Source organism: Lethenteron reissneri, chromosome 45, assembly GCF_015708825.2.
Source record: "Lethenteron reissneri isolate LAM-NWPU_2019-01 chromosome 45, ASM1570882v1, whole genome shotgun sequence".
In the NCBI taxonomy this organism is placed as follows: Eukaryota; Metazoa; Chordata; class Hyperoartia; order Petromyzontiformes; family Petromyzontidae; genus Lethenteron; species Lethenteron reissneri.
The window spans coordinates 10,825,651-10,969,829 of NC_083823.1; the positions used below are offsets into that span (position 1 = coordinate 10,825,651).

General features: G+C 47.9%; 2 protein-coding genes across 4 annotated transcripts; both read left to right on the plus strand.

The window, feature by feature from the left end:
• The first annotated feature begins 7,020 nt into the window (after positions 1-7,020).
• On the plus strand, positions 7,021-32,099 carry LOC133354003 (putative GTP-binding protein 6). 2 transcript variants are annotated; one of them, XM_061570566.1, is made up of 10 exons: positions 7,021-8,399; positions 9,246-9,383; positions 14,643-14,713; positions 15,654-15,784; positions 18,129-18,199; positions 18,728-18,886; positions 20,184-20,392; positions 23,020-23,168; positions 24,270-24,422; positions 29,904-32,099. In XM_061570566.1, the coding sequence occupies exons 1-10, from the start codon at positions 8,048-8,050 to the stop codon at positions 30,031-30,033; spliced, it is 1,563 nt and encodes a 520-aa protein (XP_061426550.1). In that variant the 5' UTR covers positions 7,021-8,047; the 3' UTR covers positions 30,034-32,099. The 2 variants fall into 2 exon arrangements, with proteins under 2 accessions (XP_061426550.1, XP_061426551.1); XM_061570567.1 differs by having other exon boundaries at positions 24,273-24,422.
• A 732-nt stretch (positions 32,100-32,831) lies between these two features.
• GCC2 (GRIP and coiled-coil domain containing 2) lies at positions 32,832-108,881 on the plus strand. 2 transcript variants are annotated; one of them, XM_061570449.1, is made up of 22 exons: positions 32,832-32,951; positions 50,954-51,010; positions 57,587-57,671; positions 59,934-60,004; positions 68,887-68,958; positions 69,837-73,149; positions 74,819-74,907; positions 75,561-75,659; positions 76,261-76,380; positions 77,599-77,742; positions 78,962-79,229; positions 80,540-80,640; positions 86,523-86,600; positions 88,584-88,721; positions 89,524-89,645; positions 90,810-90,986; positions 96,399-96,507; positions 98,604-98,718; positions 101,942-102,148; positions 102,491-102,627; positions 103,130-103,331; positions 105,379-108,881. In XM_061570449.1, exons 1-22 carry the CDS (start codon positions 32,946-32,948, stop codon positions 105,453-105,455), a joined length of 5,787 nt encoding a protein of 1,928 aa, XP_061426433.1. In that variant the 5' UTR covers positions 32,832-32,945; the 3' UTR covers positions 105,456-108,881. The 2 variants fall into 2 exon arrangements, with proteins under 2 accessions (XP_061426433.1, XP_061426434.1); XM_061570450.1 differs by lacking the exon at positions 101,942-102,148.
• The last annotated feature ends 35,298 nt before the right edge of the window (positions 108,882-144,179 follow it).

The following is a 144,179-nucleotide window of genomic DNA, read 5'->3' on the forward strand; positions in this document are numbered from 1 at the left end:
ATCACGTGGCTCTGCAGTGCGCGCTGCGTGTTGAGCAGCCATCCGGCCAGCTGTCCCGTTGGCTTGAGGTCCTCCAGGACTATGCGTTCATAGTTTCTTATAGAAAGGGTGTCCGCCACACCAATGCTGACGCATTGTCACGTTTACCACCCGGTAACAAGTGCGCGTGCATTTTGGGCATGGGACGGTGCAGCTCCGCCCCGTACGGTTGTCGCTGCAGCTGATGTCGCGCACACGGAAGCAGCTGACATACGTGACCACACGCTCCGTCTCACCAACACCGAGTGGGGGCGACTCCAGGCGGAGGACGCCTCACCATTAAGCACCGTGTTTGTGACTTCACAGAGGGCGAGAGCCGACGCGTGTTATCCACGGTGATCCTGTGAGGGGGCCTCCTGATGCGATGGGACGCTCAATTACAAAAATACGTGGTCGTTCCCACCATCCTGCGGGGCAAGTTGATTTGGGCAACGCACAAACACGTTATGCATTTGGGGGTCAAAAATACCCTATCCACTCTTCGCCTCAACTTCTTCTGGCCCGGCATGGTTGCTGACGTTCAGAATGTGCTGCAAGGGTGCACTGCTTGTGCCCACCAAGAACCTCCACCAAAGTTGGCGTGCCCCCCTCTCCAATCGATTTATGTATCCCGTGTGTATGAGCTCATTGCGCTCGATATGCTTGGTCCCTGCCCAACCACTCCGTGAGGAAACAAGTATTTGCTGGTGGGTGTATAGTACCTTTCTCGGTGGCCAATGGCCTGGCCGGTGCCGGACCAATCGGCTGTGACGATCACGGACGCCTTTTCTCCACGGGTAAGTTTTGGATAAGGGAGCCCCGGAACACCTTCTCACGGATCAGGGCAGAATTGTTCATCTAAGCTGCTCAAGGAGGTGTGTGACCTGTTGGGCACCAAAAAGATCCGCACCTCGCCCTATCAACCGCAGACTGACGGCATGGTGGGATCTCTTTTTATTTTTGTATAGCTGCCATCGTTAAGTACTTCTTGAATTTTGTTGTTATATGACAGTGGCATTGCCCTTGCCGGCTGAGAGGATGACAATGTCTGCTGTAACTTCCTCTAATGCTAAACGAATTCTGTCTAGAACTAGCTTAGCTCTTATCTCAGAGAAAATCAGACTTACGTGCACCGAACTAGATCAGTTAGACAAGACACTCTACAAATCACACTTATATTTGACTGCAACAATGTCCACATCGGATTGGGAACATGTAGACAAAATGACTGCCTCTTCAGCTGCCGCTATGTCGACTAAATGTAAGGACAACTTGATTTCCAAATTCAACCGCCTCTCAAACAACAGACCGGACCCACACATTGAAAAGATAGACGCTAACAAAGTCGTAATAAATCGCAGTAACAGTTCTATTTCTGATGGTCTGAAATCCGTTTTAGCTAAAGGACTAAACTTTGCAGTCACACCTAGACACATACCAGTTAATGATATCATTGCCTGAGTAGATGTGGCTCTCAAGGGCCTGAGTCACATCGCTGCAGACGTAGCAAGATCTGAAATTTCTGCAACCCTCAAAAACGCTAAGATGCCAGCTAGCAACATCAGCAAAGATGAGCGTTTTGAATTAGCTCAATTAAAAAAGAGGGATGACATTGTCATCCTCTCAGCCGACAAAGGCAATGCCACTGTCATCATGGACAAATAGAATACAACAACAAAATTCAAGAACTACTCAACGATGGCAGCTATACAAAAATAAAACGAGACCCCACCAACAGCCTCGTCATTAAAAACAACAAAATCATTTCTGATTCAACCGCATTAATTGATCACACAAAACAGTTCTCGTTGAAACCTTCTGCAGCCAGGCCACCAAGATTATATGGCTTGCCAAAGATACATAAAGAAGATACACCTCTTCGTCCCATTGTCTCTACTATCAACTCCCCCACCTACAAACTGGCTCGTTTTTTGTCTGAAATCCTGCGGCCTTTCACTGGAAAAACCACCTCTGCGGTACTAAACTCTACTGACCTGGTATCGACAATCAAGGGGATTTCCCTGTCCCCAGACGACCTGCTTGTCAGTAATTAATGTGGTTTCATTATTCACCAAAGTTCCTGTACCTGACACCATCGCAATAATTGAAGACTTGGTTCATCAAGGACTGAATACTGGGGATACCCCCCCTGGTGAGACACTGCTTAACCAATACATATTTCACCTGGAATGTAACTTTCTACAAACAAACTGAGGGCACCCCAATGGGCTCCCCCCTATCTCCGGTTGTAGCCAACGTTTTCATGGACATATTTGAGACTGACGCCATCCAGACTGCCACTCTACGCCCGACCTTATGGAAGAAGTACGTAGATGACACTATTTGGCATCTGGCCACATGGCCGGCCTGCTCTAGACCAATTCCTCGACCACATCAATTCCATACACCCAGCCATCAGATTCACCATGGAAGTCGAAAAAGATGGCAAGCTACCCTTTTTGGATGTCCAAATTAAAAGGAGACCTGATGGTTCAATGAGCCACTCTGTCTACAGGAAAGCCACCCATACGGATGCTTACCTAAAACCGGATTCCCACCACCATCCATCCCAGAAGAATTCCCTCATCAAGACTCTATACCATAGAGCCCAATGCATCTCCGACCAGGAACACATTGCCAGTGTACTCAAACACGTACGCCAAGCTCTTCAGGCTAATAGTTACTCCGACTACACAATCCGCAAAGGAAGGATCCTGTTGAGGAGCCTTTCAAGACCATCACCTTACCCTACATTGCTGGGGTCACAAAAAATATCTCCAAAATCCTGATAAAACACAAGATCCAGGTCCGATTCAACAGAGTACATAAAATCCGTGATCTGGTCCCGTCTGTAAAAGATGTGGTTCCAGACATACAGTACCCTGGCGTTTATAAACTAAGTTGCCTCTGTGGTAGCAGTTACATTGGAGAAACCAAACGACATGTCTCGGACCGCATCCGTGAACATAAAGCAGACTTGAAACACGGTACGACAAACACCTCAGCCGTGGCAGATCCCTGTTACAATTCAGTGGGCTCACATGATATTGACTTCTCCAAGACAGAGGTTCTCTGCAAGCCATCTGACTACCATGAGAGATTCGTTCATGAGGCGATCCACATATACAAACACAGAGACAATTTCAACCGAGAAGATGGATTCTGGCTCAGCAATCATTGGAAGGACGTAATAAACCATTTCGGATCTTAACTGATTGTGTTCACGTTTACGGTGACTTTCAGACCGCGTTCCACTCACTGGCATTGACTATATATCTTGTATTCTCCGCAGCGAATGGATTCTTTGCTCCGCTGCAAGTCTCCCCCCAACTACTTTCCCATTGACATATTTCGTTGCTTCCTCTTAGTATCTTTCACACGACGGTCAATGGTACAGTGTATAGCGGATTGTATAATAATAAATAATATAAAATTGTAGTGCTTAATACAATGTACAAAGTAATATATAGTATCGTAATTGTATAGTGAATATACAGCAGTGTGATATACAGTAGGGTGGGTAGAATAATACAGTGTAATATTACAATGTATAAGGTATAGGGTGGTGTATAGTAATACAGTATATAATTTAATGTTGGGTTTGTCTATAGCAGTATATAGTACGGTGTAGACTCGTGTGACGTAAGAGAAATAAAGTTTAGCTGGAAGCATATTATAGTTTTTGCGACATAGAATTATAATGTATTACTTACTGTTAGTAGCTCAGCTTATTGGAGAGTATATTTAGTATACTGATGATACTATGTAGTTTATACTTTAGTTGTTTATGTAGTTTATACTTTAGTTTTCTACGTGGTTGTTTAGTAACTGCAGCTACATACTATTACATTCCTTTCCTTTGTTAATGCTACCCCCCTTTCCCCTCCCTTTGATGCTGCTAATCCTGCATAATGCATGGGCATAATGACTTAATCCCCTCGCCAAACTTCCTACGCATCTCACAAGTAGTACTAATCGCATATCTGCATTTCCCATAAATATGCTAAATTCATCTTGATATGCAAATTATTTTGTCAAGGCGCTCTTCGCCCCTCCATCCCAGCTTAAATAGTCACTCCAAGCCTGGGGCGTGTCATTCAGACTCTGTCTTCTTGACAGACTTGTTCTCCACCTGAGGACGGCTGATTGCATTGTGGCCGAAACGTCGTGAGAATTATTTTATTATGTTTATTTTTATTATTTTATTATTTCCATTCTATGTGACTTTACCGAAAGAACCAAGAAAATGGCATCCCTCTTTTTAAATTTATATAATTCAAAACGCTCATCTTTGCTGAGGTTGCTAGCTGACATCTTAGCGTTTTTGAGGGTTGCAGCGATTTAAGATATTGCTACATCTGCAGCGATTTGAGACTGACGCCATCCAGACTGCCACTTTGCGCCCAACCTTATGGAAGAGGTACGTGGATGACACTTTTGTCATCTGGCCACATGGCCGGCCTGCTCTAGACCAATTCCTCGACCACATCAATTCCATACACCCAGCCATCAGATTTACCATGGAAGTCGAAAAAGATGGCAAGCTACCTTTTTTGGATGTCCTAATACAAAAGAGACCTGATGGTTCAATGAGCCACTCTGTCTACAGGAAAGCTACCCATACGGATGCTTAGCTGAAACCGGATTCCCACCACCATCCATCCCAGAAGAATTCCCTAATCAAGACTTTGCACCATAGAGCCCAATGCATCTCTGACCAGGAACACATTGCCAGTGAATTCATGCACGTACATCAAGCTCTTAAGGCTAATGGTTACTCCGACTACACAATCCGCAAAGCCATCACTCCAACCATGAAGAAGGACCCTCTTGAGGAGCCATTCAAAACTATAACCTTACCCTACATTGCGAGCATCACTAAAAAGATCTCCAAAATCTTGAATAAACACAAGGTCCAGGTCCGATTCAACACATTACATAAAATCCGTGATCTGGTTCCGTCTGTAAAATATGTGATTCCGGACATACAGTACCCTGGCGTTTACAAACTGAGTTGCCTCTGTGGTAGTAGTTACATTGGAGAAACCAAACGACATGTCTCTGACCGCATCCGTGAGCTCAAAGCAGACCTAAAACACGGAAAGACCAACACCTCGGTCGTGGCAGATCACTGTTATAATTCAGTGGGCTCACATGACATTGATTTCTCCAAGACAGAGGTTATTTGTAAGCCATCTGGCTACCATGAGAGGTTCGTTCATGAGGCTATTCACATATACAAACAGAGACAATTTCAACCGAGAAGATGGATTCTGGCTTAGCAATCATTGGAAGGATTTGATAAACCATTTCAGGTCTTAATTGATTGTGTTCACGCTTACGGTGACTTTCAGACCGCATTCCATTTTCTGTTCCCCCCTCCTCTGTTTCGAACATAGATGGACTCGTCCATCTGGCAAACTGACAAATCGCTGTTCTTGGTGCTGACATTAGGAAAACCCGCCACTTTTTTCAAATTTTCTTGCTGTGGACTTCACACCTGATGGTGATTGCTTGTGTTGCAGTCGAAACGTCGTGAGAATTTTTATTGTTTTATATTTATATTATTTTATTATTTCCCTTCTATGTGACTTTACCGAAAGAACCAAGAATATGTTAAAAAGTTTGTTTAAAAATAAAAATGTTGTCATCAGTATGACATAGCTATACGAAGTTTGCAGTCGATACATTGGGAATACGGTTGAAATTGAGTTACGAGATTTTTGGATATAACACATACAGTAAGTGAAATAAAAGCGTGTAAAAAGTTATAAAATATGTTTTGAATTTGTTATGATAGAATATCGTGTTGTCATCAGTATGACATATACGAAGTTTGCAGTCGATAGCACATTGGGAAGTGTGTACAAATTGAGTTACAAGATCTATTTTTGAGGATACAACAGACGAAGTGAGTTAAATAAAAATCGTGTAAAAAGGAAGGGCTGAGAGGAACTTTGGAAAGTTCCAGAGACTTTCATGCTGGCCTTTATAGGTGCTCGCTCACAGCACTTGTCCCACAAGTCTATTACGACTATATGGGGGAGCTTTGTGTGTTTGTGGTGAATTAAATCCCGACCAGAGGACTGTGTCGTGTGTACTGTCAACTACAAACATCTGCCAATTCAGCATTGGTTCAAGCGGGCCTGACTGCTGATGAGACACTGCATGTTGAAACCGCTCTAAAATGTTTGTGTTCAAATAATTCTGCTGAAATTATGCGCTACCAGAAGTTTGTACAACTGACGGCATGTGCAAATTGTTTTAGTTTTATGTGAAGTGATAGATATGTGGCAGGGCAGTCTTGTGGAGGTATATACAGTATTCTGCTTAGTTTTAAAGTAAGGTTCGGCAATTAAAAACATTTGAAGTCCCTTTGACCTCTAACACTTCTGAAGAGCCCGTCTGACTATTACAATGATTACGGACGCCGAGGAGAAAGTCACGGAGCGGGCAAAGCTCGTGGTTAGGTAAGAGACTACCGTATCCTCTCGTTTCATGAGATTGGCTCTACACATCGTCACAAATGTCTGACCCCCCCCCCCCCTAGATGCGTGACGTCATTTATGGACGGCCCCTTTTACAGTTTTACTTTGAATATAACTGAGGTTATTTAGCAGTAATACGTTTTGATTGTTGAAGGGTTTGCAAATTTAAAAGAAACTGGTCATTTTAAGAATGTAAACAAGTTCAGTCTCCACCTCTTATCCATCTCCCTGGTCTATGTGCTATGAAGGGCCATTGGCCGAAACGTCGCCTATTATATAGTTGTCTCATTACCACTGTTATTAAACGTATTGCGAGTATATACAGTACATGTTTTACAAATGACCACGGTCGGAATCAAACTCTCGTAACTTCGGAACCTTTGTGAGTCAGCAGCGCGTTTCTAGGGGGGAGGGGGTGGCGGCAGCATTGCAGTGAAACCACGTGCTTTGCATCCGCGGTCAAAGTTCACGGGCTTCCCCCTCCGGGTGAAAGCCGAGAGCGGAACACGTGTGGGGTAGGGGGGGTCACACAGCTCCACGCACTCCGCCCCACCCTCGCTGCAGTCGCCACACGGACTGCGCTCTCACACGACGACCTCGCTGATCTCGTCAAGGAGCATAAACCATCACGCGCGAACTCCGCTCTTCCTCGCAGGAGCAGCGTATTTTGGCGAACCATCGAACAAAGACGGATACCGCATCGCGCGTTTTCAGATGCGCTGCTGCGGCTGTCTGGAACGCTCTTCCGATATTAGGAAGCCACTGGGAGCTATGCACTTTTAACCCATCTAGATTAACAACTCATTTCATGAGAACTGCTTTTTGTGTTTAGTTCTTCTCCCGCACCTCCGATTAGTAAGGTTGGCGACGTACGGTGCGAAAGAAGTCCAACATCGTTCCAGTCCGTCTCAGTATTCGATCACTGCTATCACGGTCACTGTACCAGTGAACTTAATTTGTAGATTCCTCGATCTATACCACACTCGGACTGTTTTCTCTCATCCATACTGCGTTCAGTCCATTTCAGGCCACAGCAACATACGTACCCCACTAACCACATTACAGGTCGCAACAATTCACCCACTCGCCACACTGTAGGTCACAACAACTTACCCGCTCACCACACTGCAGGTTACAACTCACCCACCCGCTCACCACTACAGGGCACCTCATTGCTCCTTCTGCTTCGCTAGCATTGCTCCACTCTGGAATTCCCTCCCATCTCCTTTTCCCAAGAGCTTAAAATAACATTTCTCAATTCAAGAAAGTGTTACACATTTATATATTGCAACGTTATTGCTGTTGGTTTATGACCGCTTGAGGTTTTGGGCCTTTTAGCCTGTACTCAGCAACTGCGTTAAAATATACTCTCGTTACTACACTGATGACTGGACTGATGACTAGATAGACACTTCGGCATCAGCCACTCAGGCAGACGTCAGAGAGACCTTGCACACGCGCAGTCACTATCCATACAGACAGCAGTAGGGGCAAGTTCTGTTAGCGAGTACCCATTAAGGCTGCCCGCCACACACGCAGGCATGATTCGCCGCGTCTCGTGGGCTCGACTCCTGGCCGCCTGCACGACGCCTCGGGGTGAATCCTTTGGCAGACAGGTCAAACTGTTGAGACCCAACCCAGGACCCATTCACGCGATTTGTCAATTGCCAGGCTGGCGTGGACTTGCTAGGGGACCTCATAGTGGTAGTGGTGGTCATGGTCGTGATGCTGGTGGAGGTGATGTTGAGGACGCGGAGGAGTGTGAGGAGGAGCCGATTTGGGAGGAGCTAGAGGAAGATGTCGAAGCGTTCTTTGTGACGGGAGAGCGCCGCGAGATGGACGTGATGATCGTTCACCCCGTGGTGCGAGAGCGAGGAGTCAGCCCTCACGAGGGTGAGCACCCAAACAGCAGCGCCCTGTGGCGGCAGGACCTTCGAGCACGATGTGGGCGTCGTTTCAGTGTGCATCAATCCTCCAGCGAGTTAGCAGGGCACCCAAGTGGATTTTAAATCCATCTGGTGGGGCTCTGTGTGTCATCGCCCCGTAGTGTTGATAGAGAGATATTTGCATTCTCCTTCGCCCTCCACTTGAATCCAAAAGGTGGAAATTGTCCAAACATTCTCATGCATGTTTCGGGAATACGGACTTTGTGGATAAACAGAATTAATAAACATTGAAGTTCATAACGGTTTTTGGGTTTGATTGCGTAAGTATGAATGTGTCGTAACCCTCCACCACCCAACACAGCCAGTAAGGTTTGTCACGTAAACAACTCGCCAATTAGTTACTACTTCAGCCTACATTGAAGTGTCTCCCTATTCAAACTAGCGCCTTGGAAATTCCACGTGCCTATGGTAGGAACAGGTTCTCCTCATGAACTACTGGCCATGAAGATTTGACCATCACGCTGGTTAGTGGGGGAGGACCCAGGACTGCTATGACCCATATCTAGCAGGGTTCTTGCTTATAAACATCTGGAAGTTCAGCATTGGTTTAAGCAAGCCCAACTGCTGATGAGATACTGAACGTCAATACCGGTGCTAAGTGTACTTCTATTAAGCATTTCCAGGAGGCCGTGTGACCGATAGGGTGCGTAAAAAATATTTTGGATTTGTATGGGGGAAGGACAGATATGGGAAGAGGGTACGTTGCCTGGTTAGTTATTTTTTTACCCAAATGTGTGCCGTGTCTTGAATTCCCCTGTTTCCTGTTCTCCATCTCCCCGATTGTCCCGTGCAGCTGAGGCCCTGGTGAGCGAGGCGATGGCTCTGGTGGCGACCCTGCCGGGCTGGGCGGTGTGCGACTGCGTGCTCCTGCGCTCGCGAAACCCGGGCTCTAAATTCGTGTTTGGCAAAGGCAACTTTGAAACCCTCACTGGTGAGTGGAGGGTCCCAATTCATGCACGCTGACACGGCACAAAGCCTCATCCTCTATCCGGTGCCAAAACCGCGAGGGGTCCCATCTGGCAAAGGCCTCCCCTGTGAGTTCCCTTCCCATGCCCAAGTCTCGACAGGAACTATTGAAGGCAAAGTACAGAAAAACGCAGTGTGTGCAATTGCGGCATTGTGCATGCTACACGTATCCTCCCTTAGGCGAGCGCACACACGCGCAAAATCACCTCCGTTGGTCATTTTCGAATAACAAAATAAATACCAACTCAAACCTTGACTCCTGTTGTCTGCAGAAAGCACACTCATTAAGATGAATTTGCCACTCATCTATTAAGAAAACTGAAAAATTAGAATGATTGCCAATTATTTGTCTATTATGTGGGTTTAATCTGTGAGGTTTTTTTCCTCTTACAGTGTCGGATAATTTCTGGCTAAGAGGGAGATCTGATGGGAGGGTAATGGGATGATTTGTGGATGAGCCTGGCCACCCCACTGGTTTTAGCGGCATGCGTCCAATTACAAACCCTTTCTCCCCGTACAGATTGTCAAAGCTAGCATTAAATAAAAAACAACAATCCCACAAAATTATTTGCAGAGCGGTACCATTATATTTGGAAATTGGTATGCTGTAAAATGTATTACAAATTAGTGGCCTACTGTATGTGTTTGGCAAGTGGGCATGGGGTGTACGTCAGGGAAGTTGGATGGAACCCATGCTGAGGTGTGACCAGTGTGGAAGAGTAGGCCAAATTTGCTCTTGAGGCGTTCTCTAGAGCTCTATTGGAGGCCATTCTGCCAGCAGTGTCGTGAGCAATACATTGCATGGCTGCACCTTTGCCTTCTGTACATCTTGAGGTGTGATGGCATTCAGACGCTGTATACATCCACGTTACGGTTAATAATGATTTGTGTTTGATAGAGCTGTCGATTAAATGTAAGGACAACTTGATTTCCAAATTCAACCGCCTCTCCAACAAGAGACCGGACCCTCACACGGAAAAGCTAGACGTTAACAAAGTCGTAATTAATCGCAGTAACAGTTCTATTTCTGATGGTCTGAAATCTGTTTTAGCTAAAGGGCTAAACTTTGCAGTCACACCTAGACACATACCAGTTAATGATATCATTGCCCATGTCGACGTGGCTCTCAAGGGCCTGGGTCACATCGCTGCAGACGTAGCAAGAACTGAAATCGCTGCAACCATCAAAAACGCTAAGATGCCAGCGAGCAACATCAGCAAAGAAGAGCGTTTTGAATTATCTCAATTAAAAAAGAGGGATGACATTGTCATCCTCTCAGATGACAAGGGCAATGCCACTGTCATCATGGACAAAATAGAATATAACAACAAAATTCAAGAACTACTCAACTATGGCAGCTATACAAAAATAAAACGAGACCCCACCAACAGCCTCGTCATTAAAAACAACAAAATCATTTCTGATTCAACCGCATTAATTGATCAAACCAAACAGTTCTCGTTGAAACCTTCTGCGGCCAGGCCACCAAGATTATATGGCTTACCAAAGATACATAAAGAAGATACACCCCTTCGTCCCATTGTCTCTACTATCAACTCCCCCACCTACAAACTCATCTGGTATCGACAATCAAGGGTATTTCCCTGTCCCCAGACGACCTGCTTGTCAAATTTCGATTTAAAGCTTTCGTGACTGCAGGGATTCATCTTCTTGGTTCTTTCGGTAAAGTCACGTAGAAGGGAAGTAATAAAATAATAAAAATAAAACATAATAAAATAATTCTCGCGACGTTTCGGCCACAACGCAAACAGCCGTCCTCAGGTGAAGAATGAAACACCACCAAGCTTGGAGTGTATATTTAAGCTGGGTTGGAGGGGGGGAGGTGGGAAGAAGAGCGCCTTGACAAAATAATTTGCATATCAAGAGAAACTTAGCATATGGAAAATGCGTAGGAGGTGGGCGGGGGGGTTTAAAATTAATATTATGCCCATGCATTATGCAGGATTAGCAGCATCAAATGGAGAGGGAAGAGGGGTAGCATTAACAAAGGAAAGGAATGTTAATAGTATGTAGCTGCAGTTACTAAACAACCACGTAGAAAACTAAAGTATAAACTACATAAAAACTAAAGTATAAACTACATAGCATCATCAGTATACTTACTATACTCTACAATAAGCTGAGTTACTAACAGTAAGTAATACATTACAATTTTACGTCGTAAAAATTATATAATATGCTTCCATCTAAACTTTATTCTCTTACATCACACGAGTCTACACCGTACTATATACTGCCATAGACAAACCCAACATTAAATTATATACTGTATTGCTAAAAACCATATACATTTTAATATAACACTATGTATTATTCTACCCACCCTAATGTGTATCACACTGCTATATGTTTACTATACAATTACGATACTATATATTACTTTGTACATTGTATTAAGCATATAAATGTTATACTATTTGTTATTATACACTGTACCATTGACCGTCGTGTCAATGGGTGAGTCGTGGGGGGAACTTGCAGCGGAGCAAAGAATCCATTCCCTGCGGAGAATACAATGCCAGTAAGTGGAACGCGGTCTGAAAGTCACCGTAAACGTGAACACAATCAGTTAAGATCCGAAATGGTTTATTACGTCCTTCGAATGATTGCTAAGCCAGAATCCATCTTCTCGGTTGAAATTGTCTCTGTGTTTGTATATGTGGATCGCCTCATGAACGAATCTCTCATGATAGCCAGATGGCTTGTAGAGAACCTCTGTCTTGGAGAAGTCAATGTCATGTGAGCCCACTGAGTTGTAACAGTGATCTGCCACGGCTGAGGTGTTTGTTCCTACCGTGTTTCAGGTCTGCTTTATGTTCACGGATGCGGTCCGAGACATGTCGTTTGGTTTCTCCAATGTAACTGCTACCACAGAGGCAACTTAGTTTGTAGACGCCAGGGTACTGTATGTCTGGAACCACATCTTTTACAGACGAGACGAGATCAGGCGAATAGTTACTCCAACTACACAATCCACAAAGCCATCACTCCAACCATGAAGAAGGATCCTCTTGAGGAGCCAGTCAAAACCATCACCTTACCCTACATTGCGGGGGTCACAAAAAATATCTTCAAAATCCTGAATAAACACAAGATCCAGGTCCGATTCAACACAGTACATAAAATCCGTGATCTGGTCCTGCCTGTAAAAGATGTGGTTCCAGACATACAGTAGCTGGGCGTCTACAAACTAAGTTGCCTCTGTGGTAGCAGTTACATTGGAGAAACCAAAACGACATGCCTCGGACCGAATCTGTGAACATAATGCAGACCTGAAACACAGTAGGACGAACACCTCAGCCGTGGCAGATCACTGTCATAATTCAGTGGGTTCACATGAGATTGACTTCTCCAAGACGGAGGTTCTCTGAAAGCCATCCGTCTACCATGAGAGATTCGTTCACGAGGCAATCCACATATACAAACACAGAGACAATTTCAACCGAGAAGATGGATTCTGGCTCAGCAATCATTGGAAGGACATGATAAACCATTTCGGGTCTTGATTGATTTTGTTTTACGGTGACTTTTAGACTGCAGTCCATTCGCTGGCATTGCCTCGTAGTACCTTTCACGCGACGGTCAATGGTATGGTTTATACCAGATAATAATAAATAGTATAACAGTGTAATATTTCATATAATTCATGAGGTAATATATAGTATCGTAATTGAATAGTGAATATACAGCAGTGTGGCATACAGTAAGGTTGGTAGAATAATACATAGTGTAATATTACAAGTCTAATATTATTATAGTCTATAGTAACGCAGTGTATAATTCAATGCTGGGGTCTGTCTATGGCAGTTTATAATACGGGGTATAGTCGTGTGATGTAAGAAAAAATATTAGATGGAGGCATATTATAATAATTTTTGCGACATTGAAGTGTAATGTATAATGACTTATTGTTAGTAGCTCAGCTTATTGGAGAATATATTGAGTATATTGATGATATTGATGTAGTTTATATTTTTATTTTCATGATATTGATGTAGTTTATATTTTTATTTTTTACCGGTTCACTATATGATAGTCATTATATAGTGTTTTGTATACCCACTTTACTTAATGTTAATAGCTCAGCTTATTGGAGAATATATTGAGTACATTGATTATGTTGATGTAGTTTATATTTAATTCTTTCACATCGGTTTATTGTATGATAGTGGGTGGTTGCAGTTCCTTAGCGTCAATATACTAAATGCCTCTGTTGATATGTAAACTCTGACTTTAACATAGCCACTTCCGTGACCAGTTACATGCTAATTCCTCACATTAACATCATGCTAATCTCCCAGTTACATGCTAATTTCTGACTTTAACATCCTGCTAATTCTGTCACATTAACACAGCTTATTCAATGCTAAATTCTTTTGTTGATATGTAAACTCCTTTGTCAAGGCGCTCTTCTCCTCCCACCCAGCTTAAAATACGCTGCCAAGCTTAGCAGTGTTCATTGGAGCGCTGTCTTTCAGCCAGCTCTGTCTTCACCTGAGGACGGCTGCTTGTGTTGTGGCCGAAACGTCGTGAGAAATGTATTTTATTTTATGTTTTATTTTTATTATTTTATTATTTCCCTTCTACGTGACTTTACCGAAAGAACCAAGAAGATGAATCCCTGCAGTCACGAAAGCTTTAAATCGAAATTTAAGAGCTGTTTTTCTTAACTCCAGGGGCATCTCTCAGAGCCCTTCACACGCGATGAGCGACTTACATCTGAACACATCTCAAAGGTTACCCCTAGTGGCAGATGTCCCTGTGTGGCACAAAGTGACTCTGTGTGGCATGAGGTGACCTTGACCTTCCAGCAGGCAGTGATTGCTGCTGTGTGTAATCCCAGTTGAATGATCGCAATGTTTGTATGCGTGTGTGTGAGAGAGTGTGTCTTGTTAGGCAAGAAGCGTTGGCGTAGCGATTAGTATGCTGCGCCACGAACCCGGCGACCCGGGTTCGATTCCCGCTCACGGTCAACACCAGTGATGATTATCTGAACCGTTCCTGGGCCTCCCCTAGGTCAACTCAAATGAGTACCTGGTGCGGTGTGTAAACATCGCCACTAGGGAGACAAAGGCGGCCAGGCGTGGTGCTGGCCACCCACCATCTCGTGTGCCGTTCTGACCTCAGGCGCTTGGAAACAGCACTTGCCCCGACGATCTGTTATAGGCTATCGCAGGGGATATTTGTCTTTGTGTGCCAATAGACAAGGTGCGAGCATCTCCTCGTCTCTCGGCTGTCTTCGTGAACATGGAGCGACTCACTGTGGCACAGGAGGTGAGCGGTGGAGTGTGAAGGTCGACCGCGGTGCACACGAGTCGCCCCCTCGGCGTAACCCGACGCGTAAGCAGGTGACCGTGCGTTGAGCCGTGTAGAGCTGGCTGATCTTCGTAGTCGCGACCCAAGGGATCCGAGGGATTGGGAGGCTGCTTAAGACCATGGGGCCGATTCTACCTTGGATCGTGACAGTGAGGTCTCCCATGATCATCTTTGAGACCACAAGGGTGGGCAGAGCTGGGGAGGCGGGGGGGCTTGCCGCAGCTGCCCCCCTAAATGGCCTCGCAGCCCTGGCCAATGATGGGAATTGCTGGGCCGTAACATGAACACAAATTACATACCTCTAATGTTCCCCTAACCTACCTGACCGCACCACTAACCCCAACGTTGTGAGATACACTTTGTAGAGCTATCATTTGTGACCAGGTCACTTCTGGAAAAAGAGCTATATAGCTCAGTGGGCCTTACCTGGTATTATAAATTTAGTTTAGTTTAGGTGCAGACATTAAAGGGCCTCCTTACATTCTCCTTGATGATCACCCGAAATGAATCCAGCCAAGCTGAGTGTGTGTGTGTTTGCTCACCATCACACATGCAGACTCGGAGGACAGCGCTGTCTTGTCGACGGTCCTGAGCCACAGCCCCAGCCGCTAGATCTCTCTCTCCCGCCAGGTCATCCTGACCTGGCTCTCATGGTGGTGTGCGCCTCTTCTTACTGCTTATGGTGCAGCGAACTGCACCCCCTTGTGTGCCGGACTGGCATTCATAGGTGCTGCTGCTGACGAACAGCACTTGCCCCAAGAGTCTATTAAGGCTATACAGGGGATCTTTGTCTTTGTGTGCTGTTAGGTGAGGAGCAGTGGTGTAGCGAATAGCGTCACGGTCAACACCGGTGACAATTATCTGAACATGGGGGACTATTGTCATTGTGTGCTCACAGATGTGCCTGGAGGAGGCGTGGGGCCTGCCTGTGCTGGACCGCTACTCGCTTGTACTCCGCATCTTCCAACTGCACGCGCGGACACGTGAGGCCAAACTACAGATCGCCCTGGCCAGCATCCCCCTCATGCGGCAAGCAGAACCATCAGCAACATTGTGATCGTAATTATGAGGGTTGACCCTAATTAATTATTAATATGTAGATATTTATACTTACGGAGTGTCTTTCGTATTTCCATAATAGAGATGTTTGGGTTAGATCACGTAAATATATAAATGTCTCATTAAAACCCGCCACCACCCGACACAGCCAACTATTGGCATGTTCTGTGTAAACAGAACACCACACTGCGGGTCATAGCAACACATGCACACTCATCCACTCACTAGCTCGCTCACATATTGAATTACTCACCCACTCATGAACCCACCTGCTCACCTATACACTACATCCACTCACCCATTTATTCACCACACTGCAGGTCACATTAACACACGCACACTCATCCACTCACTGGCTCGCACAAGCATTTACTCACCCACTAACGTACCCACCTGCTCACCTATTCATTGTATCCACTCACCAATGACGCCAAAAGGCGCACAACTCAAGGACAAGGTATTGCGGTCTATGCAAACATGACTCCTTGCAAAAAGGTGTCAGTTTTGTTGCCAGATAGAAGGGTAAAGAACCAATTATCATATTTTTACTGGCAAATGAGGTCCCCATAGTGTAGATGCTTGCCCCGAGCTCTCATACTCTGATGGTGCATTGTCCTTGAGTTGTGCGCCTTTTGGCGTCATCTGGTCCAACCCATATGAGACTAGGCTCGAAGGAAAGCTGTCTCGGGTGTGGACCAATCAACTTCAAGGACAGTGCACATTATCAGAGTTATGTTCTTTTGTTTGTATTATGACTGCAGGTATTGCGGTCTATGCAAACATGACTCCTTGCAAAAAGGTGTCAGTTTTGTTGCCAGATAGAAGGGTAAAGAACCAATTATCATATTTTTACTGGCAAATGAGGTCCCCATAGTGTAGATGCTTGCCCCGAGCTCTCATACTCTGATGGTGCATTGTCCTTGAGTTGTGCGCCTTTTGGCGTCATCTGGTCCAACCCATATGAGACTAGGCTCGAAGGAAAGCTGTCTCGGGTGTGGACCAATCAACTTCAAGGACAGTGCACATTATCAGAGTTATGTTCTTTTGTTTGTATTATGACTGCAGGTATTGCGGTCTATGCAAACATGACTCCTTGCAAAAAGGTGTCAGTTTTGTTGCCAGATAGAAGGGTAAAGAACCAATTATCATATTTTTACTGGCAAATGAGGTCCCCATAGTGTAGATGCTTGCCCCGAGCTCTCATACTCTGATGGTGCATTGTCCTTGAGTTGTGCGCCTTTTGGCGTCATCTGGTCCAACCCATATGAGACTAGGCTCAAAGGAAAGCTGTCTCGGGTGTGGACCAATCAACTTCAAGGACAGTGCACATTATCAGAGTTATGTTCTTTTGTTTGTATTATGACTGCAGGTATTGCGGTCTATGCAAACATGACTCCTTGCAAAAAGGTGTCAGTTTTGTTGCCAGATAGAAGGGTAAAGAACCAATTATCATATTTTTACTGGCAAATGAGGTCCCCATAGTGTAGATGCTTGCCCCGAGCTCTCATACTCTGATGGTGCATTGTCCTTGAGTTGTGCGCCTTTTGGCGTCATCTGGTCCAACCCATATGAGACTAGGCTCGAAGGAAAGCTGTCTCGGGTGTGGACCAATCAACTTCAAGGACAGTGCACATTATCAGAGTTATGTTCTTTTGTTTGTATTATGACTGCAGGTATTGCGGTCTATGCAAACATGACTCCTTGCAAAAAGGTGTCAGTTTTGTTGCCAGATAGAAGGGTAAAGAACCAATTATCATATTTTTACTGGCAAATGAGGTCCCCATAGTGTAGATGCTTGCCCCGAGCTCTCATACTCTGATGGTGCATTGTCCTTGAGTTGTGCGCCTTTTGGCGTCATCTGGTCCAACCCATATGAGACTAGGCTCGAAGGAAAGCTGTCTCGGGTGTGGACCAATCAACTTCAAGGACAGTGCACATTATCAGAGTTATGTTCTTTTGTTTGTATTATGACTGCAGGTATTGCGGTCTATGCAAACATGACTCCTTGCAAAAAGGTGTCAGTTTTGTTGCCAGATAGAAGGGTAAAGAACCAATTATCACAATATTTCTCTTTCTGCTTCTTCCCTCGCACTGCTGCACATTGGAATTCTCTCTTTCCCATCTCACCTTTTACCCAAGTTTTTATAAAAAAAATAACCTTGCTCAGTTCATGAAACGTGTTTCACTCTTATCTATTATTACCTTAAATAACGTTGTTTGTTGCTGGCTACTAGACGCTTTTGGCTTTTGGCTTTTGGGCCTGTGATAAGCGAGTGGGTAAAATCTAATTTTTATTTTTCATTTGACTATGTAGATCTCGGATGCGAAAGGAGCATAAACATCTAGACCAGCAAGGAGGAGGATCGCGGTATTTGAAAGGCCCAGGTGAGAACCGCGACGCATAACCTCCTTCACATGTGCTTTGCTGATTGTCAACACAGTATTAGATTCATACCCATTGGGTGGATTCGTGGCGCAGTGGTTTTGGACCGTCACAACAGGGTAACGAGTTGTGGGAGCTTGGCAGTGAGGGTTTAGAGGCTGTGAGTTCCAGGCAGTCGTAGGTCCCCTCCCCTGTGACCAGGAGGCCTTACCTGGTAGGATAAAAATAATTTAGTTTTATTTGTATATATTTTTTGAAAAGTTTTTATTTACCTTTCTTATAGTTTGCACTCCTATCGTGTTTTTATATTTGTTGTTGTAATGTTCTGAAGCCCGTGCCCCTAACTGGATATCTGTGAAAAAGAGCTTTATAGCTCATGGGATTCCTCCAGTTTAAACAAATATTCATGATCGTGAGGATGACGATTGTTATATCCCAGCCAACTGTTTGCGAATGAGAGAGAGCTCAGCGGCACCCCCGTGTTTTTGACACATCTGGGCGTGCATCTGCGTCTACGTCTGCGCTGCCAGGGGAGACGGCTCTGGAAACGCAGCGCCGCATGCTGGAGCAGCGTGAGCAGCGGCTGCGGCGTGCGCTCGGCACTGTAGCACGCAAGCGCAGCCTTCTGCGCAGCCAGCGCAGCCGGGCAGAGCTGCCCGTCGTGGCGCTGGTCGGCTACACCAACTCTGGTGAGTCTACTGCTCGCCCATTTCGGTCAGTCCACTGCTCGCCCACTCCGGTGAGTCCACTGCACAGTGGATTTTGGCTAACTATCGAACAAAGAAGGTCACCGCATCGCACGCTTTCAGATGCGCTTCTGTGGCCGTCTGGAATGCTCTTTCTTCCGATATTAGTAAGCCATTGGAGCTATTAACTCTTAAATCATCTCGGTTGAACATTTATTTCCTCAGAACTGCTTTTTTTGTTTAGTTGTCCTGCACCTCCGATTAACACGGTTAGCTCCGTAAGATGCAAGAGAAGTTCAACATGCATATATACATTGTCGTATGCTATTATTTAATTTATTATTTTATTTTTATACGTGACTTTACCGAAAAAACCAAAGAATAATTCCTGCAGTCACGAAAGCTCCAAAATTAAGATTGAACCACTTCTACGGGGAAGTTCCAAGTTTACCTTTTTCTCTCTCTCTGGGTTTCTTGTTCTCTCTCTCTGCCTGTATATTTAGTGTAATTTTCTCTGTCTACACTCGTTTTGTATCGTTCTTAGGTTCTGCTCTGTCTGTGTGTCTCCGTTCTTCTTTTTTTTAATGTTTTGTCTTTCTTTGGAATTTTCACACTTAAATTCTAACTTAGCAATCTTTGAAATACGTAATCGACCAGGCAATGCGTTAATTGTGTGTTGATCGACTCTCTGTGTCGTTTTACATAACATTTCGATACTTTGCTAGGTTATTTAATTTAGTGTGTTCTGTCTCCCTCTAAGCCTGCTTACCTTACTCCCCTCCCTTCGTACTCATTGACATGTAAATGTTTTCCCTACCCCCTCCCTCTCTCTGCCTCCGCCCCCCTCTGTCTATTTAAGGCCACCCCACAGAGACGATCACCTCTCTCTGTACCTGGGTTGCTCTCTCTATGTATCTTGGTGATATCTGTCTGCTTATATGTCTGTCTATAGTTTTCTGGTTATATTCTGTGTCGCTATTTCATTATACCTGATGATGATTGCTTGTGTTGCAATCGAAACGTCGTATGCTATTATTTAATTTATTATTTTATTTTTATACGTGACTTTACCGAAAAAAAACAAAGAATGCATATATGCACGTTGACGCCACCACACACCAGCACTCCACTCCCACACTTGCCTACCTTCTCAGCCTTACTCTGTACTACCTTAATGCTCCCTAACCCTACATTAAACATACTTTCATCCTCTTGGTCTCACAAGACTCCCATTCACTCTCATGCACTCCCCTGCAACTCGCTCCCCTCGTGCCTTTGCCCCTGCCATCTGTGACCCCAGGCAAGACGACGCTGGCGCGCGCCCTGACACGCGACCTATCGCTGGAGCCGCACGACGCAGTGTTCGCGACGCTGGACGTGACGGCACACGCGGGCCTCCTGCCGGGCCGCACCACGGCGCTCTACGTGGACACCGTGGGCTTCCTCTCGCGCCTACCCCACGGCCTCGTCCACGCATTCTCCGCCACCCTCGAGGACGTCCTGCACTCGGTGCGCGGGCGGGCGGGTGGATGAGTGAGGGGTGGGTGGGTGGGTAGGTGGGTGGGTGGATGGGTGGGTGAGGGGGTGGGTGGATAGGTGAGGGTGTGGGTGGATCGGTGAGGGGATGGGTGGGTGGGTGGGTGGCTGGGTGGGTGGGCCGGCGTGTAAGCGGGTGGGTGAGTGGATGAGTAGGTGGGTGGGTGAGTGGGAGAATGGGTGGGTGAGTGAGGGGGTGGGTGGGTGAGGGGGTGGATGGGTGGGTGGGTGAGAGGGTGGGTGGGTGGGTGGGTGGGCCGGCGTGCGGGTGGGCCGGCATGCGTGCGGGTGGGTGGGTGAGTGGGTGGGTGAGTTCATGGGTCAGTTCGTGAGTAAGTGGGTGTGTGTGGGAGCGGTAGTGTAGCGGTTAGCGTGCTACGAACCCGGCGACCCGAGATCGATTCCCTTTCACGGCCATCATCGGTGATTAAATATCTGAATCCGTCCTTGAACTCCCTAAAATAGACTCAGCCTCATATGAGTAGCTGGGGCAGTGTGTAAATATCAGCATTGGGAAGACAAATGTGGCCAGGTGTGGTGTCGGTCACCCACCCCCATCATAGGTGCACCGTTCCATCCCTCATAGATGCTTGCGAATAGTAGTTAATTGGTTGGGTGGGTTTGTGGGTGAATGGATGATGGCTATTGGATGGTTGGGTTGGTCGGTGGTCGGGTTGGCGTGTGTGTGTGTGTGTGTGATAGTGGAGAAGTTTTCGTACCTTACCAGTGTGCATAATTGGTAGCCGAGATCTCACTCTGAATCAGTCGAGCGGCATCATATTTTTTTCAGTTGTGTAACGCTGTGTGGAAGCTACCTGGCATATCGCTCCATCTTATGCACCCTATTTTCTATGCCTGCGAAGCGTGGAGTCCTTTAAAGGAACATCTGCACACAGGATGGTCTGTCTATGATCCATCCTGTGTGTAACCAGACTGGATTGTGGGATAAGCTCGCAGATCCTTGAAATATCTGGACACATTTCGATTTCACGTCGTGAGAATTATTTTATTATGTTTTATTTTTATTATTTTATTACTTCCCTATCTGGACACAGTCCTACCAGTGAGCTCCTCCTGCAGACTAGGTTGCGTTGGGTGGGTCATGTAGCCAGCATTCCCAGCCGCCACCTCATGTCCTTGCAGCTTCTGTTTGGCCTGATAGCGAGGGTTAAACAGGTGTGGCATGGGCTAGATCTGGTCCAGGAGGATTTTAAGCTGATTAGTCTTGGTAATTTACTGGTACCAGCAGTGTCAATATCGGCCTCTGTGAAGGATGCTTCTAGGCAGTTGGAGGCAGTCACCCTCCAACAACGGAGGGCAGAGGAGCGACGCTCACAACAACGAGCGCGGCGCCGGGTGGCTAAAGCACAGAAAGTTGGCACAGTAGGGAGCACAGGTGGTGCATCAGCCAGTCATCTCGGTCAGTCGACCCGTGGCACCTGGGTCTGCCCCGTGATAACCTGCCAGCGGGCGTTCGACACTTCACGTGGCCTCAAGGTACACATGGCTTGGCACAAGCGTCGTGGTGACGTCACCACGACACTTGTGCACATGGCGGCTGTTGTTGTTGTGAGACAGGCGGCCGGGCATGGTCCTGGCCACCCACCCCCTCGTGTGCCATGCCGGCCTTCATAGGTACTCGCGAACAACACTTTCTCCAACAGTCTGTTAAGGCTATTCGGGGGGTGTTTGTATTTTGTGTCTTTGAGATGGAGCGGTGGCACAGTGGTTAGCACACAGCGCTGTGGAGCCTGGCGACCCCCTCAAGACCAACAACTGACAGCCATACATGAGTACCTGCTATTGTGTAGAAACATTGGCACTTGGGAGGCAAAGGTGGCTGGGCGCGGTTTTGTCCAACGACCCATTCGTGTGCCGTGCCGGCCTTCATACGTGCTTGCTTACAGCGCACTTTCCCTCAACAGTCTATATATTTGTTGTGTCTGTATGTATGTACGTTGAACTTCTTTTGCACCGTACGTAGCAAACCATGCTAATCGAAGTTGCGGGGAAAGGACAACAAGCTAAACACAAAAAGCAGTTCAAATGAAATTATTTTTCAATCTGGAGCATTCCAGATGGCCGCAGAAGCGCATTAGAAAGCGCGATGCAGTGACCGTCTTTGTTCGACGGCCACTGTGAAGATGGCCGGAGTTCGCGTGATGTTCCTTGATGAGATCAGCAAGGTATTGTGGTTCACTGGTGGCAAGCATTTTGTGTGTGATGAGTGGAACCTAATAATGTATTTGTTCAGCAAACTGAAGCCAATACAGCTTGGCGAGCACTGGACGAACATGGTCAGATCTTGCAGTACCAAAGAATGTTGTACACGCTGCAGCTTGCGAATGTTTTTGTCAGACGTCCCGTAGTGATTTTCAATAATCGAGCCTTGTCCATACTATGCTACATGCCATCGTCTCGGCTATATCACGACTCAAGAGTGGTTGAATGTGTCGTTGAGCCCTGATATGGAAATTGCAGGTCTTGACTATATTTTGTAAATGGTGATTAAACAACATATTCTAGTCGAGTATGGTGACAATGAGTAGAAAACGGAATCCTGGAGTCTGCGACCGCCACGCCTGTGTGTGTGTGTGCAGGACGTGATCGTGCATGTGCGAGACATCAGCAACACAGACACGGAGAGGCAGAAGGACACGGTGCTCCACGTGCTCGCCCAACTCGGCCTCTCGGAGGCCGCGCGATCGCGCATCCTCGAGGTTCACAACAAAATCGACCTCATGCAGCAGTGAGGGCCCCGCAGTGCATGTACACAAGTACCTCGTGTATGTGTGTGGAGCGGTTTGAAATATCTGGACACATTCCCATTCGTGAGTTACTCCGGCAGGCAAGGCACATAGCCTGAATGCACAGCCACCGCATGCCCAAGCAGATTCTGTTTGGCTGGATAGAGGGGGCTAAATGGGCATGACACGGGCTGGAGAAGAGAAGGATTGATGCAGTACGGGAGGATGTGGAGCTACGTGGTCTTGCTGAAGACTGGTACCAGCGGTGTCAAGATCGACCTCTATGGAAGAGGCTTGTGAAGGACGCTACTGGGCAGTTGGAGGCAGTCGCTCTCCAAAAATAACTGAGGGCAGACGAGTGATGCTCACAACAATGAGTGGGTAGCTAAAATACAGCAATTTGGCACGGTACGGGGGTACAGCTGGTGCATCTGTTAGTCATCTCAGTCAGCCAACCCATGGCACCTGGGTATGTCCTGTGACCTGTCGGCGAGCCTTCGACACTTCATGTGGCCTCAAAGTGTACCTGGCCTGGCACAGGCCAGGAACTATCAATTGTGGCCAGGTCGCTTCTGAAGAAGAGCTACATAGCTCAGTGGACCTTACCTGGTAAATTAAAAATAGTTTAGCACTCTTTTTCGGTCAAGTCACGTAGAAAATAAAATCAAATAATAATAGAATACGACACCCCACCTAGCTGACCACGCTCAGCCAGGTGGGGTGTTGGCTGTTATGTTGTCCGGCTCTCTGTGTTGTGTTGCATTGTGTTTCTAAGTTTACTATGTTGGTTTTTTTTTCTCATTCATTCTTACCTGATGCCGGTTGCTTGTGTTGCAATCGAAATGTCGTATTCTATTATTATTTGATTTTATATTCTACGTGACTTTACTGAATTAACCAAAGAGTTATTCCTGCAGTCACGAAAGCTTCGGATCTAATAGTTTAGTAGTTTAGCTTTTCCCCAACATGTTGGGTTACAAGCCACATGCAACAGGGTCACAAGCACCTGGCGTTGGGGGAGGAGTGGTATCAGGTGCAATGGCCTTTTTACATTAACTCTGTCCCCTATGATCTCCCTCCACCCATGTACCCCCTGACCCCAGTAGGGAGCTGTGTGCTGGGGTTGGGGTTCAGGTGTCCGCGCTGCACGAATGGGGTCTGGAGGAGCTCAAGGAGCGAGTACAGGAGGCTGTGCTCACTGCAACAAATAAGGCCATCATGGAACTCATCATTCCACTGGAAGGGGAGCATCTGGCGTGAGTGTGTGTGTGTGGTGTGTATCTTTGGGGTGCGGTCGTGTAGTGGTTAGCACACTGCGCTACGAACCCGATGGCCCGAGTTTGATTTCCACTCACGGTCTCCACCAGTGACGATTATCTAAACTGGTCATGGGCCTCCCCTAGGTCGACTTAGCCTCAATTGAGTACCTGGTGTGATGTGTAAACATCACTACCAGGGAGACAAAGGCGGCCGGGTGTGGTGCTGGCCACCCACCCTCGCAAACAGCACTTTCCCCAACAGTCTGTTAAGGCTATACGGGGGATCTTTGTCTTTATTTTTGGTGTGCATCGTGTGGTGTCTATCCGGCACCGCTTTTTGCAGAGGTTCGCAGTTCGAACCCGGCAGCTGGGACCTAAGTACAGAAAATGCTTGTAAACCTCCAGAAGGCTGCAGCTGTAGTAGCCTCTGAAGACATGCTGGACTCAAACGACAGACCCGAAGTACAGTTGTGATACTTATCGATGAATGGACTTTCAAGCTCATTCCGGTAACCACAGTCGCAGTCGATGAGCAGTTGTCTTCTCTTGCCTGTAGGAGTTGTTCCACACAACTCTCACTGATCGATGTTAACAGTGAGATGCACAGCGACACAGCCAAACTCCAGCAGCCGGCGGCTTGACGAACAATGGTCCCCGTCACGGTGATGAGGCGGTCATGTTCCGTTAATAACGACATAGCAGCAGCGGCGGCGCTGTCAGCGCTGAACTCTCTTGAAGTGCAGACGCGATCTCCTCATGGATGTAGACTGTCTCTCTCCCCGTCGGGTGACAACTTCACATATATATTCACTGTGATGAGAGTCCACAAACTTGTAGTTATGAAGTCGCTATTTAGCTTGTGGTGATTACGGCTTGTGACGTGATTCGCAAAGTTCAATGCAATTGGGTGTCCTCTCTTTGTGGATCCTTCTCCTTGAGGCATACTTATCTCCACTCATTCTCCAACACTTTCTTTATGTTTTGTCTCACCAGTGTCAGACCAGAGAACGCCAAAAGAACCATGCATATATTATCAGAGCATGTTTGTTTGCATGTTTTGCCACAAGTATGTGTGGTTAATGCAGAATTGATTCCTTGCATCTCCTGTTTTATTGCCAGAGAGGGTAAAACTTGTTCTTGTTTTTCATACTTCAATACTGGCAAAAAGGTCCCATAGACTCTTTACACTTCGAGGTTTCAACAATGGCAGATCTTAAAATCTCCTTCGAAACAACTCCACTGCTGTATTAGTTCAGCTTCCCAACTCCTGAAGCTCATCTATAGCTCACTGCTATTGACTTACGATACCTGTGTTACAGCTTATCTCACTTCTACTTCTCCACTGCCTTCCACTAGCACGTCCAGTGGGGTGGCTCTTTGTCTTTGTGATGGCGTAAGGGCCGCGTATCATGATTGGCGCAGCTGTCCAATCTTCTTCTTTCGTGTGGCATTTTTGGGGCTTGCAACAGATTACAAATTGATGTTGAGATTTGATATAAATTCAACTGCTACAGGAGTAGCCGCATGGATTTGTTTCAAAACTCCGTTGAATGATTTGATTGGGCAGTTTCACAATATATTGCACGGTCTGAGATGTCGCACCACCACAGTCACAAACTGGACTCTCGTGAATTTTCCATTATGGAGAGTATCCACATCTTCCATCGAGTGTCTGGATCCAATTCAAAGAGGACCAGGATCTTCCTCGATAGTTCAGATCCTGGTTTAGAGGATTGTGGAGTCCCTGACGATGGATTTCTGCAGCTGGTTGGTGTTTTTTGCCCCAGGCTTCCCTCCATCATGCTTCGGTGGTCTTGTTATCATGGAGGTTCTTTGCATATTGCCAGAAAGGTTTTCTGGATTTGAGCCACCTCTGCAGTGGTTGCAAGGAGATGTCCTTGTTTTATTGAAGAATTGGTCGAACAAGGATTGAATGCTGATGTACCGGCCCGGTGAGACACTGCCTCACCAATGCATACTTTACCTGGAATGGAAGTTTCTACAAACAAACTGAAGGCACCCCAATGGGTTCTCCCTTATCACCGGTTGTAGTCAATATTTTCATGGAAAAATTTGAGAAGGACGCCATCCAGGCATCCACTCTACGCCCATCCTTGTGGAAGAGGTACATGGATGACACGTTTGACATCTGGCCACATGGCCGACCGGCTCTGAACCAATTCCTCAATCACATCATTTCCCTACACCCAGCCATCAAATTCACTATAGAGGTAGAAAAGGATGGCATGCTACGTTTCTTGGAGATCCTAATCAAAAAGAGACCTGATGGCTTAATGAGCCATTCTGTCTACAGAAAAGTAACCCATACTGACGCCTACCTAAAACCTGATTCCCACCACCACCCATCCCAGAAAAATTGCCTCATCAAAACGCTACACCATAGCGCTCAATGTATTTTCGACCAGGAACATCTAACCAGTGAACTCAAACACGTACACCAAGCTCTCAAGGCGAATGGATACTCTGACTACACAATCCGCAAAGCCATCACCCCACCTGTGAGAAAGGAGCCATCTGAGGATCCAATCAAAACCATCACCTTACCATACATAGCAGGGGTAACAAAAAATTTTTTCCAAAATCATGAACAAACACAAGATCCAGGTCCGTTTTAACACAGTACATAAAATTCGTGATCTGATCCCATCTGTGAAGGACAAGATTCCTGACATGCAATATCCCGGCATCTACAAACTAAGCTGTATCTGCGGCAGCAGTTACATTGGGGAAATTAAGCGACATGTCTCGGACCGTGTTCGTGAGCATAAGGCAGATTTGAAACACGGTAGGACCAATACTTCTGCCGTGGCTGATCATTATTTGAATGCAGCTGGCTCACACGAAATGTATTTCTCTAAGATGGTGGTACTTTGCAAGCCTACTGGCTATCAACAAAGATTTGTTCACGAAGCCATCCATATTTACAGACACAGACACAATTTCAACTGAGAGGATGGTTATAAGCTCAGCAATCATTGGAAAGATGTCATCAACCACTTTGGGTCATGACTTGATTTGTGTTTTCTTGTCAACCTCCATTGTCAGCAGTGTGGGTGTATGGAGCAAGGTGCAATGCTGTGATTGGTGTAGACCTACTGCCAGTGTCGGAGCTTTCTCCTACATTAACATTAGCTGCTCCGCCCATCTCTAAACCTTCGTAATGACAGAGCGACATCTACTGGTTGGAAAAGGGAAGCACGGGTACAGGCACCACTATAAACATCCAATCCCAAAGGGAGAGGTATCTGGGCCAAAGCTAAAGGGCGGGGCTGGCCGAGATACTCCGGCAACCGGCTAGAAGGTTCCACAAGAGGGTGTGGCCGGAGGTGGAGCCTCGCCGCGCCTGCGGCAATATAAGCAGAGGCGGAGGAGGACTCGTGGTCGGTGTGGGGAGCCTTGGGTCCGGACTGCGTCGCTGCTCGCCATCATTTCTCTCCGTCGTCGGCCACGTAGCAGATCTCCTGCGAAGTCCCACCACCCTCACGTGCACGCTGTCAACCAGCGGCGAGGCCGGGAGTGGGCAGACAGAACCACACTGTGGGATCGACCACGTGTACCCTTTAGGGATGCTAATATCTACGTGTGTACTTGGAGAAGAGGGTAATGTTGGCCTGTGGTGTGCCCGAATGTGAATAAAGAAGAGAGTATCCTCTACAGACGTGTCGCGGAAGTCGCTCATTATACCTTTATAAACAGCTTACCGTCAGAGGCCAACCTCCCTGTTCCTGATGACGACCACTTGTGTTGCGATCGAAACGTCGTGATATTTTTAATCACTTTATTTTTTCTATCTACGTGAAGAACCATAGAAAATGAATTCCTGCAGTCACGAAAGTTTTAAGTAAAACATGACCTTGTTTATTAGAAGGTTTGGATTTCCGATGGCCTCACGGTATGAGATGATCCTCATGGTTGCATTTAGTTGTGTATCCACCAGCTTCATGTGCACGGTTTTGCTCAAGGCTGCTGTGCGATATTCTGCTGCAGAGAAGACGTGCTGTGGTGGCCGTCCGGAGCATTTGCTCGCCATGTTGTTCTAGCCAGTTTATGTACAAGATTAACTCGTGATTTTGTTTGCTCAATGACTGTCCAATGACACGAGCTATAGCACTCAGCCGACGTGAATCGCCACGCGGTGCCGTAGCCACCGCTGGTCCGCCCACACTTTAGTGGTGGTATGCGTGGATATTCTAACATCATGAATTGACCACTGTATACGGATTATGTATTTATATTCCGATCTTTTCCATGAGTAATAGAAGTCCCCTCTCGTTTTGTGAGGTAATGGAGAGAGAAAATTTACCAATGTAATTGGACTTTTACAGCTTGGCCATCAACCTGTCCTCCTTCAGAGATGAGGGTAGTTTATTTTTGCCTCGTGTGCCACTGCGCGTGCGGAGCAGCTGATCAGTAAAATTAGCACCTGGAGGAGGGAGGGAATCTCTCCAGCACATTTAGTCAACCTCAATGCCTTTTTACAGGGTTCTCATTGTTCAATAGCTCTCAAGTCAAGTTTAACTCCTGTCTGTTGTGCAAAATTCATTTCGATTAATATATTTTCTAAACAAACAACACCACAGCAATGAACGCATTATTATACTCCGCGAACTTGTTCAATGGTATGCCCACGACACCACTGGTCATTACTGCTTGCGTTGTGTATTAACCGTGAAGTTCTGTGCGCCGTCGGCCTCAATGGGCACGTTTAAGATCCCGCGATGGAATTCGCCATTGTGTGCTGGCGTCATTGTCCAAATTTGAAAAATTACACCCCAAATTATTAAATAAAAATTATACGTATCAACATCGCTCCCTACTGTGAAACTACTGCAGACTATGTATGTGAAATATGTCACCTTCGTGATGATTGCCGTGCATGACGAGAATGATAGTGCCAAATACCAAATGTTCTAAATTATTGACAATTATTGTGTGCTGTGTGTATATAGTGTGGGGATGTTTTGTGTGTATGGGGAGCGGGAGTGCAGCGGTTAGCACGCTACGCTATGAACCCGATGACCAGAATTAATTTCCCGCTCTCGGCCACACCAGTGACGATTATCCGAACCAGTCCTGGGCCTCCCCTAGGTCGACTCAACCTTAAACGATTACCTGGTGCGGTGTGTAAGCATTGTTAAGAGGGAGACAAAGGTGACCGGCATGGTGCTGGCCACCCGCCCCCTCGTGTGCCATGCTGACTTTCATCGGTGCCTGATAACAGCACTTGCTCCAACAGTCTGTAAAAGACTATATGGGGGATCTTTGTTCTTGCGTGAGTGGTTGAGTGGGTGAACATGCAAACTGTGTTAGTCGGATCAATCCCACGACCTGTATACCAGGCGAGGCAGTTAACATCACGCCACCGGGCACCTTTATAGTCCTCACCAACAGCCCTTACCTCAGCAGCTTGAAAAGGCTACATGGTGGATCTCTGTCTTTCTGTGCGTGCGTGAGCAGCTGGCTGTACCGCGAGGCTGCGGTTCAGGATGTACGAGTGATCCCCGAGTCATCCACCGCCCACGTCTCTGTCATCATCAGCCAGGCGGCCCTCGGAAAGTTCTACAAACGCTTTGGTCGCCCATTGTGACAATTCAACCCCGGCGTGACCGTCCAGTTCCCCAACAAACAGGTCAACAGGTTACAGTGATCACCTGCTAAAATGAGCATTGAGGTGGTTGGTCATCTCTCACTGAGCCAGTGGTGAAACACCACTTATGGCAGGGGGCAAGTATATCCAAGATCAATCCTATGAGAGAACGTACATGGAAAGTTTATGAATATACATTTATCTCAAATTCTTGAAATTTATGGACTTCTGCTCCCCCTTGGGACGTTTCTATATCCGCCCCTGGGCGTTGTTTTCTCTATAGGACGACCACTGCTGACTTTCCCATGAAGTAACACACGTTTTTTAGACCCTGGAGTGATGCTGGGTTTGTGACACGATGCAGTCAGGCTTTTTTTATTTATTTAATCAGGAGATGAACTAGACCCATTGAGATGCTCGAAACATCATTGCTTCTTTAGCACGATGACCTTGTAATACAAATTGCAAAACAACTGGAAAAAAAACAATAGAAACTGGATAAAACAAACAATATCAAGGCGATTAACAAAGCAGCCAGAAAAAAACTGGTTTCCAGAATGTAAAGTAACCAACATGAAAGTTTCACAATATGATTTTCACCTGTACTGATGGTAACAAAAACAAGCCAGTGATTTCCTACTCCAATGAGCATCGAGGCATTGGTGCTTATTCTTGTATTTAGCACTGAGCCAGTATTAGAAATTACACATTACCATAGCGGGGGCGAGTCCATAGGAAAACCACTTGACTTACCCATGAAGGGGTACTCATTTTGACGACCGCTCTCTATGATTTTTAGCCGCTCTATAATTGAGTCTCCGGTGCTACAGCGGACGTCACCGCACCTATGAGACCAGGTCACGCGCATGCGTGTGTAACGTACCAACGTCAGTGTACCGACCTTGGATTTAAAGTGTATTTGTTTAACCAGATGATATTTCAACGACACCAGGATATATCATTTTTAAGAGTGATCTGGGTCATCAAAAGGACAAAAGTAATGCAATTCAAACAAGGTGCAGCAAGCAATCAAACAATTCGGAGCAGAAACAAAAAAGAAATCAGCAAAAACTGCATGACAGAAGAATTGTACATTAAGCACAGACACATTTAACATTACCCGTGCTGAGATGGAATCCCACAGCAAGACATCAATATCACTTAGTAATCGGCGTCATTGTGGAGTACAAAGACAACGATCCACCGTACAGCCTTAGGGGCCATCCATAAATGACGATTTTTGCCCCTCCCCCTTCGTCACACGGTGTCACAAAAAAGTCAGACCCCCTCTCAAAAAGAACGTCACAAAGCTCTGCCCCCCCCCCCCAAATAAAACATGCTTCAAACGCTTTAAACTATTGTCATTGTAGTGCGTATTTAATGTGGCGCTGCACTCTGATGTAGGAGAAAACATTTATTAAAAAGTCTTTAATGAAGTAGAACGTGTTTATATTTAAAGTTGCGCATTTTGATGTGACGTCACATTTCTCCCCCCCCCCCCCCGTCACACATCGTCACAAATGTCTGACCCCCCCCAGGTGCGTGACGTCATTTATGGACGGCCCCTTAAACTTTTGGGGCAAGTGCTGTTAGCAAGCACCTATGAAGCCTGGTGCGGCACACGAGGGCGTGGGTGGCCAGCACCACGCCCGACCGCCTTTGTCTCCCTCAAGGCGATGTTTACAAACCAGGTCCTCATTTGAGGCTGAGTCAACCTCGAGGAGGTTCAGGACTGGTTCAGATATTCGTCACTGGTATTGGTCGTCAGTGGGAGCCAAACTCGGGTTGCCAGGTTTGTAGCGAAGCTCGCCAACCGCAAGCAACAATACAAGCAGGAGACAATTGCCTCCCGATATCTGTTCCACATAAAAGTGACTTTTTACACATCCCATCAATCACACAGCCTTCTGGGAGTGCATCTTAGCATTGGTGCAACATTCATTGGCTCATCAGCAGAGAGCCAGACTTGCTTAAACACAAAATATACGTTTATGTATCGAGTTGACATACATTGGCTTGCACAATAAAATTGAACGGTGAACTGATATCTTTGGCAATAAAATGAAAAAATATATACTGTATTTCATGTTTATTATTCTGGGGTCTTTGTGAGCTTGGAGGGCCTGTGTCATTGGGGTAAAACTGGATGTCACCGCTGCAGTGCAAGTGGTATGCGCGTGAGACCTCACCCAGAAAACAGATCGCTCTGGGCACTTTCTCAATCTATAAAAGGTACACGCATCCCATCAGCCACACATGCTTCCTGGAGTGCATCATTTCAGCTGCATTGGTTCAACACAAGCAAACCCGAGTTCGACATGTAGTGCCTCTTGAATCAAGGATGTGGGTCCTCGTTCGTTGCAAAAATATAAAAAGAATGTCATGGTAGTTTCATGAAATAGCATTGCAGGGGCGGCGCAATATTAACTTCCTCGCCTGGTATGCAGGAGGTCGTGGATTCGATCCCGACACTGACGCCTGCTGTATATGTGGAATTTTCACCTCCCGATGGTCGCGTGAATTTTTTTCCGGGTCCTCCGGGTTTTCCCTCCACATTTTGAATCAACATCACGCGTTTAGAGTATTTGGTTGATATACATTTCCACGCGATAAGCCACTTCGTTGAGCTATCATTTGTGATAACCAGGTCGCTTGTGAAAAGGAGCTAGATAGCTCGGTGTGGCCTTACCTGGTCAACTAAAAAGTAGTTAATGTTTTATAGTTTCTGAATGTACCATCCAGCAGTGGATTATCACAACACGTGACGTCACCAGCCGCGTGGCACCCCGGCGGGTGACGTCACGAGTCTCAACGGAGCACCCGGAACCCGGGGCTCGGCGACGCGGACTTCTGGCTCGACCCTCGCCGCGCTGTCTCCGCGCTCTCTCCGCAGGGCTCCTAGAAGCGCCGGCATGGAGGTGAGCCGCAGATTTCTCACCCCACGCCGCCTCACCACCACCACCTTCACCGCCCGGGCTCGCTTCTCCCACACCCCTTGTAAACGCAAGGGCCTAGGGATTCCGGCATAGCCTCGACGTTCCCTAGATTCGCGGCCGACATAGGGGGCGCGGTGGTCGGGCGGGATGGGGGTGCCGCGTAAGTCCCGCAGTTTGTTTGAAGGTTTTTGCTAAAATGTGCTTGGATTGATATCATAAAGTGCCGCCGTTTGAACACAAGCAAATTCTATTCGCTGTTTCGACATCCAGCGTCTCAGTAGAGTGGGGCTTGTTTCAACCAATGCTGCTGAACTGCCAGACGTTTGTTGGCTAAGACCCAATTTAGTTGACTGCTGATGAGACATGTGACTTTACCGAAAGAACTAAGAGTATGAATCCTTGCAGTCACGAAAGCTTCAAATCTAGAAGAGACACTGAAGGTCTAAACCGGTGGAGGGTTTGTTTGTGTTGAACCAATGCTGCACTCCCACAAGGCAATGTGGATGATAGGTTGTGTAAACGTGTCTACCGGGCGCATCTGTGAAGGAAGGGCTTTATAACTCATCGGATTTCTCCTTGATAAATACAGATTCTGAGATTCTGCATTTGTTTTATTATTCTATGAGACCTTTACCAGTGGCAAAATATAGTAGTAGGTTTTTACCCTTTAAACTGGTACAAAACTGACACCTTTATACAAGGCATCATGTTTGCAATAACCGCAACACAAGCAGTCAAATGCAAACAAAAAGAAACAACTCTGATAATGGTAATGATATGCACTGTCCTTGAAGTTGATTGGTCCACACCCGAGACAGCTTTCCTTAGAGCCTAGTCTCCATTGGCGTTGGACCAGATGACGCCAAAAGGCGTACAACTCAAAAACAGTGCACTATCAGAGTATTGAGAGCTCGGGGTAAGCATTTACACTATGAGACCTCCTTTACCAGTGGCAAAATATAGTAATAGGTGTTTACCCTTTAAACTGGTACAAAACTGACACCTTTATACAAGGCATCATGTTTGCAATAACCGCAATACAAGCAGTTCAAAATGCAAACAGGCGTCATCTGGTCCAACACCAATGGAGACTAGGCTCTAAGGAAAGCTGTCTCGGGTGTGGACCAATCAACTTCAAGGACAGTGCATTCATTACCATTATCAGAGTTGTTTCTTTTTGTTTGCATTTTGACTGCTTGTGTTGCGGTTATTGCAAACATGAATGCCTTGTATAAAGGTGTCAGTTTTGTGCCAGTTTAAAGGGTACGTGGAGATACAGTTATGTGAAGGAGGCATATACCTGCTCATTTCTTTTTTTGTTAATTATGTTCCCACTACGCGAATGATAAAGTTGTTTTTTCTATGATTATTGTGAGACATTCACTCATTTAGCCCAGTCTGCGCTGCCTTGCAGGGGGTTAAGGATGAGCATTTATTGATGGTCAAGGCAACTCAAGAAGTACTTAGTGCAATGAGGATGTAATTGTTGATGCCATGAATTAAAAAAGTAAAAAAAATGCACGAAAATGTTTTCAAGTCAACTTACGAATTAAATACAGTAAAATTGTACATAGATGTGGCTATGCAGAATAGCTATTTCTCTTTTTTAAGGCCACATTGTTATTGACGAACGTGCTGAGATATTTTTGTATCTCTGTGCTTGAGCACAATTGCCAGTGACTTATCACCAATCAATGAGTAAATAAGCATGATACTATATTAAAATGAAGTAACTTAACGTTTAAGTTAATTCGTCCTCTTGGTTGCCAACCTTTCTGGGCCCGTGCCCAACAATTGAAGCGCGCATTGAGATTATGGAGATTATTTTGGCGCTATGAATGTCCAAATGATGGGTCACTGTTGAGCTATCATTTGTGGCCAGGTCTCCTTTGAAAAATAAGCTAATACCTTAGTGGGCTTTGCATGGTAGGATGGGGATGGTTTAGTTGCATTTGTATGGGTGATTTGTTTACCTTTCTTGTACTTTGCACTCCTATCATGTTTGTGTATTGTTTGTTGTTGTAACGTTCGTACCCACCCCTACTGGACATCTGTGAAAAAGAGTTTTATAGCTCATCGGATTCCTCCTGCAGTATAAATACATATTCTGATATTTTTTTTTATAATCCTCTGGACCAGTAGTTTTTCTAGCAGTATTTGTTTTAGCAGCAAAACTCTGGTGCAGTTTTAACTTCAGATTCTCATCGTCGGCCAGGTGATTTCAGTGCTAGAGCGAGCGAGTGGCTCACAATTGGGAAGGTTTGCGAGCTCAAATCATGTTTGGAGGGGTTGATCTAGTCCAGGGTTCAGCAATTTTTCAAAGAAGAAGACCGTTCTTGTTTGTTTTTAACTTCGACCAACATAGTTGGCTCCGTAGCCGCAGGCTGCCCGACGCCTGACCTAGTCCATCAGTCTGGGCTTGATACAATCACTAATGCTTTTCTGGTAAATTAACAGTGGTTGGATGTACTCGCCTCTGCCATAGGAATGCATAATTTCCACCACTGGTTCCGGGCTGTATAAAAGGAAATGAGCACTGCGTCTATGCCCATTTGAGCAGGAAATCGCTGGCCTGTTTTGGTTACCATCGGAACAAATGATTAATCATCTTACGATACGTATCGGTAAATTTATGGTCGGGAGACCAGTTTTTTTTATCTGCTTTTGTTGATCACCTTGATATTTAATCTTGCTCCTGGTGTTTTGTCCACTTATTTTGCATTTATACAACGCATGCGCACAAGATTCCCATTGCAAAAGAGGCAATGGGGTCTCAAGCATCACAATGGGTTTATTTTTAGTTAAATAAAGGAACCTGACTGCATTGCGTCATTTATTCATCTTGTCACAAGACAAATATTCACTGAGGAACTCAAAGTGGAACGGGCCTCAGAAGATGACTTTGCACTTTTGTCCAGTAACTTCATGCTTCTTTATTCACAATAGGAAGCACGTATTTTATATGCCTCACAAGATGTATCGCATCACATTAAAACCCTCAACTCTCGCTTCAACAGAAGTAAAGTGTCAGTGATTTTCTGCTCCAGTGAGCACACCGAAATGTCAATGCTTTCTCTTGTCTGCCAGATCCCACTGTTCTGCCTAGTAGACACGGAGCGACCTCTGATATCTGCCCCGACAGTCTCCCACCATCTGCTCTTACTGTTACACTAAAATATAGAGCTTGCACCTGCACCAAACGTTTTATCCACGGTGGTTAGTTAAATCCATGGTGGCGAGATGTTAACTACCTCGCCTGGTATACAGGAAGTCGTGGAATTGATCCCCACCCTGACGCCTGTATATTTGTAGTTTGCATGTTCTCCCTGTCTTCGCGTGGATTTTTTCCTAGGTCCTCCGGGTTTTCCGTCCACAATTAGAAAAACATGCGTGAGGCCCTCAGCTATATAGCTATTTTCAGAAGCAACCTGGCCTCATGATAGCTCAACTGATGTGGCTTATGTGAAAATGTATAGCAGCCAAATGCTCCAAACACATGTTTCTAAATGTGGAGGGAAAACCCGGAGGACCCGGAGAAAAATCCATGCGACCACGGGGAGAAAATAGTAAATTCCAAATTTCTAGGCTCCAGGGTCAGGATCAAACCCACAAACCTCTTGCACACCAGGCGGGGGATTTAACATCTCGCCACACGCCACAGGAAACTAGCTAAACAGCACCATCCGTGTAACATATTATATTAACTTAAGCTTAGATCTTCTCTTCGCCTTGGTCGGTGGACTCGTGGCAATCATCTCGCCAATCGGGACTCTTCTTGTCCTGCCCCAATTTAAATGCACCTGTTCTCTTTCCGGATTTCTGCTCTGCTTTGTCCTGTTTTGAGTTGGAATATAAGCCAAATGACATAACAAATTGGTTGCCAAGCAGAGGACCCTTCACTTCTACATTTCAGATTCCAGTTTGATCGCCGGCATAGAGAGCCCAGCACTCAGCAATGTCGGCTCGGTGTCTCTGACATGGCCATTATGAACTTTGCTAAACCACTCGGGCGCTTCTCCTGCGTGTGATTTATAATGCAGTAATGTAATGTCTTAATCGCACGTCTGACGCATTCGCTTGTAAAATAAATACTGGCCACGGGGATTTACTGGTGCAATATTTGCTCAGTGTTTATGAAATCCTGAAATAACCCAAGTTGGCAGGCAGAGAAATTTGCTTTGACTAAATAGCGCGCTATTATTTTAAAGCAAAGTGCATGAAAGGCAGCACATTTTAGAAGGGATACTTTGAAGGATATTAATGGAAATTATACATTGTTTTGGCAGGGTGTAGATTTCATCCTTTCATCTGTTTTCAAACTGCTTGTGTTTTGTTTGTTGTCCTTCCACCGCACCATGGATTAGCACGGTTGGTAATATAGACAGTTGTGTTTGCAATAGTTTAATTTTTCTCTGGTGTTCTTTTAGTCTTACACTAATGGCTACAATAATGCTCAAATTAACAGAGCACTAAATGCCAAATCACGATCGCAAAGCAACACTGCTGAAAGCGATCAGATTATTAAAACAATAAAAATGCCATTTATCTCAGGAGTAACTGACAAATTAGCCCGTGTTTTGCAAAAGCAAAACATTACAGTAAGATTTGGTACAGTACACAAAATTCAACAACTAGTAACTTGAACTAAAGACGAATTACCTAAATTATCAACAGAAGGTGTATATCGGATTAATTGTTTGTGGCAGGTGCTATATTGGACAGACAGGGCGTAACATTAGTGTAAGACTAAAAGAACACCAGAGAAATATTAAACTATCGCAAACACAACTGTCGGCAGTGGCAGAACATGCTTGCCAACAGGGACACTCAATTGATTTTGACAACGTTGAAGTGTTGTGTAAAACTAGTTACTACTGGCAAAGACTAATTAGAGAATCCATTGAAATTGAGACAAACAGAAATAACTTTAATCACTCAGACAGCTACAGGCTTAGTGCGGCCTGGAAGCTTATTATTAAATAAGATACATTACAATTCCTTATAGGGGAAACAAACACTAACTGATTACTAACGTAGCATAATCACAATAAAACACATTCTAAATGATTACTAATCTACAACTCGCATCGTAACAACTGCCTGGTTACTAATCTAGTATATAATTACAATAACCCCCCCCCCCCTCAAATCGTTGCACCTGATGAGTTAATGATGACGTCACCCTGCTGCTGCTCTATATAAGAACGGGAGACAGAACAGAGCCTCACCATTCTGGCGAATTGCCCGATGATGCTGGATGCAATTGCCAGCGAAACATTGTACTCAAATTGTAAATGTTGTGGTTTCACGCTTCAACACACCGGTGGGCTAAAGCAGTGAACTATTTGTCTTTTGTCAACGTGACACTTTTTTTACTGATTGGCCGTGTCGGGTGGTGGAGGGTTACGACACATTTATAAATGACGCGATCTAAACCCAAAAACGTTGATTATGAATAATATTGGTCGCGAAAGCCTACATGTTAAACTTTTGTATATTTGTATGTTTATTTATGCCAATTTCATATAGTAAACAAATTTCAAAGACAAACATATATAACATTTACAACAAACAATGTCATGCAAAAATGTGCAAAAATAAGCTATTTTTAATAATGATTAGTGATTATCCAGCGTTATTCGAAAATCCGGCGCCCCCTCCCCCCCGAATAATCAATCATCTACTGTACCTTGTTAGTTGCGTAATATTCGTTACAGACCCTGTCCTGGTTTCTCTGCTGTGTTGAAGTTTTTGTCATTTGTTTTTTTGCTGCTGTGGTCATGCACAATGGATCTTCCCTTCTAACATACCCGGGAATCTGGCTAAACAGGATAATATTAATAAGAAGAGAAATAAACTCAAACTATGTCTATGCTTCCCATATTCACCAACCTGAACTGACCAACGTGGTTAAGTATGGTAAAATAACCCACATGACCCATGTTTAGTTTGGGTAAGGCCATATGGTAGTTTTGTGTAAAATTTCTTGTCATCAACCCTCCACCACCTGACGGGACTGTCATGATTACACAGATGTTATTCAAACGTGCCAATGTATCGATCATATTTTAACCAATTCAGCTCCTCACCGGTGGCTTGAGACTTTTGAAGACTGAATTTAACACCAAACGTATAACGACATTTCACTCAGACGTCATCAAGTCGTGAACTCGGGAATCGAGCGTGCTGCTTCTGTTAACTGTCAACATGTGATAATAATAACCTTTATTTTATAAAGTGCCTTTCATATTGAAGTATCTCAAAGCACTGTAACATAACAATATAACTAAACTCACAGATATAGATAAAATTTAAGCGAAATGGAAAGCTGATAATAACAATATCAAAGACAACTCTCGATATTCCAATAAAAATAACTGATAAATACGAATAATAATTCCAGAGTAATCCAATTAGACAGCAGAATCGTTTTTATAAAATCTTAAGTGACAGGGAAAGCCTGCAAGTACAAATAGGTGAGTTTTAAGACTGATTTTAAAAGTAACAGACTCAGAATCAATCCCTAATGATCCGAGGAAGGGGATTCCACAATCGCGGAGCCTGGCTGCAGACGGCTCTGTCTCCCATCGAACATCATCACAGTCTTGTCTTTGGAATGATAAGTAGACGAGAATCATCTGTTCTAAGTTGCAGTAGTGTTTATAATATTTGAGCAGATTGGCGAGATAAGGAGGAGCCCAGCTCATTCAAGGCCTTATACGTGAGAAGCAGAATCTTGAAGTCGACTCTGTACTTTACAGGGAGCCAGTGCAGGGATAAAAGAATAAGAGTAATACGGTCACACGATTTGTATCTGGTTAAAACCCGGGCAGCGGAGTTTTTAATATATTAGCATCTTTTTAAAACACATGTGAGAGCAAGAGGCGCCAGAAAAAGCTAGCTATAGGGCAGGTAAGCTCTGTGTTTTGGTTTAATTGGAGGCATTAAGGGGGGGCAGGGTTTGGGAGTGAAGGGAAGAAACCAAGCTGTAGATGAGTTGCAAGGGGTATTCCAGAAACGTGGAGCAGCAACACCGAGAGATATTTTACCAAACAAGGAGGCACTTATGAGGCTATTGGAGGGAGTGAAAGCAACCAAGGGGTACTTAAGGTCATTGACAGTTTCTCTTTAAGAGGACCTTTAGGATGAAGACAGCCCAGCAATGGTCGCTACAGATATCCAGGGGGGACACATGTGAGTTAATTTTTAGGTTGCAAGGAGAAGTTCTATAAGGGAAAAACGCAGAGCGGAGCGGTGTAATGGAAGGAGACATAAGAGTATGTAAGTAAAGTACGACAGTGACTTATGAGGGAAATACATATATCTAGGTTTTATTTTCAAGGCAGAGCTATTGATCCGTGTAAGTTTGTTGTTGTATTGGCTTGTTCACCACTGCCAAAGGAGCAGCAAAAGCATTATGAAGTAATTGATTTTGTATAGCAATTGATGTTTCTGAATTGCCTACCATGTAGCCCCACAAGTATATAGCACCTGTTTTTTATGCATAGTGTTTATCCATATGTAGTGTAGTGAAATACGCGGTGCACACAGTTAACCGAGGGCAACTGAAGGCAAACAGGTGCACGCGAGGTTTGCACAGACAAACCGCCAGTTGTAAGGGGCGAAGTAGGTGCAAACGGGGTCGACGGTTGTGCACGCTGACACACCGGAGGTATTGCCAGGGAGAAGGGAGATAAGGGTTGATTGATGGGTCGACAGGCGCCAGCCTGGCGAGAGCTTAAAGAGACACGCGAGAGGTCTCGGATATTTAGCAGAGGAATATAAGGTCGTGTATGTGAGCGAAGTGAGGAGCTGTTGTTGGGGACCAAGTGTGAAGACATCTCGCCGCTGCCGCTCCAGCCGTCAACGCAACCTCAACCCTCACGCTGTCGCCGGGCGGGTGATGGCTGAATCCCCTGCCTGGGACAGACGGGTGAGCGGGTCTGAGGGAGCATAGGTGAGGGCAGTGGTGGAGGTGTAGAGTTTCTGTGTACGAAGATGCTGTTTGCGGAGATGTTGTGTGCGGAGACGCTGTGTGTGGAGACGCTGTGTGCGAAGCTGCTGTGTGTGAAGATGCTGTGTGCGGAGTCGATGAGAGCAGAGCTGCTGAGTGCAGGATAAGGGAGGTGAAAGGTAGATAAGAGTGGGGAGAGGTTAAACACAAGTGACTGTATAGATAGTTATAGGAGTGCCTACAACTGGTGCAAGAATAGGTGAATAAAGTGTAAGCAGGTGACTTGTTACAACGTGTCGGTGTGAGTAATTTTTTAAGACACTACACATACAAGCACTATTTAGACTCAATATTGCTTAGCTTCCAAATGTGATCAAGTCGAATGCATGTTTGATGATTTGGTCATTGACTTTGTGTTGAGATGATCACTGTTGTCAAATTCTCCTGGCATTAAAAGTGATTAAGTACTGCCTCTGTGGAGTTTTAGCAGTTCTCATGTGGGAAAACCTGCTTCTGACCAGTGTCATGTGGAATTCACACTACTGAGCCACAGGTGAAAGCTGAGCCATTCCCCATTGGAGCAGGGATAATCATGTTATTTGGCAAAGTTGGACTAGTGGTGGAATTTCTATCTTATTATGGTAGGAGATGTTTTTCCGTAGGATAACTTCTGTTGGGAATCAATGACAATAAAAAACAATACAAATGAAAAGCTGGTACGAACCAGACCAAAAACAATTGATAAATATCGTGACCCAGAATCATAGCAATTCATCAAATCCTCCAGAGGGAGGTGGATCGTTGCTTGTGTAGTGGGTTCACTGAGAGACGCACACTAACTCAGGAGGCAACACGTTTATTCTATGGACCACAACGGGATAACTATATAAACCGGGTCTGGACAGTCGGCACACTGCCTGACACACTATGCCGAGCAAGAAAACCGAAGACCCAGGGGAAGACGTAACACAGAGGACTCCATTCCAGCAGACAGCCCTGACCCAGCCTCAGGACCTCCCTTTTATGCCCCCCAGCGTGGCCTGACTCCGCCCTCGATCACACCCCCTTCTGGAACCTACAAGAAGGTTTTGGGCCATACACCACGTGTCCCTTCTGTCACCTTAGGCCCACATCCTTACCCTGGCCTATCATGTGCCCTTGCCAGCCAACCAGGCTGCTACGTCCTCGGATGCCCCCTTTCTGTCAGCCACCAGCACTACGCCCCCTATGGACCTGTTCCATGACATTGCATGCCCTACTGGCAGAGAGGGCTACTACACTCCCAGTTCCCCTCTCTATCAGTAACTGGCGCTAGGCGCCATAGTGACCCATTCTATGTCACTACTCTTGCATAGGAATCCCCCGATACTTAACTCAAAATTTCTTAAAGTTAACCCTTATTTTCAATAGAAATAATGTTAAAATCAGGGGTTGCGTTCCTGGCCGACATTTATATAAAAAAATATGCATGACACAATGGCATGCACTGTACAAAAATGCATATGATTTTTATTTGGCATATTTTAACAAACCTATAGTAATAATTAAATACAACTTACCAGAGATGGCTGAAGAGCTTGCTTATTGAGGCATCTTGGGGTAAGCATTAGTGGAGTTATGCAGACAAATCGGCTTCCTCTCCATCTACGATGACACTGGAGCCATAGGAATGTTCACCAGAGGAATTTGGCTCTCTTCAGCCTCTTCTCCAGACCTTCTGGGTTTATTACAGAACATTTAAAACACGTTCCTTCGTAGTGGGCAGGTAGGAACTTGGTTGGACAGCGCATTCGTGCACGACAGACGAATATGCACGACAGACAGACAAATAATCCCTGGTGGGCAATGTTGAACCTGTTCCTACCTGTAAAAATATTTCCAAAGACAGCGAGACAACATTTTTCTTCTGCTGGAACAGTTAGTAGCAGTGAATACCACTGGTTAATGTGCTGTTAATGCTACAGCCGTGTTCTCTGTTTGGATCATCCTCTCTGAAGATTTCTGTCGCTAATTCCCAATGAATCAAAGCCTCTGAAAATATTTTTTAAAGTGAATACCGTGCAGACAAACCTCGCTTTCGCACTTGAGATGCGTTCCTGGAGAAGTGAGTGCTCATGGGGTCATTATACCATCATTGTGTGGTGGTCAAGGTTGACACCAAGGTTGACACAGGTCACACAGGTCACACAAGTTAGGGGAGAGGTACGTACCGGTCTGGACCGGTCCGGACCGGCAGGGACGAGAGGGGGTTGGAACCGCTCTGAGGGGAGGGGGCTGGCGAGAGCCAGGGCCCCGAGACACCCCCGCCCCTCAGAGAGAGGGGATATATAAGACGGCTCCCGGAGAGTGGAGGGGGTCCATCTCACCAGAAGCTGAAGGAGGTACGGCCGGAGATCCTGGACCCCAAGCCTCGAGGATGCTGCCCCGCTGGGACTGAGTGGGCTGAGTAGCTGTAGGCTCGGGAAGGAGAGTAATTGAGTAGCTGTAGGCTAGGGAAGGAGAGTAATGAGAATAGAGCCGGAGGCTGTACCTCCCTAGGTTGTGTGGTTGGGCTGTTCCCCCAGTGAGTCCGGAGGACTAGTGTTATTGGAATAAAAAGCGTGTGGCCTCTACGAAGTCTGTCTCATTCAAGAATACTACAACTGGTGTCAGAAGCGGCCAAATAACCTCGCCAACATGGAAACAAGACAGAAAGCGCTCACCAGGGGCCTGGAGAAGGACGTCGAGGGCAACGCTTAGCCGGAGTCGGGAACGCCATTTCCGGGGGACGGGATCTGCGGGGGCGGGCTCGGGTTCTCCGGGGCCCTCCAGGAGTCCGCCGACGTCGGGATGGGCGATCCAGTCGGCCCATGCCCGGCTGGCCGATCTCCATCCCGCTGCCTCCATCCTCGACGAGCTCACGCTGGGGGGAGCGGGAGCACCGGGTGGAGGACCAGGCCGGAGGATGGGAGGGGTTCCCGCCGAGAAACGCGCCATTCCCACGCAAAATTTTGACGTCACCTCCGGAGGGGGAGACGTCACTTCCGCCGGGAATGCGGCCGCCGGAGATGACGTCACTTCCGCCGGGGGGGTCACCGCTTCCGGGGGAAATGACATCAACCGCCCAGGAGGTCAGGGGGCACAGGTGGCCCGCGTCACATCCGGCATCGGCGGCCTTACATCGGGAGAAGCAGAGTTTTTGGGTAGGTGCCCGCCGATTCGGTCGGATATTCTGCCGCTGGAAGACGCTTCAAATATTGCACTTGGGACGCTGCTGTCTTCAAGGGGGGACTACATCCCGGCGCTGCAACAGCGCTTGCAGTTTTTCGCGGCAAAGGGGAGGGGGCTGGGCTGCTTTTTCACGCCGTTTCGTGGCAAATGCCGAGACGGCTGGGTGGTCTGCCGACATCGCTCTCCGAGCCCTGCCTTCCGCCTTGGACGACGTGGCCTTGGCCACGTTCCTCCTTATTCCACGGAGGGAGCACTCCACCTTGCAGGAGGCCCTCAATCAGATGGCCTTAGTGTATGGACCTCCATCCGAAACAAGCCATCGTTTCGCCAGTCGGAAGAGGGAGGCAGACGAGACACCCCTTGCCTATCAGAGTGCACTGATGGCGTTGGCTCAAGCGGCCTATCCTCGAATGGACGATGTGGGCCTGGACTCCATCGTGCTCGAGAAGTTGCTGCTGCTGGCTCGGGAACTGAGGATTGCCGTCCACGTCAAAGACGAAGCTAACCTTTCCTCGCTGGGGGCGGCACATTACCTGCACACAGAGTTGCTCCTCCAGCGGGATGGGCAGGTGGCGGCGTGCACCTGGCATCGGGTTGCCCAGCACCCCGGCGCCGGGCTCCGGGTCGTCCACCATCGTCCGCCCGTCCGCCGGCCGCTCCACAAGAACCCCAGGCATGTCGCGACACCTCACGCACACGGTCCCTGCCCGTATCTCATACACCGCATACACCGCGAATCGGCGCGCCACTAAATCGCGTTGCGTTGAGGGGTGGGGAGCGGAACGGGGCTGATGTTCGGGGGCCACTTCGCGCGGTTCAGTGGTCCGAGTTGGCCCACAGGGTCGTGGCCGCGGCGACGGGCTCGTCGGTTATTCTCGGGGATATTGAGGGGATTCAATTTCGATTGTTGGTCGATACGGGGGCTTCGGCTACTATAATTTCCGACCTCATATACAACGTGTTACCAAAGAGATGTCAGGCACTCGCCCTGTTCTCCGTCCCTTGCTTTGCGACGAATGGGGGTTCCCTGGGGATTATTGGCCAAATAACTGCACAAATTTGTATTGGCGACATTAAATTATCTGGTCCTGTTTTGGTTTCCGATGCCTTGGCCGTTCCCTGTTTGTTGGGTACGGACTTCTTGGGGAGGATGCCCATCAAAGTTTTAATTGACAAAGGCTGCATCGAGCTTCCTTCGGGCCGCCGGATGGCGTTTCTGCCCTCACCAAACCGGCTGCGCACAGCTTCCGCGACTGTTCCGGCTATGGCGTCTGAAACCGTGCGGATTCCGCCGGGTGCGCAGATGCTAATACCGCTTCAGTTACGCAAACCACTGGAGGCAGACGCTACGTCGGGGGTTTTGTTGTCTCCTTCCAATACGACCGAGCAAGGGTTGGACCTGGTGGGTGCACAAACGCTTGTGCCTAGAGATGGACAGCCCTTCATTCAGGTGCTGAATGCGGGCTTGCGGACGAAGGTCGTGCACTGAGGGGTTGTGATTGCACATGCGTCGCTGCCGCTGCACACTGACTCCGTCGCGGCTCATGTCGGTGAGGCGCCGGCGTTCGGGACGCAGGTGGGTGTCGATGAGGTATGGATGGATTCTCTCTGTTCAGGGGCTGAAAATCTTTCCGAGTCACAAAGATTAAAGCTGCGCATGTTGCTTCGTGAATTTCCCGATGTTTTTAGCAAACACAAATTCGATGTTGGGTGCACTAATCTGTTGAAACACCACATTGATACGGGGGATTCCGCTCCCATTCGGCAAAATCCGTTCCGATTGAGTCCGGCAGAGAAGGAACATGTCCGGTTGGCAGTGAATGACATGCTTGCCGCAGACTTTGTGGCTCCCTCCAACAGCCCATGGGGTGCGCCGATTGTGCTTGTTAAAAAACATGATGGCAGTTTGAGGTTTTGTGTGGATTTTCGGAAGCGTAACAAGGTTTCGCTGGCGGACGCGTATCCGCTCCCTCGCATGGACGAGTCGCTCGATGCCTTGGCGGGGGCGCGGTATTTTTCAACCTTGGACCTTTTGTCGGGGTTTTGGCAACTGCCCTTGGATGAGGCTTCCAAACCTAAGACCGCGTTCCGTACGCCACAGGGCCTTTATCAGTTCAATCGGTTGCCCATGGGATTGCACTCAGCTCCAGCGACGTTCCAGAGATTGATGGAACTGGTCCTCGCTGGCCTGCAGTGGGACTCTTGTCTTATATATCTGGACGACGTACGTTTGAGGAACATCTGGACATACTGCCGGCTGTATTTCTCAGAGTGCGATCGGCTAACCTTAAATTTAAGCCTCAGAAATGTTTCCTGTTGCGTGAATCGGTGCGGTACCTCGTCCACGTTGTCAGTTCTACGGGTATAGCCACCGATCCTGCTAAAACTGACTGTGTAAGAACGTGGCCCACGCCCACGTCTGTGGGGGAATAGTTGCACGCAGTGTGCGCGGCGGAAACACCCGGCTAGGGCGGCTTGCCCACCCCTTCAGTCCATTCAGGTGTCCCGGGTTAACGAGTTGGTGGCTCTTGACATCCTGGGTCCCTTCCCTGTCACCGCTCGGGGTAATAAGTACCTGCTGGTTGGGGTTGAATATTTCACCCGTTGGCCTATGGCCTGGCCCCTCCCCAACCAGTCGGCGGCAGCCATTGCGGAGGCGTTTCTCCAGGGCTACGTCCTGGATAAGGGCGCCCCGGAACGCCTGCTAACCGAACCAGGGAAAGAACTTTTCGTCCAATCTTCTGCGGGAGGTTTGTGACCTTTTGTGCACGCAGAAGGTCCGGACTTCCCCCTACCACCCGCAGACCGATGGTATGGTCGAACGTCTACACTGGACCATTACCTCTATGTTGTGTCATCAGGTAGACGACACACAGTTGGATTGGGACCTGAGGATTCCCGGAGTTCTGGCCGCATATAGGTTGGCGCCTCACGCGGCCACGGGCTATTCGCCCTTCTACATAATGTACGGCAGGGATGTCGACCCCCCCATGGAGGTGCAATTGCGGGTCCAGACGGCGGCGTCTCGCTCGAAACTGTCCGAACACGCTCAGTTCAATATTCGGAAGTTGGTCGAGGCGAGGGTGGCCGCGCAGGAAAATTCCAGGGCAAGGCAACGGGCCAATGAGCGTATGTATGATCGCCGGGTTACGGTGTATAAATGGGCGGTAGGGGATAAGGCGTGGCTGCACTGCCCGGAGGTGCCGCTGTCAACGTCATCGAAATTGCTGCGGCCCTGGCGGGGGCCGGTCGACATTGATCGGGTCGTTCGGGACCAGTGTGTTAGGGTCGCGTGCGGAAGGCGTTCTTGGTACGTGCACCCCTCGCGCCTGAAGCCCTATGTCGCACCACGCACTCACACACCTTCATCTCGCAGGGGACGGCCGCGTGATGTGTCCGGCAGGTTGAAGGAGGGGCCTCGTGATCCCCTTGTTGTTCTGAAACCCCCTGCCACTCTTTCGGATGCTGCAGGTGTGAGTCCACCTAGGGTGGCCTCACCAGAGGAGCGGGAAGCGAGCCAGCCGCCTGTCCAGCAGGAAGACGGCTCGCGGGCTTTGTCCCCGGAGCCTCGGGACGTGCCGGACGCCCGTCATCTGGCCCCTCCTGACCCTCCGCAAGGAACGCTGGCCTCTGACGATGGACCCGCCACACGGACTCGTTCGAAGGGTCTCAGGTTCTCCTGAGACCTGTCGCAGATATACTGCCTCCTCGCGGGGCCTGGGTGTTCGAGTCACCTTGTTCGTTGGTGTGGTGTGTCCGCAGTGTTCTTGTGTACAGGGGGGTTGGGGTAAATTATTGGGGATAGTTGTGTTTGTTGTTCTGTTGTTGTTATTGTTGTGTTGAGGCTCACGCATTGTTCTTGTCGTGTTCAGAATTCCTGGTTCGCGAGTTAGGGTTGGGATGTGGATAGTGATGCAGCCGGGACGGCTGCGTGCTGTATAGGGGGGGGTGATGTGGTGGTCAAGGTTGACACCAAGGTTGACACAGGTCACACAGGTCACACAAGCTAGGGGAGAGGTACGTACCGGTCTGGACCGGTCCGGACCGGCAGGGACGAGAGGGGGTTGGAACCGCTCTGAGGGGAGGGGGCTGGCGAGAGCCAGGGCCTCGAGACACCCCCGCCCCTCAGAGAGAGGGGATATATAAGACGGCTCCTGGAGAGCGGAGGGGGTCCATCTCACCAGAAGCTGAAGGAGGTGCGGCCGGAGATCCTGGACCCCAAGCCTCGAGGATGCCGCCCCGCTGGGACTGAGTGGGCTGAGTAGCTGTAGGCTCGGGAAGGAGAGTAATTGAGTAGCTGTAGGCTAGGGAAGGGGAGTAATGAGAATAGAGCCGGAGGCTGTACCTCCCTAGGTTGTGTGGTTGGGTTGTTCCCCCAGTGAGTCCGGAGGACTAGTGTTATTGGAATAAAAAGCGTGTGGCCTCTACGAAGTCTCTGTCTCATTCAAGAATACTACAATTGTATACTTAGGGATGCGTCCCCCACAGCGTTATTTCTTATGAGCAATATATGAAGGTTTCATTGGGGGTATCGGTAATAGCGCTGACAATGCAGATGGTAAACATTAAAACATTTAAAAGAATCAGAATCTTTATTTAGACTGGAGGAATCCGATGAGCTATCACACTCTTTTTCACAGATGTCCAGTAAGGGCGGATCAGAACATTACAACAAACAATATAGAAACACGATAGGGGTGCAAATTATAGCCAAGGTAAACGAATTACTTTAAAGTATATACAATTAAAACTAAACCATTTTTTTAGCTTACTAGGTAATGTCCACTGATCCGTAATAACATCAGTAAGTAGTATGGACTGTACCCATGAGTGAATTCTACTCTACTAATCCTTACAAGGCAGTTGTGGGAGACGAGGTTGGAGGAGCTGCTGCTGTACTGCCAATCCGGGGTCACTCTCACAGAGCTCCAGGACCTGTCCATGATGGCCTTAGCGATGCCCACAGTCTGAATTTCTGTGGTGAGGTTTCTTTTAGGTAGAGCCTGAGACTCTATCCTGGTCTCGTGAGTTCTCACCGGGCTAAACAAATAAAATCGCCTGCCTTTGTCATCGTGCCTTCACCACCGGTTCCCCACCATGCCTCGCCACACTACTCTCGCCTTGCACTGAAGCTCATTGTAGAACCCTCCGCAGCAGCAGCATAACTCAAAACCTGCTTCGGACACCGTGGGGGTCTCTAACTGTTACAGCTCCATGTCACTATACACTCCACTACACACTACGACATACTACACTATTATACACTACACTATACACTACTATATACTACTATGCACTACTATATAGTATACACTACACTATACACTACACTATACTCCTGCAGCCTCAAGTCGGTTCTTTGCTGTCGCCCCCTCGGTGTGGAACTCTCTAATCCCGTTTAACATCCGCAACATCAAATGCACTCTTTCAAAAAATATCTAAAGGTCTCTCTATCTGTCTGGGTCAGGATTTCGAGCAGCCCTGAGCTTAGCTCCGCGCCTCTGAGTTGTTGATTTGTGTGCAACATCTGGCGCATTATGAATGTCATCATTATTAATGTAATAACATTTGGTTTGGTTGGCTCAGGGTCGTGCGTCGCTCTTATTGGCTGAGCAAATGATGGGGGCGGCTATGTTTTCTCGGTCAGCGTTGCATGTTCTCATAAGCTCTCTTTAGATTTTCTTATATATTTTTTTTTCTCCCGGACAAAGAGCACGATAACAATCGGTGTTCCACAGTGTCGCGCTAAGCGAGGTCTGCCTGTATTCGTGGTGGTGGTGGTCACTGGTATCGTTTCATTGGCCTCTTCTTCAGCTCGTTGTTCCAGCTGCATCAGATACTCATTTAATTGCTTGTCGAGTCCAGCTTCCCTCTGCCATGTGGAGGAATATGCCTCCACGTAGCAGACGAAGACCCCCATATAGCCTTAACAGACATCGCACCAGTTACTCATTTGAGGCTGAGTCGACCTAGGGGAGGCCCAGGACCGGTTCAAATATTCGTCACTAGTGTTGGCCATGAGCAGGAATTGAAATTGGGTCGCTGGGTTCATATTGCAGCAAGCTAATCGCTATACTACAGCTCTTTTCTGAGGGTGTATGTGAGGTGTGTCTGTGGCAGACACAGACACACACACATAGACCCTCACTTAGAAACACTGCAATCTTTTAACACACCGGTTTGTCTACTTATATAACAATAGCCTTATCATATTGTTGGGACAAGTATGCTTCGCGATTACTTTGTCAAGGCCGCCAAGCGTGGTGTGGCCAGAACCAAGTCCGGCCACCTTTGTCTTACTAGCGTTAATTTTGAAACCGATTCTCATTTAATGATTGTTCGATCTAGAGTAGGGCAAGAAATGGTTCAGTTAACACTCGCCACTATGTTAGCCATGGCCGAGAATCGAACTTGGGGAGTCAGGATTAATAGTGCAGTGCGCTCACCACAGCACCACTGCTCCCTTTCACATCGCGGAGGGATTTTTCTCTGGTACGTTCTATGCACATACAGTAGGGTATTACAAAGCAAAATAGTGCGTTTTTACCACATGCGTTCCTCATTAAAAAATTGCACAAATATTGTGTCGTGCAATTTTTATAGAACGCATTTTGCGAAACATTACACTTATGAGCAAATTTCTTCCATAATTAATCGGCAAATGTATATGCGAAATGACGCATAATGTGGCAACTTATATTGGAGGATTCCTGTATAGCGAGTACCTAATTTTGATGTTCTTACCCCAAAACTACCTCCTCTGTCTTTCTGTCTCTTTGTCTCTCTGTCTGTCTCTCTCCGTGCACCTACCCTCGCCCAGGACCCTCAGCAGGAGGCTGGGGCTGTCAGCATCCCAAGGACAGAAGGCCGCTCAAAGGTACGAAACGCTCCTCTGCCTTTCATTGTTCATGTATTTGGAGTTTTTGAGGTACATATATTTAATTATCGATCAGCATTTACAACGGTATACAATTTTAATCTATTTATTAAACATTTTTACTTTGCACTCCCCCCCCCCCTCCACGCAATGTTATCCCGATTGTGCTATTGGCATTACATCATGAGGTGATGCATCCATTCAGAACTCTTGCAGAGGAGTGAAACCCCCGTGTCATAGGGAACAGCCTATAGATGTGGATGTCACAGTGCTACTTCTGAGATAATCTTTTGAGATCCTCATTTGGCAGGTCCTCACCACAGGACTCGAGCAACTCCTCAAATCAGTCGTTTATTATTTTGGATTAGGCCCATTGAGCCATGTCAATGGCAACCCGGCCAAAATGGCAAGCATATTGCATGGGAAGGGAGGGTTTACAGGGGCTGCAGAAGAATCGTGGAGCTATAGGAAGATAATTTCTGAGCAATAGCGAGAATTGCTTTGGTGTAGAGAGTCGCAGAGCTGTGGAGAGAAGTGTAAAGATATCGGGAAGATCTTGGACATGGAGAGAGAAAGGTGAAATGCGGTGGATTCTAAATGCATCCCGGAGTGTAAACCGCAATGCATAGAAATCAGATGGGCTACCACGCATCCTTAGCATACACCCAGCACTAAAATATATCAACAGTCTGGCTCATATTACAAAGAAGCCTGTAACTCCTTTAAAAATATGTTAAGAATTTGTAATAAGAATTTGTAATAACATTACGAAAATTTGTAATAACATTACAAATTCTGACAGTACTGGAAGAAATCAGAAAACCATGATTTTTTTGGTGGATTTCGGGGGTGAACACGATTCTCTGGTAATCGGTGAGTTACATAAATGATTGGAACGTGGATATTTTGATTCCTGATGGTCGACTAAATTCCCTCTTGTGGAGTCACCTCGTGCCCCACAGTGGCAGCTACCGGTGTGGATGCCCTATCAAATGGGCGCCATGGTGGCAAGATGTTAACTCCCACATCTGGTATGCAGGAGGTCGTGGGTTCAATCCTGACCCCGACACATATGTGAAGTCTGCGTGTCTATTTACGTGGGGGTGTAGATGTTCTCTGGGTCCTCCGGTTTATCCCTCCACATTTAGAATCAATATGCATTCATAGTCTGTGGATGCTTTCAATTTCCATGTGATAAGCCACTTCGTTGTGGCCATGCTGCTTCTGAAAAAAAGCTGTATAGCTCAGTGGGCCTTACCTGGTAAAATAAAAATAACTTATAGTTTTTAGTAAAAAAGATGTGTTGATGAGATATGAGATGTAAGTTTCTTATTGCATGTGTAATAAAAGACTCCGTCAGGCACTGCTGGTCTCCGTTGGTCTTTTATTTAGGTTCTTTCTCCGCACCCCGCTGGTCTCCTCTGCAGACCAGCGTCGTCTCGCGCGCGCCCCGCACGCGCTCCCTCGTCAGCTCCTCCACTCTTCCTCACACCTCGCTGGTCCTGATAAGGGACCAGCGTCTCCTCTCGCGTGCCGCGCACGCTCCTACGTTAGCTCCTCCACTCCCGCACTCCGCACACCGCTGGCCGACGGCGTGCCGAGGTCCTTCGGCCACGTGGCCGATGGCGCGGATCTCCTCTCACCACCCAACGTGGCTCAGCCTCTTAACTTCCCCAACTGACCCCGATCTCTTCTGGGCTCCCACTTATATCCTCTCCCCCCCACGTGACCCTGACATCTCCCCTTCCGGATCGTCAGATCCGGCCTTCTCATTCTGCCTTGCTGGCTCCGACCCCATTCACCTCGCCTCCCATTGGAGCCGAGGTGAACGGTGGCCCCTCCCACACGCCCCGCAGACCAGGCTCCGCCCCCCAATACCCCGGGCCGTGTGATTGGGCCAGAGCCCAGCAACAACCCCATTTACGCTCACATTACATGACCCCCCCCCCCCTGATGAAAAAGCCAGCCATCCCGGCTGCAATAGGATAAAATAATGCGAGCGACAGCATCACAATCAGGAATCACCAGACACAACGGAGAGTACAACGACAACACAACGAAAGGGAAGGGATTTGGAACGAGTGCGGGTCATCGGCCTGTCCTTCACGAGAGGCGGCGCCCTCAAAGGTCGCAGTCCCGACAGGGTTTTAAGAGCGGCGGAACCGGCATCATCCGTCGCTGGTGGAGGCCTGTCCGTCCCAGCACCCCATTCCTCAGAGAGGTCCGTATTTGGGGCCCCCTGCAACTGCAACCACGGCAGGGTTGGAGGGGCAGCGGGGCCAAGCATCCCCGTCGCCGTGGTAAGCCCACCCAGTGCAGGAATCCATATGTCCGGCAGGATCACAGCCGGACCGTCTACAGGAGGCACGACAGGCGCGCTTGCAGGTTGAACAGGCAAAGTCAGTGACGCGTCGGACGCGACAGACACTGGCAAGGCAACGTTAGGAGATTTGACGCATCCACACGTGGGGCTACGTAGGGTTTCAATTGGGACGTGTGAACGTATCAACGTCGCGATCCGATTCGAACGCGCGCGGACTGCGGGCTAGGGACATCAATGAGCACAACCGGCCCCTGCCAGGGTTTGTGCAACTTAGGGGAGGTCCCCACCGGTACCTGTGAGCAGTGGAGCCAGGCCATGCCTCCCACTCGCCAGGGGGACCCACGATGAGAGCACCGGGCGCAACGTTCGTTCCGGGCCTGGGTTTTGGCCGTAGCAATCGGGCCGCCTTTCGCGCCTCCGCCACGCGCCGAGCGGCGTCACGAATATACTCGGGGAGGGGCTTAAAAGGACCCCTCGCCTGCGTGCCAAGTTGCACCTCCACAGGTGGCACATTCTCGCGGCCGTACATCAAAAAGAAAGGTGAGTACCCCGTCGACACATGTGGCGCCATCCGGTAAGCGGAGAGCACTCCAGGGATATGCAAATCCCAATTGGCCTGCTTCTCGCTAACCGTATGACAGAGCATGGCCGACAAGGTCTGGTTCAACCGTTCAACCATCCCATCAGTTTGTGGATGGTAGGGAGACGTCCGAACTTTCTTAGTCCCCAGTGTGTCGCACAGATCCCGCAATAGGTTGGAAGAAAAATTCCGCCCTTGGTCTGTAAGCAACCTTTCCGGCGCCCCCTTGTCCATCACATACCCAAACAGAAATGCATCCGTGATAGACGCCGCCGACTGGTCGGGCAAAGGCCAGGCCATCGGCCAGCGGGAAAGATATTCAACCCCGACCAGCAAAAATTTGTTCCCCCGCGCGGACGGGGGAAAGGGCCCCAGAATATCCAACGCCACAAACTCGTTAACCCGCGACACTTGTATCGACTGCACTGGGGGAACATACGGTTGCTTAGGCGGCTTCCGCCGGGCACAGTCAGAGCACGCCCGAATATGCCGACGTCAGCGTGCAGAATCCGAATCAACTCATATCGCAATGACGACGGCACAACAAGGCGCCAGCGATCGTGCAAACCTTCCCTCCACATCAACAAGCCGTCACGGAGAGCCGCTCCCGACGTCCCATCGGACGACGGATAATCCCCTCTCCTTCGCAGCCCGACTCCGCAAGGCCCCCAGCGAATCATCGAGCAATTGCTCTCGAACCCACACGGAACGTGGCAAATTAAAACCCCATCGGCCGGTTCCGGACACGTGGAAGCCGCGGGCATCTCCACAGCGGACATGACAGGACGCGGGGGCTGTGGAACCCGCGTGCACCTATTTGTGCCAGAGGCACAGGCGCAGGTGGATCCCTGCGGCAATCGGGAGAGCGCGTCTGCATTTGCGTGACGCGACCGCTTACGGTATTGAATCTCAAACGAAAATTCCTGCAAAGTTTCCAACCATCGCGCCAATTGGCCAGACGGTTGGTCAACTTTCAGGGAATATTGCAAAACCGCATGGTCCGTGCGCACAATGAATTTACGGCCATACAAATACGGGCGGTATTGACAGACAAAATGCACAATAGCCAACAGTTCCCGTCGGATAACGCAGTAGCGGGTCTCCGCCGGAGATAAAACGTGGCTCCCGTAAGCCACAACGCACTCGACGCCACCCTTAAACTGCGATAGGACGGCCCCAATCCCCATGTCACTAGCGTCGGTATCCAGAATAAAAGGCAGAGTGAAATCAGGGTAGTCCAGCGTTGGCGCTGAAGCCAAGCGATCGCGTAGGCCGTGAAACGCCGCCTCCTCCGCCGGCCCCCAGCTGAACCTCCGGTTCTTTGCCGTAAGGAGGTGCAACGGCCTAGCGATCGTAGCAAAATTTGGAACGAACCTGCGATAATAGGAAGCGAACCCGACAAATCGACGCACGTCACCCACCGTGGCCAGAATCGGCCAGTCCCGAACGCACGCCATTTTCTCCGGGTCCGTGGCCACACCGTCAGAGCTGACAATGTGGCCCAAATAGCGCACGGATCGTTGCAAAAGGTGACACTTCTTGGACTTAAATTTCAATTTGGCGGAACACACCCTAGCAAAAACAGCATCCAATCTCTAAAGATGCTCCTCAAACGTACGGCTGAACACAATAACATCATCCAAATGTATCAGATACATGTCCCACTGCAGACCGGTCAACACGAGTTTCATCAACCTCTGGAACGTAGCAGGGGCGACGTTCAACCCCATGGGAAGACAATTAAACTGAAACAGGCCCTGCGGCGTACGGAAAGCCGTCTTTTCCCTTGATGACTCGTCCAGGGGGAGCTGCCAGAACCCCGAAGAGAGGTCAAGAGTCGAAAAAAAATTCGCCCCAGACAAGGCATCGAGGGAATCATCCATACGCGGCAGGGGGTAAGCGTCCGCAACCGACACCTTGTTTAACCTCCGAAAATCCACACAAAACTGCAGATTACCATCTTTTTTCCTCACCAGGACCACCGGAGTGCCCTATGGGCTGTTGGACGGAGAGATAATGTCGGCGGCTAGCATGTCATCCACTGCGCCGCGTACATGATCCCTCTCCGCCGGGCTCAACCGATGAGGATTCATCCGAATGGGAGTAGCATCTCCGGTATCAATGTGGTGGGAGAGCAACGAGGTGCATCCCAGATCGAAATCGTCTTTGCTAAAGACGTCAGAATATTTCTCCAACAGCGCGCGAAGCGCGGACCGCTGGTCCGTAGTCAAAGACGCGTTTTCCTGACAACCCGGCGATCCATCGATTGTCCTGCGACGTCGAGGCCGAACCCCCCCTACGAGGCCCCGGTGAGCCGGATCATCATGGGTCGTGAAGGCGGTCGTGGCATGGGCCAGAACCGTTCCGGCCGGCACGACAACATTGTCCGCGCCTCCATTTAACACTTTCAAAAACGGAGGCTGACCCGGCCGAACAATCGTCCGTGCCGCGACCAGCGCCAGGCCAGCCGTAACTGCGTTGGACGGCGACAACAACACCCCCGCCGCCCCCTCAACCCCAGGCAAGGGCTTCCGATAACGCAATGGAATGAGCATCTGCGTCAGCAGAAAAATAAAATAAAAAAAAATAAAAAATATCACGACGTTTCGATCGCAACACAAGCGGTCGTCCTCAGGCGGAAAAAAGAATCCAGCAGTGGAACTGCTGAACTAGCGAGAGAGCTGTTACTACAAGAGGTTATTTACGTGGCGATGGCTGTTATCTCCGACTCTCTGAGTTGCATTGCCCTGTTAGGTGCCTCTGCATTAACCTCTGCTCCTTAGCCTCAATGTATCAATGGTTCTGGCTGTGTGATGGGCTGTGTGTCTCACTGGCGCGACCACCGTGCGGTGGTTCTCTTGCGGGGACACGCTTGACTCATGGCGCAGTTGGCAGCGCAGCAGCTTGTGTTACACATAAACATGACATTAACTTGCTAATCCCCCTAATCTCCCTGCCTAATCTCTCCTATCAACATAGTGCTAATCTCCCATTAACACTGCTGTTGTGCGCATATATGGGACGATGCTCTTATGCGCGACGGAAGCTTATTTCATGCTTATCTCTCTCCCTAATCTCTCTCTCCCTGATCTCCCCCATTAACACAACTGACGTGCTTACGTCCGGGGATGGAATTCCTTTCCAGCTCAGACCCCGCTTGCTTTCCCATCGCCGCGTTAATAACCTCTTGCCGTAACAGCTCTCTCGCTGGTTCAGCAGTTCCACTGCTGGATTATTTTTTCCGCCTGAGGACGACCGCTTGTGTTGCGATCGAAACGTCGTGATATATTATTTTTTATTTCTTTAAAGCTTTCGTGACTGCAGGGATTCATATTCTTGGTTCTTTTGGTAAAGTCACGTAGAAGGGAAATAATAAGAATTTTTATTATTATTATTTTATTATTTCCCTTCTACGTGACTTTACCGAAAGAACCAAGACTATATATTATTTTTTGTTTTATTTTATTTTTCTACCAACGTGACTTTACCGAAAGAACCAAAGAGTATTATTATGGTATTCACTCGTCTGCCTGAACCTTGTTGTCCTTCCCCGAACCTCCGATTAGCACCTTTGGCTATGTACGCCCATTTCTTCTTGGCTTCAATATCTCACTTGGCACATTTACATGCATACTCTTAAACACTACGCGGTGTGTGTGTGTGTGACTTACAGCTTGACTCCCTCTCAAAGGAAGACCTCGTCAAGTTCACAAAGAAGCAGATGATTCTGTTGCAGAAAACGCGCGCGCGATGCGATGGTTCGTACATCTCTCCGCACTCTCTGTCCACACTATCTCTGCTTCTCTCCTTCTACACACTCTCCTTTTCACTCTCCCTGCTCTCTGTGGGAGTGCTGATTGCATGGCGAGGTGCAGAAACCATCCATTTTGGAACGCCTCTCTGCACGCCATTATGTCGTTCGGAAAAGGTCTGCAGTATACAAAGTGTGCGTATGGGTAAAGGAACGAAGCAATCTGGAATATATATTCCGAGAAACAGAGCAGTTCACCAGCATTAGCTTAAAATAGCCTGCCTCTGCTGATGAAGCAGGGGGTGGTGGCGGCGGCTATGCACGTTGCCTCTAACCCAGCACGGTGGAGGCAGTGAGGGTTGGTAGATTTTACAAATGTTGTGGAACTCCTTTCCTGTGGGCGTCAAGGAGGTGCCGAACCCGAGCTAGCCAGGAGAATGCGGTCACAGCAAATATGCGGATTTCGCCTCTTCTGTCTGTACGAGCTTGTTAGCCCGTCCTAGGATGGAAGCTGTCATATTAAAGATGTAAATTAACGGTTTATTGTGTGATTGTTCATTTTATTAGGAAATGTAGCACGTAAATATTTTTTCTTAATTTATTAAATGAAATTAAGGACTTTGGAAGATTCCTCGGTATACGATATTGTTGTAGCATAATTTTGAAGCGTAAAGTACACTTACCTTTTGTTGGACGTGCCGAAGAAATAAATAAAGGCACCAAATGCACTGTGATGCGGCGTATAATTATTTATTGCCTTCACTTTCTCTAAAGATATGTAAAATCGAAAGCGAATTTGCGTAAAAATATTATCATAGCCGCTCGACCTTCGTCTGCGTTAGTCAAAAATCTAGGCACATTAATAATAATGAGGGGGGGGTGCATGTGGAGTGACGTCACAAGCGGGACACACACAGCCTTTTTTTGCTCGTTATATTAGCTGCTCCGTTGATTTCTTTATTAGCTTTACTTTCCAGAAAGAAAGGTCAAAATGAAAACTAATTTGCGTAAAAAATGTTCGTTTCCGCTCCACCTTTTTCATGCGGAGTGACGTCACCCATTCATGAGTATTAATGAGGGGGGGGGTCCATGTGGAGGACCCCACCTGTTCATGATTATTAATGAGGGGGGCTGGTCGACATGGAGTGACGTCACGCGCTTTACACACAGACATTCTTGGCTCATGTCTGTATGTCAGGGATAGTCGATTTTCCCTTGTACGCGTGGATTTCGCCGGGTGCTTCGGTTTCCTTCCACATGGCCGATAACTTAATATATAAAGGACTGCAGAGCCTGGGCTATTATTGGCACCAGCCCAGTGCGTGGCTTCCTTTCCTGCATCCCTGTGGTTCCTCGTGCCTCTGAGTCGTTCTCCATGTATGAGATTGAATGAAGACTTTTGAGTATTACTTTATGAATATTATTATGAGACACTGAATGTCAAAATATGCTGTGTAAATTATGCCGTGTGGCTGATGGGAAGTGTAAAATAAATGTATTTTACATGGAGGTGTATTTGCTTATGTTTTTTCCTTGTATTCTCCGCAATGATATTAAGGTTGATTTTGTGTATTCTATTTTTGGTTATTTTTGCTCTGATTTCTGTTTGATTCTTTCCTAAACTTGTATTTGTTTTGATTTTGTCATGTTGGTGACCCAGCTAACTGTTGCAAACGAGATTCCCTCCTGGTTTCTTGAGTTCTCACCTGGTTAAACAAAATTAACTTGTATTCTTTGGGTCTTTCGGTAAAGCCACGTAGATAAATCAAATAATAAAATATAATAAAAATAATAATATCACGACGTTTCGATCGCAACGCAAGCAATCTTCATCAGGTGAGAAATATCGCGGGAGAGCTACTGAGAATATATGGTGGGAGCGCTGCTAAGGTAAGTAGTTATAAAGGTTTGGGATAGGTGTGGGAGGGGCTAGAGATGAAGTTTGCATGTAAATGTAAGATCAGGTATATCTTGACAAACGAAGCTGTGGGGGTGGCCATTGTATTGTGAGAGATTAGCATGTCAATGTAAGAAATTTGCTTGTAAATGTAAGCTCGGAGAGTGCTCGGAAAGAGCTATCGCCACATTATTTAACTTGACATGTATGTATATGTGTGTATGTTGAATTTCTTTCACACTATTTATCCAACCGTGCTAATCGGAGATGTGGGGGGAAGGACAACAAACTAAACACAAAAAGCAGTTCTAAAGAAATTAGTTTTCAGTATAAAGACTTGAGATGTCTTCAACTGTCTCTTCGTTTTCTCAGAGCTCAGCCGCCAACTTGAGTCAACAACTCAGAACGCCACTCCACCTACGGGCGACTCCTCCCTCATTGAGGTGTGTGTGGTCTGTGTCTTTATTGTTTATGTGTGTGTGGTGGGTGCTCTGGATGGGTGCGAGGGGCTGGTAACCCCTCCACCTTCAATTAATTACCACTAAACCACGACCACAAAATGTAATAAATAAGCTTGTGCCGGAGGCCCCGGGGGGACAGGCGTCTGTGACGTCTCCTGGCCAAACCCCATTTGGCAGAGGCAGGAGACTGAATCCTCACCCTCGGGGCTCCTCCAGAAACAACAAAAAACCACTACGTGTGGCCACGTGGAATGTTCGAACGCTCACTGCGGAGGAGAGGCTGCCACTCCTCTGTCGGGAGCTGGACCGGTACCGCCTGGATCTCTGGTAGTCAGGAGGTCCGGTGGACCGGCTCTGGCTCCTGCCACCATGAGGGGGTGGACAGTCCTCTCCTCGGGGCAGGAGACTACCAAACAACAGGGTGTGGCTCTTCTTCTGAATAAAATAATGAAGGGGACGTGGGAGCGTGGCGGGGAGGTGTGGGAAGCTGTAAGCCCCAGGCTACTTTGGGCTCACCTTCCCATCAACCAGAGGCAAGGAGTGGTGGTCGTGGTTACTTATGCCCCCACTGAAGACGAGCATCTGTAGAGGGATGCAGGCAAGGCCGATGAGTCAGATGCCTTCTATGACCTGCCACAGGTGTTAGCTAAAGTGGCCCCTCGGGATAGTCATCTTTTTGGGTAACTTCAATGCCCAAGTATGTCATGATGCTAGCACCTGGTCTGGAGTAATTGGAAGGCATGGGCCAGATCAGCTCAATAACAACGGCAGGAGCCTGCTCGATTTTTGTGCAGCCCACGGGCTTGTAATTACCAACACGCTGTTCCGGCATCGGCGCATCCACACTACATCATGGATGCATGCCGAGTCCAAGCAAGAACATCTGCTGAACTACATAGTGACGGAACAGCGGATGCGGGCCCATGTCCTTGACACCAGGACCTACCGTGGAGCTGATCTGCCCACTGACCATCGACTTGTCATCTGTAAGATGTGCCTGCCATTCTTCCACTCTGGTGATGGGTGTAAACCCAGGACCCCATTCAAACCCTTAGTGGCATGGTCTCAGCTAGCTGATGAAAGTTGCAAGCGAGAATTTCATCATCACTTTCAGCTGGGGTTGACAACGTCCCCCACTCCTGATGTGGAGGGGAAATGGGCGAGGTTTAGGACTGTGGCTCATGCAGCTGCAATGGCTGCTTTGGGTCCACGGTCCAGACTTCCCCTGGCTGACAGGTATTCAAGCTGGCTGAGAAAAGGGGCAGGCCCACTCATTGGCTACAGCATCCCACGTCGGAGAATGAGGAGGCTTACCGCAACCTTCGCTCGGAGGTTCGGAGAGCCGTGAGGCGCTGCAAGGATGGGTGGTGGTCGCGGGTTGCTGAGGAGATGGAGTCTGCCTCAATGGCCCGTGTTCACAAATCGCTCTTTAATTCCATCAAAAAAGTAACCTGCAGCGCCACACCTATTACCATCATTAGGGGAAAGAACGGTGATCCAATTTCCGACCCCCAGGAACAGGTTTCCAGATTTGCTGAGCATTTCTGTGAGGTCGTGGGGGAGGGGAAATCCGTCCGCCTGGAAAACATGGGACAAAGTTGGGATGACCCTGCTGAGGCTGCGGTGCCTCAAATATTGGAGGAGGAAGTCACCCTCTGTGAGTGGCTGGCTGAGGTGCCATCTGATGAGGAAGTACTGATGGCGATACAGAGTCTGAGACCAGGAAAGGCACTGGGCAGAGATGATCTCCAAAGCGAAATGCTGAGGGAGGGTGGCGTTTGTGCGCAGACTGCCCGACATGACATCATGACAACAGTCTGGGCCACTGGACGGGTTCCGCAAGATTGGAAGGATGCCCTGGTGGTCCCCCTCTTTAAGAAGGGGGACCGCACAGACTGTAACAATTACAGGGGCATCTCACTCCACAGTATGCCGGGAAAGGTCCTGGCAAGGATTATTCAACATCGCCTTGCTAGGCACGCTGAGGAGAGGCTTACGGAGCCCCAATGCGGCTTCAGGAAAGGGTGGTCTTGCACAGATGCCATATTTTCTGTCCGTCTGCTACAGCAGAGGTGTAGGGAATTCCAACAAGACCTACATCTCTGCTTTATTGACCTGGTCAAGGCCTATGATACCATCAGTAGGCCTGGGCTCTGGGTTGTTCTTCATGCTTTCGGAGTCCCTGAGGCAACACAAGCTTCCTTCATTAGCAAAATAACTGCAGTGAGAGTTATTTGTGATGAGACATTGTTATATAGGGTAAGAGGAGCCAAGGAGGACGGCGCAGGATGGGGGGGGGGGGGGTGCAGCCAGGAAGGTGAAGGTGAAGCTGATACTAAACGACGGAGCGACGGATGGGGGAGGGGAGACGCAGAGCGGGGGAGAGTAGCGGTTGAGGTTTAATATGGTTAATCACATCTTTCCAATAATTGCTCAATTTGAATCTATCTTCTCGGTTGAAGTTATGTCTATGTTTGAATATTTGTATGGCCTCATGGACAAATCTTTGGTGGTATCAAGACGGCTTGCAGAGTACCTTGGTATCGGAGAAAACAATATCATGATCACCCACAGCGTTCTAACAATGATCAGCAACGGCCGAAGAATTTGTTCTGCCGTGTTTCAAATCTCATTTGTGCTCTCGAATTCGGTCCGAAATATGTCGTTTCGTCTCTCCGATATAGCAGTCACCGCAGGTACAACTCAATTTGTAAACACCAGGGTACTGTAAGTCCGGAATGACAACCTTTACGGATGGGATCAGATCACGGATTTTGTGTACTGTATTGAACCGGACCTGGATCTTGTGTTTGTTTAGAATTTTGGAAATCTTTTTGGTAACGCCTGCTATGTATGGCAGCGTGATGATTTTGATCGGAGTTTCAGGTGGTTGTTTCTGCATGGTGGGAGAAACAGCTTGGCGGATGGTACGTTCTGAGTATCCGTTCATCTTGAGGACCAGATGTACATGTTTTAATTCACTGGCCAGGTGGTGTTGGTCAGAGATGCAATGAGCCCTATGGTATAGAGTTTTGATGAGGGAATTCTTTTGAGCTGGGTGGTGGTGGGAATCAGGCTTCAAGTAGGAATCTGTGTGGGTGACCTTCCTGTAAACATAATGTCCCAAAGAACCATCAGGCCTCCTCTCAAACAGAACATCCAAGAATGGCAGGTTGCCATCTTTCTCCACTTCCATGGTGAATATAATAGATGGGTGTCTAGAATTGATGTGGTCTAGGAAATGGTTCAATGCTGGGAGGCCATGTGGCCAAATGACGAAAGTATCATCCACAATTCTCTTCCACAGGGAAGGACGAAGGGTGGATGTCTGGATAGCGTCTGATTCAAACTTCTTCATGAAAACATTGGCTATCACTGGTGATAAGGGGGAACCCATAGGGGTACCCTCATTTTGTTTGTAGAAGGTACCATTCCAGGTAAAGTAAGTGTTGGTGATGAAGTGCCTAACCAGCGCAGGTACATCAGGGTTCAGTCCATGTTGGACCAAGTCTTCAATTATTGTTATGGTGTCAGGCACTGGGACCTTGATGAACAGAGAGACCACATCAAAGCTGACGAAGATATCGGCAGGAGACAGTACAATGTCCTTGACCATATAAACCAATTGGGTTGAGTTAAGTACTGTTGAGGTGGTCTTGCCAGTGAAGGGAAGCAGAGTATCCGATAAAAAACGGGCTAGCTTGTAGGTAGGAGAGTTGATCGTGGACACGATAGGCCGTAGTGGGGTACCTTCTTTATGGATCTTGGGAAGACCATAGAATCTGGGAGGTCTTGCAGCCGGGGGTTTTAAGGATACTCAGACCATACCATCCGCCGAGCTGTTTCTCCCACCATGCAGAAACAACCACCTGAAACTCCGATAAAAATCATCACGCTGCCATACATAGCAGGCATTACCAAAAAGATTTCTAAACAAACACAAGATCCAGGTCCGGTTCAATACAGTACACAAAATCCGTGATCTGATCCCATCCGTAAAGGATGTCATTCCGGACTTACAGTACCCCGGTATTTACAAATTGAATTGTACCTGCGGTGACTGCTATATCGGGGAGACGAAACGACATTTCGGACCAAATTTGCAAGCACAAATGAGATTTAAAACACGGCAGAACAAATTCTTCGGCTGTTGCTGATCATTGTTACAACGCTGTGGGTGATCATGATATTGTTTTCTCTGATATCAAGGTACTCTGCAAGCGGGTCTGGATACCACCAAAGATTTGTCCATGAGGCCATACAGATATACAAACATAGACATAACTTCAACCGAGAAGATGGATTCAAATTGAGCAATCATTGGAAAGATGTGATTAACCATGTTAAACCTCAACCGCTACTCTCCCCCGCTCTGCGTCCCCCCTCCCCCATCCGTGGCTCCATCGTTTAGTATCAGCTTCACTATTCCTGGCTCCACCCACACTCCCCCCCCATCCTGCGCCCGTCCTCCTTGGCTCCTCTCCCTCCTCTTACCCTATATAACAATGTCTCATCACAAATAACTCTTGCTACAGTTATTTTGCTGTGCCTTTTTTACACCTGATGAAGGAAGCTTGTATTTCGATTTAAAGCTTTCGTGACTGCAGGGATTCATCTTCTTGGTTCTTTCGGTAAAGTCACGTAGAAGGGAAGTAATAAAATAATAAAAATAAAACATAATAAAATAATTCTCACGACGTTTCGGCCACAACGCAGGCAGCTTTCCTCAGGTGAAGAATGAAACACCACCAAGCTTGGGGCGTATATTTAAGCTGGGTTGGAGGGGGGGAGGTGGGAAGAAGAGCGCCTTGACAAAATAATTTGCATATCAAGAGGAATTTAGCATATGGAAAATGTGTACGAGGTGGGCGGGGGGGTTTCAAATTAATATTATGCCCGTGCATTATGCAGGATTAGCAGCATCAAAGGGAGGGCGAAGGGGGGTAGCATTAACAAAGGAAAGGAATGTTAATAGTATGTAGCTGCAGTTACTAAACAACCACGTAAAAAACTAAAGTATAAACTACATAAACAACTAAAGTATAAACTACATAGCATCATCAGTATACTTACTATACTCTGCAATAAGCTGAGTTACTAACAGTAAGTAATACATTACAATTCTACGTCGTAAAAATTATATAATATGCTTCCATCTAAACTTTTATCTCTTACATCACACGAGTCTACACTGTAATATATACTGCCATAGACAAACCCAACATTAAATGATATACTGTATTGCTATAAACCACCTTATGCATTTTAATATAACACTATGTATAATTCTACCCACCCTTATGTGTATCACACTGCTATATGTTTACTATACAATTACGATACTATATATTACTTTGTACATTGTATTAAGCATATAAATGTTATACTATTTGTTATTATACACTGTACCATTGACTGTCGTGTCAATGGGTGAGTCGTGGGGGGAAACTTTGAGCGGAGCAAAGAATCCATTCCCTACGGAGAATACAATGCCAGTGAGTGGAACGCGGTCTGAAAGTCACCGTAAACGTGAACACAATCAGTTAGGATCCGAAATGGTTTATTACGTCCTTCCAATGATTGCTAAGCCAGAATTCATCTTCTCGGTTGAAATTGTCTCTGTGTTTGTATATGTGGATCGCCTCATGAACGAATCTCTCATGATAGCCAGATGGCTTGCAGAGAACCTCTGTCTTGGAGTAGTCAATGTCATGTGAGCCCACTGAGTTGTAACAGTGATCTGCCACGGCTGAGGTGTTTGTCCTACCGTGTTTTAGGTCTACTTTATGTTCACAGATGCGGTCCGAGACATGTCGTTTGGTTTCTCCAATGTAACTGCTACCACAGAGGCAACTTAGTTTGTAGACGCCAGGGTATTGTATGTCTGGAACCACATCTTTTACAGACGGGACCAGATCATGGATTTTATGTACCGTGTTGAATCGGACCTGGATCTTGTGTTTAATCAGGATTTTGGAGATCTTTTTTGTGACCCCAGCAATGTAGGGTAAGGTGATGGTCTTGAAAGGCTCCTCAACAGGATCCTTCTTGATGGTTGGAGTGATTCCTTTGCGGATTGTGTAGTCGGAGTAACTATTAGCCTGAAGAGCTTGGCGTACGTGTTTGAGTTCACTGGCAATGTGTTCCTGGTCGGAGATGCATTGGGCTCTATGGTATAGAGTCTTGATGAGGGAATTCTTCTGGGATGGATGGTGGTGGGAATCCGGTTTTAGGTAAGCATCCGTATGGGTGGCTTTCCTGTAGACAGAGTGGCTCATTGAACCATCAGGTCTCCTTTGAATTAGGACATCCAAAAAGGGTAGCTTGCCATCTTTTTCGACTTCCATGGTGAATCTGATGGCTGGGTGTATGGAATTGATGTGGTCGAGGAATTGGTCTAGAGCAGGCCGGCCATGTGGCCAGATGCCAAAAGTGTCATCTACGTATTAAAATGTATAAGGTATAGGGTGGTTTATAGCAATACAGTATATAATTTAATGTTGGGTTTGTCTATGGCAGTATATAGTACGGTGTAGACTCGTGTGATGTAAGAGAATAAATTCATAATCAACGTTTTTGGGTTTAGATCGCGTTATTTATAAATGTGTCGTAACCCTCCACCACCCGACACGGCCAATCAGTAAAAAAGTGTCACGTTGACAAAAGACAATTAGTTCACTGCTTTAGCCCACCGGTGTGTTGAAGCGTGAAACCACAACAATTTACAATTTGAGTACATGAATAATATTGGTCGCGAAAGCCTACGTGTTAAACTAAGAGAATAAAGTTTAGATGGAAGCATATTATATAATTTTTACGACGTAGAATTGTAATGTATTACTTACTGTTAGTAACTCAGCTTATTGTAGAGTATAGTAAGTATACTGATGATGCTATGTAGTTTATACTTTAGTTGTTTATGTAGTTTATACTTGTTTAGTAACTGCATGCTATTAACATTCCTTTCCTTTGTTAATGCTACCCCCCTTCCCCCTCCCTTTGATGCTGCTAATCCTGCATAATGCACGGGCATAATATTAATTTGAAACCCCCCCCGCCCACCTCCTACGCATTTTCCATATGCTAAATTCCTCTTGATATGCAAATTATTTTGTCAAGGCGCTCTTCTTCCCACCTCCCCCCCTCCAACCCAGCTTAAATATACGCCCCAAGCTTGGTGGTGTTTCATTCTTCACCTGAGGACGGCTGCCTGCGTTGTGGCCGAAACGTCGTGAGAATTATTTTATTATGTTTTATTTTTATTATTTTATTACTTCCCTTCTACGTGACTTTACCGAAAGAACCAAAGAGTACCTGCCTGGGTATTTCTTACCATCGGACAATCCACCCTCACAACTCGCAATTGGTGATGGACCAGTTGTGGAGAGAGTGGAAACTTTCGCTTACCTGAGCAGTGTGCTCATGACCAGCTCCGGTTTCACAGCAGAGGATTCACTCCGAATCAGTCGAGCGGCATTATCTTTTCATCGGTTCCGTAACGCTGTGTGGAAGCTACCTTGTGTCTTGTTCCGCACGAAGCTCCAGGTCTTCTCGGCCACGGTCATTCTCTCCCTTCTCTACGCTTGCGAAACATGAACCCCCCTAATGGAACATCTTCACCGGTTAGAAACATTTAGGCTGGCCTGCCTACCATCTATCCTGGGTTTAACCAGGCTGGATTGTGTGAGGAGCTCACAATTCCTTGAAAAATGTGGACAAAGTCCCATCGGTGAGCTCCAGCAGGCAAGGCTGCGTTTGCTGGGTCATGTAGCCCGCATGCCCAGCCACCGCATGCCTAAACAGCTTTTGTTCGGCCAGATCTAGGGGACTAAACGAGCGCGGCATGGGCTAGAGAAGAGATGGAGTGATGTGGTAGAGGAGTACGTGGAGCTGAGTGGACTTGCTGATGACTGGTACCAGCGGTGTCAAGATCGGCCTCTGTGGAGGAGGCTCGTGGGCAGTTGGAGGCAGTCGCCCTCCAATAACAACGGAGGGCGGAGGAGCACCGGGTGGCTAAAGCACAGCAAGTTGGCACAGTAGGGGGCACAGGTGGTGCATCAGCCAGTCGTCTCAGTCAATCGACCCATGGCACCTGGGTCTGCCCCGTGACCTCCTGCCAGCAGGCGTTCGACACTTCACGTGGCCTCAAGGTGCACATAGCCTGGCACAAGCGTCGTGGTGACGTCACCGCCACTTAGTGGCGAATGGCGGTTGTTGTTGTGGTGTTGTTTGTGTGTGTGTGGTGGGTGTGTTTGTTGTTTGTGTGTGTGTGGTGGGTGTGTTTGTTGTTTGTGTGTGTGTGGTGGGTGTGTTTGTTGTTTGTGTGTGCGTGGTCTGTGTTTTTGTTTTTTGTGTGTGCATGGTCTGTGTCTTTGTTGTTTATGTGTGTGTTTGTGTGTGTGCTTCGGCCAGTCATCTCAGTTGGTCGACCCATGGGCACCTGTGTCTGTCCCATGACCTCCTGCCAGCAGGCGTTTGACATTTCACGTGGCCTTAAAGTGCAATTAGCTTTGCACAGGCACTTTGATAACGTCACTTCCACTTACGGAAAATTGCGGTTGTTGTTGCTGCTGCTATTTTATGTGGAGAGCAGTAGTGTAGCAGTTAGAGCGCTGCGCTACGAACCCGGCGACCCAACTTCGATTCCAGCTCACGGCCATCACCAGTTATGATTATCTGAACTGGTCCTGGGCCTCACCTAGGTCGACTCGGCCTCAAATTAGTACCTGATGCGGTGTGTAAACATCGCCACTCGGGAGAGAAAGGCAGCCAGGCATAGTGCTGGCCACCCACCCCCTCTTGTGCCGTGCCGGCCTTTTTATAGGTGCTCACGAACAGCAACCTTTGTGTTTGTGTATGTGCAGGAGTTGAGCGTGAAGGTGAGCTCTGTTCTGCATGAGAAGGCAGAAATTGAGCTGCAATTGAAGGATGCAAAGGTATGCCCACTCTCTCCCACAGGATTGTCACAGCTTTCTTATGGAAACGTGTTCTCGCTGACATTCCAAGAAATCTGGAATATCTATTTTGGGAGGTGGCTGGGTAATAATAATAACAATAGTGTTATTATTAACAATAATGATCTCTGTGTGATTGATGGAGCCACCCTGCTCAGACTGCCTGACACGTGATGAGCGACTTGCATCACATCTCACCTCGCATCATTTTAAAGGGCACCCCTAGTGGCAGATGTGTCCCCGTAACTCGGTACCAGCCTGCAAGCAGGAATTAGTCTGCCAGTCGGGAGCAATGATCGCTTGTGTGTCTCAAGTGATTCATTCACAAGTCATTTGTCGAATTTGGTCAATTTGGACCATGACACCGGTACACAATGGCCTAATTTAGATGGACATGAAGAGATTTGAACACCCACCGTGAAGTATACAGCGCATATCATTTATGGTTAAAGCATCTGCAGCAATAGCCAGGTCGGCCTGCCGGATTTTAACCGTGAACCTCTGCAACAAGAGGAATGCACTACCGCTGCGCTCTGTAACCTCCCCTACATAGACTGCATGGAATCATTAAATCCCTGGTGCTTGGTGTCTGCATCTCAGGGGGATTTTCGTTGAAAGACACTCTACTAGTATCAGTGATTGAACCTGGAACTTAAGTAGTGTGGATTCACCCTGAACCTGTGCAGCAGTAGGTAATGGTGAGTGGGGACAGTAGGGCTTGGGGTGGGGCGATTTCACAACTGCGATGACCAATATCCCTCCTTAGAGCAGCAATATAACAGCAGATTCTTAGAAAAATTTAAGTGTCAGTGATTTTCTGCTCAAATCACTTGCACTCCCCCCCCCCCGCCCACATGTAGGCCGGCTCAGCGCGGCTGGAGCGTGAGCTGGAGCGCGCCCGCTCACGACACCACGAGCAGGACGTCCTGCATGAGGCACACGCCGCAGAGCTGGGCGAGCGGCTCGCCGAGACAGCCGCCCACGCGCTGCGCCTACAGGCCGACGTGGAACGGCTCACGTCCGAGCTGGAGATAGGCCAGCGGGCGGGAGCCACTGCCACCGTGGAGAAGAGGGAGGAGGAGATGGAGCAGCCAAGACGGGAGAATCTGCGGAGCGTGGAGAGGATGGTGGCAGAGTATGAGCAGTGCGGCGACGTGGAGGCGGAGGTGGAGGAGGGAGCGACAAGAGCGAAAATCCTGGAGCTCTTGCATCAGTTGGATAGGATGAAGGCCCTTCACTGTGAAGAGGTGGAGAAGCTTAGGTCGCTTACACATGAGGAGGTTGAGACTATTAAGGTGCAACACTGTGAAGAGGTGGAGAGGTCGAAGGCCCTTTACTGTGAAAAGGTGGAGCAGCTTCGGTCACTTTCAAATGAAGAGGCTGAGAAAATGAAGGCTGTGCACTGTGAAGAGGTGGAGAGGATGGTGGCCCTCCACAAGGAAGAGGTGGAGAAGCTTAAGTCACTTCCACATGAAGAGGTGGAGAGGATAAAGCTAGAATTTGATGAAGAGGTGGATAAACTCAAGTCTAGTCACTCTGAAGAGATGAAGCAGATGAAGATCCTTCACAGTGAGGAGGTAGAGAGGCTGAAGTCACTTCCACATGAAGAGGTGGAGAGGATGAATGCCCTTCACTGTGAAGAGGTGGAAAGGATGATGACCATCCACAAGGAAGAAGTGGAGAAGCTCAAGTCACTTCCACATGAAGAGGTGGAGAGGATAAAGCTAGAAATTGCTGAAGAGGTGGAGAAACTCAAGTCTAATCACTCTGAAGAGATGGAGCAGATGAAGATCATTCACAGTGAGGAGGTGGAGAGGCTGAAGACACTTCCACATAGTGAGGTGGAGAAATTGAATGCTCTTCACTCTGAAGAGATGGAGAGGATGATGGTGGAACACTCTGTTGAGGTGGAGAAACTGAAATATACTCATCAACAAGAGGTTGAAAATCTAACATCTGCTCACACAAAATATGTGGAACAACTGAAGTGTGATTGTGGTGAAGACGATCAACATCAGCAATCAGTTCCGGGTAAAGAGGTGGAGAAGATGAAAGCACTTCACAGAGATGAGGTGGAACAACTGAAGTCTGATCATGGTGAAGAGGTGGAGAGGCTGCAGTCACTTTTTAGTGAAAAGGTAGAGAAGCTGAAGTGCCTTCACAGTGAAGAGGTGGAGAAGATGAGAGCCAATTATTATCAAGAGGTGGACAGTCTACCATCTTTTCACAGGGAAGAGGTGGAACAACTGAAGTCTGACTACTGTGAAGAGGTGGAAAATATGAAGACCCTGCATACAGAAGAGATCGAGAGACTGAAGAATGATCAGTGTGAAGAGGTCCAAGAGCAGACATCAGTTCCAGATGAAGAGGTGGAGAGGCTAAAAGCACTTCACATAGATGAGGTGGAACAACTGAAGTCTAATCATGGTGAAGAGGTGGAAAGGCTCAAGTCTACCAATTATGAAGAGGTGGAGAGACTGCAGTGCCTGTCCAGCGAAGAGGTGGAAAGGTTGAAAGTCGATCATAAACACGAGATTGAAAATCTGTCGTCAGCTCACAGAGAGGAGGTGGATCAACTGAAGAAATATTATGATGAAGATTTGGAGAATCTGAAGTGCCTTAACAATGAAGAGGTGGGGAAAATGAGAGCTGATCATCATCAGGAGGTGGACAGTCTAACATCTGCTCACAGGGAAGATGTGGAACAACTGAAGTCTGACTTTGATAAAAAGGTAGATTCGCTCAAGTCTGCCCACTGTGAAGAGGTGGAGAAGCTAAGTGAAGCGGTGGAGAAATTAATAGCGGATCATCAGCAAGAGGTTGACGAACTCGTGTCTGCTCACAAAGAAGAGGTGGAACAACTGACGCGCAATCAATGTGAGCAAGGTTCAGTCACTGTGGAGAAACTGCAAGCTCTTCATAATGAAGAGATGGAAAACATGAGAGCCGATCATTGCCAGGTGGTGGACAGCCTAACATCTGCTCACAGAGATAATTTGGAACAACTGAAAACACTTCCTGAGGAAGAGGTGGAGAAGCTGAAGGGCCTTCACGGTGAAGAGATAGAGAAAATGAGAGAAGGTCATCTGCAAGAGGTTGAAAATCTGGTGTCTGCTCATAGAGAAGAGGTGGAGAAACTGAAGTCCAATCACTGTGAAGAGGTGTATAGGCTAAAAGTTCATCACAAGGATGAGGTTGGCAAAATAACGGTTGATCATGAAGAAGAGGTGGAGAGACTGAAATATCTTCACATAGAAGAGGTGGGGCAGCTGAGATGCGATTATGACAGTCGGCTAGAAAGTCTTCGGTGCCATCACGCCGAGGTAGTGCAGAGGCTAAATGATGAGCACCAAGTAGAGGTGGAAGGGCAGACAACTCTTGTCAAAGAAAAGATGGAAAAGCTGAGGTGTAACCACAGCAAAGAGGTAGAAATCCTTAAGTCTTGTCATCAAGACGAGGTGAAGAGGATAAGTTTGGCGCACACAGAAGAGGTCAAAGATGTGAATTCTGTCCAAGCGGTAGTTGTTGATCATGCTGTGTCCCATCATGACAAGACCGAGAAGAAGGAAGGGGTGGAGGTGGTGGTGGAGCGGGAAGAGGTGCAGGAGATGACGGGTGAGGACACGCAGCTACACGCTAGGGAGGTGGAGTGGGGCACCGTGGCCAGTGTGAGGGCAAACACTGGGAATCGAGGGGGCAGCACACAGGATCAGGAGGGAAGCAAAGAAGATCAAGAGAGAATCTCTGATAATAGGGAGGGCAGCATAGTGGGAAGCCTGCGTGGCATTCGGGCCATTTTGCTGCACCACTGTGCCTCAGAAGCAGAAAAGAACCAAGAACGTCTAACCCACATGGCAAGCCAGCTGCAGGTTCTCCTCCGTGAGATGGAGCAGGATGAAGAGCCCCCGGGCGAAGGCGATGGCGAGCAGGAGGAGGCTGCAAACCGGACATTGCAGAGCAAGTGGCGGGATCGGACGATGGATGCTGCGAGCAGGTTGAGAGAGACGCTGGAAGTGGCTGTTGATACCAGCGGGCTGCTGTGTGGAGAAATGAGACGGCTGCTGGAGGAGGACAAGGTTGAGGAGAAGGAGGCGGAGGAGGAGCATGTGGTGGGACTAGGAGCTACTGGCTCTGTGGCCTCAACAGAGGTGGAGGAACTTCGCTCACAAATAGGTATGGTGCATTAATTACACTGTAACAATTTTTTATTTATTTTTGTGTTCCTTGGTAGTCAGTTTTATTTCATAATTGCCTTATGCCTCCAATGTACAGAAAATGACTATTATTCTACACAAACTTTGCTTTTGTGACCAGGACAATCATATTTTTAAATTTACCTATTTTCAATGAGAAAACAGGCGAATTTGTGTATTTTCATTTGCATGAAGTCAGAAAAAAAAACATATAGATCAAAATTAACATGTATTTATACTAAAGTAATACAAACATTACTTCAAAAGATTTAGAAACCAAGGCGCACTACCACAGTTGGGACTGGCCATAGCAGGACCGACTTCTCTGTGAGGAGAAACAATGTCAAGATCCTGGAGTGCAATGAATTCCTAAAGAAGCTCAGTAGTAAGGAGAAAGCGGCTTGGAACAGCTTTGTCGCAGTGGTTTGTGGCTTCCTGTGCAATCACAAGGTCGAAAACTATGGAGCTGGTTGGGACTGGTGAAGAACTAGAGCACAGTGAGCTGTAAGATGTCCCTCAAAGTCCATATACTTGATGCTCATCTTGATAAATTCAAGGAGAACATGGGAGCGTACTCGGAGGAGCAAGGCGAGCACTTCCACCAGGATATACTGGAATTTGAACACCGCTACCAAGGACAGTATAACGAGAACATGATTGGAGACTACATTTGGGGGCTGATTCGTGAAAGGGATTTACAGCATAATCGTAAATCTCGAACAACTACTGTCTTCAAATCTTTTGTAGTCATGGCGGCTGGATCGGGGTCGCTGCCTTCATAGCACCCGAGAGAGAGACAGGGACGTTCTACTGCTAGGGATGAAGATCACTCGTCCGCTTAGCCCTGCGGTCACTGCGAAAGTATCTGGATTGGTCTGTTTAGCCATGTATGTTTGTTGAACTTATTTAGCACCAAAAGTAGCCAACCACCCTAATCAGAGGTGTCGGGGGAAAGGACAACAAATTAAGCAGTTAAAAATAAATTAGTTTTCAACCCTTCCTGTATTACAAAAACCGTAGTTTTAAGACCATTCATTAAACAAAGGATAATAAAACCACTAACTCTAAGTTTCTGAGGCAACTATCATTTTTCCACGGGTAGCTTAGCAGTAGTAGCAGTTATGTTTGTTTTTTTGCTATGGGAGGAAACCGGACAAGCTGGAGGAAACCAATGCAGAGCAGTGGAAGAACATGCAGACACCTCACAGTCACTAACCCAATCTGCAGAACAGGGGGAGAACATACAGGCTCCACAGAGAAAGGTGCCCGAGTTGGGAATTGAACCCGGACCTTCTTACTGTGAGGCACAACGTGTTACCACAGCGCTGCCACCCTGCTGTCTTAAGAGGGCGCTGCGGTGGCGAGATGCTAACTAGCTCGCCTGGTATATAAGAAGTCGTGGCTTCGATCCCGACCCTTATGCCTGTATATTTGGAGTTTGCATGTCTCTCTCTTATGATCGTGTGGATTTTTCTCCGGGTCCTCCGGTTTTTCCCTCCACATTTACAATCAACGTCACGCGGTTTGAGTATTTGGCTGCTATAAATTTCCACATGATAATAAGCCACTTCCTTGAGCTATCATATATGGCCAGGTCGCTTCTGAAAAAGAGCTCAGTGTTTAGCTGCATTGTGTGTTATCGGCGGCAGTTGCTCTGCGTGAGGGCGAGGAGAAGATGAACAAGATGAAGGCGGTGGCTGTGAAAGCGCGGAGAGAACTCGACATATGTCGTAAACAGGTACAAATCGATGCACTCTGTGTGACGAGTGATGGTGGAGATTGCCATGTGTGTGGTAATCGACACCCTGGACACCCTTGTGAAAGAGGCGTTCCATCTCGGGATTTTCCAGGTGAAATATAAAAGATGGTCATGATGGATGACTCGGACCACTGTCATCATTTTTTCCGGTGTTGATTATATGGAGACAATAATGGTGGTGATGATTGTGGAGAGCGGTGGTGAAGCGGTTTAGCACACTGCGCTACGAACCCGGCCACCCGAGTTCTATACCCACTCGCAGCCAAAACCTGTTACGATTATCTGAACATGTCCTGGGCCTCCCCTAGGTCGACTCAGCCTAAAATGAGTACCTGGTGTGGTGTGTAAAAACATCGGCAATAGGGAGACAAAGGCGGTCGGGCGTGGTGCTGGCCACCCACCCTCTCATGTGCCGTACCAGCCTTCAGAGGTGCTCTCTAACCGCACTTGTCCCAAAAGTCTGTTAAGGCTATACGGGGGATTTTTTTATTTGGTGATGATCATGGTGGTGGTGATGATTGGTACTCATGGTGATGTTAGTGATTAGTGACATTTCTATTGATGATGATGGTGGTGGTGGTGATAGTGATAAAGGTGATGTTGCTAGTCGTGATGATGATGATGACCGGTAGGTTCAGCAGCTGACAGAGGAGTTGGCGTCTGTGCGTGCGGAGAGAGCCTCAGCCCTGGGCTCCCTCGCGGAGCTCACTCAGGAGACCAACAGCTTCAAGGTGAGTGTTTGCATATACTCTACACACACACACTGAGTGGTGGTGTCATGGTTAGTGCACTGCACTACGAACCTGACAACCTGAGTTTTATTTCTGCTCATGGCCAACATTGGTGACGAATTTCTATTATAGCTAAGAACTAAACTATACTATTGTCTGAACTATCTGAACCGGTCCTGAGCCTACCCTAGGCCAACTCAGCCTTAAATGAGTAACTGGTGCAGTGTGTAGACATCGGCACTGGGAGTCAAAGGTGGCCGGACGTGATGCTGGCTACCCACTCCCACATGTGCTGTGGCAGCCTTCATAGGTGCAACTTGCTAACACCACTTTCCCCAACAGTCTATTAAGGCTATACGGGGGATCTTTTTCTTTGTAGCTATACCCAGCTACAGAACATGCGGCCACCTCCTTTGCGGGTGCGTGCGCTGTGAGCCACATGCTCTAGGTGGCGGTGGAGGCCGCACTGCGTTGTTACAAGTTTCAAAAACGTGTTAGACTGATAGTGTTTAACCTTCAAACTCTTAAGCGATGAACCTCCCCTGGTTAAGAATCCAGCTCAGAGTTCTTTAGCCTCTTAGCTTTGTTGGAAACTGTGCAGAGCCTGCAGGTGGAGTTTGAGAAGCTGGCCAGGAGTCTTGATGAAGAGAGAGAGAAATCGAAAGCTGCAGACAAGAGGATCGAACAACTTTGCAGAAGTCTTCAGGGCAGTACGCAGGAGGTAATCTCGCGCCACACACACACGTGCGCTACAACAGTGATCATTGCAAAAGGAACTGGGACTGGTGGCTCTGCTGCACTTGGCCTTGTAACCCAGCACTGCAGCAGGCAGCAAGGGTTGTCGATCACAACTCCCTCCCTGCCGGTGTGCATCGTTGTTGTCGTCTCCTGGCTTGCCAGGGCATGATGGCAGTGCAGCAGGTGGATGCCTTTCCATCCGTATTCCTCCTGTATGGCGATTGAGGATTACTTCCCTTGCACGTGGGGTATTCTCCAGGGCACAACTCTGTACACTTGTTAATGGATTTGGCCACACGTATTGGACCGCAGAGCTTGGAGCAACTGTTTGCGCTGGCCCTGCCTGCCTTCTCGCTGTTCCGTGGTTTCCTCGGTGTGAAAACTGCCACGTTACAAATTTTATACAGCGGCGTTTTGATCTGCAATTTTAATCAATGACGCCGCTAAATAACAATAACAATATTATTATTAGTTGACTTTGAACACATTGCATGGAATTCATCAATATTCGTCTTATCTCGGAATATTAGCGGGACTGACCCTGGATCGTGCTTTGATGGGTCACCACCTTGCGTAAAAAGTGTAATAGGCTGGTGCGGGGCTCTGTGTTAGCAGAGGGCAGTGCGGCAAATGCTATTGTTATACAGTCCTATGCTAAAACGTCTATGCTTGCCGCTTCCACCGACCCAGGCTTTTTGATGATCCAGCACTCACTAATTAGCTACGTTCTCACCAGCCGTCGGTTACCTCCTCATCACCCTGCTGCAGCTATCACTACCATGGTTACTGTTCCCCTGACCCTCCCTCATTGATTCATCTACTCAATTTGAGAGCTCGATCTAAGCCCAGGTACTGACTGTTTCTTCTCCACCTCACTATGTTTAACCACCAATACCAATATCCACCATTGCCACTAAGTGACGGTGACGTCACCACGGCGCCTGTGCCAGGCCGGGTGCACCACCACTACACCACCACACTACAGGTCACAACACTTACTCTTTTGGCTTCTTTCCGCACGTGGTGCTCAGCTTTGAAATTCTCCCTCGCATCACGTCTTTTCCTAAGCTCGTACAGTTACGCTCGTTGCTTCAACAGCATTGATCTGCCACGACTCACGCGGCATGCGGCGAGTGGCCCCCGGGCCCTGACGGACGACGGACGATGATGCCCCCCTCCCCCATATGCGTGCGTGCATCAGTACGAGTCTGTGCGTGCGGAGAGGGAGGCCATCGCCGGCCGCCTGAACCTGGCCGAGGCCACGGTGCGGAGAATGACGGCAGCACTGGCGGAGGCTCAGAAGGGGCTCAATGCTGAGCGCAGCCTCCACCAGCACACGGCCACGGTGAGCGTGGCGACGACGATGACGGTAGTGGTGGACAGAAGAGCGACACGCAATGGCTGACTTAGGCCGTTGTGCTGTTTGTACATTCACTCTCACTCGTTCCAATCTGTACAGTCATTGCAAACTGTTGTGATGACACCGCCACTTAGTGGCAAATTGTGGTAGTTGCTGGTATTTTTTTACACGGTGGCTGAGCACAGTCCCAAAATGTCAAACGGCCAGTGACAACAGCAATATCAAGTTGTAATAGATACGAGTCAGTATATATTTTTTATTGAGCCAGGTTATAAGAGCTTTGGAAAAGGAAATTCCAAAATGGAGCAGAAAGAGAAGATTTGCGAACTTATGTGTGGTGAGTTAGTGAGTGGGTTTGTAAGTGTGTTATGACCGACAGTGTGGTGAGTGAGTGGGTGTTGTGAACTTCAATCAGTGTGGTGATTGAGTGGGTGAGTGAGTGATAGGTTAGTGTGTGAATGGGTTAGTGACCAGCCACCGCATGCCCAAGCAGCTTCTGTTTAGCCACTTGGAGGCGGCTAAACGGGCAAGGCACATGCTGCACAACAGGTGGTTTAATGTGGTACAGGATGATGTGGAGCTGAGTGGACTTGCTGAAGACTGATACCAAAGAGTCCGATTTTTTGTATCAAAAACGGCCTCTTTGGAGTAGGCTCGTGATGGATGCTCCCAACAACAAAAAAAAAGGAAAGAGGAACGATTCCCACATCAATGAGCGGAGCCCTGGATGGCTAAAACACAGCGAGTTGGCACAGTGGAGAGCACAGCTGGTGTATCTGCCAGTCATCTCAGTCAGTCAACCCATGGTACCTGGGTCTATAATAGAGGTTTTTGGGTTAGATCCGTAAATATAGCCAGCTAGTAAGGGTTGTCATGTAAACAGAACATGCCAATTCGTCACTAGTACAGCACACCGGTGTGTTGGAGAGCCAAGCCACAACATTTACATGTTCTTTTTACGTGACAACCCTTACTAGTTGGCTGTGTCGGGTGGTGGCGGGTTTTAACGACGCATTTTTATATTTACGCAGTCCAGTGACCTGTCCGCAGCGAGCCTTCGACACTTCACGTGACTTCAACATGCACCTAGCCTGGCACAAGAGCTTTGGTGGCCACCTAGTGACGAATGGCGGCCGTTTTTATGACCTTGGTTGAACACAACGTAGATTAGACGCAAGTTAAGTGCACACGTATTTGCCTGCAGGAATCCCAGGCTGCCCACCGGGAGCTGGAGGAGAGTCGCCGGGAGCTGGAGGAGAGTCGCCGGGAGCTGGAGGAGAGTCGCCGGGAGCTGGAGGAGAGTCGCAAGGAGGCTCGCCGGGGCGAACTGCTGGCATTGGAGGTGGGGGACCTGGAGCGAGCAAGTTCCGACCTGCGCTCGCGCCTTGCCGAGCGAGACGCCACCATTGCCGCCATGAGAGACCTCGCGGAGACCCACGGAGCCACCGCCACCACCATGAGGGCCGACCACGGTGGGAGAGAGCGGGGGGAGAAGGAGGGAGGAAGGGATGTGATGGTTGAGAGGGAAACACAAAACAAGGAGCGGAGCAGAGAAAGACACAAGTCATGGGAAAAAATGAGAGTCAAGACAGGGACATTATAACTTTTTCACTATTTTTATTTTACGAGATAAGGCCCACTGAGCTATATAGCTCTTATTCAGAAGCTATCTGGCCACAGAAAATGGCTCATCACATGAGCCATTTCGTTGAGCCAAATACTCTAAACACATGTTTCTAAATGTGGAGGGAGAAACCAAAGGACCCGGAGAAAAATCCACCCGACCATGGGGAGAGAGACAAACTCCAGATATACAGGCGTCATGGTCGGGATCGAACCCACGACCTCCTGCAACTCGGGCGTGTTGTAGGAGGAGACACAGGGAAACATGAACCATAGGGAGATGAAAAATGTATGTGGAAATAAGACGAGGAGGTGTTAGACACAGGGAGACACCCAGGGAAAACCAGGGATGAGCACTGCCCTCATTCCTGGTTGAGCAGTAAATGCAACATTTGTATTGAACTAGGACCACTATCTAACAGAGTGGGTCCTTGCCAATAATCATCTAGCAGTTCACCAGCATTGATTCAAGCAAAGCATGACTGCTGATAAGACTGAATGTCGAACTAGTCAATTTTTTTCTATCTACGTGGCTTTACCAAAAGACCCAAAGAATATGAATTCCTCCAGTCACGAAAGCTTTAAGTCAAGATTTAGTCCTATTGCTGCTGAAATCATGCACTCGCAGAAGGCCATGCGACTGATGGGATGTGTACAAAATACCATCATTTTTACGTGGAGATACAGTTTTGGGAATGGTTCCATCTTGTCTCCCTATTTTGACCTTGTCTCCCTTGCACACTTGCATGCATACTGATGTATAAAGACAAAAATCCCCATATAGCCTTGATAGGCTGTTGGAGTAAGTGCTGTTAGCAAGCACCTATGAAGGCCAGCACAGCACACGAGGGGTGGGTGGCACACACCATGCTCGGCCGCCTTTGTCTCCCGAGTGGCAATATTTACACATCGCTCCAGTTACTCATTTGAGGCTGAGTCGACCTAGGGGAGGGCCAGGTCTGATTCAGATAATGGACACTGGTGTTGACTGTGAGCAGGAATCGAACTCGGGCTGCTGGATTTGAAGTGTAGTGCGCTAACTGCTACAATACCGCCGCCACACATGCATACACACACATACACATTCACTTGTACATGCACACACATTCACTCAGACCCATGCCCATGCGCAATTTCACGCACAGGTGTATATCCACAGAGTCACTAAAAGCTTCTCTGGAGGCATCGGAAGAGCGGAACGGAAAGATGAAGCAGCTTCTTGTCAAGATCAAGAAAGAACTTGCGGATTCTCGTAAAACCGTACGTGCATTCAGATTTCAAATGGATAGTGTTCAACCAGGTGACAACACTTGAGACCAGGTGCTTCAACACAAAATTACTCGTGCTTTTAACTAAATTGCATCGGAAATCGCATAAGACTTATTTTAACTCGGATTACCTAAGATAGTTATGCAAAGAAAACAGTGTAAGTTAAGAGAGGGGTGGTCGGGACGAGCTTTATATCCGTGGAAGGTATTTATATAAAACTAGCTTATATACCCGGCATTGCCCGGGCCAAAAAAATATTTCAATACTATTAAAAATCTAACAGCAGTGCGTACTGACTGTGGTGGTACCTGCTATCACTACAGTAGTACATACTGACTCTATAGCAGTATTTATCGACTCTATAGCACAAAGTACTCACCTGACAGAGTGGTGTGGTGAGGCCTAGTCCCGTGCAGAGCCTCCGGCCTCGCCTAGATTGTCCAGCCGGCCGAGGTGGCACCTTGGCAGGCTGGGGCTGGGCTGCTACCCTTGACCCCCTCCACAGCCACAATCTCCCCGGCCGCTCTGCAGTAATATCTACGTACTATAGTGGTAGCATCTAGCGACTGTATATATTAGTAACTGCACCCATCGGGGTCGGGGGGACATCACACAGTGAAGATTTAAGCTCAGCGTTTAGTGTATTTTTCAAGCATTTCTAACGAGAAAGAAAATGTCCCCTCACTCCCACCGAAGGCATGCGACTTGGCATGGGCCATCCCCCCCACCAAAGGCACGTCAGTTGGTATGGTCGTGCACACATCATCTTACCTAAAAAAGGCATTCTTTGTCTGTCTGTCCTGTCTATTTGTCCGTCTGTGTACGCGCGCTTGCGAGGGATTTTTGGCTCTCTAACGGTGGGGTTTATATCGAAAAAAAGTTGGCATGCAGCACACCCTAAGCCCCACGGTGGGAATAGGCTATTCCGTTTTACCATCCGTAAACTTTAAAGTAGTTAAAATATAGTTTTTGTGCGATTTACCTTTATTTATTGATTTCCTTTTGCCACCAGGCGCGGGACAAAGCACACTATTGCGCATGCATGAAACGCTGACAGGAGTTGCCACTGGCAACGCACACACGCCATAGCTGGAGGGTGGGGGGGATTTCTCATTCGCGTTCAAAATGCAAAAAAAATACACGCAACGCTGAGGTAAATTCATCAAAGTGTCATGTCTTCTTCTCTCACCCCCCACCCCAATGTGTGCACTTACTATTATAGGGTCGGTAGATACTAAAATTATAGCGCTTAGACAGTATTATTGTAGCGCGGGGGGGGGGGGGGGGGGTAGCGGCCTAGCCTCGGCCGGCAGGGCAATCTAGGCGAGGCCGGGGGCTCTGCACGGGACTAGGCCTTACCACGGCACTCTGTCAGGTGAGTACTCTGTGCTAAACAGCAGATATTTACTGCTATAGAGTCAGCATGTACGACTTTAGTGATAGCAGGTACCACGACACAGTATGCACTGTTTTAATCATAGCAAGTCCCATCACAGTCAGTATGCACTGCTGTTGTGAAAGCAGGTACCACTACAGTATACACTGCTGTAATCATAGGTACCACCACAGTCGGTATGCACTGCTGTAGTGAAAGTAGGTACCACCACAGTATTCACTGCTGTAATCATAGCAGGTACCACCGCAGTCAGTATGCACTGCTGTTATCATAGGTACCACCACAGTATGCACTGATGTAATCATAGCAGGTACCACCATGATGTGTGCCTGTGTCTTTTTGCCAGGGCAACGCCAGATATCTATGTGTGTGCGTCGACGTGTGTGTGCAAGTCCAAGTGTGCATGTCAGTCGCTATGTGTGTGTTACCATCAGCCCCACCAAAACTAAGCACCTGCCTGGGTAATTTGTACCATCGGACACTCCACCCCCACAACTCCCAATCGGTGATGGGGCAGTTGTGGAGAGAGTGGAGAGCTTCCCATACCTGGGCAGTGTGCTTATGACCGGCTCCAGTTTAACAGCAGAGGTCTCACTCCGAATCAGTCGAGCAGCAATATCTTTTCATCATAGCTTCCACACGCTGTGTGGAAGCTACCTAGTCTGTTGCTCCGCACGAAGCTTCAGGTCTTCTCGGCCACGGTCATTCCCTCCTCTACGCTTGCAAAACGTGGACCCCCGTAATGGAGCATCTTCGCTGGTTAGAAACATTTAGGATGGCCTGCCCACAATCCATCCTGGGTTTAACCAGGCTGGATTGTGTGAGGAGCTCACAAATCCTTGAAAAATCTGGGCACAGTCCCATCGGTGAGCTCCTCCGGCAGGCAAGGCTGTTTTGGCTGGGTCATGTAGCCCGCATGCCCAGCCACCACATGCCTAAACAGCTTTTGTTCGGCCGGATCGAGGGGGCTAAACGGGCACGGCACGGGCTAAAGAAGAGATGGAGTGATGTGGTAGAGGAGGACGTGGAGCTGAGTGGACTTGCCGATGACTGGTACCAGCGGTGTCAAGATCGGCCTCTGGAGGAGGCTCGTGAAGGACGCTACTGGGCAGTTGGAGGCAGTCGCCCTCCTAAAACAACGGAGGGCGGAGGAGCGACGCTCACAACAACGAGCGGAGCGTCGGGTGGCTAAAGCGCAGCAAGTTGGCACAGTAGGGGGCACAGGTGGTGCATCAGCCAGTCATCTCGGTCATCTCAGTCAGTTAACCCGTGGCACCTGGGTCTGCCCCGTGACTTCCTGCCAGCCGGCGTTCGACACTTCACGTGGCCTCAAGGTGCACTTGGCCTGGCACAAGCGTCATGGTGACGTCACCACCACTTAGTGGCCAATGGCGGTTGTTGTTGTTGTGTAAGTCCATGTGTGTGCGTGGCTCCATGTGTGTGTGTCTTAGTCGATATGTGTGTGTGTAAGTCCATATATGTGTGTAGGTCGATGTCTGTGTGTGTTTGAGTCGCTGTATGTGTGTACATCGATTTGTGTGTGTAACTCCATGTGTGTGTGTATCTAAAGTCGATGTCTGTGTGTGTGAGTCCATATGTGTGTGTGTGTAAGTTGATGTCTTTGTGTGTGTGGGTCAATGTCTGTGTGTGTAGGTCGATGTGTGTGTCTTGTCTTTTTCACCTGGGAAACGCCAGGTACTTACCGCTAGTAAATAAATAAATAGATAGCGCAACAAAAATCGCACTAAATCGCTAATTAAACTAATTAAAAGTTGACAGATGTGAAAAAGGAATAGCGCTTGCTCACGGCGGGGCTTACGGCGTCGTACCTGGCTATGTTTATTTAACGTATACCTCACCGTGCGAACACACACAAACCGACAAACAGACAATTTTTGACTTTTATATATTTAGATAGAAGATGGGTATTGTTTATATAAATGTTTAAATTCAATAGGCAATACTTACTTTGACTGGGATCCTACGTGTGATTGCTGACGGTTTGGGTTGTCTGATTGTACGGCTACTCAGGAGGAGGTTTTGGTTAAGTAAACCGTTACCCGTTTCCATACACACAAAACACGCACACTGTCACACACGCATACACGCAGAGGCACACGCCTACACAAAGACAAACAGACATTGTTGGGGAAAGTGCTGTTCGCGAGTAGCACCCATGACGACCGGCATGACATGAGGGAGTTTGTGGCCAGCACCACACCTTTGTCTCCTTCGTGGAGATGTTTATATTGCAGCAGGTACTAATTTCAGCCTGAGTCGACTACATACACTGCAAGGATTGATACTCTTAGGTTTTTTCGGTGAAGTCACGTAGGTAAATAAAAAATAAAAGTAAATAATAAAAATCATAGAAATAATAATAGAAATAAAAGAATAAATCACGACGTTTCGGAGGCAACACAAGTCTCCGTCATCAGGTGGGACCGTCGCAGCTAAAATTTACTGTATTATTTTCTGTATTATTTACTTTTATTTTTTATTTTTACCTACGTGACTTTGCCGAAAAGACCTAAGAGTATGTGCACAATCACATACAAATACTTCCCCACACAGCCACACTCCTTCTCAATCAAACACAAAAATGCAAAGTTCCCCCTCTAGTCTTAACAGACTGTTGGGGCAAGTGCTGTTAGCAAGCATCTGTGAAGGCCGGCACACGAGGGGTGGGTGGCCCCATGCCCGGCTTCTTTTGTCTCCCCAGTGAATTTTTTTTGACACCGCATCAGGTACTCATTTAGACTGAGTTGATCTATTGGAAGCCCAGGACCAGTGAAAAAAAATCGTCACTGGTGTTGACCGTAAGCAGGAATCGAACTCAGGTTGCCAGGTCTGTAGTACAGTGTGCTAACTACTGTGCCACTTCTCCCCACACACACATAAAGACAATCCAATGCAATGTAACAACGTTCGATTACATATACGTAGACTCACCTTGCACTCGCACACATAAAAGCACTCAAAATCACACTCGCGTTGCACAAAGTGGAGGGGTCCGGTATCCATGAGCATTAATGCCCATAACTTGAGCATTATTTATAATGCTATGATAAACTGTTATAACCGCCGTACTTATCTCTGACATGGAGCGACATAGACGCACGCAGCTCACTCTCGAAGCTGTGTGCGGATACTGCTGCCCATGCCTGCTTCTTTCTTGCGTGGCGCCTCCTGCTGCTGCCATGAAGAGTTTTATTCACGGAGGTGGACACCCACAATAAACTTGCGTGTCTACTGCTCATCTGCAAAGTTCACTCTTGCTCAGCACCAAACTGTAATTAACCTTGCAGCCAATTGGCTGTCATTTTGCAGCTGCCTGTCTGAAGCCTTGCAACTGATTGGCTGGTGCAGTGGAAGCGATGATGCGATCTTGAGCGACATATGCAACTCACGCAGCGTTGTTATGTCACTAGGAATGTGTGCAAGTAGTTGACATTTTAACCGAGACCATTTTAGATCCTACGACAATCGCTATCTGTCGGATTTTACGCATATTTTCTGTACTCAGACCCTTATGTCACCAAAATGACAAAAAAATTACATGAAAAAAACAAGTACAACAATGAATCAAACATTAATCCAAGCAAAAACAATTGGAATAAAATCTGAGCGCTTGAATCAAACAATGAGAGGTGGCCAAGTGGCTCAGCAGGCTTATAATGGCCAATTCGGGTTAAAATTTGACTAAACCAGGCTCTCATAACGGCCATGGGAGAGGCAATAATAATGCCTTATTTTTATATATCACAGCGTTCATTCATGCAAAGTGCAAATCAAACACTGCCGTAGAATTTGTAACGCGCACAGATTTCACATGGAGGCGCAGTAGACCACAGATAGGTGGGAAGCCAGCCAGAACTGGTACCAACAGTCTTCCAAGCTCTGCGGTCCTATATTGGGACGTATGTAAACTCTATTCATGAGTGGTGACATGGCACACAATGAGTTTATACCTCCCGAGATCTTTAAGGTCCATCGTGGCAAGAGTAGGCCATTGTGTGCCAGCTTTATGATCCAAAATTACCTTAAAATTATCCAGTTGTGATTTAACTAGCAACCTTTGTATGTTGTATGTATGTTGAACTTCTTTGGCATGGTACGTAGCCAACCACGCTCATCGGAGGTGCACAATCTTTCCCCTCTATTTCAAAGACTTTGGCTGGACCCCCCTGAAATAAGAGTTATGTGAGATTCAGTTAAACTTTCCCAGGTAAACAACGATCATTGTAGAAAATATGGAAATAACGTTTATACACGTGGGAGGAAACTGGTGCATGCGGAGAAAGCTCACACGCGCAATGAGCTGCCAACCACTGGAAAATTATGGTTGGGTGTCCATCTCATTCTTGGGGTTCATAATAGCCGTGCAATGTGAGCTCATCACTATTTTCTTCATAGTAATGATGGGTTGTGGCCGAGTCGCTAACCCCGCATCGTTTAAATATCACTTTGTCACCAGGAAGCCGAGCAGCAGGCCATTCTCGACACCTCACAGTCTCAGTTGGAGCAAGCCCAGCAACAGATGGAAGAACAAAAGGTATTGATCCTGTCACCCGTTCCTTCTTTTCTTCATTTGTAACTTTATTCGGGGACTGATCATTGGTGTCATTGTGTAGAATTTAAAGTAACAAAATAAGCAGACAATATGCCTCCTTCACATATCTGTCCCTCCACTTACAAAATTAAAGTATTAATTTCTATTTTGTTGGGTGCCAAGAAGTCATCGCTGGATGTACTACTTCAGCTCGCCTGTGGCCGAGAGATGTATATTTATGTTTGTAATGTTGATTATATCCGTATATTAAACTTTATTTGAAGCTTTCATGACTGCAGGAATTACTCATTGGTTCTTTCGGTAAAGTCAGGTAGAAAGAAGATAAATTAATAATAGAATACAATGTTTCGATTGCAACACAAGCAACTGTCATCAGGTAGAACTAAATTTGACAGAGACAAAACACAGGCACGGCGACACACAGACAGACACACAAGCAGAGAGAGACAAAACAGTGACACACAACATAGACACACAGAGACCCAATGCCTCTGTGTCGAGGCCTTAAATAGAGAGAGGGGGGGACAGAGAGAGAGGTGGGTTTGCTGGAGCACCTGCTGGAGCAGAGAAATAAGCATGTCAATGAAAGACCCAACAAGACTGGTACATTTTAGAGAGAGTTGTGTGGAAATTCACCCCGAAGCGACCGAGGGAGAGAAAGAGCGAATGGACCTTTGAGAGCCTGGTAAATTTTAGAGAGAGAAATAGGCCGTTTTGGAAAACAAAATGTAGCAATTTTTTGGGAAATGTAATGCAATGCAACGCAACACAGAGAGTCGGCTAACACAGTTAACGCATAAACTGGTGAATTACGATCTCCAAAGATTGCTAAATTTGAAGTTAAGTGTGAAATTTGACAGAGACACACAGAGAGAAAACAAACTTAAATACTCAACAACTGTCATCAGGTATAACTAAATTTGCGAGAGAGACAAAACACAAACACGGAGACACACAGAGAGACACACAAGCAGAGAGAGAGACAACACAGAGACACACAACATAGACACAGATATGTCATGCGTATTTCTCTGCTCCAGCAGCTGCTCCAGCAGACCTACCTCTCTCTCTGCCCCCCCCTGCTTGTGTGTATGTCTGTGTGTCTCCGTGTCTGTGTTTTGTCTCTGTCAAATTTAGTTCTACCTGATGACGGTTGCTTGTGTTGCAATCGAAACGTCGTAGTCTGTTATAAAATTTATTTATTTATTTTCTACGTGACTTTACCGAAAGAACCAAAGAGTAATCCGTATATCATTGTTGTAATTCATATTAGTATAATTATTTATGTTGTTATGCTTATTTATTTTTACTTTGACATTCGACGTAAGAGTGGTCTCTCCTAACTTTTTGCTCAGTGTATTGTCTTAAATCCGTTATGGAAGCAGAGTAATGACATTTTAATTTGCCACATTTCTAGCAAATAGAAATAAAAGCAACAAGAGCTGTGTATCCTGAAGAAAAAATTATTCACACATAAATCGGTGTTGTGCATTGAATTTCCTGTAACGTGAGTCGACACGGGCAGATTATTGTCAGACTGATCATTGTAACAATTGTGGCGAGATGTTAACTACCTTGCCTGGTATACAGGAAGTAGTGGGTTCCATCCCAACACCTGCCGCATATTTGAAGTTTGCAGATTGTCCCTGTGGTCGCGTGGGTTTTTCTCGGGGTCCTCCGGTTTTTCCCTCCACACTTGCAAATATATATATATTTTGGCTGCTCTAAATTTCAACGTGATAAGCCACCTCTTTGAGCTATCATTTGTGGCCAGGTTACTTCTGAAAAAGAGCTATATTGCTCAGTGAGCCTTAACTGCTAAAATAAAAATAACTGCAATTTAATTACAATTAAGTTACAGAAACATGAAACGGTTATCGGGTGACTGTTGTACTCATGCGCTAAAAGACATGGATGTCGAGTGCGATGACGTGACACACCGCGTGGACGTTGCCGATCCCCCAGCTGCTGCTGGCGGAGGTGAGCGGGGAGAAGCACCGCTGCCAGGAGCAGTCCCGCGTGGCCGCCCTGCAGCACCAGGCCGCCGTGACGGCGCTCACGCTCAGGGCCGCCGTGCTGGAGGAGGCATGCTCCTCCACCAAGGTCGGTGGCTACGAGCGCGCAGGTTCAGAGCTTCGGGCAAAGGTCGGAGGGGGAGCGAGAGGGGGCATTTATCCGCGCTCTTGCCTTGCGGTTTGACGAGCCTTGACGAGCCATCGCAACGTGTAGACATGGGACATGAATCGTTTATTTTTTTGTCTGTACAGTCTGATTTGCATTGTCTCGTTTGTACAGTCTGATTGGCTTCGTCTCGTTTGTACAGTCTTATTTGCATTGTCTTGTTTGTGCCATCTCATTTGCGTTGTCTCAATCATCGTGTATAATTTATTTTATGTATTGTTTTCCTGTCTTGTGTGTCTAGTTTGTGGTTTTCATCATGTTGCCGTGTTGTATTTCGTTTTTTTTTACAGTCCTGTTCCATCTCACTTGTATTATCTCATTAATATTGTGAAACGTAAACATTTTTCTGTCTTGCTTGTATGGTTTGTGCACTGTCTTGTGTGTGTTCTCTCTGGTTTGCACAGGCGACTATGCTTGTGGCTATTGCTATTAACACTCATGTCTCGATGTGTCTTCCTGTCTGTCCACCTCTGTCTCCTTGTCTCTCACTCCTCCCCATGCACCCCCCCCCCCCCCCCCCGCGTATCTTCTTGTCTCCCTGTATCAACCATTGCCTTCCCGTGTCTTCCCGCACCTCCCCGCATCTCTCCGCGTCTCCCCGTGCCTCCCTGTGTCTCTTTGCACCTCCCCCCATTTCCCTGCGTCTCCCCCCATCTCCCCATGTCTTCTGCACCTCCCCGTGTTTCTCCGTGTCTCCCCTGCACCTCCCCGCCGCATCTCCCAGGCGGAGTTGAAGTCGGTGCGTGCCGAGTTTGAGGCTTACAAGGTGCGCGTGCACAGTGTCTTCAAACAGCAGAAGTCTCGCTCGCCCGCCGTCGCCCCAACCGACTTGGCTGAGAAAGAGAGGTGAGGCATTCCCTGGTCGCGGTTTGGTTTTTCGAATGGAGCGCACCCTCCTTTTACGCCGATAAGGACGGTTAGCTACGCACGGTGTGATAAAAGTCCAACATGCTTACGTGCATACAAGTGCTAAGAGACTCGCATCACATGACAACTCAGGTATTTCTGTGGTTTTGAAGGGCACCCCCAAGTGGCAGCTGTCCCTATGCAGGGTAAGGTGACTCAGCACCTGACCTACAAGCAATTGATAGCCTGTCACTAGGGGGCGACGATTGTGATGTGTAATCCGTAATTCAAGTTTCAAGTTTCATTTATTGAGTAGTTTGGCTTAACTTTAGGGCACAAGTTCAATTGCACTGTCCTGAGAGTATAAATCCGGTCACCTACGGGGAAATGAAGAGTACTGGGAGAATGTGTAGTGAGGCAGAAAATCTTATTTTTGTATCAGTGACAGATTGGACACCGAAGGAGACGGCAGTTTTTAGTGTAGTATTTACTGAACACCAAAGCGAAATACAGCAAAACTAAACCCAACGTTATTTTACCAGGTAAGGCCCACTGAGCTACATAGCTCTTTTTCAGAAGCAGAGACGGTCTGTGGTGGTAGCCACCCATGTAGCCTGAATCCAGAACTGTGGAGGCACTGAGGGTTGGTGGATCACACGCAGAGATGTTTGTTGAACTCCCTTCCCGTGGGTGTCGAGGAGGAGCATCCATAACCCTGGCTCGCCAGGAGAAAACAGTACAGCAAGATAGCTCAACGAAGTGGCTTATCATGTGGACCTGGTTACAAAAAATACCCTTGAAACTGCCTGTGCTGTGTGAGTGGTGTGTGTTGCCTGTGTTTGGCAAGTGTGTTACGTGTGTTCTTCGTGTGTGAGGAGCGATAGCGTTGTGCTTGGCGCATTGCACTACAAACCCGGTGACCCAAATTTTATTCCTGCTCACGGCCAACATCAGTGACAAATATCTAAAACAGTCCCGACACCTCCGCTAGATCGACACAGCATTAAATGTTGTGCGGTGTGTTAACAGCACGGAAGACAGACGGTCGGGTGTAATTCTGGCCAAAACACTGCCTTGTGTGCCTTGCCGGCTTCATAGGTGCTCGTGAACAGCACTTGCCCCAACAGTCTTTTGAAGTCTATGCGGGGGATGTTTGTCTGTTAGCGAGCGCCTGTCGGGGCTGGTGGATCAGCTGACGCTGCGGCTGCAGGAGACGCGCGTGGCGTTGGATGTGAGCCGAGGGGACGCTGAGGAGCTGGTGGTACAGGTGGAGGCTCTGACGGGGAGGCACGCACTTGCCCAGAGGGAGCACGCGGAAACGCAGGCCAGGTTGCAGCACGAGTGGGTCTCTCACACACACACACGCACACACACGAGTGGGTCTCTCACACACACACACACACACGAGTGGGTCTCTCACACACACACACACACGAGTGGGTCTCTCTCACACACACACACGAGTGGGTCTCTCACACACACACACACACGAGTGGGTCTCTCACACACACACACACGAGTGGGTCTCTCACACACACACACACGAGTGGGTCTCTCTCACACACACACACGAGTGGGTCTCTCTCACACACACACACACGAGTGGGTCTCTCTCACACACACACGAGTGGGTCTCTCACACACACACACACACGAGTGGGTCTCTCTCACACACACACACACGAGTGGGCCTCTCACACACACACACACGAGTGGGTCTCTCACACACACACACGAGTGGGTCTTTCTCTCACACACACACACGAGTGGGTCTCTCACACACACACACACACGAGTGGGTCTCTCTCACACACACACACACGAGTGGGTCTCTCACACACGAGTGGGTCTCTCTCACACACACACACGAGTGGGTCTCTCACACACACACACACGAGTGGGTCTCTCTCACACACACACACACGAGTGGGTCTCTCTCACACACACACACGAGTGGGTCTCTCTCACACACACACACACGAGTGGGTCTCTCACACACACACACACGAGTGGGTCTCTCTCACACACACACACACACACGAGTGGGCCTCTCACACACACACACACGAGTGGGTCTTTCTCTCACACACACACACACGAGTGGGTCTCTCACACACACGAGTGGGTCTCTCACACACACACACACACGAGTGGGTCTCTCACACACACACACACGAGTGGGTCTCTCACACACACACACACACGAGTGGGTCTCACACACACACACACGAGTGCGTCTCTCACACACACACGCACACGAGTGGGTCTCTCACACACACACACACACGAGTGGGTCTCTCACACACACACACACGAGTGGGTCTCACACACACACACACACGAGTGGGTCTCTCACACACACACACACACACGAGTGGGTCTCTCACACACACACACACACACGAGTGGGTCTCACACACACACGAGTGGGTCTCTCACACACGAGTGGGTCTCTCTCACACACACACACGAGTGGGTCTCTCTCACACACACACACACGAGTGGGTCTCTCACACACACACACACCCGAGTGGGTCTCTCACACATAACAGCAACTGCTGTTCACCACTAAGTGGCAGTCAAATCACCACAACGCCTATGCCAGGCTAGGTGTGCGCGGAGTGTCGAAAGGCTCACTGGCAGGAAGTCACGGAACAGACCCAGGTGTTATGGGTTGGCCGACTGAGATAACTGGCAGATACACCACCTGTACTTTCTGCTGTGTCAACTTTCTCTGTTTAGCTGCCTGTGCTCGGCTCGTTGTGAGCGTCACCTCGTTCACCTTTCGTTGTTGTTGAAGGGCGTCTGCCTCCAACTCCCCAGTAGCGTCCTTCACGAGCCTCATCCACAGAGGCCAATCTTGACACCACTGGTACCAGTCATTGGCAGGTCCACTCAGCTCCACGTCCTCCCGTATCACATAATCCCAGAATATGAAATCCTGCAGTGACGAAAGCTGTAAGTGAAGATAAATAATGTATTAATAGGAAGATGATATTTTAAAAATAGGTGTATTCAAATGTGAGTTGTCACAGTAATAAAGATGAAAGTAATGGCCAAGTTATAAGCAAAAAATATTAGGTGTAGGATTTGTATGGTGTGTATGGCATTGTGACAAATGCTAAATTTATTCAAATGTAGCTACGTGACGTAACAGAAAGAGGAAAAGAATGTGAAATCCTGCAGTCACGAAAGCTGTAAGTGAAGAGAAGTAATGTAATATTAGGAAGGTGATATTTTAAAAAAATAGGTGTATTAGAACGTGCGTTCTAAAAGTTGATATTTGAACGTGAGTTCACACAATAATGAAGATGAAATTAACGGGCATGTAATAAACCAAAAACAACTGGTAGATTGCGCACTGCGCAGACAATAGTGGCACTACGGTAACGCCATTGCCTCCTGGCAACAAAGCCATTGGAAGTTTGAAACAAAGCTCATGGTCACGACTGTATAGTGCTCAGCCAATAGCAGCGGCCTAAGGGACTCAGCAATTATGATTCCGCGTCTGGTAGACGCTTGTTAAGACCCTTCCCATTATTCAATCCATAGCCTCAGCTGAAACTTTCACACCCCCCTACAGCCACTGGAAGTATTACGGTAAACAAAGTGCGCCCACTACAAAAATTGTCGTTTCATTGTACAAACAATTCGAAAAATTTAAAACGTGATAACATGTGCAATTTTAGTGCGAGTGGTTTATTCAGCAGTGCTTTAGTCAAAGGTAAGTGTTGCATAGTGGATAGTCCGACCATGAAAACATTAAACGAGTTATGACATGTCACACGTGTAAAATATTTTTGGGATAGCCCGCACCTCCATATACCCCGCAGGGTCTTGTTTTGTTTGTAAAAAGTGGTATACCCCGCGGGTTATATGCGGAAAAATACGGAATTTTTTTGGCTTATAACTTGGCCATTGTTTTCCTCTTTATTATTGTGTCAACTCACGTTAAAATATCATCTTCATTATTGTGTCAACTCACATTCAAATACACCAACTTTTGAAAATATCACCTTCCTATTATTACATTACTTATCTTCACTTACAACTTCTGTGACTACAGGATTTCATATTTTTTGCCGCCCGGGTAAAACTACGTGGCCGGGAGTCGGAGCCATTGCCTGTACACCTTCGGATGCGACAGGGATGTCCTCTGGCTCCCACATTATTTTACATCTATTTTTACCACGTACTTTGTGAAGCCTTCAGTAGCTGTACCGGAGGAATTCCCATCTGCTACAGATGCAATGGGAGGCTAATCGATGCCCAGGTGCGGTCAAGGGATGGCTCCCTATTGGTCAACCATGTTATGTATGCCCATGATCTGGTAATTGCTGCTCACTCAGAGGAGGAGTTGGAGGCACTGCTGCTGAACCTGGAGCTTGCCACTAAGAGGTGGGGCCTTGCCATCAGCCCCACCAAAACTAACCACCTGCCTGGGTATTTTGTACCATCAAACACTTCACCCCCACAACTCCCAATTGGTGATGAGCCGCTTGTGGAGAGAGTGGAGAGTTCGCCATACCTGGGCAGTGTGCTCATGACCGGCTCCGGTTTAACAGCAAAGGTCTCACTCCGAATCAGTCCAGCGGCATTGTCTTTTCATCGGTTGCGTAACGCTGTGTGAAAGCTACCTGGTCTGTCGTTCCGCAACGAAGCTTTAGGTCTTCTCGGCCACAGTCATTCCCTCCCTTCTCTACGCATGCGAAACGTGGACCCCCCTTAATGGAACATCTTTACCGGTTACAAATATTTTGGCTGGCCTGCCTACGATCCATCCTGGATCTAACCAGGCTGGATTGTGTGAGGAGCTCACAAATCCTTGAAAGATGTGGCCAAAGTCCCATCGGTGAGCTCCGGCAGGCAAGGCTGCGTTGGCTGGCCCATGTAGCCTGCATGCCCAGCCACCGCATGCCTAAACAGCTTTTGTTCGGCCAGACCGTGGGGGCTAAACGGACGCAGCACGGGCTAGAGAAGAGATGGAGTGATGTGGTACAAGAGGACGTGGAGCTTAGTGGACTTGCTGATGACTGGTACCAGTGGTCTCAAGATCGGCCTCTGTAGAGGAGGCTCGTGAAGGACGCTACTGGCCAGTTGGAGGCAGTCATCCTCCAACAACAACGGGGAGCGGAGGAGCGACGCTCACAACAACGAGCGGAGCGCCGGGTGGCTAAAGCACAGTAAGTTGGCACAGTAGGGGGCACAGGTGGTGCATCAGCCAGTCGTCTCAGTCAGTCGACCTGTGGCATCTGGGTCTGCCTCGTCACCTCCTGCCAGTGGCCATTGGACACTTGACATGGCCTCAAGGTGCACATAGCCTGCCACAAGCCTCGTAGTGACGTCACCGCCACTTAGTGCCGAATGGCGGTTGTTGTTGTATGGTATTGTGTGATATTTTTACACTTTTCATTATTTTTCTATCTACGTGACTTTACCGAAATATACAATCAATATACATTAATAATGTTTGTGTGCAGACAACTAATTTTTGTATTTCTTGCTTCTTTCGCTCAACTCTTGTACACAGAAACCTGGTATTTTTATAATCGCCTTCAAAATATTCACATATTTTCGTTTGTGTGCTCACAACTATTATTTTATTATTAACTTGCTCTGCATTCCTTTTTTTTTGGTGTCAAATCACCTTGATAGAAACCAATTTTTTCAATAATCACCTTGATAATATTACAGTCATAATGTTTGTGTGCGGACAAATCATATTTCTGTTCCTTGCTACTTCCACTATACTCATGTACATAGAAAGTGTGTGTAAGTCGATGTGTGTGTCTGTCTTTTTCGCCCGGGCAACGACGTGTACTTACCGCTAGTATTAAATAAAACACATACATTATACTGTAGATTTGGAAGTTTAATTTAACTTGGATGATAGTGTGATGATGATGGTCAGCAGACACACCGTCACCACGAGCAAATCTATCCAACAATTCTGCCTTTTAAGTAAAATTCATCACTTATGCATTTTACTGTTGCTCGCATTTCCTCCACTCACCTGATGCTTAGACCCAGTGAATTAAGTAAAACAAAACCACCGCTGCTGCACTGCGCAAGTTCCCCCTCCCCACGATGCGGTGTACAAATATAAAATGGCAAATAATCGAATTTCTTTAAAGAAAAATCGACAAAGAAAGAGGTTTTACTATATTTGATGTCATAAAATACTCTGATTCAGAGTGAGACCTCTACTGTCAAACCGGATCTGGTCATAGGCACACTGCCCAAGTATGAAAACCTCTCCACTGTCTCCAAAACTGCCCCATAACACAACACACCCAGGCAGGTGCTTTGTTTTTGTAGGGCTGATGGTAAAGCCTTAGTAGCACACTTCAGGTCAACAGTAGGGAGCCATCCCCTGACTGCACTGGGCCTTTAATCAGCCTTCCATTGTATCTGTACCAGATATAACAATAATAACAATAACCACCGTGCATCACAAATTTGGCGGTGATGTCACCATGGCGCTTGTGCCATGCTGGGTGCGCTTTGAGACCACGTGAAGTGTCGAAGGCTCGCTGGCAGGAGGTCAAACCTAGGTTGACCCAGCCTTAAATGAGTACCTGGTGCGATGTGTAAAGATCAGCACTGGGAAGATAGCAGCTGGGCGTGGTGCTGACCACATCACACACTCAGTGCGCCGTGCCGCCCTTAATCGGTGCCCGCGTACAGAACTTGCCCCAACAGTTTCCTAAAGCTACCCGGGGGGGGAATCTTTGTATTTGTTGTTCTGTGCAGGTTGACTGCGGTGCGGGCTGAATGCGCGTGTCTGCGTGCAGAGCTGACGAGCTCCATCACGACACTCAGAGCTCAGAGTGAGTCCGAGAAAGGAGCATTGAAAGAACAGGTAAGTTATCCTGCGTAAGTCTGTGGGACCCGTGTAAGTCTATGGGTCCAGTGTGAGTCTTATGGGTCAGATTTTAACTCTTCATTGTTATTACAGCTAGTGCCATTAATTCTATCACATATTGTAATGTTTTTTTCCATTTCCCTGGTCCCATTGCCAATGGCACAGACAATGCTTCCTTCCAGGACCTTGGTATAGTTTAATCACCACCACCATCACCTCGCTTCATGCCTTCATGAATTAGTTTTGTTCAAATAATTTTGTTTGCTTTACCAGTAACTGCATGACATGCCGGCAAACATATATTTGGTTCCCGTTTTGTTGCACAGATAGAAATATCTATAGTAATAAACAGAACGTTTAACGTTTTTAACTGACCTATGGAGCTGTCACCATGGTGTAACGATCCACTGTCTGGACTAAACATACAATCTGAGGCTTCTGCTTCACAGTGGACATTAAAGTTCCTGTGACGTAATTTTAAATGAATAGGCCATTGTGTGCTGTCGTCATGGTTCATATTGACCAACTTAGAAAGGTTACCGCTCAAATGGGATGATACACAGCAGCCTTCATCGCTCCCAATTAGCAACACCCGCTCGCGGTCCAGGTGCTGAGTCACCTTGTGCCGCACATGGACAGCTGCCACTGGGGGATGCCATTCTAATTAACACGTTGTAGTCGGAAGCTTTCACGACCAATATTATCCATAATTGAGATGTTTTGGGTTCGATCACGGAAATATAAATGTCGTTAAACCCGCCAATACCTGATACCGCCAATTAGTAAGGTTTGTCATGTAAACAAAAATTACATTTCTTAACTCGTTCAGCACACTGGTGTGTTGGAAAGTAAACCCACAACATTTACAATGTTACAATGTTGTGGGTGGTGGCAGGTTTAACGACAACATTTACAATGTTGTGTATTTACGACGTTAGCATCATCTGGTGACAGCCAGAGTTGTGGCTGTCGCTTGAATAAAAATATTTATTTAGACTGGAGGAATCCGATGAGCTATAATATAAAACTCTTTTTTCACAGATGTCAACTAGGCGCACGTCAGCAAGTTATATAATGACAAAGGTTATAGATAGTTGATTGTTATTGTTGTTATTAACATTCGTATAAGGGCCACAGGGAAGGTTTTAATGGCTGGGTCTGTTAAACAATAACCGAGTCAGGTGGTGGCAGGTTTAACGACGCATTTATATTTACGCAAGTAACATTGGTCGCGGAAGCCTACTGCGTGTTAAATGAGCCGATAGCCGTTTTCCAAGTCAATTACCGTCTCTTCTTACTCAGGAACCCGGTAACTGTTTTCTAGTGGAGTATTTCGTAACGAACACACATGCAATGATTGGCACGCACGGAGGGACGCACAAATGGCACGAAGGCCTAAATCACCGCTCGGTTCGTCTCTCACCCTCGTTTCAGCAGTTTAACGGTAACAGGCGTAGCCCCTACAGTTGCTCGCTCGCGCCACTGCTGGCGGAAGGGGCGGACAGGAGCGGTGGGCGTGGAGATTTAAGAAACTTGTCTCATTGTTTCAGCTGCCGAGCCGGGATATGGAAAACAACCGGCGACCTGTAGATTGTATGACGAGTGTGCTGACCATTACACACCCACTGTTGCAGCTCCACGCTCTTCTCAGAGGGGATTAACATCTCGCCACCATGGCACCCTGGTTTCCAACAAAGACAAAAATCACCCCCTATAGCATGAACAGACTGTTGGGGCAAGTGCTGTTAGCGAGTGTGAAGGCCGGCAAAGCACACGGAGGGGGTGGATAGGTGGCCGGCACTATGCCCGGCCGCCGTTGTCTCACCTGTGGAGATGTGTAAAGATGCGCTTCTGCGTCTATCTGGAACGCTCTTCCTTCCGATATTAAGAAGCCACTGGAACTGCTTTTGGTGTTTCGTTTTTGTTCCTTCCCCGCACCTTCAATGAGCGCGGTTGGCTACGTGCGGTCTGCGAAAGAAATCCAAAGAGGCTAAAGAGCCTAAATGCATTGCGTCCGGTGCTGCTGACGTTTCTGCGTGTGCGGAAAAACCTTAAACGGTTCAACGTCCGGTGACCCCCCCATGCGGGCGCAGGTGAAGCGAGCGGAGGCAGAAAGGGACGAGAGTCGCCGCGCCGCTCACGACATGCACGGCCGAGTGAGCCGTCTTGAGGCACAGGCGCTCGGCGCCAGCAGCCCGGCGGTAACTGGTGAAGCCACGCACACATGCGCACACCAGCACGTGCACATATGCAGACACGCGAGCACACACACATGCACAACCCTATCCCAAACACGAGTGGAGGAGCTGCTCCAGTGAGGGGTGGCTGGCTATCGTACAAAGATGGTCACCGCATCACGCAGCGCTTTTGGATGCACTTCTGCGGCCGTCTGAAACGCTCTTCCTTCTGATATTGGGAAGCCACTTTGAGCTTTGCGCTTTTAAATAATTAATATTGATAAACTAATTTGTTTAGAACTGGCCATTTGTGTTTATATTCTTAGGTTTTTTCGGTAAAGTCACGTAGGTAAAAAATTAAAATTAATAAAAGTAAAATAAAAAATACTTGATACAGCTATCATGCTGTGACGGTTCCACCTGAAGACGGAAGCTTGTGTTGCCTCCGAAACGTCGTGATTTTTATTTGTATTTTACTTTTATTAATTTTAATTTTTTACCTACGTGACTTTACCGAAAAAACCTAAGAATATGAATCCTTGCAGTCACGAAAGCTTCAAATCTAGAATTTTTGTGTTTAGTTTGTTGTCCTTCCCCGCACCTCCAGTGAGCACGCTTGACTTCGTACGGTGCAAAAGAAGTTTAACATATATTCATTGAACAAACACCTGCCTCCCACTTCTATCCCTCCACATAAATAAAAAAAATACATTCTATTTTACACATCCCATTAGCCGCACACTCGGCCTCTTCGAAGTGCGTTACCGGATTCTCAGCAGTACAGGGACTCCTCTACTTACGAACGAGTTAGGTTCCAGAGGTCTGTTCGTATGTCGATTTGTTTGCGAGTCAAACTTTATTGCTGTCGATTCCAAACATGTTGTACGGCGTGTACACCAAACACAGGGAATGACTTTAAAAGTTGTATAATCTCCTGTAGATGTAGATGCCACTGGTTCTTCATGTTCTTCAGATGTAGATCTCACTGGTTCTCCATGTTTTGCAGATGTAGATCCCACTGGTTTTCCATGTTTTTGCAGATGTAGATGCCACTGGTTATTTATGTTTTGTAGATGTTGATGCTAATTCCCTTTGGTGCTTGTGTTTTGAAAAACTTACCAAGACATGTCTGCACAGTTGTCTTCTTCCCTTCATAAATCAACTTCTAACAGGCAATATCATCATGAACAGCTGCCGACACCTAGGTAAACCTTTCAGTGTTTGGGTCCTGAGACTCAAAACAGGCCAGTGCCTTCTCAATCATGCTGAAACCTTCAGCCAGCTATTTGGTGTTGAACCCTTTAGGTTGCTCGGCCTCCTGTTCCTCCTCAGTGACCTCATCCTCCACCCTGTGTGACTCCAGCTCCATCAAATCATTGTTGGTCAACTCCTGAGTGTGGCATTCCAACAATTCCTGGAAATCTTCTTCCTCCAGATCCAATTGCAGTTCCTTGACCATATCCACCAGCTTGTTGATCACTGAATCCGCAGTCTCCTGAAATCCCTAGAAGTCAGGAACAAACTGGGAGCAGAGCTGCTTCCACACACGATTCATGTTGGGAGCTGTGATCTCATGCCAGGAAGCATCAATGTTCTTAACTGCCTTGTAAATGTCATAGTCCTTCCAGAACTGTCTCAGCGTCACTCCACTTTCCCCTTCTGTAGCCTTCACACCCTTCTGAAAGTTATCTGCAGCTAGCATCTCTTAAAAGTAGATATGACACCTTGGTCCATAGGTTGCAGGAGAGAAGTGTTATTGGGAGGCAAGTGCACCACCTGGATGTTGGCATGGTAACTGCCCAGGACAGATGGATGACCAGGGGCATTATCTAGTAACAGCAGGTTCTTGAAAGGGCAGGTTGTTGTTGTTGCAGTATATTTCCACTTCAGTTACAAAGTGATGGAAAATAAGTATAACCCGTAAAAACAAAGTTTTTCACTATAAATCCTTTATATGCGTGGCAGCGAACTTAATATAAAGGATTTAAAAATATATTCGCCTGTGGAGGACGTGGAGATCGATCCCGCGACCTTTGGCATGGGAAGCGAGGGCGCTACCAACTGCGCTACTCCACCACGGCTTGTGGAGGGGTTACGCTCTGGGTTCTTATACTGTGACGTTCAGCCAAAGCCATGAATGAGTTCTATTTGAATATATGTAAAATAAAAAAAATTTGCCTAAAAAGTGTAAAATTTTGGGAATTTTTTTTCACGAACATTAATTGTCTGGCACAACGAGTTTGTGTGGAAAATGTGAGCTCGATTGGATCACGGGAAGTGGGTTAAAAAACGACCGAAAGATTTGCACGGTCGTAAGCAAGCAAGCACGCAAGCAAGCATGCGAACTTAATATAAAGGATTTAAAAAACAATCTTGGAAGAGGGCCTGAGTCACCCAGGCCTTAGGGTTAGACTTCCACACAAGAGGCAGTGAACCTTTGGCAATATTATTGAGGACCCTTAGGTTTTAGGCATAACAAACTAACAAGGTCAAAATTTAAACTAACAAGGGTTTCAGTTTACAGTTCCCAGCAGCATTTCCACCAAGTAAGAGAGTAAGCTTGTCCTTCGCAGCCTTGAAACCTGGCATATTCTTCTCCTTTTTGACAATGCATGACCGATCTGGAATTTTCTGCCAAATAGTCCTGTCTCATCGACATTAAACACCTGCTGTGGCAGGTAATCTCCCTCATCGATGATTTCCGACAGAGCCTTCGGGAACTCCCTGGCTGCTACCATGCAGGTTCGCACGAGCCTTACATCTGTGGAACCAACCATGACTAGCAGTAAATGTCTCATCAGCAACACTCTTGCCCTGTTTCGCCTTTAGATCTGCAAAAGGCCTTCTCCTAAATTAGCATAAGGCTTATAGGCATTCAACGCTGATGCTGGTCCTCCAGCTACACACACAAGAGTTTTCCATTTCTTCAATCGCTATGCTTCTTTTCTTACTAATCATCTTGGACTGCATTGGCACAGAACCTTTCACATTTTGCATAATTCGGTCCTTATCCTTTAAAATTGTCCCAACAGTCGAACGATTTATCCCAAAAGCACGTTCAATGTGTATCATTGTCTCACATTTTTCACATGCTTTATAATGTCCATAATTAGTTTACATCGTAATAGTTAACATTGTTGTGGAGCATGCAAGTAGCAGAATAAATATTATAACAAGAAGGCTCCTTTTTCAATAATAAGGGAAAGGATTAAATCTCCGTACACAACCCCCGCCCCCGTTGCCTGAATCTGCAGCCCAGGCCTCCGCACAGGCCCCAGGCCGAACAGGGGCCCGGGAGGGGCTGGAGGCGGGGGGCTCGTGGGGTGTGGCGGCTCGCGAAGAGGGGGAGGGGATGGAGGAATCGGGGCCCCGAGCCCCACCGTGCCCCCCCTCCCTGCCCCCCACCCCGCAGCAGTCTCCCTCGCTGGAGCAACTCCTCAACAGCACAGATGTCAAGAGTGGTGAGCAATAACCAGCGGTGGTGTCGCGGTTAGCGTGCCACGCTAGGAATCCAGCGATCTGAGTTCCCGCTCGCGGCCAACATCAGTGACGAGTATACGTGCAGGTTCTGAGTCTCCCCTAGGTCGACTTGGCCTAAAATGAGTACCTGGTGTGGTGTGTACATTTTTTCCACTGGGGAGAAAAAGGCAGCGAGGCCGTGGTGCTGGCCACACCACCCACTCGAGCACCGACCTAAATAGGTGAAAACATTTTATTTTGTGGGAAAAAACACGCCATTGTGTTGATTTGTCCGCCTGGCTCTCATTACTTAACACGTGGCTGCCCTGCTCCCCTGCCCCCAGTCGGCCCCGTGGGGCTGGAGCCGTCGAGCGAGCAGCTGGCGTTGGCGCTGGGCGCCGCGTCGCGCCGGGCCGACCACCTGAGCGAGGTGCTGCACGAGGCAGAGGCCACTAACGCTGTCCTGTTGGAGCAGATCAAGGTGGCCTTACCCCCACGCTCGCCCCACGCCCGCCCCACGCTCACCGCACTGTCACCTCACGCTCATTCCGATCACTCGGCACCTCACGTCACTGCGTACCTCACTGTGCACCTCACTCCGCACTCGCTCCACGTGTCACTCCACACGTCACTGCACGTGTGACTCTTACTCATGAGACTCATCCTGGTATCTTGATCTCTCTCCTGGGGAACTAAACAAACTCGTCAGAGAATTATTCCTGTCACCATAGACCCCCTGTCATCATTCTCACGCTTCTGCATAACTTCGTAAGCATCTCTGGGACACACATATCTCATGTTTCCCTTCTCTCACACCGCCGATTCTCCTGCGCTCCGCGTGACGTGAGAGAAAAAGGGAGGACTTCTGTCGTACCAGAAGCTGCTGCCCAGGTGTCCATGCCACGCGGCGGCATGCTCGCCCTGCGGCGCCTCTTCTCTACTAAAGCCGAAACCTTGCTGCTTGCCTCGCGCTCGCCCTGCAGGTGCTCAAGAGTGAGGTGCGCCGGCTGGAGCGCAACGCGGAGCGCGACGGCGCCGTCTCCAGCCTTGAGTACCTCAAGAACGTGCTGCTCAAGTTCGTATCGCTGCCACCGGGCAGCGAGCGCCAGGCCCTGCTGCCCGTGCTGCACACCCTGCTGAGGCTCAGCCCTGAGGAGCGTGGCCTTCTCGCTCACATTGCCAACGGTACGTGGTGTGTGTTTCTGCCTGTGCGTGCATGCGTGTTTCTTTCTGTGCATGTGTGTTTCTGACCATGCATGCGTGGTTTTGTCCGTGCGTGTGTTTCTGTGTGGGAAGTGGTAGTGTCGCGGTTAGCGTGCTGCACTACAAGCCCGGCGACCTGAGTTCGATTCCCGCGCACAGCCAAAACTAGTGACGATTATCTGAACTGGTCGTGGGCCTCCCCTAAGTCGACTCGGCCTCAAATTAGTACCTGGTGCAGTGCGTAAACATCGCGACTGGAGAGACATAAGCGGCCAGGCTTGATGCTCGCCACCCACCCCTTCGTCTGCCTTGCTGGCCTTCATAGGAGCTCGCTAACAGAATTTGCCCTAATAGTCTGTTTAGGCTTTACTGGGGGATCTTTGTTTTGTTTTGGTGCGTTTCTGTCTGTGCATGTGTGTTTTTCCGTGCATGCGTCTGTTTAATCCAGTGTGGTTTTGTCCCTGCGTGCATGTGTGTGTGCTTCTGTGTGTGGAGATCAGTGGCACAGTGGTTAGCGCACTGCACTTTGAATCCGAGTCACCAAGTTCAATTCCCGCTCACGACCAATAACGGTGACAAAGAATGTCTAATCCGGTCCTGGGTCTTCCCTAGGTAAGCTCAGCCTTAAATGAGTACGATGGTTGGCCTGTAAAAACATCGCCACTGGCGAGACAAAGGCGGCCGTGCGTAGTGATAACCACCAACCGCCTGGTGCACCGTGCCAGCCTTCATAGGTGCTCACTAACAAACCTTGCCCCAACAATCTGTTGAAGCTATATGGGAATCTTTGTTTTGTATTTTTGCGTGTTTCTGTGTGTACAGTGATTAAGGACGTTCATAATAGTGGGCATGCCCGGGTAAAGCTGCTTGGGCAGAAGTCTTAGCCATTCCCCCTTCACCTTGGGGTGTGAAAGGGATGTCCTCTGGCTCCTAAAAAAATTAATATCTTCTTACACCACGTAGTTTGAGAAGCTTTTCATGGCAGTATTAGAGGGATTTCCATTTGATACAGAAACAATGGGAGGCTGATCTATGCCTGCGTGCAGTCAAGGGATGGCTCCATATTGGTGAACCATACTATGCACGATGCAAATATCGTAATTGCAGCTCATTCTGAGAAGGAGTTAGAGACTGAACCTGTAATGTACCGCTAAGAGGTGGGGCCTTACCATTAGCCAGACAAAAACAAAGCAACTGACAAACAATCCACACTCTTAACTCCCCATGAGTGATGGGCGGTTGTGGAAAGAGTGTAGAAGTTGCCATACCTGGGCAGTGTGCTAATGACTCGGTCCGTTTTGACAGCAGAGGTTTCACTTTTAATAATTTCAGTGTTATTATATTATCTATTCCTTGGCTGCATAATTGTGTGGAAGCTGCCTGGCCTGTTGCTCTATACAAAGCTCCAGGTCTTCTCAGCCACAATTATGGCCTCCCTTCTGAAACGTGGACCCCTCTGAAGGGACATCAACACTGGCCTGCCTATGATCCATCCTGGGTTTAACTAGACTGGATTATGTGAGGATCTCACAGATATTGATGACCTCTGGCAAGCGAGACTGTTGGCTGGGTCATGTAGCCCGCATGTCCAGCCACCATATGTCAAAGCAGCTTCTGTTTAGATGGATAGAAGGGGCGAAATTGGCATGGCACATGCTAGAGAAGAGATGGAGCCGATGTGGTGCAGGAGGATGTAGAGCTGATTGGACTTGCCGATGACTGATACCAGTGGTGTTAAGACCAGCCTCTGTGGAGGCGGCTTGGGGTGAATGCGTCTGGGCAATTGGAGGCAGTCGCCCTCCAACAACAATCAACAGCGGAGCAAAGCTCACAATAACGAGTGCAGCACTGGGCAGCTAAAACGCAGCAAGACAGTCAGTCAACCCATTTCTCCTGGGTCTGTCCCATGACCTCCTGCCAGCGAGCCTTCAACACTTTACATGGCCTCAAAGTGCACCAAGGCTGGCACAGTCGCTGTGGTGATGTCACCTCCACTTAGTAGTGAATGATGGCTTTTGTTGTTGTTTAGGAGAGGAGGAGCTGGACTCGGGTGGCGCGTCAGGAGGTTGGGTCTCCTATCTGCCCAGCTGGTCCGGGTTACGCTAGAGGGAGCCACTCGCCCACGCACACACACAATGCACAGTGGGCGACACCACACAGACCACGCCGTACAGCTCAGTGGGAAGACCGTGTTCAAGGCAAAGGAAAATCCTCCACTAGAGGGAGCTCTCGTGTGCTGTTTGATGTCCTACACACTAACCAGATGTGTTGGAAGAGGGTCAGGGTTCCAACACTTCACTCTGCCACACGCAATGCTGATCGTAGACGGTGGTGAGCCCGATTAATTGTATGGGTGGGCAGAGGTGGTGGGGGGGCGTTTAAGAAACGTGTACCCCATTATAACCGCCACGCCAAGATCAATTCGAACCAGCGACCCCGGAAAAGCATTGCTCCTCGCACGCGCAAGTCGGGCCCTGAGCCTAGGAATCGATGTAATTCAGCATAATATAACAAACTCGACACACGTGTGTCAGTAATGCTGAATAGCGCATGTAATCGGCGACGTTTCCGTTGATGGACCTTCGTCACACAGCACACAGAGAGGCCAGGAATACGGGGTAGATGACATTGTAGTTGGAGATGACACTGTGCACACCATGGATACCAAGGGGCCTGGGTAGAAATGCAATTTAAAATATTTTCCAGATTTAACTTTTTTTACAAATGTTTCCAAACACTCTTTGGTTGCAATTTAAAATATTTTCCAGATTTAACTTTTTTTACAAATGTTTCCAAACACTCTTTGGTTCTTTCGGTAAAGTCACGTAGAAAGGAAAAAAAATCACGACGTTTCGATTGCAGCACAAGCAACCGTCAGATGCAAGCTCGGAGACAGACATATACAGTGAGAGAGACACACAGAGAGAGAGAGACACTGAGAAACAACGCCTCTGTGATGAGGTATAGTATAGAGATCAGCGGCATGGGGGAGAGAGAGGGGGGGTGGCAGAGAAATTAGCATGTCCAATGAGAGACAAATGCAGTCACGAAAGCTTCAAATCAAGATTGTTTCCAAACAGTCTCGTATGGGCATTTGAACAGTTACCCCTGAGTAGATATTTATATAACACATTCACACACACACACGCTAACACACACACACACGTTAATACACACATGTTAACACAGGCACACATTCGACCCACATTCACACATGTAACAAAGACAAAGATCTTCCGTCTAACTTCAGCAAACTGTTGGGGTAAGTGCTGTTGGGGAGCACGTATGAAGGCTGTTATGGCACAAGAGAGGGTGGGTGGCCAGCACCACGCCCGGCCACCTTTGTTTTCCTTTTAGCGAGGTTTACACACCGCACCAGTAACTCATTTAAGACTGAGTCGGCCTAAGGGAGGCCTAGAACCGGTTCAGATATTCGTCATCGATGTTGATTGTGAGCAGGAATTGAGCTCTGGTCACCGGGTTTGTAGTCCAGTGCCCTAACCACTGTGCCACCGCTCCCTACAATCCAGGTCAATGGTCAGCTCAGAGCCAGTGTTGGATAATTCCACATTCCCATGGCAGAGGTCAGTCTTCCCATAGGATGACCCATGCTGCTTTCCTGCAAAGTAGTTGTTTATTTTTTATCAACCCCAGAGTAATGATGATGGGTTTGACTCCCAAGATTCGAACTCATCAGTTGTAGCCACCAGTGATGCTTGTCCTGATTGGGGTTTATGGTGCAATAGCCGGGGACTGTGGGCACAGTAGTAGTCTTTTTTGAGTTCAAAGTTCTGGGCAATTAATTTTATTTTGCACTTCTCTGCTGATTGGATCAGTGGTTTGCGGGACGCGTGCGGTGTGATTGCTCGGTCTGTGAGGTGACGCAGCCCGCAGTGAATCCAAGGTGTAACTTCCCTTCGTTGATGGGCAGACGATTCATCTTCTCCCTTTATCTGTCTCTCCACATGAAAAAAATTTACTTTTTTTTTACACATCTCATCAGCCACACGGCCGTCTGGGAGTGCATAATTTCAGCAGCATTGGCTCACCACGAGAAAAACGCTTGACTGGTTTTGACGTTCATTGTCTCATCATCAGTCAAGATTTCCTGAGCCAATGGTGGTGAACTGCCAGATGTTTATAGGCAAGAGCCCTCTTAAAGATGGGTCCTAGCTTTACGTAAAACTCTTGATACACAACAAAACCTAATCAAGAGTGTTTTGGAGACTATAATAAAATAACTAAGCAAACAGTGTCTCCACGTATCTGCTCCTCTACATTATTTTTTTTCAAGCATCGTTTACACATTCCATCAGCCACAATGCCAGATACGTAAAAGAGGTGTATTGTCTGCGTATTTAGCTTCATGGAGCCATCGTCTTTGATGGCTCAGGGCTTTAATCACACCTAGCAGAACGCTGTCTCTTTCTTGTCAAATCGCTCCAAGCTCAGTTCTCGCTCCTGGGTTCAAGCGGTCATGACTGCTGATGAGACACTGAATGTTAAATCCAGTCCAGGGTATTGCTGTCTTAAAGCTCTGCTGCTGAAATAAATTAACTGCCGGAAGACTTTGGCTGATGGGATGTGTGAAAAATAACCTATTTTATTTTATAATGATAATAATTTCAACGTTTAACACGCCGCCATACAATATTCGGAGAGAGAGGACGACTCGGAGACACGAGGAGCTACAGACGAGCGAGTGCGAACGTGGCCACCGGCTGAGCGAGTGCCAACAATCGCCCAAGCTCTGCTGCTCTCTATACGGGGTGGCCCGGAAGTCAGACACACAGGGTTATTGAAACATTTAATTGTTTATTTTTTGTTATATAGGAAAGAGCCCTTTTAAAGATGGGTCCTAGCTTTATGCTTGGACCCATCCAGCATCATTGGGCGATTTGCCAGAATAGTGAACCAATCTACCTCTGTTCTTAAATAGAGCAAGATGACGTCATCACTGAACACATCAGGTGCAGAGATCAGAGACGTATTCAAATTTTAAATGTTGTGGATTTAATCTCCAACACACCGGTGGGCTGTAGTAGCTAATTGGCACGTTGTTTACGTGACAAACCTTACTGGCTGTGTCGGGTGGTGGAGGGTTACGACACATTTATACTGACGCGATCTAACCCAAAAACCTTTATTATGGATAATATTGGTCGCGAAAGTCTACGTGTTCAACTATTTGTTATCTATTGTCATTATTAATATCAATATTTCTTCCTGTGGGGATACATCAAATCTGTCATTTACAAAACTTGACCAAGAACCATGAATTAATTGAGACGAAATATAATTGATGATTGTTCAAAGATTACACAGTCTAATCTTTTTTAAAACGGCTAATTAATTTCTTAATATAATTTTTGCACGTATTCATTTGATGGAAGTCAGTTTGAACGTTTCTTAAATTATTCAAACGAATATAATGACCTTGTGTGTCCTAATTCTTGGGCCACCCTGTATATAAAGGTTTTATCGGACAATCAGTGGAAGAATTCCGGAGCACCTGGAGAACACCCACACATGCGACGGGGCAACGCTCTATCCCATACAGATGGAACAGGTGGAGTCTACATTGTTACTGGCGAGCCAGGGTATGCGCTCCTGGAAGGGGGCGCTTCGCAACATCTCTGTGTGATCCGCCAACACTCTTGTCCTTCCCCCGCACCTTCGATTAGCAAGGTTAGCTTACGTACGTTACGAAAGAAGTTCAACGTACATATACATACAGCCCTCTGTACTGCCTCTAGTGCTGGAATACAGACCACGTGTGTCGTAGCCACCTCTGTATGTGGTAACTACTACCGCCTGGAGAAATAAGTAATTGTTCATATTAGAAAATTAAGATTTTATTTTGTTAATTTAAATAATGTCCACACTTCTGGATGCCCATGTCCAGCTGTTGCTGTGCCGCTACTTGAGATAGTGCTTGCGTTCAGACCAGAGGTCGCAAACGGGTTTTGATTCCTTACCCGTACCCGGCCGCACCAGGGTCGCAAACGGGTACCCGTACCCGATACCCAGCCAGGTACGGGTAGCCGGGTATCGGGTAGGGTACGGGTATTGGGTACCCGATTGCGACCTCTGGGATGAAGCCATGTTGCAGGCGTGGGTGGGTTGATTCTAGGAACTTGAATTGTGAGAAGAGACAAGACGTTGGGAAATGAGTGACAAACGGTTACTCACCAGTGACTCCCAGTGACTCACGGCCTACCCGTACGTGTACCCGGCCGCACCAGGGTCTCAAACGGGTACCCGTACCCGGCCGGGTAGCCGGGTACGGGTATCGGGTACCCGATTGCGACCTCTGGTTCAGACGCCGCTGCTGCTGCTAGCCGCCACTGCTGCACGAATCCATGTTGTTGCGTAGTGTCTCGGTGGTGTCCGACTTGTCCATTATGAGCCGGACGCTATGTCGAGCGCCGAGTCCAATGTCGTGGGTAGGGTTCGCTTCTCGGAAGGTGGTGCGAGTGAGACACGAAACTCGAGTTTGCGGACCAAATGGACCACACGTGTCGCCGTCAGCATTCGAGATGAATATCTTGGTTGCAAGATGTGGAAACTCCTTCCATAATACGGCGGCTCTTCATCGAACGTGAAATCAGGGAAACGAATTATTTACGTGATGTTGAACAACAGGAAAAGGACGTCTCCTGTTGATTGGACCTGGCTGAATGTATTGTCTCGCTTTATATGGTGAAGGTTAAATAAAGGATTGTGTTCAGAATTCTAGACATTTCCTCACGTGTTCGTTGTATAAAGTGGCTAACAAAGGATTATGTCTTTACATTGTGATTAGAGAAGCTGGACTTGCCACGTGAAGGCATGATCTACATGTGGTCTCGCTTTTCGCAATATACCACCCACGCCGGGTCGGTTATGTGGGTTATTTGACCATACTTCACCACGCTGGTCACTGCGGTTTCGTTGAGGTGGGGAGCACAGACGTATGGAAGGACAAGAGCAGACTATGGGGCAGTGCTGTTCGCAAGCACGGATGGGATGCGTGGCCAGCACTACGCTCGGCCGCCTTTGCCTCCCCAGTACTGATGTTTTATACACAACTCAATATATTTAAGGTTGAGCCGACAGAGGGGAGGCCCAGGATCCTTTCACATTGGACACCGGATGTTGAGTAGTGAGCGGGAATCGAATTCGGCCAGGTTCGCCAGCTGCTGCGCCACTGCTCCCCACTCGGGCACGGACACACACGAACGCGCGCGCGCTCCCACGTCATGAATTGCAAATGAATGACAGGCGCAGTGCAATGAATGGGGCCTTTGAGTGGCAGCGTCAATCATGCGAGCACAGAGCGTTTCTGCTGTGCGTGTGGGCAGCCGCCAATGTGAGAAGCCGAGGCAAAGTCTGGTCCCTCGTGCACTGGGGTCTGGGATGGGGAGGGTGAGAGAAAGGTGGCGATATTTGCGATGCGGGAGCTGAGAATGCCTCATTATGTGCAGTTGTGGACAGAACCGCGAATACACATAGACATAATCAGAATATTTATTGATATTCTGGATGAATCCGATGAGCTATGAAGCTCTAAATCAGAGATATCCAGCACGGGGTCAAAACGTTACAAGAACAAAACTATAAAAATACGATAGGAGTGCTAAGTATAGAAAAAGTAAACAAATTGCTTAAATTATATGTATAAATAAAACTAGACTTCATTTTTATCTTACCAGGTGATGCCCACAGAGGTATTAACCCATTTTTCAGAAGCGACCTGGCCAAACATGATAGGTCAACAAAGTGGCTTATATGGAAATTTATAGCAGCTACATAATATAAATCATCTTAAGTACACTGACAAAGATCCCCCGTATAGCCTGCAACACACTGCTGGGGGAAGTGTTGTTAGCAACCGCCTATGATGGCCATAACCTCACGTAGTGAGTAATGTATCCAGCACCATGATCGGCTAATGGGATCAGGGCCGGATTAAGGCATGGGCTTTTGGGGCTGCAGCCCAGGGTCCTCTGCCAGCTGCAAGGCCTCCAGAGATTAAGTGAAAAGTTATTTCATTTGTGAATGCTGAATTTTATTTGTTGTTAGCCTTGTAAAAATACATTACATTATTCTTGAACGTTGATTATTGGGGGCCACACAGTACATGTAGCCCAGGGGCCTACACAATCTTAATCCGGCCCTGAATGGGATGTGTAAAAAAAAACAAATGTATGCGCAGAGATGTATACGGGAAGGAGGTGAATTGTCTGATTAACTATTTTTGTCACTGTGAGTTGGCTGTCTAGTTCACTGTTCCACAGCGGTCGCGAAGAGAGGGGGGAGCGCGCCCGAGAGGATGCGTGCACCGTCTCGGGCAGCTGTTGATGGGTAGATTGTTAATCACCAGGGGTCGGCAACCTGCGGCTCTTTAAGGACTGCATTTTGGCTCTTGAAATTCGAAAAAAAAGATTTGTTATTTTGCTTGCCTAATCCTGACCATGGAAGTCCACTTCACCATGGAGTCCAGTTTACCATGGGCAAGGGTCAGCAACATGCGACTCATTAAGAACCACCGTCTCGTATTCACCACAGTGCATTCCGGCTGTTGAAATATTGAGGGAGGTTTTTTTTTTTACCGAATTCGAAAAAAAATTATCTTCTTGCTTTGGTTGCCGACCCCTATTCATCATCATCACGGCACCGGGAGAGAGGGCGACGGGTTAGGGAGGAGACCTTCATTCAACAGTGAATTGACCATGGCCGACGATGGTGTTGGTGGGGATGAATTCAGAGTAAATCGTGGGTGTGGCGGACCTGGGATGGGTGGGGAGGGGGGAATAGGGGGGAGGGGTTGCGGTGACCCACCCAGGATGCGCACCCTTTATCCAAATGCCACGGCCCGTGTTTAAATAATAAGCGAGGGGGGTATTGGAGGCACGAACGGGGATCAGGGGAGGCCGCGTAATTGGTTACTGCGCCTTTATAGAGCCCCGCCACGTGACCCCTGCCACCACCGACACCACGCAGCCCCCTCTCCCAGCTCCACCTGGCTACATTATAAATAAGCGCACAAACAATTCACCGCCTTCCCCCGATTTGTCTCTGCACAAAAAAAAACACAAATATATGTTTTACATATTCTTGGTCACGTAAATAGGAAAAAAAATTGAAAATAAATGAAAAAAACCCACGACGTTTCGATCGCAACACAAGCGGTCTTCATCAGTGACTTTACTGAAAGAACCAAGAATATGAATTCCTGCAGTCATGAAAGTTTTAAGTCTATGCTTTACATATCCTATACGTCGCACGGCCTTTGGGAGTGCATACTTTCAGAAGTATCGGTTCAACACAAGCAAACTTTGGACATCCAGTGTCCCATCAGCAGTCATCCCCCCTCTGTGTGTGTCATGTGGGTTTACGTTTTGACGGATGTTAACTGCATCGTCTGGTATACAGGAGGTCGTGGGTTCGCTCTCGACCCTGACGCCTGCTGTATATTTGAAGTTTGCATGTCTCTCTCCCCGTTGTCGTGTCGATTTTTCTCCGGGTCCTCCGGTTTTTCCCTCCACATTTATAATCAACATCAGTTTTTGCTGCTATATATTTCCACAAGACGGCCAGGTCGCTTCTGAAAAAGAGCTAATTAGCTCAGTGTGCCTTACCTGGTAAAATAAAAAAAATGTTTAGTGGTTTTAGATCGTGTGTGTATATATATGTAGTGGATTCAGCTGTGTCACAGACATACTTTTTGGAGGCAACACATTTATTAACACCAACCTATTAACACAAAGCGGTTACTGCCCTATACTCTTTGGTTACTGCCCCTTTACTAGATAACCTATGGTGGTGGACCACCCGGCTAACTACGCTAGTTACTGGGAGTAGCTACAACGGACTTGGGTCCTCGTTCACGTGTTGGTGACTTCTTCTTGGATGTAGAACGTAGATAGTGACTGCAGGAATTCATATTCTTTGGGTCTCTCAGTAAAGCCACGTAAATAGAAAAAATTATCAAAATAACAATCTAATATTTGTGTGGAAACCCTCCCCGTAGAGGCGGTTAAATCTTGACTTAAAGCTTTCGTGACTGCAGGAATTCATATTATTTGGGTCTTTCGGTAAAGCCACGTAGATAGAAAAAAAATTATCAAAAGAATAACAATCTAATAGTTTTCGATTTAAAGCTTTCGTGACTGCAGGAATTCATCTTCTTGGTTCTTTCGGTAAAGCCACGTAGAAGGAAAATAATACAAATATGTTTTATTTTTATTATTTTATTATTTTCCTTCTACGTGACTTTACTGAAAGAACCAAAAAGATGAATCTAATAGTGTGGAAACCCTCCCCATAGAGGCGATTAAATCTTGACTTAAAGCTTTCGTAACTGCAGGAATTCATATTCTTTGGGTCTTTCGGTAAAGCCACGTAGATAGAAAAAAGAATCAAAATAATAACAATAATAGTTGTGTGGAAACCCTCCCCGTAGAGTGTAGATCGTAGATCTTCAGATGACGACAGTAACGCTGAACCCCGGTCCCTGTGCGGACCCGGTTTATATGCTCCCGGGTCTTGGCTGGCTCTGCCCTTGGCCACAACCACCTTCGAGAAACCTATTGTCATTTAAATTTCGATTTAAAGCTTTCCTGACTGCAGGGATTCAATCTTCTTGGTTCTTTCGGTAAAGTCACGTAGAAGGAAAATAATAAAAATAAAACATAATAAAATAATTATCACGACGTCTGTCGACAGACCTGTTCTCCACCTGAAGACGGCTGCTTGCGTAGTGGCCGAAACGTCGTGAGAATTATTTTATTGTTTTATTTTTATTATTTTATTATTTTCCTTCTATTGTCGTTTCTCGACCCTTCCCGTAGGATCTCACCCTGACACGTGACCACCCCCTAGCCCCCACCTGGGGCCCCTGTGTAGATCTTACTTGTCACGTGCCTTCCAGGGTCAACCAGAGTGCCATGGCCTAGGGTAACCTCATCCCATGGCTGACATTCTCACACTCCCTCCTGTCGGAGTCAGCACTGCACGCCACGCGTGGTGCCACTGCGCGATCCCAGCGCTCACCGAGCCCCCTCTAGGGCTGGTACTACACCCACCTACGGGGTGTCCGCGATGACAACGCATCGCACGCCCTGCTTCGCTCGGGCCGACACCACAGTGACAGCTGCGATGTCACTACATATGTACGAATACCTACTATAATCACCCAGGAATCTCCTTATAGCTCGTGACGTCACTTCACATCGACCAGCCCCCCTCATTAATATTCATTAACAGGTGACGTCCTCCAAATGGACACCCCCCCCCCTATTCATAATAATTAGCGGCTGATGTCACTCCATGGGGGGCAGAGGCCCCTACTCCCTTCTCGGCGTCAACTTACAACCCTCATTACAAAGGCAGAACCCTCACGTCACGCGATCTCCGTACGATATTGAGACATAGAAGTAAAAAGGGCATCATGATGAACAAGGGATTATAACCTTAAAATGAAATAGGTCTGTGTCATCGCGGCCTTACAAATTGCACACGAATGCATGCAATTAATACCACTGAAATACTCCCGTCCTTGGACGGGCAAAAGGCCAGTACAGTATTATATAATGGGCGCGGTGGCGCAGTGGTTGTCGCACTGCTGTACGAAATCTGTGGTACGAAATCAGCGATCTGGGTTCAATTCCCGACCATGGCTAACATCAGTGTGACTGATATCTGAACCAGTCCTGGGCCCTACATAGGCGCTCGTTCACAGCACTTGTCCAAACAGGCCGGTGTAAGCTACAGAGAGCTCTTTGTCTCCAGTTTACCTGCGCACGTTATACTGAATGAGCTCATATGGATGTTGAAGGCACCCATTTAAACACCAGCAGCGATAATAATAGTAGCCACGGATGAATGATATTGAAGAAAGAACATGACGCAGTCAGGATGATTGATCATCGAGCACCGATTCACTCTGGTCACTCTCTCACTCATCGTCGGCCAGTCGCCTCCTTATCACTCTCCTATCGCTACTGCCATGGCCGCTGTTACCGTGAGCGGCGTTCGTTGATTCCTCTGCCCATGTTGGGTATGCTGGTTAACCGAGTGGATTTGTTACATCTCAGGGTCGTGAGAGGTGGGGAAGGCGGCTTCGTGAGGCCTTCATCCAGCAGTGCATCGATCATGGCTGATTATTTTCTGTGTATCTGCGTGTCTGTGTGTGTGCATGCGTCTTTGTTATGCATTGCGGGTGACATCGCCTCTATTAACAGCTCCGAATTCCTCATGTTTTCATCTAGAAATGCAATTTCCTCCACTAATGGGCATGGATCCATCTCCCCGAGCCTCAGACACCTCCCCCTCCTCGCAGCAGTTGCTCGTACACTCTTCCTGTGCGTGTGCTGTGCCGTAAAACCACGCGGAGACGAGGAATGCTGTCAGGGCTGTTGCCGTTTATTAAACACTGTTGAATTCAACACTTAACTCACAGCAGAAGTAGGTGCTCTCTCTCTGGGTCCTTACCCCGGACTCTCAACAGTACCTGGTCCTGCCTTCGGCTATCCTTTAGGGCTCTCTCACTCGTCTGCTCGGAACGGGGGCTCAGCCAACACTGTCCGGCGACGAGAAGAGAGAAACCCTCTCTCAGCCGACCCCAACTGAATACTCCGGACCCCACTCTCGGCTATCCCCTTAGCTCTGTTCTTCCAGCCGCTCCTTGCCCTGGCTCCCCACAACGACCCCACCTTCGTCACGGGGTCCCCCTTAAGTACCCATTTTGAGGCTCCTCCCCTTAGCTAGCACCCACCTTTGTTCCCGAAGGTACCTCTTCCACCACCCGTGACATGACGTGATCCTGAACTCTCAACTCGCTCGCACCTCCCTCTGTTCCCCCCCTCATGGTTGCTCGCACTACTCCTCTCCACGTGCACTATACATACACTATATATGTACACGACACCTACATGCGCACAATATATGCACATACACCGTACTTGCATGTACACTATGCACACGTGTACTACACCTGTACATGCACTATACGCACATATACGTTATACATACACGTATACAATGCATACATGTACACGATACCTGCACGTACACTATACCCTGTACATAGTATGCAATTCTGCACTCCTAATGGGACGTGTGGCTGATCGGATGTCTAACATACTACCTTGTAGGGTGCGAGACACGGGGTAAATCGCGCCATGTGGGCCCAAAGACGCTTTCGAAATCAACCTAAAGTATGACATCTGGGCCCCCCCAAAGCGCGCGGCCCGGTGCAGTCGCCCTGATATGCCGTGCCACCCTAGGGACGGGCTCTGTGCTGTTGAGCTACCTAATGTCCATTCTTTGGGGTGTCCATGCCGCACTGTTTCAGTGAGGCTCCCCTGAGCCAGTAGTGTTGGACATCTGTGAAAAAAATAACTTCATAGCTCTTGTGCAACATTGGTCTTAGTTTGAGGCAAAGCTTTCCAACACAAGACACAATCACTTCCGTCGCTGTGGAGAATGCAGGCGACAAGGTGCGTGTGGAGGGACCGTGTGTGCAAGGGGAGCGGATTATCCGATATTAATCTTCTTGCGTGTGATGGCAGAAGCAACGCGCTCAGGAACTCGATGCCAATGTCGAAGTCTGATGGTCGCGACGAGAGCTCTTCAGGAGAGAGTTTGTGTCGTTTTGCTGGTCCTCTTCCATTGAAAGCGCATAAGAAGGCAGTGGTTTACTGTGTGGTCTAGAGTTTGGGTTGCATGGGCACAATCGCACTTCTGTAGATTGTCTATAATTTATCTCTGGTCTTTATGAGTCTATATGTATCTCTGTGAGCGTCTATGGCCGCCTGTGTGTCCCAATGTATCTGGATGTGTCTCTGACGGTTTACTATATGGTCCAGAGTTTGGATTGCACGCTCACAAAATCGCACGCTTGTAGCTCGTGTCTTTAATTTTCCATTCATGAATCGAAGATGTGCGTGATGTACGAGTGTTTTTTGTGATTGGCTATCATCGACGTGACGTGTAATTCCATCGCAGTCCCATTTTATAGCAAGACATGGTAACAGCGGTGGTATCCCAGAAGCGGTGTTGGGACTTGGTTGTCTGCATTGTCTTCGTGTTGCTATGCAGTCCAGTGCAGGAACAGTTTACTGCCACGGTCGTGTGACTACGTGATAAGCGACTTAAGGCCCACTGATCTATATAGATATTTTTCAGAAGCGACTTGGCTATCGCAAATGATAGCTCAACGAAGTGGCTTATCATCATGTGGGAATTTATAGCAGTCATATTCTATAAACGCGTGTTTCTACATGTGGAGGGAAAAACAGAGGACCCAGAGAAAAATCCACGCAACCATGGGGAGAGAGATATGCTAAACTCCAAATATACAGGCGTCAGGCTCGTGATCGAACCCACGACCTCCCGTATATCAGGCGAGGTAGTTTAAATCTCGCCACTGTGGCGACTTGAGTGTGATATATGTGGAATTTGGAAGGTCAGATTTGTGAATGGATGGGTCACGTGTGAGTCAGTTTCAGTTTTCAGGTTCATTTATTAGGATTTACCATGTGAGCCATTCGGCTCTTGATTTGGGTGCAACCACAACAAACAAGATACACCTACAATTCATTGTACACAAATCTAAACATCGCATACATAAACAATAAAATCCTACAGAAAAAGCACCACCCGTCCATGCTGCGTACAAAAAGTGCAAAAATTTCAATTTCGATGTTTGATCGCAATAACAATCATACAATACAGATCAAAATTTTAAGTATAAATCTATACTAAATAAAAAAAATCGGGTCAAACCAAGCCCCTCCAAAACTTACTAAAACAATGATATATAAACAACGTAACAGTTTTCCCAACAAATGTTATTTAAAGTTTACAATAGCGACACACACAACACACATCACTAAACCTAGCATTCTTCGCTAGCTGCATAAGTCAATCCATAACAGCCGGGTTAACAATAGCAGTAGCAGCGCACTATAAGAAAAATACATAATAATTTCATACATCGGTCATCTATAGCTATATTTTTTATTTCAGGCCACAGGATAGCAGTGGCAGCTATGGTTGTACGACTACTCTCGAGCATTTTTGAGTAGTTGTTTTGTTGGTAATGATCCAAGCTGGAGTTTATTTGCGATAGCATTCCAGACCCTGGGGGCATCTATAGCAAAAGCCCTTTCTCCAGTATTTGTACGGCAATTAGGAATGCGAAGATGGTAAATGAGCGAAGATCTTAGCTCATTTGTTTTCCGAAACAATAAGGAGATCCATGAGGTAATCTGCGGATTTTTTGTAAGTACATTGTAAACAAATAATATCTAATGCATAAGACGTCGATCATTAAGAGATGTTAAGTTTGACCCAATGTAGAGATCGCAGTGGTGGGTCCTATATGGCAGTTCAATGCACATCTTAAGGCTGAGTGATATATTGAGTCAAGCTTCTTCAGAACAGTACTGGGTGCTGATTTATAAACGATGTCACAGTAATCAAGTAGAGGCATTATGGTAGCTTTTATCAATTCCAAACGGAACATAGGTGGAAACAGTGTATGTGTCGATACAGAAAACCAATTTTTACTTTTTTAAATCCTTTATATTAAGTTCACTTGCTTGCTTGCTTGCGCGCTTACGACCGTGCAAATCTTTCGGTCGTTTTTTAACCCACTTCCCGTGATCCAATCGAGCTGACATTTTGCACACAGACTCGTTGTGCGTGACAATTAATTTTCGTGAAAACATTTTTCCAAATTTTTACACTTTTTAGGAATTTTTTTTTTATATTTAATTACCAATTGCTTAATGGTGGCAGGCAATCATCTGACCCATAGGTGGCAGCCATCTCAAGCCAGAGGACGAGAGGACTCTAGCCGCCACGCATATAAATGATTTATAGTGAAAAACTTTGTTTTTACGGGTTAATTTTTTTGCAATATAATCAATGTGTTCTTGAAAATTCAGTTTTGAATCAAGGATAACCCCAAGATACGTATAGATCTTGACTTGTGCTATTTGATCATTATCTTTTGAAAAGTCACTGCTAACTCCAGCGACGAGTGACATCTGCACCTGTTTTGGTGGTTGGCCTCCCCTAGGTGAACTCAGCCATAAGCCTGTGGCGCTCTGTGAGAACAGCAGCGCTGGTGTGGCAAAGGCGGCCAGGCGTGATTTTTGACCACAAAGACAAACATCCCCCCGAAAGCCTTTTCGAGACTATTGGGGCAAGTGCTGTTAGCGCACAGCACACGAGGGGGTGGGTCGCCAGCACCACGCCCGGCCGTGTTTGTCTCCCTACTGGCAATGTTTACACACCACACCAGGTACTCATTGGAGACAACGCACACACACACATTGCGCTCTTGTGTCGGCATTAATTATGGCACTCTCACTTGCCCCTACAAGTCTGTAAAGCTATGCTGGCAATTTTCGTGTGTGTTTTTGTGTGTGCTGCATTCACTCCCCGGCACTCAGACTCGTGCCAGCAGATGGGCTGTGTCGTAGAACACAGTCGAGTGGTTTTAAATGCAAGAGTCGTTCTCTGTTTATCACATTTCATTTCACATTTTCACTGTGCAATGATAATTACGATATACGTATACCTGGTTCTTTTAAATACGGGTAAAGGGGCGGCCCTGCAAGTACTCACTCACGCCCCTGCTTGAGAATAGACTTCCCCTTGAGCAACTCTAGAGTGGTACTTGGTCTACCCTTTCACGTTGACCCCACGCGTTGGAAGAGGTAGGCTTACCCTGAAGCTGACGATTGTCTCCGTGTTCCAAAGGCAGATTTGACTCCTCGTTCTAGACTTGGTGTTTGTTTATAAGTCCATTTTCTTTCCTCCGGCCGCAATGGGCAGGAATTCCACACAACTCTCATTGTTCTCTATCCCCCCTTCTCTCTCTGCCCCCCCCCCCTATCTCTCTTTTATTATTTATTTTCTTTCTACGTGACTTTACCGAAAGAACCAAAGAGTAATTCCTGCAGTCACAAAAGCTTCGAATTTAGTTTGAACCACCTCTACGAGGAGGATTTCCTCAACTCACACTTAACTTCTAATTTAGCAATCTTTGTGAGAACGTAATCAACCAGGCTATGCGTTAACTGTGTGTTAATCGACTCTCTGTGTTGCATTGCATTACACTTCCTAATTTTACTAAATTTGTTTTCTCAAACTTCCTATATCTCTCTCTAAATTTTGTGCCTTGCTTGTTTGTTTATATATCCATTGTCTCTCCTCCGGCCGCTATGGGCAGGAATTCCACGCAACTCTCTCATTGTTCTCTACCCCCCCCCCCCCTTTCTCACCCCTCCCCCTATTTTATTAAATAATTTATATCCTTTTTACGAGAATTTACCGAAAGAACCAAAGAGTAATTCCTGCAGTCACGAAAGCTTTCAATCTAGTTTAGTTGGACTATTCCTTGATTATATAATTAACGGACCCAAATAAACGGTCAATGTTGACCTTTTGTAGCAAGTCTCAGATGACTGAATAAACCTTCGAATCGCGTCAAACTTAGCAACAGAGTCAATTAAAGAATGATTAACAAATTTGCTGATTCAAATTTAGATTTTAGACTTTCATGAAGACCGGTGTGTTATGCTGCACCGGTGTATCACTAATTCGTCCATTTGGAGCTGATTGGACTTGCCAAAGACTGGTACCAGCAATTTCAAGGTCGTCCTCTGGAGGAGGCTTGTGAAGGACGCTGCTGGGCAGTGGGAGGCAGTCGCCCTCCAGCAACATCAGAGGACAGAGGAGCAACGCTCACAATGATGAGCAGAGCCTTGTGCGGCTAACACACAGCAAGTTGGCACAACAGGGGGGCACAGCTGGTGCATTTGCCAGTCATCTCAGTCAGCCAATCCATGGCACCTGGGTTTGTCCCTTGACCTGCCAGCGAGCCTTTGACACTTCATGTAGCCTTGAAGTGCACATGGCCTGGTACAAGTGCGGTGGTGACTTCACCGTGGGGAGCGGTGCCCCCCATTCCAACTGCCACGGGAGATGGATTCGAACCGGCAACCTCAGCATTGCAAGTCCAGTCGGTGTCCTGCTGACCACTACACTATTGTGGCTATGGCGAACCCATTTACAGTGTATTGCTAAATAGACGGTGTGATATTGTAAGAAACTTGCACCATTGCTTCGATCGTCGTTTCGGGAGGTGTCATGTAACTGGTGACGTCTTGTAATGGCCCCCAACTCCAGGTGGGGAGGCATAGTCTCCAACTCATATATCAGGCAGAGCAGCAATTACAAGATCATCGAAATACACAACATGATTGGCCAGTAGGGAGCACATCCTTTAACCGCACCCGGACATCATTCAGCCTCCCATTGTATCTACCAGAAGAAAATTCCTCTGGTACAGCTCAAACCAGTTAAATGGTGAAATAGTATACGGACCAGAGGATGTGCTGCAGAACCTGTGGCCCACATGCAGTCATCCTATAACTCAACTACTACTATAACGGTAGGTTTTGCGTTCCTGAAAAACACTGCGTTATGGAAAAAAAACACGTTATAATGAAGAATATATAATATAGGGTAAAGCACAGTCCATGATAACACGTGAGATGCATACTTAGGCTGAACAAAGACCGAGGTGCGTGGATAGCATATAGTAGCATCCAGCAGCATCCCGCCTTGTGCGATGCTACACCGAGGCAGCCATACGCCCGCGTATTCCTACTCGTGTGACATAGCTCCATTTACTCCATCGCGTTATATCCAATTTGCGTTGTAGGAACGACACGTTATAGGAGAACGGACTGTGTTATGATTCGTAATTGAATTGTATTATCCGCCGCTACACGTGGATGTGAGAATCGTTTCTCCAACTCGCCACCGGTGAGAGAGCTGAAACGATCCTAATCAGCGCTCTAAATGCACGTCACACCACGTGACGATTTCATTCGTTTTGCTCTCGGGGTGGAGGGATGGGAGACTTTTTCGGACGCTAATTTGACCGGATTTATCACGTGGCCTAAGCCCCTTGACCCATGATGTCGTTTTTGCGTCTGAATGAGTTCGCTCGCTCACCCCCCCCCGCCCCACGTCTCGCAGGGATGCTCAGCACCAGGCCCGACCGACCTTGGGGGCTGGGAGATTGGGTCCTCGTCCTTAGGGGCCATCCATTTAGTACGTACGCATGGAGGGGGGGGGGGGTTAACCCAAATGTGTACGCCTGCGTATAGGGGGTCTATTGACAATGTACGTACGCACAGGAAACGAAGGGGGGGTGTGAAGCCTCTATAATAATTTGTCTACATTGGCTTTAAAATGAGTTAGATAGTCCGGCAGTGGACTATCTGTTTGCTTAAACACGTTGATATTATGAATCCTTGATCGTTTCTGCGTGGATTAAATACACTGGTCAACAACAACAAAAAATTCAGGCCTGGACTTTTGCAGCTGTTTTAGACTAATTTCAGGGTGCTGATTCCAAATCTGATCTCAGATTTGCTCTATCACATCTCATTTTATGCTATCGGCATACCACATTTTCATTTATTTTATCCAAAATTAACTCTGTCACTTATGATTGCAAGTTGTTGCGAGTCAGTGACTGCTTTAGTGTTAAAATATGGTGCTGTATTTTTTGGATAGTGTGTTTATAATATTATTTTATGTAGATATCCACATTTATTTCATATTTTTCTTCTGCAGTTTTTATTGAAAATGCAATATTTGTTATCTCAAAAACTTGATGTGATAGACAAAAACTGATGCCAGATTTGGAATCAGCACCCCAAAATTACCTTAAAATCGTTGGAATACCTTATGCCAGAAAAGGTGTGTTGACCAGTGATATCGGCCGTTCTATAGGATTCAGAGGGGGGGGGGCGTGTGCGTGAAGCGTATGTACGCAGGTGGGGGGTGTAAAAAGTACGCGTGCATACAGGGAGGGGGGAGGAGTCAACTTTTGACAGATTTTTGCATATGTAATAAAGGTCGTTGAGGCGACGTCTGGAATCCGGTCTTTTATTCAACTTTGCATTACAGCTTTCCTTCACGCTGCTGACAGGCAGCGTGAGAGGGATAGATAGAGAGAGACGCACTGCCACGTGGCAACCCGCAGCCCCGCTCACGCGTGGCCCCTTTCCTCTGTTCGTTCCCGTTCTGACTACATGTCATCCGTCTCCACCCCTATTTAATACCTGGGTCACGTGGTACATTTCCACCAATCCTGGTTAGCCTCTATGGAATATTCCAGAGGCTCCCGGGACCACGCCCCTGACTCGTCTCCCCATTGGCTGTGGCTAAAGCCAGCAGAACCAATCCTCTAAACCATTTGTCACCTTTCCATTACGTCAGGGCCACGCCCCTAGGCTTCCCCCCATTGGCTATGAACCAGGACTGGCAGAGCCAATCGTCGTGACGAGTTGTAATCCGTCAACGACCCGGATATAACCTCACATTACATCACCCCCCCCCCCTTCCCGGTGTAAAAGGTCAGCCATCTCGGCTGGGAAAAGGGGTGACAGGCCGTATCGCTGTGAATAATCTTAGGGCGTCTGAGACGCATTAACAAGGTACGGGGGAGTAGGTGTCAACGTGCCGAGGAATGTAAAACATTAACAACAGACATACATTAGGGCGCCCCTGGAGCGCAGTAACACCAGGGTGACAGACCGCAAGGCAAGCAGTATTAGCGAAACGGGAGAGACTTCGACCGCGTACGCGACGCCGGACCCTCTCCTTTCGTTCGTGGTTGCCTCGCCGACTGTTCAGCAGGAGGTGGTTGCCGTGGAGAAGAAGAAGTTTCGGTTTCCGTTGTATCTGGGACAGGCCCCTTTGGAGGTGGAACGTCCTGGGTCTCATCGTCCTTCAAAACTTGTGCGTCTGCGGGGGGTAAAACACAGCCCCGCTTGGGATCAATCGGCTCAATCGGCGAGGCAAGTGGCATATTCGGCACGCCAGACCCCGGCAGGTCAACAAGTGGAGATGAAGGGCCAGCACGTGGGTCAACGTAGGGCTTGAGCCGTGACGAATGGACATACCAACGACGTTGGCCGTACTGGATGCGAACACTCTGGGGATTCCGAATGTCCACCAGCCTCACAGGCCCCCGCCAAGGCTTGTGCAGTTTAGGGGACGTGCCCACTGGCACCTGAGGGCAATGGAGCCATGCCAGATCGCCCACCGACCAGGGCATGTCAGTTCGCGTTTGACGCGCATACCTCTCGTTCCTTGCCTGCGTACGGGCCGTCGCACATCTGGCGGCCTCTCGCGCCTCCGTAACCTGTTTAAGCGAGTCCCGTACGTGATCAGGCAAGGAAGGGGACAGTTGTTTACCCGCCGCACCCAGTTGTACATCAATCGGGGGTACATTCTCACGGCCATACATCAAGAAAAATGGCGAATATCCTGTGGACTCATGCGGAACCATGCGGTATGCCGCCAGGAAGCCCGGTATGTGCAAGTCCCAATCGGTTTGTTTTTCACTCACCGTGTGACAAAGCATGGCCGAAAGGGTGCGGTTGAACCGTTCCACCATGCCATCCGTTTGCGGATGGTAAGGGGAAGTGCGGATTTTCTTTGTGCCCTGCGCAGCGCATACATCCTTGAGCAATTTGGAGGAGAAGTTACGTCCTTGATCCGTGAGCAGCCCTTCTGGTGCTCCTTTATCCATGACGTAACCATTCAAGAAAGCCTCGGTGATGGACGAGGCCGTTTAGTCAGGCAGAGGCCAGGCCATAGGCCAGCGAGAAAAATATTCGACCCCGACCAAAAGGTATTTGTTTTCCCTAGCCGATAGAGGGAACGGGCCCAGGATGTCCAGAGCAATTAGCTCATTAATACGGGACACCTCAATCGAACGTTGTGGCGGAATATAATTTTGACGAGGCGGTTTCCTCTTTGCACAATCATGGCATGACCGGATAAAGTTAGTGACATCTGCCGTCATGCCGGGCCAACAGAAATCCTGCTGCATCGCGGCCAACGTTTTCTGCACGCCGAGGTGCATCAGTTTGTCGGCGTGCAGAGTGCGGAGCAGGTCGTGGCGAAGGGATGTCGGCACAACCAGGCGTGAACGGTCAGACACTCCATCCGTACACATCAATAGTCCCGCCTGGCCCCGTAACATCTGCTATTTACATCCCGCCAAATAAGATCTCGGTTTCCCGATCAGTTTCCGCAGCGGAGCCAGAGAGGCATCGGCCTCCTACTCGCATAGCCACACCGAGTGCGGCAAATGCAGTGTGTCGTCGGCGCCAACGGGTACATCCTGGCCTTCATCATTCGACATCGCCCCCATAACCGGACAGGGCGAGGTAGGCAGCGCTGCACAGCGGTGCGTACCCATCAGACAGGCGCAGGGAGGAGTCGGGGGCAACCTGGATAGAGCGTCCGCGTTGCCATGGCGAGTACCCTTACGGTACGTGATATCGAAGGAAAATTCCTGTAATGATTCGAACCACCGAGCCAATTGACCCGATGGTTGTTCCAATTTCAACGAATATTGCAAGGCCGCGTGGTCAGTGCATACGAGGAATTTCCTTCCATACAGGTACGGTCGGTACTGGCGAACAAAATGTACGATTGCTAACAGGTCGCGTCACGCAATATCGCGTTTCAGCAGGGGACAGAACCCTGCTGCCGTATGCCACCACTCGCTTGACCCCGTCTTTCCGTTGCGACAAAACGGCTCCTATGCCGATATCGCTAGCATCCATGTCAAGGATGAACGGCTGGGAAAAGTCCGGGTAGTCGAGCTTCGGCGCGGTGGCGAGGTGATCCCGAAGAGATTGAAAAGAGCGCTCCTCTTCTGGGCCCCATTTAAATCTCTGATTTTTTCCCCGTCAGAACATGCAGTGGCTTAGCCAGCGTCGCGAAGTTCTTAACAAAACGGCGATAGTAGGATGTGAACCCAATAAACCGCCGTACATCGCCCACCAAAAGTGGGCGTGGGCCACTCTCGGACACACGCCGTTTTCTGAGGGTCCGTGGACACACCGTCCGAGCTGACGATGTGACCCAAGTATCGGATGGACCGTTGCAAAAGGTGGCACTTTTTCGGTTTAAATTTTAGGTCAGCCGAGTGCATCCTCTGAAAGACAGTCTCCAGGCATTGGAGGTGTTCTTCCAACGTGCGGCTGAATACGATGATATCGTCCAAATATATGAGGTATGTTTCCCACTGCAGCCCCGCTAGCACCAGTTCCATCAAGCGTTGGAACGTCGCCGGTGCCGCATTCAAGCCCATAGGTAAACGGTTAAACTCAAAGAGGCCTTGTGGCGTGCGGAACGCCGTTTCTGGTTTGGACGCGTCATCGAGGGGAAGCTGCCAAAACCCAGATGACAGGTCGAGGGTGGAGAAAAAATTTGCCCCTGACAAAGCGTCCAACGAGTCGTTCATCCGTGGCAAGGGGTATTCGTCTGCCATGGATATCTTATTCAATCGGCAGAAATCTACACAAAACCTCATCCCACCATCCTTTTTCTTAACCAGCACCACCGGCGCGCCCAAGGACTGTTGGACGGCGAAATTATATCGGCCGCCAACATGTCTTCCACCGCGCCGCGCACGTGTTGCCTTTCAGCAGGGCTCATGCGATGCGGGTGCATACAAATCGGTCCCGCCGCACCGGTGTCAATATGGTGCGACAAGAGCGAGGTATGGCCCAGATCCAAATCGTTTTTACTGAAAACGTCAGCGTACTCCAACAAAAATGATTGCAAAGCACTCCTTTGCGTGGCCGACAAAGATGTATTTTCGCCGCACAAATCTGCGATCCATCGATCGTGTGAACGATCGTATCGAGGCCCGCCAACGGCCATTTTAGTTGGTGGTTTACCCTCAAAGCTGGTGAAATCGGTAGTGGCGTGAGCCAATACCGATCCAGCCGGGACGACGACCCGGTTCGGGCCCCCATTTAACACCTGTATGAACGGGGCTTGACCAGGCTGAACGATAGTTTGAGCTGCTACTAGGGAAAAGGATCTTGCCACCGAATTCGACGGGGACAACAGCACACCCGTCGCACCGTCCACAGCATACAACCGCTTTCGGTAACGCAGCGGAACAAGCATTTGCGAGCCCGACGGCACCTCCACCGTGGCAGCAACAATCGCGTTAACCGTGTTACCCGGGGGCGAACGGCCCAGCAGGGAAGGCAAGAACGACATCCTACAGCCCCCTGGCATTTCTAAGCAACTTTGGTCGACGAGTATCTTAACTGGCATGCGGCGCAAGAAATCGGTGCCCAATATGCATGAGACGGCCAGTGAACGTGAAATCAACACTGGTCCCTCCGCGGTGATATTCCCGATAGCAATGCGCACATAAACTCGCCCCAAAATACCCATGCTACCCCCATTAGCAGCAACGCACGCGTCATTAGCCGGTCGGATCCGTGACGTAGGAATGGACAGGAGATGAAAAATAACATCGGAAATGATGGTGGCAGACGCGCCAGTGTCCACCAAAATCCGAACATCGACGCCATCGACGGTACCCCGTACCGCCGAGGACCCCGACACGGCTGCCACCACCCTATGGGCCAATTTTTTCATTGTGTCGCAGAGTGCGGCATCGACACAGGTACACGACAATTACCGTCTGGAGTGCAAACATGTGTGCGAGTGGATGGGTGATGTGACAAGACCTGCCGGGTATCTGATGTGTGCCGACTTGCCCGAGGGTGCCGTGGATCCGCATCCGGTGGAGGAGATGGAAGCCGGCCCGACGGGAGCTGAGAAGGCAGAGGTCGGCAGCGGCAATCCCGGGCGAAATGGCCTCGTCGGCCACACTTAAAACACGTGGCCACCATCGCCCGGCGGTCGCTCGTCCCGGTCTCTGCACGTGGTCATCCGGCCCCATCACGCTGCTCGCGCGGCCGGCGTTTTAGGACCCAGCGAGGAACAGCAGCCATCACCTCATCGTCGCTGGAGTCATTGGAGCCGTGGACGACCCGACGTGGAGACCACCCCAACGGTGGACCGTCTATTTCGGGATTCCCCGTCCATGCCGTCATCTGATCCCAGCGTTTTAGGTTGAACTTGGCGTCCAAGCAGCGTGCGACCCATCGTGACATAAGCGGTTCGTGGCCGCACACCGGCAACGAGATGTTAAGTTCCTGGGCCAGCTCAATCATTCTGGAAAGGATGAGAGGATCCAGGAGATCAGCTGACGAGTCGGGGTAGGCGGCCATGGCAAGCGCTAACAGCGCCCCTCGGTACGCCAAGGGCGATTCCTCTGGTCCTCGACGACGTGACATAAATTTCCTTGTAGCCGCCGTCGGCGGTTCGTAAAACTCCGCCATTTCCGTGAAAGCGTCACGTAGCGTCCTCTTCTTGCTCGCCGGGATGGATCGGAAGAACGCCAAGGAGACATCATCCAACAGCGTGGGCAGCGCCTCCAGCGCCTCCGCCTCCGTCCATCGCACCGACCGAAAGGCTGACTCGAAGCGCCACGTGAACGCACTCCAATCGTCCCTGGCGACAAATTCCTTGATTTGAGGAAGGCGATGTCCGCGGTGAATGTCCAACGCCTCGAGCGTCCCCAATCCCGCTTCCCACGTATTTTGCGGCTCCGTCAGAATGGCGTCCGGCGCCCGCGTGGCATCAGGCCCGCCCAAGATGGCGCCCGGCGACCGCATGTCGGCAGCCCCGCCCAAGATGGCGTCCGGCGGCCGCATGTCGGCAGCCCCGCCCAAGATGGCATCCGGCGGCTGCGTGTTGGCAGCCCCTCCCAAGATGGCGTCCGGTGGCTTCGTTGCAGCAGCCCGCCCAAGATGGAGGCCTCTCCCTCCGCGGCAGGAGCAATGGCGGACGTTGAAGCCCACTGAAAATCCTGGCCATCGGCTCTTGGTTGCATTCCACGCGGTCGACCGAGGGCCCCTGAAGATGCGACCGCCGTCACCAGATTCAGCAAAATCGCATGGAGCGAATCAATTTGCTCCGCCAATCGCCGCCATCCCTCATCCGCAGTCGCAGACGTCGCCTCTCCAGCCTGTCGGCGATGAGCGGCGTCGGGGAGAGCAGCAGCTGGAGGCAGAGGACCCGCAGCTCCAAGCAGCTCGTCCTCATCCGCCTCAACCTTTTCCTCCGACGGAGGGTCCGGTGGGTTTCTCTTCTTGAGGTGCTTGGACATTTTAAAAGAATCGTCCAAACGGTCTCAAGAGATGCTTCTGACACCAATGTAATAAAGGTCGTTGAGGCGACTTTTGGAATCCGGTCTTTTATTCAACTTTGCATTACAGCTTTCCTTCACGCTGCTGACAGGCAGCATGAGAGGGATAGATAGAGAGATACGCACTGCCACGTGGCAACCCGGAGCCCCGCTCACGCGTGGCCCCTTTCCTCCGTTCGTTCTCGTTCTGACCACGTGTCGTCCGTTTCCACCCCTATTTAATACCCGGGTCACGTGGTACGTTTCCACCAATCCTGGTTAGCCTCTATGGAATATTCCAGAGGCTCCCGGGACCACGCCCCTGACTCGTCTCCCCATTGGCTGTGGCTAAAGCCAACAGAACCAATCCTCGACAACCAGCTGTCACCTTTCTATTACGTCAGGGCCACGCCCCTAGGCTACCCCCATTGGCTATGAACCAGGACCGGCAGAGCCAATCGTCGTGACGAGTTGTAATCCATCAACGACCCAGATATAACCTCACATTACACATACATACTAAATGGATGGCCCCTGACCCCTTGGGGAAAGGCGAATAGGGAGAGGGGTTGGGTTTGTGATGGAACTGAAGAGTGATTTGTAGTCACGAGCTGCCAAGGCAGCTTCCACTTCTGCCCGCAAATCGCGACCACCATTCACTCAGCCTCGTAGCGCCGAATGGCTCTCACAGACATACAAAATACCCTTACCCCACTCATATCCGTCCTGTAGCCTGAACAGACTGTTGGGGCAAGTGCTGTTAGTGAGCAGCTATGAAGGTCAACACGGCACATCTATGAGGGTACGGGATGCCAACACGACGCCCGGCCGCCTTTGTCTCTCTAGTTCTGATGTTTACACTGCACCAGGTACACATTTAAGGCTGAGGTGATCTAGGGGAGGCACAGGGCCGGTTAAGATCATTGCCATTGGTGTTGGCTTATGAGCAGTAATCGAACTCGTGTTGCCAGGTTCATAGCGCACTGCGCTAACTGTTGTGCTACCGCTCCACACATACGTACAACAACCGCCATTTGCGGTTGTTGTACGTGGTGACGACACTTCACGTGAGGCCACGTGAAGTGTCGAAAGTTTGCTGGCAGGAGGTCATGGGACAGACCCAGATGCCATGGATTGACTGAGATGACTGGCAGATGCACCACCTGTGCCCCTTGCTATGCCAACTGACTGTGTTTTAGCTGCACGGCGCTCCGCTCGTTGTTGTGAGCGTCACTCCTCTTCCCTCTGTTGTTGCTTAAGGCCGACTCATTCCATCCAATTGCCCAGCAGCGTCCTTCACGAGCCTCCTCCACAGAGGCCGACCTTGACACCGCTGGTACAAGTCATCAGCAACTCAACTCAGCTCCATATTGTCTTGTACCACATCAGTCCATCTCTTCTCTAGCCCGTGAAGAGCCCGTTTAGCACCCTCTATCCAGCTAAACTAATCCTGCTTGGGCATGCAGTAACCGGACATGCAGACTACATGATGCAGCTAACGCAGCCTTGCCTGCCGGAGTAGCTCACCGATGGGAGCTCCTCACAATCCAGCCTGATTAAACCCCGGGTGGATCGTAGCCTGAATGTTTCTAACTGGCTCAGATGTTCAATTAGGGAGGTCCACGTTTTGCAAGCATAGAGAAGGGAATGTATGACTGGCCGAGAAAACCAGAAGCTCCATGTGGAACGACAGATTAGGTAGCTTTCACACAGCATTACGCAGTCAATTAAAATATATTGCAACTCGACTGATTCAGTGAGACCTCTGCTGTCAAACCGGAGCTTTTCATAAGCACACTGCCCAAGTATGGAAACCTGTCCACTCTTTCTTCAACTGTCCCATCACTAATGGGGGTTGAAGGGTGGATCGTCTGAAAACACAAAACACCAAGGCAGATGCTTAGTTTTGGAGGGGCTGATGGTAAGGCCCCACCTCTTAGTAGCACGCTCAAGGTTCAGCAGCAGCACATGGTTGACCAATAGTGAGCCATTTCTCCACCGCACCCGAGCATCAATCAGCCTCCCATTGTATCTGTACCAGTTGGAAATTCCTCCGGTACAGCCATAGAAGGCGTCTGAAATTACGTGGCCGAAACATATTTTAAATGCTGTAGGAGCCAGAAGACATCCCTGTCGCACCGTGACCAGGAAATGGCTCTGACTCAGACAGGCACACTCACTTCAGCCTCTCCTCTGCCTGAACACACAAAGACAAAGATTCCCCGTGTAGCCTGAACAGACTGTTGTGGAAAGTGCTGTAAGCGAGCACCTATGAAAGTGGGCACAACAACCGAGGGGTGGGTGGCCAACACCACGCCGGCCGCCTTTGTCTCCCTATTGGCGATATTTACACGTCGTACTAGGTACTCATTTGAGGCTGAGTCAACCTAGATGATGCCCAGAACCGCTTCAGATAATCGGCACGTGTATTGGCCGAACTCGGTTCGCCAGGTTCATAATGCTGCGCGCTAACCACTACACTACCGCTCTCCACATTAAATATAACACACGTAAACATGCAAACACAAATACAAAAAACACAAACATAAATATTCACAAACACATATACAACATTCATTAACTCTCATACACTCCCGCGCACTCGCGCAAGACACAAGACGACACAACAAGACACAAGACGACACAGCACAACAAAACACAAGATGACGTGTAGACTTCGAGACTGTTGGGTTCCAGGTGCTTCCTCGGGCGCCGTGATGGCGTCCGAGGAAGCGGTTTGGTCATCACGGCGCCCAGCCGCCCTCATCCCCACAGTGCTGCTCATTGCACCCCCACGTCACATCCTGGGAGGCCCAGCAACGTTCCAAATTCCAATACCAGTTACCACTGATGCCAATCCATGATCGGTGGAATCTAACTCAGCCCCCCCCCCCCCCCCCCCCGTATACGAAGACACTCGCAAACACGACAAGGCGCGCACACTCGCACGAGCTAGCAAATCACGGTGAGAATTGTGCCTTGTCAGCTTCTGCCAAATTGGACCGAAACGCATTCATCCGTCTCTGATATATAGTCAGCCTTGGTGTGGCCCCATGTCACCCGGGGAAGGATCATAAAGTTCACGCCATCACATATTCCTTACATATTCATATCATCTGTGTAGCCTTCACAGAGTTTTGAGCCAATTTGTGTTGGCGAGGCCCTACCGATGAACGCAAGTTAAGGCCGAGTCGACCTAGGGAAAGCCCAGGAACCGTTCAGATATTCCTCACTGATGTTGACCGTAACTCAGGTCGCAGGGTTCATAGCACAGTGCGGGCTGAGCACCACACACACACCAACACACAATTTACCCAGATGCACACACACGCTGCTACGTACACATGCACACGAAATCGTAAACAAACACAAAGTCACGTCTCTGATGTGTTGCGATTTGCTCCACCATCTTGGACGTTCTCCCCTTTGAGCAAGCGGCCATGGTATTGAAGAGTATCCAGTCTAAGAAGTTTGCAAACGGCGACTCTATCCCACCTGTGACCTGTGACCACGCTCGCTGAATATCGCGGGCAATTCCATGCAAGGCTCTCAATATTTTAGTTTGGGTGTTCTTTATTTATTTATTGCTATTTTTCGCACTCAGAAATGGATCACCTGACTTTTTTTGACCTGACCATGGCCTCCAATTCAACATTTCACGGGGATATTTCCATTCCGAAGAGTCGCGGTGCGAAATTCTTTTGGAAATTAAATTCAGAGCGCCCGTCACCTGCTGGTGAAGGTCAGCCGAATCAATCAGCCTCTCAGCGAGGTGCGCCAGGCAGCGGTGATGGCAGGCGTCAGGGCAGTAACGCATCCCAAGTACTCTTACTAAGTCGCTGTATTGAGATAACAAACACAGACTTGCATGTCTAATATATTAAATAATCACCATTGGCATCCTTGTGGAGGATATAATAAAATACATCGGTGGACAATTCCCCTCCCTTTTGCACATATCTCTTTTTCCACACGTAGCGTGTTACTTGGGTGCTCCACATGATGACGCTAATTGTAATTCTGCGCTATGCATTGTATAGATTCATTCTTTGGTTATTTCGGTTAAGTCACGTCTAAAAATAAAATAATAAATTAAAATAATAGCGACGTTTCGATTGCAACACAAGCAATCATCATCAGGCATAAAAGAAATAGCAATAAAAATCGAAATAGAAAACTATAGACAGACATAAGCAGACAGACATCACAAGGACACACAGAGAGAGGACAAATATCGGCACAGAGAGAGGGGTCGTTTCTGTGACGGTCCCTTAAATATAGAGTGGGGGGGCGGGGACGGAGAGAGGGAGGGGGCAGAGAAAATTAGCATATCAATGAGTGTACGGCAACGTGTTGCTGCTGCGCAAGTAAGATGACGACGTGGCGCGGCACACAAGCTTGAAAATTAGGAGAAAGGCACACTACAATTAAATAACCTCGCAAAATATCGAAATGTGATGTAACACAACACAGAGAGTCGGTCAACACACAATTAACGCATAGCCTGGTTGATTACGTATTTCAAAGATTGCTAAGTTAGAATTTAAGTGTGAACATTCCAAAAGAGAGGACACAGGCAGAGAGAACAAATAGCCAGAGAGAGAAAAAAGATAAGCTTAAAACTTCCCCGTAGAAGTGGTTCAATCTTAATTTGGAGCTTTCGTGACTGCAGGAATTATTCTTTGGTTCTTTCGGTTAAGTCACGTCTAAAAATAAAATAATAAATTAAAATAATAGCGACGTTTCGATTGCAACACAAGCAATCATCATCAGGCATAAAAGAAATAGCAATAAAAATCGAAATAGAAAACCATAGACAGACATAAGCAGACAGACATCACAAGGACACACAGAGAGAGGACAAATATCGGCACAGAGAGAGGGGTCGTTTCTGTGACGGTCCCTTAAATATAGAGTGGGGGGGCGGGGACGGAGAGAGGGAGGGGGCAGAGAAAATTAGCATATCAATGAGTGTACGGCAACGTGTTGCTGCTGCGCAAGTAAGATGACGACGTGGCGCGGCACACAAGCTTGAAAATTAGGAGAAAGGCACACTAAAATTAAATAACCTCGCAAAATATCGAAATGTGATTCAACACAACACAGAGAGTCGGTCAACACACAATTAACGCATAGCCTGGTTGATTACGTATTTCAAAGATTGCTAAGTTAGAATTTAAGTGTGAACATTCCAAAAGAGAGGACACAGGCAGAGAGAACAAATAGCCAGAGAGAGAAAAAAGATAAGCTTAAAACTTCCCCGTAGAAGTGGTTCAATCTTAATTTGGAGCTTTCGTGACTGCAGGAATTATTCTTTGGTTCTTTCGGTTAAGTCACGTCTAAAAATAAAATAATAAATTAAAATAATAGCGACGTTTCGATTGCAACACAAGCAATCATCATCAGGCATAATAGAAATAGCAATAAAAATCGAAATAGAAAACTATAGACAGACATAAGCAGACAGACATCACAAGGACACACAGAGAGAGGACAAATATCGGCACAGAGAGAGGGGTCGTTTCTGTGACGGTCCCTTAAATATAGAGTGGGGGGGCGGGACGGAGAGAGGGAGGGGGCAGAGAAAATTAGCATATCAATGAGTGTACGGCAACGTGTTGCTGCTGCGCAAGTAAGATGACGACGTGGCGCGGCACACAAGCTTGAAAATTAGGAGAAAGGCACACTAAAATTAAATAACCTCGCAAAATATCGAAATGTGATGTAACACAACACAGAGAGTCGGTCAACACACAATTAACGCATAGCCTGGTTGATTACGTATTTCAAAGATTGCTAAGTTAGAATTTAAGTGTGAACATTCCAAAAGAGAGGACACAGGCAGAGAGAACAAATAGCCAGAGAGAGAAATAAGATAAGCTTAAAACTTCCCCGTAGAAGTGGTTCAATCTTAATTTGGAGCTTTCGTGACTGCAGGAATTATTCTTTGGTTCTTTCGGTTAAGTCACGTCTAAAAATAAAATAATAAATTAAAATAATAGCGACGTTTCGATTGCAACACAAGCAATCATCATCAGGCATAAAAGAAATAGCAATAAAAATCGAAATAGAAAACTATAGACAGACATAAGCAGACAGACATCACAAGGACACACAGAGAGAGGACAAATATCGGCACAGAGAGAGGGGTCGTTTCTGTGACGGTCCCTTTTTTATTGCTATTTCTTTTATGCCTGATGATGATTGCTTGTGTTGCAATCGAAGCGTCGCTATTATTTTAATTAATTATTTTATTTTTAGACGTGACTTAACCGAAAGAACCAAATAATAATTCCTGCAGTCACGAAAGCTCCAAATTAAGATTGAACCACTTCTACGGGGAAGTTTTAAGCTTATCTTTTTTCTCTCTCTGGCTATTTGTTCTCTCTGCCTGTGTCCTCTCTTTTGGAATGTTCACACTTAAATTCTAACTTAGCAATCTTTGAAATACGTAATCAACCAGGCTATGCGTTAATTGTGTGTTGACCGACTCTCTGTGTTGTGTTACATCACATTTCGATATTTTGCGAGGTTATTTAATTTTAGTGTGCCTTTCTCCTAATTTTCAAGCTTGTGTGCCGCGCCACGTCGTCATCTTACTTGCGCAGCAGCAACACGTTGCCGTACACTCATTGATATGCTAATTTTCTCTGCCCCCTCCCTCTCTCCGTCCCCGCCCCCCCACTCTATATTTAAGGGACCGTCACAGAAACGACCCCTCTCTCTGTGCCGATATTTGTCCTCTCTCTGTGTGTCCTTGTGATGTCTGTCTGCTTATGTCTGTCTATAGTTTTCTATTTCGATTTTTATTGCTATTTCTTTTATGTCTGATAATGATTGCTTGTGTTGCAATTATTTTAATTTATTATTTTATTTTTAGACGTGACTTAACCGAAAGAACCAAAGAATAATTCCTGCAGTCACGAAAGCTCCAAATTAAGATTGCATTGTATAGAGTTTGGCGTCGAACTGGGTCCCACGTCTAACAGAGGAGTGCCATTGCCTACAAACATTTGGCAGTTCACCAGCTTCGTTTCAAGCAAGCCTGCCTCTCCTAATGAGATACTGAATTTCGAAATTGGTGCAAAGTTTTCTCGTGTCAATAATCACTCACAGAAGGCCTTACGGTTGATATTGAATGTGTACAAAGGAACGTTTATTTTTGAGTGTATGATTTTGCCTAAAACAATGACTCATATCTTTGCCGACAAACATCTGGAAGTTCACCACCCATTGGTCCAGGCAAGCCTGACTGCTGATGGGACACTGAGTGTCAAATTATTCATAGATGAATCAATGCTGCTAAAATGATACACTCTCAGAGGGCCGTGTAGCTGATGGAATGCGTAACAAAAATAAACATACTTTTTTTTCATTTTGTATCTGGATGGACAGATACACGGAAGCGTGTTATCTAATCTAATATACAAAGGCTATTGTCACCGAGTGGCTAATGCTAATATAATGACTTTCTAGGTGCACAAGAAATACGACGTTCGGTGCTAATATTTAGACGAGTCTATTCTCATAACTGGAATTCCTAGAACAATCCAAACATCATTTTTGTTATTTGCGCTACCCAAATATCATACAGTTCTAAACTGCTTTACATATCTTGGTAACTCCATAATTATCTCGTAAATTACTCAATTGGGAATCCCATGGCCACTGGTGCAAAACATGGCAGGGCCCTCCTGCCCAAACAGGCGAAATATTGATACAATAATAATTGGTTAACCAATTAATTCGCCGCCCACCAACCCACCCCACCCCATCCGGAGTGTGACGCTAAAGTCGGTAGAAAGCAGCCAACTCCTGCTACTCTTCACAATTACAGTGGTAAAACATATATATACAAGCGAGCGCATATTAAGGCTGTCATGGAACCTTAAAGATTGGTGTGGCCGGAAAAATCCACGCCCAGCCCGCCTTTGTCCCCTCAGTGGCGATGTTTAGACACCACACCAGGTATTTATTTGAGGCCGAGTCGACCTAGGGGAGGCCCAGGACCGGTTCAAATAATCGTCACTGGTGTTGGCCGTAAGCGGGAATCGAACCCGGGTCGCCAGGTTCGTAGCGCATCGCGCTAACCGCTACACTATGTTAGAAGCACACATACACATGCACACCCCACCGCACATCCCCACAAACCCCTGCACTCACACGTGACATTATTCAGCTGTCAAGCACATTTTTTTTCTCTCTGGGGCAGTGAGGCCCATTTGCCCCTAGGGCACAAAATAAAAAAATCAACTCAGCCCGTCAAATCAGCCGTCACAAGCGCACTCCCCTTCCCACGCACCCCAGGCCCTCGCTAACTGTGGCGCGAGTGAGTGGGGTGACAAGGTGCCGAGAGGCCTCTGACACGAGCAGTGAGAGTGTGCTCATAGCCAGTTCTGATCGGCGGCAGACATTTCACTCCAAATTAGTTGAGCGGCATTGTCTTTGCATCGGCTGTGAAAGTGCCGTGAGTGGAAGCTGCTTGGCATATTGCGTGAGTGAGTGCTTGCGTGAGTGCGTGCGGGAGTGAGTGAGTGCGTGACGCCCGCCTCCCCGCTCCCTGTGAGCGGGCGGGGTGCGACATCCACCCCCTCCACTCCCCCCTCCTCCTCGTCGGCCGCCTCTCGCAGGGCCCAAAGCGATCAGGTGATCGCCCCCCCCGCGCCAGCGCCCTCTCTGAGGGACATAGCTAATCGGCCTGCTCACCACCGCCCGGGGTTATCTCGCACACGCCCACGTACACCACCACAAAAGAGAACGTGGTGGCGTGCACGTGCGCCCCTACAGGCGCTTATTTCGCACAAAGGCTCGAGCTAAAAACGGCGGTATGAATATGCGCGCGAATCTCCGGGGGGTTAAGCACTAATCCGCTTGCACACAAAGGCTAGCGCCGAAGTGCTATGCGAATTTGTGCGCGTGCCTCGCCGTTAATGCTATTGCTGCTGCATAAACATGCGCAAGCGTCGGCGAGTGGGGTTAACGCACCCCGCCTTAATACTCGCGCGGCATGGCTGCTCAGACGCGGGCGCGTCGACGGCCGTCTATGTTTTAATACACACGCGCGCCTCGCACAAACACTCAAATTACCAACACCGCGCTGACGCTGCAGCCCTGCACTCGCTCTCTCGCGCAGTCGCACCACACACAAATCGCAGACACCATGCCGAGGTTCTACCCACACACACAGAAATCACACTGCACCGATACTCTGTACTAAAGTTTATTAACGGCGCAAATACACTCTACCTAGAGGAGGAATATTTTGCGAGAATAGCTTAGCCTAACTCTGCCTACGAACCCAGTCACTCAAACGTCCTACCACGTACCTCGTCGCTGTACTCACGGCGTTGCACAGACGCTGTGAGAGTCAGAGGGAGAAGGACGAGCGAAAACCTCACATATAACTGCCTTGTAGCAGCACTCACTGGCATCACAAGGATGCTGCGAGCGGCTCCAGGAGGCAGGACGGCAGGGAGTGGGTCTTGACGGTCCGGAGGTTGAAGACAACTGCCCCCAATCGTCCCGGGCTACTCTTCTTATATCCTTCACTTCAAAGGCCCGGGGTGCCATTGTACCACGCAGCCAATCATGCGCTTACCCGCGCCGCTGTACCTTTCCACCGTCGCTACCGTGGCCTAATCCCCTCACTTCAAAGGCCCAGGGTTGCATTGTACCGCGCAGCCAATTGCACGCTTACCTGCACCGTCTACATGGAGTGCCGCGGAGTATGCTGCTGCTTCGCCCACCCATTGTTTGCCCGTGCGCACCAATTCTAACCTACTGGTCTGCACTTCTTGCCTAATATTCCTCCCCCTCTCCCAATGTCGTGAATAACTTATTGCGGTTGGCCCAGTGAATGTTTTCCTTCTGCGCCCATACAATTTTAAGCCAATTTAGGGGCACCGCAATGTAACCTGTCCTGTGAGGGTCGGCCAATCTCCTGGCACCGGGAAACCATGGGACTTTCCCTCTAGGGGCCCTTCGGACTAAAACCCGATGTGCCAGGAAACCCCCCCGCCAGGACACTGCGCGGGTGCACTGCGTGTGGTTGTGTGTTTAGTGCGGGGGCCGGAAAGGAATCGCGGCGCTTGCGGAGTTGCTCTACGGTCGTGGCACCACGCGTGCGTGACTGAGTGCGTGGGTGCATGAGTGAGTGCGTGAGTGTGTGAGTGAGTGCACGAGTGAGTGAGTGTGAGTACGTGAGTGAGTGTGTGAGTGAGTGTGTGAATGAGTGCGTGAGTGCGTGAGTGAGTGCGTGCGTGAGTGAGTGTGTGAGTGAGTGTGTGAGTGCCTGTGTGCGTGAGTGCGCGTCTCGGTTCTGTTTTGAGGTCACAGCGCAGTCCTGCAACTGCTCGCTCACGCAACTGCTGCTGCTGGTAGTGCTGGTAATGGTTCTGGTGGTGATGATGGTGCTGGTTGTACTAGCGATGTCAAGATGGGCCTCTATGAAGGAGGCTCGTGAAGGACGCTACTGGGCAATTGGAGGCAGTCGCCCTCCAGCAAGAACAGAGGGCAGAGGAGCGACGCTCACAACAACGAGCGGAGTGCCGAGCGGGAAAAACACAGCATGTCGGAACAGTCGGGGATACAGCTGAAGCATCTACCAGTCATCTCAGTCAGCCAACCCATGGTATCTGGGTCTGTTCCGAGACCTCCTGTCAGCGAGCCTTCGACACTTCACGTGGCATTAAAGTGTACCTGGCCTGGCACAGGCGCCGTGGGGACGTCACTGTCACTTAGTGGTGAATGGCGGTTGTATTGGTGTTGCTTGTGGTGATGGTGAAATGTGCCCTCTCACTAAGAGGGAGCTTTAGGGGGTGTCGTTTGATTTTACAACGCCGACCAGACGTGTCAGAAGAGGTGGGGGATATACCTATGCTTTACCCCATCGCGTGCAATTTGCCAAATGACGTTACTGCGGTAGTCAAAGGCGAGGAGGGGGGAATCTTGCATTATTCTTTCCACTGTCGCAACGGGAGACTGAATCGAGACACTTTGTTGTTGTAATGGACCGACCCGCCCCTATTGAACATCTGTTAAAATAGCTTTATAGCTAATATGATTACTTCCAGTATGATGAAATGTTCTGATTCTATATCTGCCACCGTGGTTTGCCGCTCACTTAATTTCTCGGTTTTAAAAAGGTTTCACACCTCATGGTTACACACCTCATAGTTGCACACCTCATGGTTGCACACCTCATGGTTACACACCTCATGGTTTTACACCTCATGGTTACACACCTCATGGTTACACACCTCATGGTTACACATCTCATGGTTACACACCTCAAGGTTACACACCTCATGGTTACACATCTCATGGTTTCACACCTCATAGTTGCACACCTCATGGTTGCACACCTCATGGTTACACACCTCATGGTTTGACACCTCATGGTTACACACCTCATGGTTACACACCTCATGGTTACACACCTCATGGTTACACACCTCATGGTTTCACACCTCATGGTTACACACAACATGGTTACACACCTCATGGTTACACCCCTCATGGTTACACACCTCATGGTTTCACACCTCATGGTTACACACAACATGGTGACACACCTCATGGTTACACACCTCAAGGTTACACACCTCAAGGTTACACACCTCATGGTCACACACCTCATGGTCACACACCTCATGGTTGCACACATCATGGTTACACACCTCATGGTTGCACACATCATGGTTACACACAACATGGTTACACACATCATGGTTACACACCTCATGGTTACACACATCATGGTTACACATATCATGGTTACACACCTCATGGTTGCACACCTCATGGTTACACACAACATGGTTACACACATCATAGTTACACACCTCATGGTTACATACATCATGGTTACACATATCATGGTTACACACCTCATGGTTGCACACCTCATGGTTGCACACCTCATGGTTACACACCTCATGGTTACACACATCATGGTTACACACCTCATGGTCACACCTCATGGTTACACACCTCATGGTTACACACAACATGGTTACACACATCATAGTTACACACCTCATGGTTACATACATCATGGTTACACACCTCATGGTTGCACACCTCATGGTTACACACCTCATGGTCACACACCTCATGGTTGTACACACCTCATGGTTACACACCTCATGGTTACACACCTCATGGTTACACACCTCATGGTTGTACACACCTCATGATTACACACCTCATGGTTACACACCTCATGGTTGTACACACCTCATGGTTACACACATCATGGTTACACACCTCATGGTTGTACACACCTCATGGTCACACACCTCATGGTAACACACCTCATGGTTACACACATCATGGTTACACACCTCATGGATGTACACACCTCATGGTTACACACCTCATGGTTACACACCTCATGGTTACACACCTCATGGTTGCACACATCATGGTTACACACCTCATGGTTGCACACATCATGGTTACACACCTCATGGTTGCACACAACATGGTTGCACACATCATGGTTACACACCTTATGGTTACACACCTTATGGTTGCACACATCATGGTTACACACCTTATGGTTGCACACATCATGGTTACACACATCATGGTTACACACCTCATGGTTACACACCTCATGGTCACACACCTCATGGTTGCACACATCATGGTTACACACAACATGGTTACACACATCATAGTTACACACCTCATGGTTACACACATCATGGTTACACACATCATAGTTACACACCTCATGGTTACACACAACATGGTTACACACATCATAGTTACACACCTCATGGTTACACATATCATGGTTACACACAACATGGTTACACACATCATGGTTACACACATCATGGTTACACATATCATGGTTACACACAACATGGTTACACACATCATAGTTACACACCTCATGGTTACACACATCATGGTTACACACATCATGGTTACACACAACATGGTTACACACAACATGGTTACACACATCATAGTTACACACCTCATGGTCACACACCTCATGGTTACACACCTCATGGTTGCACACATCATGGTTACACACATCATGGTTGTACACAACATGGTTACACACATCATAGTTACACACCTCATGGTTACACACATCATGGTTACACATATCATGTTTACACACCTCATGGTCACACACCTCATGGGTACACACCTCATGGTTGCACACATCATGGTTACACACATCATGGTTGCACACAACATGGTTACACACATCATGGTTGCACACAACATGGTTACACACCTCATGGTTGCACACATCATAGTTGCACACATCATGGTTGCACACATCATGGTTACACACCTCATGGTTGCACACATCATGGTTACACACCTCATGGTTACACACAACATGGTTGCACACATCATGGTTACACACCTCATGGTTGCACACATCATGGTTACACACCTCATGGTTACACACCTCATGGTTACACACATCATGGTTACACACCTCATGGTTGCACACATCATGGTTGCACACCTCATGGTTACACACCTCATGGTTACACACCTCATGGTTGCACACCTCATGGTTACACACCTCATGGTTGCACACATCATGGTTGCACACATCATGGTTACACACCTCATGGTTGCACACATCATGGTTACACACCTCATGGTTACACACCTCATGGTTGCACACATCATGGTTGCACACATCATGGTTACACACCTCATGGTTGCACACATCATGGTTACACACCTCATGGTTACACACCTCATGGTTACACACATCATGGTTACACATATCATGGTTACACACCTCATGGTTACACACATCATGGTTACACACATCATGGTTACACACCTCATGGTTACACACATCATGGTTACACACCTCATGGTTACACACATCATGGTTACACACCTCATGGTTGCACACATCATGGTTGCACACATCATGGTTACACACCTCATGGTTGCACACATCATGGTTACACACCTCATGGTTACACACCTCATGGTTGCACACATCATGGTTGCACACATCATGGTTACACACCTCATGGTTACACACCTCATGGTTACACACATCATGGTTACACACCTCATGGTTACACACCTCATGGTTGCACACATCATGGTTACACACCTCATGGTTACACACCTCATGGTTACACACATCATGGTTACACACCTCATGGTTGCACACCTCATGGTTACACACCTCATGGTTGCACACATCATGGTTACACACCTCATGGTTACACACATCATGGTTACACACATTATGGTTACACACCTCATGGTTGCACACCTCATGGTTACACACCTCATGGTTACACACATCATGTTTACACACCTCATGGTTACACACCTCATGGTTACACACCTCATGGTTACACACCTCATGGTTGCACACATCATGGTTGCACACATCATGGTTGCACACCTCATGGTTGCACACATCATGGTTACACACATCATGGTTGCACACCTCATGGTTGCACACATCATGGTTGCACACATCATGGTTACACACCTCATGGTTACACACATCATGGTTACACACCGCATGGTTACACACCTCATGGTTACACACATCATGGTTATACATATCATGGTTACACACCTCATGGTTGCACACCTCATGTCTCGTTAGGCGTTTTGCCCTAGGCGTGTCTGTATGTGCGGCAACCGGTTACCGTTTTCACTGAATTTCTTTTTCAATACGGTTACAGGTTATGCAAAAAATTTTTTTTTTTACA

What these genes read in the sequence shown, in the direction of transcription:
- LOC133354003 (XM_061570566.1), top strand. Translation starts at nt 8,048, where the DNA reads ATGATTCGCCGCGTCTCGTGGGCTCGACTCCTGGCCGCCTGCACGACG. An exon ending in GCGGTATTTGAAAGGCCCAG is followed by an intron (nt 18,200 to 18,727) that starts GTGAGAACCGCG and finishes CTGCGCTGCCAG; the next exon opens with GGGAGACGGCTCTGGAAACG. An exon ending in GGTCGGCTACACCAACTCTG is followed by an intron (nt 18,887 to 20,183) that starts GTGAGTCTACTG and finishes CTGTGACCCCAG; the next exon opens with GCAAGACGACGCTGGCGCGC.
- GCC2 (XM_061570449.1), top strand. An exon ending in TGCAATTGAAGGATGCAAAG is followed by an intron (nt 68,959 to 69,836) that starts GTATGCCCACTC and finishes GCCCACATGTAG; the next exon opens with GCCGGCTCAGCGCGGCTGGA. An exon ending in AACAGATGGAAGAACAAAAG is followed by an intron (nt 86,601 to 88,583) that starts GTATTGATCCTG and finishes CCGATCCCCCAG; the next exon opens with CTGCTGCTGGCGGAGGTGAG.